At 45.5% G+C, this 144,179-nt stretch overlaps 3 protein-coding genes across 3 annotated transcripts in view; 2 read left to right on the forward strand and 1 right to left on the reverse strand.

Annotated features, from left to right (window-relative positions):
- Positions 1 to 9,906, reverse strand: part of LOC119187890 (scoloptoxin SSD976) — an 83,119-nt gene extending 73,213 nt beyond the window's left edge. The window contains exons 1-3 of the mRNA XM_075878519.1: positions 9,812 to 9,906; positions 7,813 to 8,088; positions 6,157 to 6,292 (exon numbers count right to left, since the gene is read on the reverse strand). Coding sequence (XP_075734634.1) covers positions 6,157 to 6,292; positions 7,813 to 8,088 — 412 coding nt within the window. The 5' untranslated portion in view covers positions 9,812 to 9,906. The remainder of the gene's footprint in view (positions 1 to 6,156; positions 6,293 to 7,812; positions 8,089 to 9,811) is intronic.
- A 13,628-nt stretch (positions 9,907 to 23,534) lies between these two features.
- On the forward strand, positions 23,535 to 58,776 carry LOC119187891 (uncharacterized). The gene is made up of 5 exons (XM_037435998.2): positions 23,535 to 23,763; positions 39,392 to 39,453; positions 47,723 to 47,800; positions 57,368 to 57,400; positions 58,640 to 58,776. The coding sequence occupies exons 1-5, from the start codon at positions 23,661 to 23,663 to the stop codon at positions 58,727 to 58,729; spliced, it is 366 nt and encodes a 121-aa protein (XP_037291895.1). The 5' UTR covers positions 23,535 to 23,660; the 3' UTR covers positions 58,730 to 58,776.
- An 18,909-nt stretch (positions 58,777 to 77,685) lies between these two features.
- Positions 77,686 to 105,140, forward strand: LOC119187892 (uncharacterized). The gene is made up of 5 exons (XM_037435999.2): positions 77,686 to 77,897; positions 82,933 to 82,994; positions 99,141 to 99,218; positions 100,884 to 100,916; positions 104,946 to 105,140. The coding sequence occupies exons 1-5, from the start codon at positions 77,810 to 77,812 to the stop codon at positions 105,078 to 105,080; spliced, it is 396 nt and encodes a 131-aa protein (XP_037291896.2). The 5' UTR covers positions 77,686 to 77,809; the 3' UTR covers positions 105,081 to 105,140.
- The last annotated feature ends 39,039 nt before the right edge of the window (positions 105,141 to 144,179 follow it).

Here is a 144,179-nt window from a genome sequence, read left to right on the forward strand (position 1 = left end):
TTAACGACTGCTTGGATAAAGAAGTGAACCTCTATCCAGAATTGCTGCAAGTCCTTTTTCGCTTTCGGTGGTACCCTGTCGCCATCAATTCCGACATCGAAAAGGCATTCTTACAAATTGAGATACAGGAGACTGACCGAGATGCATTCCGGTTTTTCTGGTTTGACTCTATTTCCGTAAGCCAACACCGTAAGCTCGTCGAATGGCGCATGACACGGGTACCGTTTGGATCAACGTCAAACCATTTCTTGCTCATGGCAAATATTCACTACCACTCAGATAACGCATGTGAAGACAAAAAGCTCACTTCTACATTAAAGAAGACATTTTATGTCGACGATTTATTGGTGGGTGTGGACACATTCCATGAAGGTCGACGCATTTATCAATTATGAAAGATTCTGGCATGAAGCTCAGAAAGTCGATGACCATTCACCATCAGCTGCAGAACAATTTTGACAACCAGGAGGAGCAAGTATAAGGAGCAACCGGAGAAGCAGCTGCGGTCTTGGGAATGCAATGGGATATAAAAAATGAATACTTCACATTTTCTTCCAAGTCTGTGGCCCAGTATTTAGTGGCTGGCCAGTTCGACATAAAATGTACCCTACTGAAGGTTGCTTCTCGAATTTTTAACTCGCTTGGCATTTTATTGCCATTCATCATCACTGTGAAGCTTTTGTTTTAACGCCTTTTGGTTTTAGGCCATTCCTGGGATTAAGAATTGCCCGCGGAGATCAAGACGCAGTGGGCAGCCTGGTGGCACGTAGTAATACAGCTCGGCCACATAACGATTCCGCGTTGCGTAAGAGACGGACTCCATGGAGCACTTGAAGAGGCTGAACTGCATATATTCGTCAACGCCAGCCTGAAGGCTTACGGAGCATGTGCCTATTTGCGAGCATTTGATGAAGGTGGGAACTCAGCTACCTCTCTGATAGTAGCGTAGTCAAGAGTGGCACCTATTAAGACACGAACGCTTCCATAGCTCGAGCTTATGTCCACGGTAGTGGGAGCCAGATTGCTAAAGTACATTTGCTCCTCATGGGATTTAAAACATTTTCATTGCATCATGTGGACTGACTCCATGATCACACTAAGCTGGATCTGCGGAAACTATAGCAAGTGGAGTTCATTTGTAAAGCACAGAGTGACTGAAATAATGCAAGTTACTGAAACAGCGTTATGGCGCTACTGCCCGGGCGAAGACAACCCAGCGGATGTACTGACTAGAGGCATACCGATAAGGGCTCTACGTGCATGTCGCTAATGGTGGTATGGACCTGAATGGTTGTCCCATGCAGCTAAAATCAAGGTGGTCTTCAGAACCTAACCAGTATAAACTGATAAACGAAGAGGCAGAGATTGAGACGCAACATGTATTTCCTCAAGAGTCATCCAGGAACTTACATCCGCTCATGAATATAAGGAAGCATAGTGACCTGCAGAAGCTCCTGCGCGCCACCGCCTGGGTCTTTCGCTTTGTGGATCGATGCCGTGGGCTTCAAACTTCACTCAGCGAAGCAATTTTGGCACGGGAGCTAAGCAAGTCTGAAATGTTTTGGGTCCGATATGTTCAGCTGGAAGTATTCGCGAAGGACGTCGAACAACTGCAGCTTGGACACACTCTCCCCAAACAGTCTATGCTGATCGATATTCACCCTTTCTTGGACCAATATAGACAGCTTCGGCTTGGCGGACGCCTCGAGAGAATGGACGCCACATATGACAAAAAACATCCGGTCATACTGCCACAGAGACATTCTTTCACGTCTCTGGTAGTGATTGAGGCTCACTGCAGAGCTTTGCATGGTGGTGTGGCAAGCACTATGATGCAAATACGACAGCGGTATTGGATCATCCACGCTCGACAAGAAGTCAAGCGAATCATCAACAAATGCTTTCTCTGCCGAAGATACAATGTGAAACCTGGGAACGTGCAATATGCGCCGATGCCTGGAGACCGTCTTCTATCGTCCCGGCCATTTGATGTAGTAGGATGGGACTTTGTAGGTCCACTATATATAAAGCAACATGGGCTACATGTGACACATCAAAAGCTTATATCCTGCGGTTCACCTGTGCGACGACTAGAGCAGTACATCTTGAACTGACGAGTGCGATCCGACCAGTGCCTTCTTGCTAGCGTTCCGGAGGTTTTTGCTCGCAGAGGAGTACCCGCAACAATGTACTCGGCTAACGCTCCCGCCTTCAAGAGAGCGTCACGGGACCTCAGGAACATCTGGAGTGTAATGAAGAGCTCTCCATTCGCATCTTTTCTGCTGACCTACCACATAGAGTGGACGTTTATCGTGCCAGGTGCACCTTGGTAGGGCGGTTGGTGGGAGAGGCTTGTCCGGACTGTCAAGTCATCGTTGCGCAAGGTGATGGGAAAGAGCAAGCTCAGCAGCGAACAAGCTCAGACGATGCTACTAGAGGTAAAAGCGGTTCTTAGTTCAAGACCGCTGACCTACACGTATTCGGACGCCAAAGAGCCCTCTCTGATATTTCCAGTGCATTTTCTTGAAAGACGTTTATTGTTAGCGCCTCCGGATCAGAGCAACAATGACTATGATGTCATCAGTGCTCAAGCTAATTGAAGAGACATCAGCAAGAAGCTGAGATACCGACAGAAGATGATGGATCTTATGTGGATGCGATGGAAAACAGAGTATTTATTAGAACTACGGGCACTTCACCTATACCCAGCTCATCCCAGCAGCTGCCTCCGAGTAAATGGCATGGTGATAATCGAAGAGCCTGGTATTTCCAGAGGAGTTTGGCCCCTTCGGTGAATCGCAGACGTTTACCCTGGACAAGATGGTATAATACAAGCTTGTCGAGTGAAAGCTCATGACGGGAAGTTTTTCATAAAACTAGTACAGAAATCGTACAGGCTGGAATTGAGCAATGCTACTGGGGGGCGGGAGTATGTTGGAAATGAAAAGAAATAAACTTGTGCAGGCTAGTACTGCAAGAGAAGAAGAGGAAGTTAGAAACAAGAAACAGCGTTCAGTCTGCTTTCTTCGCCAATCGGTAGTTTTCTTTTACAGGGGTGATGTGAGGGTGATGAGCGATGACAAGAGGAGGGATGACAGCGAAGAATGGCATATCATTGTGTAGTAAATTTTATGCGCCGCATACAGTGTGTATATGCCGAGCAGCTCCAAGCATAGCAAAGCCATACATTGTATCGACGGTTTCACTGTTTACTAACAGATGTCCTAGACAGCAACCACTTTTACAGCGAAAGTTGTTATGTGATCACAACACGAGTTAGGCGCGGCGCCGTAGTTGTCTGCCACCACCGGTGTCCGTAACCACTATCGCACTAAATAAGAAAAAAAACTCTAACAAGGAATACATGAGACATGTGGTGAAAAAGCGGGATTCGAGCCCAAGTCCACTGCGTCCCAAGCCCCGCCGCGGTGGTCTAGTGGCTAAGGTACTCGGCTGCTGACCCGCAGGTCACGGGTTCAAATCCCGGCTGCAGCAGCTGCATTTCCGATGGAGGCGGAAATTTTGTAGGCCCATGTGCTCAAATTTCGGTGCACGTTAAATAACCCCAGGTGGTCGACATTTCCGGAGCCCTCCACTACGGCGTCTCTCATAATTATATGGTGGTTTTGGGACGTTAAACCCCACAAATCAATTAATCCACTGCGTCCCAACCCAGAATTCTACCGCTGAGCCACGCCAGTGCTTGGGACTCGTTCGCAAAGTTGCCTTCAGCATGCAGGCTTGATGTCGGGAAAGTAATCACGCTAATATGAGTAATAAAGCGTTTTAGAACAGCAAAGGTACCAGGCGTCGCACAATTAGAAACGCGTTACGAGTGGGTCGTCCAATGAATGCTCCAACACAATAGAAAAGCTTGTTCTTCATCACCTATTAACTGTGGCCATACCGACTTCAGGCTAATTCTTTTCCGTCGTCAGCCACTGAATGCAACACGAAATTCACACAAAATTAGTTGCAAGTGTTTGGCGAATACCACGCTTCTTCAAAAAATAACGAAGCATTGCATAGTGAATGCCAGCCTAGTACACAGAAATCATGATTATTTATGGCGTAGTGGGTACCCAGCAAGTGTGCGTCTATATTTTACCAATAGAGTGTTTAAAGAAGGCTCTGAAAGGCTGGTCTTCCTGCTTTCACTGTCATTGTCCTGCACGTTCCACACAGGCCTGGCGTTTCTTTTTTTTTTTTGTCCACTGACGTAGCCAGCTAGCAGAGACGATGAAGAAAATACTTGGCGAGTACATTACAGATTTTCCACCCTGTTCCCTTTGTTTTCGTCAAATACTTCAAATAAGTATTCTCCTAAAATGCACATAACATTATAACAGCTACTCTTAACGTTAGACGGTGATAAATGAAGCGACCGGTAGCTTTTTGGACAGAGCGCTTGCAGCTATTATCGCATTCGTGAAGCCGGCTGCGGCCTATAGAATACCAAGTGAGTGGGAACAGAGGTAAGCGTGACGACGGGTGTGAAAGTGAAGACGATGGAAACGAGGAGGGGAGAGGCGGAAGGATGGGATAGCCTCGTGTATTATAGTTAAGCAAGTGGGGTGGGAAAGGGAAATGACGGTGAGGGCGACTTTTAAGGATGAAGAAGAGAAAAAGGGTAAACCATAGCATAGCCATGTACAGTTTTATATTGCATGGCGTGCTAAAGACAAGAAAGAGGGAGGAGGAGTGATGTGAGATTGGGAGAAGGAAAGGAAGGAGAGAGGAAAACATAGAAAGACACAAAAAAGGAAGAAAGATGTAGAATTGTATCTGCGTTCGGCAAGTGGTGACGCTTCCTTTCAAGCTCTACTTTTTACTCAGATTTCACAAGCGTGCAACTCCCTTTATTGTTTTTTTCGCGACACGATTACCTCACATTGAGAGCCGGTCTAAGCTCTCTCTATATTTAAATTTTTCCTCGAAGCCACGGAATTCTCACAGTGTCTTGTCGCTCACTCCTGTCCTGCATCATTTTCCTCAGCCCGGGTAATACAATCATCCCAGAAGGCGCACAGTCAGCCCCTTTGTTGTGATTTATTTTAATGTATGGCAGCCATGGAAGCCATGGAGATGTTGAAGTACTTGATTAGTCTCGGTCAGTGCTGGGCAGAGATACTCAGAAAATTATTCCGGAATACAGATATAAAAATACATGTATGTGCTACAAGACTCGGATACTGATACTAAGACGCAATTGTCTTATTGATACTGATACTGAGACCAAATACATCGGAGCAACTTTTGTGACAAGTCGAAAAATGTATTCCAGCGTACAGTTATACTAACACGGGTACAATGAAACGCATCAATCTTGACTTCGGCGATGCTGATGTTCCGAAAAGGCATTTATTAAATGCAGCATAATATAGTGTATAATGCTTGAGTGCATAGAAGCTTGCTAATCAAGCATATCGCTCCACTGCCAACCAACACCACTGTATTAAAAAAAGTACGTGTACATTTATTTTACGCAACTTCAGTTACTAAAGACGGTCATTGCGTTAATTGCGCTTAAGCAATAATAGCTTCTTAAACAGGTGGTCTTCTAAAAAGCGTCCGTTCACCCTCAACAGAAGACATGCCAACAAAAAAGGACTCTCTAAAGCTGCAGATGACCACAAATTCGTGCTATAGCGAATAAATACCACCTCAATGTCCGGAAAGTCTTGTAGCATGGCGATATCCCTTTCCGTGTTCCTTTCTTGCCCTTCCCATATCACCTACCAGTGGCGCACCTTTGCTTAGCTTAGAGCAAAAAAAAATGTTCTCCTTTACGCGTTGGAAACAAATTGACTCATTAGCGACAAACACGTGAGGAGATATTTGTGTACTCTATCGAGATACAATCCGCACATCGTAAAATTATTTCACTAAAGGGATGCAAATGAACCTTGCCAATTTACCTCGATGTAGAAATAGAACTACTCAATTGCACCTATAAGATGTTGTCGCGATGCTCTAGTATCGTGATATTGCCTAGCCCAGGTCGAACTTCTAAGTGCTTGCTTTTTTCTCCACACTCTAAAATTTCCATTTATTCTGTATCAAAACTTGGAAATAGTTGCTCGCGGACTAGCACATCCAGAACTTTGCGCAGAGTAAAGTGAACTCGTGTTCAAAGCAAGAGTGGCGAAAACTTACTTGTGAACCTGGCATCCGCTTTATCATGCACCATGTCGCCACACTGATCGGCCAAAGCCTGCGCCACTTCGGCCAATTCGTCGTCCCACTCCTGCAGGCAACGTATCAACGACACCGCACGAAGCACTCTGCAACTCTATCAGCAGAGAAAGAAAAAACACTTCCAAATACTTGAAAATGAACTAGAGTTTCAAGCATGAGGCTGTTTATTGATATAAGAATGGCGTTTAAAATTGTGTGAGAGTAAAGTCGTGTATTGTAGAAACTAACCACATCCTTTCCTGGTTAACTTTCCACTGTCTTTCGTGTTCCTGCCTTCCTGAGCGCAAAATGTGAAAAGTCACTAAAGAAGCACTTACTACCATGTTGACGGGAAGCTTACGGTGGCGCTGCGCCTTGTTGCCTGCAATAAACGGCCTACCAGCTATGAGTAACAATTGAACAATTATACGTATAAAAAATCACAGTACATCCACGAAGTGGATGACGACAACTGGGTGAAGCTCTGGGGGATCATTAACCACCACAGATTCTTTCTTTCTTTAATAAATAAGTGCACTCCATCACCATGAAAGCGGGGGAGCGAACGCGTTTTATAGCTCTTGGGGCGCCGCAGCGAAAGAAACAGCGTGCCACGAGCGCACCCACGATCATCGTTCTCTTCTATATCCTTGATCGGCGCGCTCGCGGCCTGCCCTCCCAGCGCCAGTGCGTGCAAATCAGGACAATGGACATCGGAGTCACAGGGCTGGACCTTAAGGCGCTGTGCCCTAGCAACGCTTTCCAAAATACAGTTGTTGTTTTTTTACTTTTCAGTGTTAGTATTGATTCCTGAAGGCGCATCACACTCTACAAATCCCTAATGGCGATATGACGATGACCCCAAAGCTGGCAAGTGAAGGCGCGGCCTCTCCCAAGTGCCGATGATATATCGGTTCGCCATGTTGCTTGGACAATGGCATCCACACGACAGACATGTTTGTGTACAGTCGCAGATTTCGCGCCGATTATGTTGATGAACATCAGACCCATCCCCGTGTTTTAAAACCAGAGAGTGAAAATTTAGCGCAAAGAAATTTGAGTGCTCTATCACCATGTCGGTACTCCTACTTTCTTAACCTACACACGAAATAAACCTGAGAAAGCCTATAAAAACGCAAAATACAAATGATGGCGTCGATGTGGTATTCCTGCGCAAAAGTTACGCCTGATGCAAGGATTACGATTAGCATTAGGATGTTGTAAATAGCCGGCGGATCCACCTGATGCAATAAATATGCTCGTGACTACAGTTTAGGCAGCTATAATACTGCCAAGCTTCTCTAATATAAGCCTTTGTTTATTCCACTCAATTAAAAGAAAAAACTCATTGTGGCGTTGCACAATGTACTGACAAATTTTCCAGCCTTGTTTTTCAGCAGCATATGGCACGCTATTTATTTATTCATTACTTATTTATTTGTTTTATATTACCTAGTGGATGTCTGCGAGGCTGTATATCAAGTCTCCGCGTGTTATATTTTGCGCCCGAGCTTCGATTTCGCCTGCAGCAGCCAATTAGGCCACTTCTGTTCTCGTTTCTATAGCTTCGCAATACCCAAGGCACCAGTTTCTTTTCTCACCGACAGCCTTAATTTATGTGCACAATTGGCTCACCAGTTCGTACATGTTCGCGGCTTGCTTGAAGCCCCTGAGCCGGCCCATGGCTACTTGGCTGCGTAGTTTGTTGTGGCGCCGCAGGAAGTCATTCTTGTCGTGGTACGACAGGCCCCGTATGAGTATGGTGCAGTTGCGATTGCGTGGCTGGCAAGTAGTGTGAATGACACCGTTGCGGGTGTACCAGTAGGCGGGCCTGCATGGCCTCACCACGACGGCAGTGGAGCCACTGGCTAGAATGGCCGCTGTCACCCAGTAGCAGAGTACCAGCCACATCTGAGCAAAAAAGAAGCGCAGGCATTCCCTAAAAATTCTTCATCTGCAAGATTCTTTCTAATCGTCATGTTATCCTGACGACGGTCATAAAAGCGAAGGCGGCCGGTGATTAACAAAACCGCGCTGAAAAAGAGCTGAGTGAATCCGCCGTATAAGTATGCTGTTATCTGTAAATAAACGCAGCAAGGTTGGACTGATACTTTTGACCAGTCAGTTTATTGCTGCGCAGAATTTACTGTTACCTTGTACTTCTTGAAATTGACACTACAGCATGACATTGTCAGTAAGTAGGTAATTTCATTATTACCTTTTTTCTGCTATATTTATAAAGTGCATCATTTAAGTAGAACTATAGCAGCAAAAGTTCTTTTTATTAAAAATGTTTGCACAAAAAAACGCTAACTCATGCTAGTGACATGGTGCGCATTGTGCACACAATGCACACTACGCCCTGCGTGAAACTGTCCTCGCTTTGGCATGATGAAAAGTCACGCAAGTCTGACTTTATTTAGTCATTTCGGCGCGAAAAATAACAACTTTCTGCGCGAGACAGATCAGTTTAGTGCCAACGATAATGTTAGGCATGAGTACCTGTGGAAATGGCGCGAATTAGAAGGCTTCAGTGCGCTCATGCTCTCATGATACACGAACAATACGTCGTTTAATGTCGCCGATCCTTAGTGGGTACACAGTGAAATTTCAACAGCTGTCCGGTAAATACAATGGCAACAAATACTGAAGTATCGTATATTCTGCGCTTCATGGGGATCCGCTGCTCTACACACCCATGTATTCATCTTTCAGGGTAACTATGTTGACTTTACAAATGGTATGAATATGTAATAGAACATAAACACTTACAAATGACTCAGAATCTACCCAGTACCATTAAAAATTCGAAGTTATAATCAAACACTTCAGTAGCCTTATAAGTAGAAAGTATTTCTCATTTTTTCTGTCTTGTTTTGTTTTTGCTGAGCAACGCCTCATTTTACTCCATCGCCAATAAAAAATTTGAATGCAAAATGTTTAGCACTGACTGGAGCTTCGTGATTTCTTCTTAACCATAAACCTGGTCATCTTGTAAGCGTGCCCAGATGTACGTAACAAAGAATACAAAGCGTTGTTGTCTTTACTCACCCCGATGAACTTCGTCACTCTAGAAGACGGACGAAGATAATTTGAAAAGTAAACTAGAACTGAACTACATACACCATAAACTATATCATCTGCAAGTTATTAAAACTGATTTTCATGTCAGAGAGTGTGAGATGCATCCACGCGTATTCTGACTGGCTACAGAAGTAACTGTCGTCGAAAAGCTAGTTCGAAAAGCCACCAACGTGACACCATAGACGCATGACGATATACGAATGGCTTGCGTTTACGCTGAAACTTGAACAGCAGACAAAACAACGCGTTACCAGTACAATAGTGCACATATGAAATTTTCGTACGGTGTTTTGACTGCGAAAGCCAAAACACCCACTATACTTCTACACATTGAGTAAGGTGCTTCCGGTGAGAGTATACTGCTGGCACTGACGCACCATTTCCCGCAAGCACGACAACGAAGTTCTGGTGCTGTTTATAATGTTCAAAAAAAGATGGCGTCAAATTCAAGTAGCGAATAAAAAAGATCAAAAACATGATCAGGCGCACTGTTATTGCAATAGAAGGCTCTCTTCATTGTCCTTCCAACAGTAACCGAACGCGCACTCACCGCGAAGTTTCCGTCACAGTGTCTACACTGGCGTCGCAGACACTGCAGCCAAAGTGGTTCGTTGCTGTCGACAGAGTGCACAGCTGCCTGCCTCTGGTCTGCCCCCTTTGAGGCTGCGGTGGCACGCGGCCGCACCTATTCACGAAGGGGGCAGCTGCGTCACGCCGGCCCAGCAGCGTGCACGTCGTGGCAGGGCTGCGCGCAAAAAAAAACAAGTAATTGAAAAAAAGAAGAAACGGGGCACATTTATGAATGAAGCTCCACCACCCAAAACGTCACATGCAGGAAGCGTGGGAGCTTTTCCCATGCACTGCGGTCTTACACGGCGCGGAAACAGTAGGCAGTGAGGGGACCAACAGGCTTGAACAAGTGTCACGTTCGCGACTGGCTTCAACTGACGGCATCTGGAGAACTTGCTGCGACTTGCAAAAGAAACGGTTCTAAACCTTTGCTTCCACATCTAGGTGAAAGCCCACGCCATTCTACTCGAATACGATCAAAGGGGAAAAGCAAATGCACGCGCACTAAGCACGATTTCCAGCTGCCGCTTATTTTGTGGCTCTAGTCTGTAGCTGGCAATGCATAGGCTTCTACTTGCTTAGCGTTTCCGCGTCATAGCTGAGCCCATTATCGACATTTATTAAAGATGCAAGAATGTTGCGAATCTCGTTTGCCTCGTAATTGTCGATGGCGGTGCAAAAGACCCGAAAAGTCTGACTCACTTTGTCGCGAACCATGCACATCTCGGCATCTGTTAAGCTATTATCCCGGGTATCTTACAGAGAGCACGATGTAGGTATTGCTAGCTTACTCCAAAGCGCATGCCCTTTATAAATACGTGTGCAAGAAGCAGCATCATGAGAACGGAGAGGACACGCGAAGGCAGATGGATTATAAATAATTACGCAACGCTCTCATGTTGCAGATAGCTTATATGAGTTATTGATCAGCTACCTGCACAGAAGGTTAGAGTACTCCATTAGGTAAATGAAAATTCCGCTGACACAGCCACGATTAGGTTAGGCTGACACTCCGCTCGTTACATTATCTATACACATCAATAAATACTCAAAAATTTACGCACGAAAACAGGCACCACCCTCCAGTATGTGGTAGCGAACGCTCTTGCATCCAGAGGGCTGTGGGCTTGACTCCCACTGAATATCTGCTTTCTTTTCATTGCAAACAAACATTAGGACACATACTACGATTTGCTCCTAAATGAGCTCAGCGACCGCAAAACTTGTCAGTCATTTTCAAGCGCAACTGTTGGACACCCGCTCCTGGGTTGAGAGGCGGCGCCATGGCCACAGCCGTCACCATTGGTGGCCAACTGATAGACACAATAAATAAAATCAGAAAAAAGCTGGACCAAATGCGATTCAACCCGGTTCCTCTCCGTAGCAGTCGAGTATTCTGCCACAAAACAAAGTTACTGCTTGAAACCCATTCGCAGAAAGATCCTATAAATGGCGTCATGTCGGGTAATAAATCTCGTTAATCTATGTAATATAAGTGGACAAAAAAGTAAATGACAACCAGTCATCACACCACGCTAACTTCGCACCCAACGTGTGGCTTAATCTTTCCCACTCAGTGCAAAATGGTTGGTCAAATTCTTTATCATCATGCAGCATCAACAAAGTGTACATAATACCTTTCAGATCTGTACCTCGCTTATCCACCCAAACACAAATAATGGCGCGGTGAGAGCTATCCGATTTCACAAAAATTATAATTTATGAGAGAATCAATTGATATCTTAATAAATCCAGAACTTCTTACACAGTTGGCTTTACCCCAACACAAAACAGCACTCAAAATTAGCGTTAAGCAGTATCATAATCATCACTCATTTTCTGACCCGACAATTTGCAGTACACTCTGTAATACCTATATTGTGGCAAAGAGAAAAAAGCGGAGATGGAATCCCAGTGTGACACCGATTATGCAGTTCTAATTAATGGGAGCTGACACGCCGACTTTGTCATACTTGGAAGTACAGTGGCTGTGGCTCAAGTTTTCTCTTTCTTCCATCTTCAAAGACTAGCTTGACATCGTACATTCGTAGCAGCACCACTGATCGATGCTCCGTTTCAACGGTAGTACTGACAGCACCATTTCTCGAGTTATCACTCATCAAAATGGGATTGTTTTGGCGATATTTGACGAAAAGTTGCGATGAGTTCAGCAAACAGTCAGCTCTTGGTGCCTATAGTATATTATTGTGGAGTTCCTTGGCATCAGGCTTCTTCAGATCTGCTTCGTGAAACAGTCGGGAAATATCCCCTTCAAAGACTCGGTGACACACTCATCAGATATCTGTACACACGACTTTGCAAGTTTCTGTGCACAATCTATATCATCCGATGTACAGCGCATCCAGGACGGGACCGAGTATAAGACACATAACACACGCTCTTCTGCTCTGCCCCGTCCTAGAAGCACAGTGCATCAGATGCTATGGATAACCAACAAGCCCGCCATTTCATTTTTATTGTGCACAATCGTCATGATCATTACTTATGGGAGTAATTTAAACAGCACTAGGCACGCAACGGTGAGAGAAAGACAGACATAGCGCTCTCACTGTTCATTCCCATTGTAATGGTATTTATCTAGTAGCCCAGTTAGGAACACTCCTGTATTTGATTACTTGCGAAGGAGCCTAGAAGTTGATAATGAGAAAACAAAAGTGACAGTTTCGCCAAAATGGCGAAGCAATGAATGCGATAGCAACAGATTCGAATGTAACACTGAGAATGGCAAGCAGATCAAAACGTGCAGCGCGCTGCTCACGCAAAAATGACGCCCTAAAGCAATACACACAGGATGAAAACCAACTAACAACGTTTACAGCTCGAAACCTAACGCACTTCTTAAAGGGCCACTCACCAGGCTCCCAAAATACGAAAACGAGCGCGATATTTTCTCCTGATATTTCTCGTCCTTCTTAGCGTATAACTGGGATGTAGACAGTACTTCTCGTGACGTCTACAGCGTACATTCTCTCGATCCGTTGATATACGCGAAATATCACATGTCATTTATCTCTTGCACTGCTTTGCTATGCAGCCACCCATTCGTTCTTCTTGTTTCGCATGAAAATTGTGCACAATCAACTGATCAAACTTCATTTTGGGGGGTTTACAACTGCACAAGCGGCGATAACAGCGTGCAGTCAAGAAGCGTGAAATCCGGATAGACGACAGGAAGACGTGGTGCGTATCTACAGGAGCCAGTTAGCACAGTACCCTACGGCTTAGTGGGCAGTTCAGTGCTTTTGATAAAATCTAGAACAGCTTTCGTATTAGTTTTTAACACTTTGAGGTCATACGTTGCTGGCAAAATGAAACTTTCACTAAGTGGTGTTCTTCTGATGCCTTCCAACGTTGAAGTATCATCCATTGCGTCACGTATTATGGGCCGTCAAAAATATATGGAATAAAGCTTTGCGCTATTAGCAGCGTTCACAGTTCAGGCAGTCCGCACGGCCTATTAGGATTGCGTAGTGATGTATGAAGGCAACGCCCAGGTGAATCTAGTGCACCACACTAGCATGCCTTCCACTGATTTTAGCCGGAAGGCGACAAGTTATATCGGGGTCTGTTTTTCACACACGCTTGTTTCGATTATCTGGTTGGAACCAATACTTGGCCGCGCATTCGTGTGCAAACACGATACTTGGGCGTCCATGGGGGTGTTGTATACTGCCTCTTTTGCTTCACTATCGGCTAGCTCCTTGCCAACTAAGCCATAGTGTCCCATTGGAATGTAATCAAGTAACCACTTCTGAGTGTTAGGTAGAAATCTGGGATGATTCCCAAAGATAATGAATATTATTGACCTCTTTCAGAGCGATAAGTTATGGCATGAAGCGTTGATTTTGCATCTAACAGTATCGTTCGTTTACTTGGCTTTCCTGAAATTATTTTGCTTGCTGTACAGCAACAAGTTCCGCCACTGTCGAGGATGACTTGTGATTTAATTTGTACTTCCGGGTACTACCGAGATGAAGGATCGTGAAGGCTGCAGCTGAGGCCGACGAGGTTACTGATTCACTGGTGTAGATGTGCACAGAGTCAGTGTAGTGGTCAGCCAAATGTGCCAAAGTGAGCTGCTTGAGTACAACATAAGGAACGCGCAACTTATTTCAAAATTCATTGATGTATGGCACATCAGAAGTTCAGTCAATATTGTTACAATGGGGCGTGTTTATTAAAAAACGAATGGCGAAGGGAAGCCACGCCAACACCGACATTGTACCAGGCACTGAGAGGTACTGGGTACGATAACGGTGCCCCCGACTGACGGTGACTCATCGACCGCTAAGGTGAAATACGCGGAGCTTCGCCGAAACCGACCACATGCTGGTCTGCCACCTGCGATGGCGTCTCACGACAACGAGCCGCCTGCTTCCCGCACTCCGTGGCATCCAGCCTCCATCCTTCGCTGGAGAAGCTGGAAAAGATGTCGACCCATGGCTCAGCTCCTACCAACGGGCGAGTCGGTTTAATGGCTGGGATGCCACTAGCCAGCTCAATAATGCGGGACTCTCTCTCAAAGCAACCGCATCTGTATGGTTCGAAAACCATGAAGAGAGCCTGACGACGTGGTGGAAGTTCGCGAAGAAATCAAGTTGTGCTTCGGGGATCCGGCAGCGAAGAAGAAGCGGGCCGAGAAAACTCTTATACAACGAGCGCAAGTCTCAGGGAAACCTGCACGACGTATATCGACGAGGTGCTCAAGCTGTGCAGGGCACTGGATCCCTGGATAACAGAAGAGTACAAGGTTCGTCATCATCTAAAAGGGATCGCGGAGGACGTTTACCAGTTCCTTGTCGCAAAAGAAAGTTTGGAGCGTCTAAGTGACGGTATCAAACATTGCCGTACGTTTTAAGCGCTGAAAGCGCGGCGAATTACATCAAAGTTTGGCCGCCTGCCCAACGTCACTAATGTCGCCAGCGTCGACGTGCAACCAACCCCATCGGATCTCGCGTTCATCATTCGCCAAGTAGTGCGTGAAGAGCTCGACCTACGTGAGGCGGCTTCTCGGCCGGCACCTATTGTCCGAGAATCCTTTCCTTCCTGCGACTTAAGCGCTACGACTATCAAGGCCACCTCCCTTGATGCCTACAACTATACGCCTCGTCCTTGAGGGCCAAGCCAAACTATGCGTCCTTACTACCCATTGTACGGACGCAGGCTACCTACCGTTTATCAGGCATGGAACGACCGGGCCATTAATCCTTCTGCTGACATCAGCGCACCTCGCGAACGTCCCATATGGTTTCACTGTGGCATCCGTGGTCATGTCGCCCAATTTTGCCCCGATCGCCGTCGCACAGCAGCACCGTCCTATGGGTGACCACGCACTTTCTACGGGCGCAGCAATCAACACATTGACGAAACACCCTGGTCCTCAGACTCTGACAGGAGGCCATACCACCGGGCGAATCACCACAGCGACTCACCGGCGTCTGTGCGGAGCTTGACGCCACCACTGTCACGCTACCGAAGCTCCCCATCTCTTCGACGACGTCCCACTTCACCGCCACTGGGAGGTGAGGTCGCCAGTCATCTTCAGCTACACGCCACTACGCCTCCACCAGTGACCATGCGTCATAGCAAAATTTGTGTTTCTGCGGACGATGTTACAACGACGGCTTCAGTAGACACGGGAGCAAGTGTCTCCGTTTTCAGCATAGATTTCAAGACTCAATTAGGCCATAAAGTGATGTTCAAGTGGGATAATGCGGGCACATTTCGTGCTGTTAGTGGAGAATTTTTATGACCGCTTGGTGTGTGTACCGCGAACATCTCTTTCTCTAATAACGTCTATCAAGCCGAATTCGCAATGCTCGCTAAATCAACGCTTAATCTTATTCTGGGTCTAAATTTCAACAGTGCTGTGTCAGTTTTGATTGCGGTACCAGCGAGGTTTTTGTCTCTCCTTTCGTTGCCGACCAATCTGCTACTTGTTCGCACAGTCTCGCCATCTGTGAAGATTTCGTCGTACCGCCCCGTTCGTTATCGAGCGTTCAGGTTACTGTTGCTAGTGCCGACAACGATGTATTTAACGTAGTTGTTGAGCCAATGCCACCAATCGTTGCAAAGAATGATGTGCTCATGCCTCGCTGTATTGTCTCAGTGTCATGTGGCACAAGTACACTTTGGGGATCAGATTTGTCTAACCAGTCTGTTGTGCTTCCAAGCGGTACGCGACTTGGCTCGTTTGAAGTGGATAAAAGCCTTAATAATGACGCCTTAAGCAATCACGCCTCGAACGAATCCCGTGCGCATATGACTAGCCCTGGTACCTCCGAAGACTCTTCGCCGTTTTCGAACATGACTAGCAAGGCATACACTACCCTCTGAGAAGCGCCAAGCCCTGGTCAGCATCCTTAGCAGGCATGCTTCATTGTTTGATTTCACCCAGGACGCTAACAAAGTTCGTGTTGCCAATACGTGGGCTCGCCACAGATTGACACGGGGTCTGCGCATCCCATAAGGCAGAAACCATACCGTGTGTCTGCATCGGAGCACAAGGTGATCGCCGAACACGTGGAAGACATATTGGCTAAGGGCGTCATCTAAGACTCTTCTAGCCCCTGGGCTGCACCGGTCGTCCTCGTGAAGAAAAAAGACGGGTCCTGGAGGTTTTGCGTCCACTACCGGCGTCTAAGTTCGGTGACGAAAAAGGATGAGTATCCACTTCCCCGCATAGACGACGTTATCAACTGTCTTCATTCGGCATCTTACTTCTCATCTGTGGACCTCTGATCGGGCTATTGGCAGGTACCTATGCATTCCGCGACAAAAAAAATCGCTTTTGTCACGCCAGATGGCTTGTTTGAATTCAATGTCATGCCATCTGGTGCGTGCAACGCCCCTGAAACATTTGAAAGGTTTATGGACATGGTACAGCGTGGTCTTAAATGATAGATTTGTTTATGTTACCTCGACGACATCATCATTTTTGGACGCACTTTTGCTGATTACAACCATCGATTTCACGTTGTTTTAACATGCCTTCAACAAGCTGCCCTTACTCTGCACTCCAAGAAATGTCACTTTGGTCAGCGAGAAGCACTTGTACTGGTCATCTTGTAGACAAACATGCTGTGCACCCAGACCCTCAGTAGGTTGCTGTAGTTACCTGTTTCAAACAACCGCAATGACAAAGCGAACTAAAAAGTTTTTTGGGTCTCTGTTCATACTTCCGCCGATTAGTGTCCAAGTTTGCTGATACTGCTTCCTTATTGACTTCACTGCTTTGCGAAGATAAAGATTTCATCAGGACAGTGGAGTGTGATGCCTCGTTTTGTGAACTTAAATTTCTTTTCATGTCTGGACCCTTACTGCACCATTTCGACCCGTCTGCCATGACAGAAGTGCACACTGACGCGAGTGGCATTGGTCTCGGCGCCGTGCTCATCCAGCGCTTCGATGACGTCGAGCATGTCACCGCCTACGCCAGTCGTTCGTTGAGCAAGGCTGAGAAGAATTACATGGTTACTAAATAAGCGTTCATTGCTGTGGTTTTTGCTGTGCACAAGTTCTATCCATGTCTCTACGGGCGGCACTTCACGATCATGACTGACCACCATACACCATGTTGGTTGGTTGGTCTCCGTGACCCTTCTGGCGCCTCGCGCAATGGGCGCTACGTTTGAAAGAATTTCATTTACAATATGCTACAGGAGTGGCCACCATCATTCACACGCCGACTGTCTCTCGAGGCTTCCCCAACCAACCACTTTATGTGACGCCGACAATTTTGACGATTATTTAGCTGCCATCAACGATACTAATTTTCATGACATCGCTACCTTTCGGAAAGAACAGCGCAACGACCGCAGCTTGCATGTTCTTTTAGACCAAGCCGTTCAACCGATAGGTAGCCATGGCTTTATTTTACGAGATGGCTTGCTTTACCAAAAAAATTACGTGGCTGATGGTGCCCGCCTTCTTTTAGTGGTCCACAAGAATTTGAGAACGCACGTACTCTATGCTGTGCACGACGATCCATCAGCGGGCACCTGAGGTTCGCCAAAACGAACCACTGCCTGCTGGCTCGATTCTACTGGCCTACCACTCGACGCAATTCAGAAACGTATGTGGCCAGTTGTAATAAATTCCAGGAACCTAAGTGAACAAGTACTACTACACTTGGACTCCTCCACTCCTTGACGCCACCCTCATCTCCTTTCGAAATGGCTGAAGTAGATATTTTTGGTCCATTTCCGCGCTCACTGAACAACAACCATTGGAATATAGTCTTCGTCGACCACATGACACGTTATGTGGAAAAAAGCAAAGCGCTACCAACAGTCAGGGCCATCGATATATTTAGGTTCCTTCTCTCTTCTGTGATACTGCGCCATGGACCGCCTTGGAGTATTCTCAGTGATCGTGGTCGACGTTTTGTAGCCGAGGTTGTAGAACAACTCTTGCGTCTCTGTGCTTGCCAGTTTCGCCACTCGACCCCATATCACCCGAAGACAAATGGTCTCGTGAGCGCACCACCAGAACGTTTAGCAACATGCTTCCTTGTACGTTGACTCCAGGCACAAGAACTGAGATTACATCTTGCCATTTATCCCCCTACGCCTATAACGCGGCAAAGCATGAAACCTCTGGCTACAGTTCATTTTATATTTTATATGTCAGACCACCCCGCCACTTTCTTGACACCATTTTGCCTTTTCTTGCGCATGAGAACTCTTTTATTGCCAAGACTCTCAGCCGTGCGGCGGAAGCACGTCGCCTTGCTCAGCTCCGTACGTTGGCATCCCAAGACCGCCCCAAGTTCACCTATGATTCACGGCACAAGAACTTGTCGTACGAAAAAGGAGAAAACGTATGACTATGGACACCCTTTCGCAAGCGTGGCCGGTACCATAAGTTCCTGGCTCATTAAACCAGTCTTTTTGTCATCGTCGATAGCCTGAGTGTTGTGACATATTAAATCGCTCGTCTCGTACCTCGCGGCTGCCATTCTAGGCAGACGCAGCTTGTTGACGTCGCCTGCCTAAAGCGCTTTCATCCTCGTGAATGATGCTCCCTCAGGGGGCATCCTCTGGGAAAGGGAGAGTGTTGCGCTGAAGCAGCAACGCGTGAAGGAAGAAAGAGGAGAAAGAAGTGGTATATTTGGAAACAGCTCGGTGTCAGCGCGGCTACCCTTCACCATTCGTTCTTCAATAAACACGCCCCATCGTAACAATATTCATGGATGAACTCCGGAGATTACGACAGATGCAAATTCTGAAGGGATCATGTGTATATTCGTATCAAGGATTCGTGAATAGCTACAGCCTGGTCAGTCTCTTCGTAGCGAAGACAACGGGCGCTGCGCATGTCGTGTCAGCAGTAGAAGGTGCACCCGAAGATGCTCACAGGACTTGCAAACGTTTGTATGGTAGGTGTGGTACTCTACTACAGTGCCAGAGTTGACGTGCACAGTGGAAGGCCTAGATATGTTCTCAGTGCTCGTGCCTGAAGGCTCTCAAAAGTACAAAGGCATGTTGCACGCATGCTCTGAAGTGCAGATGAGCTGTACCGTATATAGCCCGCAAACAGTGCTTCGTACGACTCCAGAAGATTTTAGGGGCGAAGCTCCTTATGGCGTGGCTTGGGCGTCCCTCGTATGTAACCACCAGTGGCACATACCCGAAATAGGTATAACACTTGACCTCCAAGGTGGTGCCCGTGAGAGATTTCTTCTGTGCGTTGTTTAACAATAAAAAATAGTGCTCAATGTACATGCCAATGGCTGCTAATGGGGAATGAGAGACATGAGCATTCGGCTTTTAGTCAACGCGCACGCTGCGATCCCCATTAGCAGCCATTGGCATGTACATTGAGCACTATCGGACAAGAAAGGGATGCTACATTATACTCGCTGGGTGTAACCTCCTTAGCTTTAGAAAGGTTTAGCGAGCGTTGAGCCGCAGTGCCATGAATACAATGAACTTGTGTATACCATGAATGACTCAAGGTGGTTAAAAATGAGAAGTAGATACGAAGCGCAAGCCGTAAGAAAGTAAAAGCCGAATTCTCCTGTCTCTCATTTCTCATTAGCAGCCATTGGCATGTAAATTGAGCCCTATCTGACAGGGAAAGGTTGCTACGTTATACTCGCTGGGCGTAACCTCCTTGGTTTTCGAAAGGTTTAGCGAGCGTTTGGTCACAGTGCCATGAATAGAGTGAACTAGAATATACCATGAACTCGAGGTGGTTAAAGGTGGGAAGTGGAAGCGCAGGCCGTAAGAAAGTGTGCGTGTGCCACCTCTCGTTTAGTCCTTGGAATGTCCGCTGGATGGCGGTGCTTCTATATGGGGAATATATGATGAAAAGATGCGAGATGGTGGGACTTGGAGTGTTGAATAGATGAACGAACGGACACACAAACAGATGCATGGATGGACGCATGAACAGACGCAGGGGCGGATGCATGAAAGAACGCATTACTGCTACTCAGCCTACGCTAGAATTATTCTCTGAACTCGTGGAGAGAGCTGTGTGACACAGACACATGTCACTCTGGTTATTGTTATTGTGATATGGATGTAGTATGCTTGTTTTAATCTCTTGCTGTGTGTAAATTTAGAGTGTGTCTTTTCGTTTATACGTGTATATGTCTATTTATTACAGAGCGCATAATATGCTCTCCGCATTACTTCTGTACATTCATGTATAAATCAACTCCCACCCCTGTAATAATCCCTTTGAGGGATTGGCAGTATTTTGAAATAAAATAAAATAAAAAATAAACGCAAGGACGGGCGCACAAACAGACGCATGGACGGTCACACAGACGGACGCATGGACGGACGAATGCTTCGCCCCACTCTCCATCATTCACTCCGTGGATATGCTGCCATTTTTTTTCTCTGAAAGGCTCCATCTCAGTCCTGCTATAACACGAAGAGCATATACAAAGCTAACTAGTTTGTTTCGTACCGCAGTGACATGCTTTGACCAGAACAGGTTGCGGTCAATGACGACCCCTAAATATCGGTAGTGCATGACGACAGGAATCACTGCACCATCAGAGAAGAATGGGTACCTCGCCATTGGTTTTTTCGTACATGCCAATGCGGCACAATTTCCTATCGATAAGTTGAAGACCCTGACGACGCAAGTACTAAGATTTTACTGATGCGCCTTTTTGTAGTCTTGCTCGTAGTTGTGGTCTCGTTTCCCTAGGAGTAACCTTCAATGTCGTCAATGACATCCCCATGTCTGCTATCCGAAAATGATCTATAGCCATATATGAAGGGCTAGCATTCCTTTTATCATTGAAAAAGTCTCCTTGGCTGCGGTGATTTCAGTCATGGTGGTTTTGGGACGTTAAACCCCACAAATTAATCAATCAGCGGTGATTTCAGTGGCGTTATCTCAAGGCTAGGACTTTGCAGGTGGTGGATAGGAGCACCAATGTGATGTTGTGGCTTCGGACTGGGGTACTGGCCCACGTAACAGTATAGAGCATTAGACTATTATTTGCTCTATCTAGTGTCGCGACAAGAAAAATCAAGAGGCAGATTCATGATACAGCAGACACGAGTTTTATATGCAGCCCGACGGAAGTTACATACCTTTTACACTAAGAAACTGGAGTCTATTCGCAATAAAATGGCTTTACACTATAGTGGAGCAAGAACATGAAAAATATACCGAAGAGCCCGCACATTGCATTGTCCAATTGACGCTTTATTTAAAATGCAAGACTTGTAACCGTTGAAATCTGTTCCGTTTTTCGTAGGCTTGTTGATCATGGAATGACTTTGTTAATAAATAACACGGCTAATCTTGTTAACAGATGATTGATTTCAGTGAAATTCACTAATCGTTGTAGTGAAAAAGCATTCCTAGATATCAGCAGCTGCCTCGGCAAACTATTCACATTGAAAGACAAACGCATAGTATATTTATCAATAAAATTGTCTAGGTGGCATGTTCAAATGACATGAAAACGGCCTTAGCCTAACATTTTCTCAGCTAATACGATTGCCCCCACCAACGAGGGATAGGAAACATATGCCAGTTTTCTAATTTGGCAAAAAGGCAGTCCTACTGCTGAAAGTTACAAGGGAATACACGGAATAATTGTTGCTGTTATGGCCTTGCCCTTTTGCACTCTGCAGATTTGTTATCAGCGTTCTCACTGTTCCCACCTCTCCCAATTACGGAGTGATTCATTGCGACTACCCCACCTGGAGTATATGCAAAGTAGCTAGCAACAACACTCCCTATATTTATTTTACAGCGCTACTCTGACAAGATCGAAGGCAGCACGAGACATGTGCAAGAAACCCATCCTTGCACCAAACTCAGTCGATCCGCAACACACTCGAAAGAGCCTGGGATTGAATGCTTAACGGCGCGGACGTGGTAGAGTATTCGTAATATATTTATCAATATTTGGACTGCTTTTCCTACCTTTCATGTCAGTCTTTGATTTGCATTATTTTGTAAGCTTGTCTTCCCTTTGTTTGTTCACGCGCCCCAGAATCGGGACTTCGGACACCATTCATTGATTTATTTATTGATTAATTTATTGACTTATTGATTCATTGATTGATTGATTGATCACGCAGGCCCTCTAGGCAATCGAGTGATAACGTTATGTAGAGAACTGCGCCTTAGGGCACCGCGTATAAGACCATAAACCTTCTTTCTACCAGGGACCCGCCCCGGTGGTCAAGTGGCTAAGGCACTCGGTTGCTGACCCGCAGGCCGTGGTATCAAATCACGGCTGCGGCGGCCACATTTTCGATGGAGGCGAAAATGGTTTAGGCCCGTGTGCTTTGATTTGTGTGCACGTTAAAGAACCCCAGAACTACAAAAACTGCGCGAAAAAGAGACAAGAAACAGAGAAGGCACACACACACAACTGCATGCAGACTATAGCAACTCGGAGTTTATTGAAGGAAACACAAATCAGTAGCAAAAAAGGGGCATAAAAGATTAGAGGTTGGCAGTTAGATAATTTTCGTCTAGTTGATGAAATGTGGCCGAACGCCTCGCGACACACATGTCGCCATACTTGTGGATATCAAAAGCCTCAGCGACTTCTCTCGCTGTTCCTTCTCTGTGCCGAGAGAACGCTTTTGTTTCGCGAAGTAATGGGTAACACTTGCAATCTCTGCAATGTTGGCACAGATTTGACGAACTGTGGGCCTTCAGCGATGCCCTGTAATCCATAAGTAAGTTATTCGAACACCTCCCGTTTTACTCATTACGGCACATACCACAAGACAAGGGGATGAGATAAACCGCACCCTTTCCACATGCGACTAACGTTTCTAGTGAATAACCTATCACTTCACTTTTTTTGTTTGCCTGCAATTTTTCTATCCACCGCTGCTCAGACTCGGCCCAACCTATTTCACGGCGAAATAACCACGTCAACACTAAATCTGTTTCCCACCTTCTACCTCAGAGGGTCAAAATTTCCGAGGCCCTTCACTGCGGCGTCTATCCTAACCATATGGTAGCTTTGGGACGTTAAACCACCCTCCCCCGAATATTATTAACTACGAATTAGCCTACGGCACACTCCATTTGCCTGCAGACGTAGGCTGCTCAAAGTAGCAGTTCTAGGTGCACGCACACGCAGGTGTTGCTGCAGCCACTGTAGGTGTCAGCGTGAACAAATTTCGCGAGCAGCTGCAGCTATTCATTTATTGTCTATTGTTACAACATGTCACATACACGAAAGCGCGCTGGACACTGGAACGGCAAGTATCTGTAGGAAGCAAGACCAGGAGTCAAGGGGGCCATCGTTATTCACAACGTACTCGGGTCACCAGCGGAGAAGAGCTCCATTACCGCTGTTCAAAATGAAAGCTGCAGCAATATGCTTTGTGGTACTATTCCTCGTTTTTGCGAGTGCGCAGTATCCTCCAAAACCTCGCCCATATAATCCAAGACAGTCGCTCTGCGGTAAGCGAGCATAAATTAAATTTCTGTATATTTAATTGGTGCTGGACTAGGAGTGATTAGCGCATCGGGTTTTTTTTCTTTGTTGTCATTTTACGTGTAATGAACGAGTTGTAGTAACAGCCAGGAGTGTTTCAGCCCTGAAATCTATGTACTAGAATTCAGGCTGAAACATCATTATACTATTAAAGTCAAACCACAGAATATGTGGCGAAAGTGTTTTATCAAGATTAGCAGTTGGTCACGGTGTGCTAAATATTGTAGCATCAGTCGACAAGTACGTACCACCGTAGGCATCATATTATGGATGAGCATGTTGGTTTAGAGACGTTGGCTTACCAAATACTTTTTCGCATTTATTGCACTTGCGTCTTCATTGAGAAATGTGGTGTAGTCTTGGACGCTTATGTCTACATCGTATACTTATCATCATCATCATCATCAGCCTGACTACGTCCACTGCAGGACAAAGGCCTCTCCCATGTTCCGCCAGTTAACCCTGTCCTGTGCTTGCTGCTGCCACTTCATGCCCGCAAACTTCTTAATCTCATCTGCCCACCTAACCTTCTGTCTCCCCCTAACCCGCTTTCCTTCTCTGGGAATCCAGTTAGTTACCCTTAATGATCAGCGGTTATCCTGTCTCCGCGCTACATGCCCGGCCCATGTCCATTTCCTCTTCTTTATTTCAACTATGATATCCTTAACCCCTGTTTGTTCCCTAATCCACTCCGTTCTTTTCTTGTCTCTTAAGGTTACACCTACCATTTTTCTTTCCATTGCTCGCTGCGTCGTCCTCAATTTAAGCTGAACCCTCTTTGTGAGTCTCCAGGTTTCTGCTCCATAGCTAAGTACCGGCACGATACAGTTGTTATATACTTTTCTCTTAAGGGATAATGGCAATCTACCTGTCATAATTTGAGAGTGCTTTCCGAATGTGCTCCACCCCATTCTTATTCTTCTAGTTACTTCAATCGCGTGGTTAGGCTCTGAAGTTATTACCTGCCCTAAGTAGACATGGTCTTTTACAACTTCAAGTGCACTATTACCTATCTCGAAGCGCTGCTCCTTTCCGAGGTTGTTGTACATTACTTTCGTTTTCTGCAGATTAATTTTAAGACCCACCTTTCTGCTCTCCTTGTCTAACTCCGTAATCATGAGTTGCAATTCGTCCCCTGAGTTACTCAGCAATTCAATGTCATCGGCGAAGCGCAGGTTACTAAGGTATTCTCCATTAACTCTTATCCCTAACTGTTCCCATTCTAGGCTTCTGAAAACCTCCGGTAAGCACGCGGTAAATAGCATTGGGAAGATTGTGTCCCCCTGCCTTACACCCTTCTTGATTGGTATTCTGTTGCTTATTTTATGAAGCACTATGTAAGCAGTTGATCCCCTGTAGATTTCTTCCAGAATGCTTATATATACTTCATCTACGCCCTGATTCCGCAGTGTCTGCATGACGGCTGATATTTCTACTGAATCAAACGCCTTCTCGTAATCTATGAAGGCTATGTATAGTGGTTGGTTATACTCTGAGCATTTCTCTATTACCTGATTCATAGTATGAATGTGGTCAATTGTTGAGTAGCCTGTTCGAACTCCTGCTTGTTCCTTTGGTTGATTGAATTCTAATGTTTTCTTTACTATGTTAGCAATTACCTTTGTAAATAGCTTGTACACTACAGAGAGCAAGCTGATCGGCCTGTAATTCTTCAAGTCCTTGTCATCTACTTTCTTATGTATTAAAATGATGTTAGCGTTCTTCCAAGACTCTGGTACTCTTCCCGTCAGGAGACACCTCGTAAACAGGGTGGCTAGTTTTTCTAACACAATCTGTCCTCCATCTTTCAGCAGATCTGATGTTACCTGACCCTCACCAGCAGCTTTGCCTCTTTGCATGCTCTCCAAAGCTTTCTGACTTCTTCTATCATTACTGGTGGGGTGTCATCTGGGTTACTGCTAGTTCTTATAGTATTAAGGTCGTGGTTGTTTCGGCTACTGTACAGATCTCTGTAAAACTCCTCCGCTATTTTAACTATCCTATCCATATTGGTAGTTATTTTGCCTTCTTTTTCCCTTAGTGCATACATCCGACTTTTGCCTATCCCAAGTTTCTTCTTCACTGCTTTGAAGCTTCCTCCGTTTTTCAGAGCGTGTTCAATTCTCTCCATGTTATACCTTCTTACATCGCATACCTTACGTCTATTAATCAACTTCGAAAGCTCTGCCAGTTCTATTTTGTCTGTTGTACTTGACACTTTCATGATTTGACGCTTCTTAATTAGGTTCTTTGTTTCCTGGGAAAGCTTGCCAGTGTCCTGTCTAACTACCCTGCCTCCAACTTCCACTACACACTCCGTAATGATACTCGTCAGATTATCATTCATTGTATCTACGCTAAGGTTGGTTTCCTCACTAAGAGCCGAGTACCTGTTCTGCAGCGACAATCTGAATTCCTGTACTTTCCCTCTCAGTGCTAGCTCATTGATTGGCTCCTTGCGTAACATTTTCTGCCGTTCCTTCCTCAAGTCTAGGCGAATTCGAGACCGTACCATTCTATGGTCACTGCATCGTATCTTGCCAATCACTTGCACATCCTGCACGATTCCTGGGTGTGCAGTCATTATAAAGTCTATTTTGTTCTTATTTTCGCCATTGGGGCTCCTCCATGTCCACTTGCGGTCTTCTCGTTTTCGGTAGAAGGTATTCAAAATTCGCAAATTATTGCGTTCTGCGAATTCTACTAGTAGCTCTCCTCTGGCGTTTCTAGTGCCGATGCCATGATCTCCTACTGCCTGGTCTCCAGCCTGCTTCTTCCCTACATTTGCATTAAAATCGCCCATCACTATAGTATACTGTGTTTTTACCTTACTCATTGCCGATTCCACGTCTTCATAGAAGCTTTCAACTGAAGCGTCATCATGGCTGGATGTAGGCGCGTAAGCCTGTACTACCTTCATCTTGTATCTTTTGTTCAGTTTAATTACAATACCTACCACCCTTTCATTAATGCTATATTATTCCTCTATGTTGCCAGCTATGTTTCTGTGAATTAGGAACCCCACTCCCAGTTGTCTTCTGCCTGCCAAGCCCCGATAGCAAAGGACGTGCCCATTCTGCAGCACCGTATAGGCCTCATCTGTCCTCCTAACCTCACTGAGCCCTATTATATCCCATTTAACACCCTCTAGCTCCTCGAATAGTACAGCTAGACTTCCCTCACTAGATAAGGTTCTAGCGTTAAACGTTGCTAAGTTCAGGTTCCGATGGCGGCCTGTAGTCCAGAGATTCTTAGCACCCTCCTCCGCGTTGCAGATCTGACCGCCGCCGTAGTCAGTTGCTTCGCAGCTGCTGGGGACTAAGGGCCGTGAGTTATTTGACGTATGCATGTGGGAGGTAGTGGCCAGGTACTGCACCAGGGTGGCCAATCCTTCTCTGGTGAGGGAGTGCGTTCCCGGCGGTGGTTACCGGTGTGGCCGCACCCCAGGCTTCACGATCTCGTGTGGCTCGGGCGCCACACGTTTATTAGCAGTTCTTGTTATATTCTTTCTAACTCTGTATCTTCCTGTTACCTTAAGCTATCAAAATTATTCTTACACGGAAAAAAAATCCGGACTGTTGTGTTCTAAAAGAAGATATTAGCTATTTTTCGGTGGCGTTTGTAGCTCCTTTTGAAAATTTGTTTTAATGAAATGATCTTTTTGCTGGTTACCACCTTAATTTTTGGGCCTAGAGTGTACGAAATCGGGTCTCGTGGTAGCCTATGGGGTGCGGTTTATTATTATATTAAGCGGACTAAATTTAAATGCGTTTGCGAGGTGATATTACCAATTTAATCTTTTTAGTGATTACTCTTAATTTTGATTGCAAAATAACTCTGGAACTATTATACCTAGCCTGATCAAACTTCAGCAGCGTCAGGTCTACCCTAAGGACTTTCAACTTTATAAGTAAGAAGTTTCCCAGTAGAATATTAACGAAGCTACAAGCGATCGTAAAAAACACGTGGTCCGACTGTTGTTGTTTTCACAGATTCACACTGTTTTCCGCTCCTAAAATTTAAAATTTAATTTTTTTTTTCGTTTGTAATAGCAGTATTTGTAGCGGTTGAACTCCTTGTATCTTCACGAACGAATAGGCACCACTCTGACCCTCCTAAAACCAAAATTGCTAAAGTTATAGGTAGATATTTGCAGAGCTCACTTACCCGTGCTGCTGACGCGGCCGCTCCAGCTCCCGCAGTTTGAATAATCTGTGCTTATTGGCTAAAAGGTGGAGGAGCAGTTCCGGTGAGCTTAATTCGCTGTGGAAGCTGTTTCGCCAAACCCAGCTCAAGCAGTGACAGCAGTCCGGCAACACTGAGTGTGTCTTCTGAATAAGTCTCTTTTGACGCTTTCAGTTGAATTGGGCGCTCGCGGTTTTTGTACGGCTATCTCCGGATTTTAACGACTCATGAATACCACCATACCACCATACTTATGAATACCACCAATGCGCAGCGGTTTTTATCAAAACCTTGGCGGATCACCACTGTGTCTTGCATGCGGTATGTAAGTCAGCAAAGTGCACTTAATCCCCACGTTCTAATAAAGCACCCTATGGTATGCACCGAGTATGCGTCATGGATCACACCAAAAGTTGCTAGATACATATTGAGGGTGACAGCAACATAATGCTCAATATGATCAATATACATAATGCTCAATATACATAATGATGAATGATGATGACAGCAACATTGCAGTGGAGCAATAAATCGTGCAACCACGCTTTCTCTCAACATTACAGTGCATGTAAATATTTAAACGTTCTTTTCTCTCAATCAATAAATAAATTGTCAACTATGCATCAGTCCCTCCTATGCATACATCAAGGACTCACCCAAACCTAATAAAATACTACCAATAGGTTTGGGCAGCTTCGATTGTGAATGTCGTCCGGACAGAGTGTTTCTCTGTTAATCTCTTGTAGGGCACCGTATCAGTGTGCAGTAGCGTGTCAGGTGCTCCTGACAGCTGAATATTTGAAGTTTTCATTAGCAATCAATATTGTTCGATCGTTATTGTTGGCCATATGTATAACGCATGATGCAATACGAATATGAACAGTAGAATCTATAAAGCACGTAGGTTCGCTTATTTGAGAATCATTGTCACTTCTGGCGTATTCCTTCCTATCAGCATAGCCATGGCGTTAACCCACAGAGCTCGAGCAGGACAGTGATATCCTGGTCGGTGCGACCGTATTTTTTAAAGGGGGGGGGGTGAAAGAGCAGCACAAATTTTTTTTCACCATGACGAGGGCTGGAGTAAAAGATCCTAGGTGGTCAAAATTAATCTGGGATCCCCATATTCCACCCCGCTACATTTTTGGGGATACTGGTAGCTGTTCATTTATATAAACTCCTACGCTACAGCTTGGCGTTGTGTTTTTGGACCCAGAAATTTTTAAACCTCCCTACCTTGCTTATTCTATTTCTCTCCTTCTCCCTCTTGCGCTGTGTAATATGGTGAGGTGGCTTTCTGTGCAATCCGAGTAATAAAGTACGTGAAGCGCATTCGTTACTCACGACGACAGAGCGAGGGCATGACGACAGCATCATAACGACATCAGTAAGAGCAAGACTATGAGCCCGTGTCTCAGTAGCCTACACGCAGCGGACGCTTTGCACAACTTTGACTTTCATAGTTCGTGAGAGTCATGTAATTTCATCCCCAACCTACTTCGTCTTTGTTGATGCTACTTTACAAAACCTTTAGGTAACTTCACATTTCATGCGTTGTTCAATTATGTTCTACGAAAAACCGTTTCGTGGTGTAGAAAATAAAAATTGTCTCCTGCGTGAATTTCGGGTTCGCTACTTTTTTCTGACTCAAGAAAAAGCGAGGATGTACAGAAGGGTAATTCAATTTACCGTGTAAATCACTAGCATCCAACAATGTGTTCATTTTAAGCCACACCACTCACAACTTCAAATGATACGCGTACTTTGCAATGTAATTGTATCCGAAGAAAGAAATTATAGGCATTTCAAAAAACAAGTATAAACCCCACGACACATACACCCACACACACACCCAGGCATCGAACACGCACAGCGCTTCTAAGTGTGTGTGTGTGTGTGTGTGTGTGTGTGTGTGTGTGTGTGTGTGTGTGTGTGTGTGTGTGTGTGTGTGTGTGTGTGTGTGTGTGTGTGTGTGTGTGTGTGTGTGTGTGTGTGTGTGTGTGTGTGTGTGTGTGTGTCATGCGTTCGCGCTCAAATTACCTTTCTGAAATGTTCTACCACATAGCCCAACAACAAGTTCTTTTACAAATGATAAGCAATTTTCATCCTGTAGCAGTCCAATATGGTAGGCATTCACCATAAACAATGATAATGCAGCTCTCTCGTTTACAATAAATAAATGGGCTACTGACGCAAGCTTCACTAAATGCGTGTCTGTGTTTCTTGCTTACGTAATGTGTTTATGTGTTTCTTGCTTAAGTATATATATATATATATATATATATATATATATATATACATATATATACATATATATATATATATGTGTGTGTGTGTGTGTGTGCAAAGAAGTGTATATTTAACGATCATTTATTCGTGTTTTGACACAATAATATTACAATCTAACAGACAATTATGCTAAGTATTGTATAGAAGAAGTTATTAGACCAATTGTTATGTAAATGTGAAGAAAGAAAAGTTGGTGAAAAAATAACTAACCATGAACAGGAACCAAACCTGTGACCTTCGAATAACGCGCTCAATGCTCCACCCTTGAGCTACTATGGCGGCTATCCCCCCAGCCACTTTATTGGGTTTATGTGTGAATTTAAACGTGAGAGTGTCAGCCAGCGCCACCTGTAGCCATGGAGGCGAGTGTGGCACACCCTTTATGAGCCTGTTTGGCGTCACGTAGCACGTGAGCTTATTACGAGCTGGCAGCTGACCAATAGTCCTTCGTATACAACCTAACGGCACCAAGTCTGCCAGTACGAGACCCTTGTTAATGAATTAGGCAAAGAATTGTATACTTAGGGTTCAATTATTCGTGTTTTGACACAATAATAATGAGGTATAACAGACAATATTGCCAAGGCATCTATAGGGTAAGTTATTAGACCAATTGTAATGTAAATGTGAAGAAAGAAAAGTGGGTGAAAGCATAACTTGCTGTGAGCAGGAACCGAACCTGCGAACTTCTAATAACGCGTTCGATGCTCTACCACTGAGCTACCACGGCGGCTATCCCCCCAGCCACTTTATTGGGTTGACATGTGAATTTAAACGTGAGAGCGTCAGCCAACACCACCTGTAGCCATGAAGGCGAGTATGGCACACCCTTTATGAGCCTGTTTGGCGTCACGTAGCACGTGAGCTTATTACGACCTGGCAGCAGACCAAAAGTCCCTCGCATACAACTTAACAGCACCAAGTCCGCCAGTACGAGACCCTCGTTAATGAATTAGGCAAAAAAGTGTATACTTAAGGGTCCGTTTATTTGTATACTGACACAATAATAATGAGATCTAAGAGACAATAATAAAAATTCCTTGCCATGAGCAGGAGCCGAGACTGAGACCTTCGAAAGTATATATATATATATATATATATATATATATATATATATATATATATATATATATATATATATATATATATATATATATATATTATGACGACTCGGTTGTAGCGAGGTTTATTGGCCGTGAACTCGGGAACGAACAGCCGCAACGGACCCGACCAAGAAGCGCTCGTGCCAAGCAGATGATGATTGTCAGCCAGAACATATGATGATGATTGACTGCTGTTCAGATGAGGATGAAGCGCATAATAGATGCCTACACTGATTCCCCCCCCCCCCCTCCGTGGAAGCGGCCAGCCTGGCCGCTGCGGGCGGGTGGTCAAGGTGACGAGGAACGTCGTGTGAAAAGCTTCATGCGGGAAACGTGTACAATTTCGGTGCTGCGGTAACGACGGTCAGTTGGCACGACAAGAGGCGTCACACGATAGTTGACAGGTGAAGTCTGCTCTAAAACAACATATGGGCCGATGAATCGAGGCTGGAACTTGTCGCAGAGACCAGGTGTGCGAATTGGTGTCAATAGCAGCACCTCGTCACCCGGTCGGAATGATACCACACGATGAGAGGTGTCGTAGACGGCCTTCCTTGCTTGTTGCGTAGCTTCCGTGTTCATACGAGCGCGCTGGCGGCACTGGGCAAGGCGAGAAATATATTCTTCGCAAGAAGATGGTGATGTAGGGTCATTGCTGGTGAAGAAGGAAACATCGATAAAGAAAGTAGGTGAACGTCCGTAAACGAGATAAAACGGTGAGTAGCCTGTTGTGCGCTGAACAGCGGTGTTGTAGGCGAAAGTGAGGAACGGTAGAAGTTTATCCCAGTTTCTGTGATCCGGTTGAATGTATACGGCTATCATGTCGGCAAGGGTTCGATGAAATCTCTCGGTCAGACCATTTGTTTGAGGATGGTAGCTAGACGCCATCTTGTGTGTGGTACCAGAAACGCGAAGAACTTCACCTAAAAGCTGTGATAAGAACACCTTTCCACGGTCACTCAGAAGTACACGAGGTGCACCATGACGTAGTATTATGGCCTGAAGGATGAAGTCAGCAACTTCCGATGCTGAACCAGTAGCTACTGAAGTTGTCTCGGCGTAGCGTGTCATATGGTCTACGGCGGTGACTATCCATCTATTTCCAGCACCAGTAACAGGAAGGGGACCATAAAGATCGACACCGACGACCTCGAAAGGTGTTGTAGGGCACGTCATTGGCTGTAACTGACCAGCTGGGGGAGATGTCGGAAGTTTGCGAAGTTGGCATGGAGAGCAGGAACCCACGTACTTTGCTACGCTGGTAGAAATCCCAGGCCAATAAAAGCGGCTTCGAATGCGGTCGTAGGTTTTGTGAAAGCCTAGGTGGCCAGCAGTCAAATCGTCATGAAAGGCGTTAAGTACATGATGTTGAAGAGCGTGTGGCAGAACAGGTACCCAGCGTGTGCCGTCAGGATGATATATGTGACGATACAGCACACCGTCCTGAAACTTGAAGTGCTCGAGTTGTCGACGAAGGCGTGCATTGGGTGGACGCGTAGCTCCTGAAAGGTGGTCTATAATGCGCCGACAATATGGGTCAGCCTGCTGGTGAGAACTGAAGGGTTGTTCATCGTCGATTGGCGGTTGGTACAGCGAGGCGAGCAAGGCAACAGAAGTGGGAGTCACGTCCGCACTGGTGTCGTTGGAGGTGGCAGCTGGAGTGTCGAACGACGCTGTAGGTAGTGGGCAACGAGAAAGAGCGTCGGCGTCTTGATGTTTTTTGCCCGATTTATAGATAATCTCAAACTGATACTCTTGTAGGCGTAAAATCCAACGACCCAAGCGTCCGGACAAGCTCTTCATTGTAGAAAGCCAGCATAAGGCGTGGTGGTCCGTTACGATGGTGAATTGACGGCCGTACAGATAAGGACGGAACTTTTGTATGGACCAAACCACAGCGAGGCACTCCTGCTCAGTGATGGTATAGTTTTTTTCGGTAGAAGTTAGCACTCGGCTAGCATATGCGATGACCCTTTCCCGTCCAGAGTTATCGCGTTGGAGGAGAACAGCACCTATACCGCAGCCGCTGGCGTCGGTATGCAGGAGTGTTGGGGCGGTGTCATCAAAATGGCAGAGTACAGGTTCTGACGTCAAAGCTTTCTTCAATAGGTGAAACGCCGACTGACATTCCTCGGACCACACAAAGGGTGCATTAGATGCAAGTAGTTTGTGAAGTGGCGCAGCTATTGAAGCGAAATTTTGTATGAAGCGACGAAAATATGATGCGAGGCCAAGAAAACTTCGCAAATCCTTAAGTCTTGTGGGGCATGGAAATCGAAGGACGGCAGCGATCTTTTCGGGGTCAGGGCGAATACCGTCCTTGCTGACGACATGACCGAGAACCTTGATGGATTTGGTGGCGAAACGGCACTTCTTAGTGTTGAGCTGCAGACCCGCACCGGCGAGGCATGTTAGGACGTCATCCAAGCGGCTCAGGTGCTGAGAAAACGTTGATGAAAAGATGATAATGTCATCAAGGTAGCAGAGACACGTCTTCCATTTCAGACCACGCAGGACGGTGTCGATCATGCGTTCAAACGTCGCGGGCGCATTGCAGAGCCCGAAAGGCATCACGTTAAATTCGTATAGGCCAGCGGGGGTTGCAAATGCCGTTTTTTCTTTGTCGTCATCGTGCATGGGAATTTGCCAATATCCCGAACGCAAATCAAGGCTTGAAAAGTATTCGGCGCCTTGCAGTGAATCAAGGGCGTCGTCGATGCGTGGCATGGGGTATACGTCCTTGCGTGTGATGTTGTTAAGTGCCCGGTAATCAACGCAAAAGCGCACGGAGCCATCTTTTTTCCGTACCAAAACAACAGGGGATGACCAAGGGCTAGTTGATGGACGAATTATTTCTCGTTGGAGCATGTCAGCGACGTTTTCCTCGATGATTTTTCGCTCAGCGAGAGACACGCGGTACGGGCGGCGATGTACAATAGATGTTCCCTCTGTCTGAATGCGATGCGCTGCAGTGGTAGTTCGGCCCAACGTTGAAGAGCAGGTGTCGAAAGAATCGGCGTGTTTCGTTAATAACGCAAGCAACTGCTGCGCCTGCATAGCTGTTAAGTCATCACTGATAAGAGCTGTGAAGGGAGAGGATGAGGCAGGCTTACTCATAGAACGGTCGTTGGTAGAGGCAGGGTGAAGTGGCGTGACGCTGACAGGCTCAGCATCCACAACACAGGCTACTGCAGTGCCCTCTGGCAGGAGAACTTTCTCTGGCGTTTCATTCGTAGCAATGACGAGCGCGGAGCCATGGTGAAAGCGTACGACACCTGATGCAAGGGCTATGCCTTTTGCGACGCAAGTCGACGAAGGGGACCCCAAGACGTCACCGTGGTCGATGTCCTTAGAGATCAGGGTCACAATTCGTTCTTGGTGTGGCGGTAGTTCGAGATCTTCGCGAGCGAACAGGCGTAGAGGCTTGTAGACGCCTTCGTCGACCATGGAGTCCGTATTAGTTAGGTGCAGAATCCGTTCACCACAACAAATGGCGGCTGAAGAAGAAGATAGGAAGTCCCACCCTAGAATTAGCTGGTGAGAGCACCGGGTAAGCACAGTGAACTCGATGTAATGCAAAATGTCATCAATAAACACACGAGCAGTACAAAGAGCAAAAGGGCGGATAGCGTTCCCCTGGGCTTCGACTAGATTGGGTCCATTATAAGGTGTCATTACTTTCTTCAGGCGTTTGCACAAATCATACCTAATCACAGAAACTGTAGCACCGGTGTCCACCAAAGCGTCCACGAGAACTCCTTCCACCGTAACAGAAACCATGTTGAACGGGCGTGCTGGAGGAATATGAGTCCTACTGTCACATACAGTTTCTCCTCCGAAAACTGCATCATTTAGTTTTCCGACCGGTTATCAGTAGTAAACGAGGCTGGTCGAAGAGGAGAGGAGGAGCGACGGAAGGGCGAAGGTGATCGGCGTCGGCTTGAACGGTAAGTGTTCCGCGTCTCAGTCGACGCGGGCGGAGATGGAGACCGCTGCTGTCCAGATGAATAACGCCGAGCGTAAGAATCCCCTCTGGAAAAGTCCCGTTCGCGCATGTCGTACCCGCGACGCTCGTCCTGCTGGCGCTTGCGGCAGAAGCGCGATATATGGCCACGATATCCACAGTAAAAGCATGTTGGGCGAGACGGGCGCCAAGGCGGGTAGTAGAGGTCGTTCGGCATACCGGGAGATAGCGCACTCAAGTGGACTGACGGAGGGTCGGGTGGGATTGGCCGGAAGTGGACCGGTGGTGCAGCAGCAACCGGCGTGAATGATGGCAGCGGTGAAGTAAAGTTTACGTTGCGAGGAGGCGCGGCCGCAACTTGCGCGTACGTTGGAGGGCTAGACGGAGGTGGCTGGACGTAGGCTGGACCGGTGAATGATGTTAGTTCCTCCCTTACGATGTCACGGAGGGCCATGCTTGAAGGCTGTGTGACAGATGGAGAAGGTTGTGAGATGCCTATTGACTGAAGTTCTTCTCGTATGATCTCCCGTATCATGTCACGCAGGTCCCGGTCTGCGGTACGGTGTTCACTATTGCCCGACTGAAGGCGAACAGAATCAAGTTCGTCGAGACGCTGACACGTAGAGACGACGTCCGTGACAGTAGAAGGATTCTGGGCAACAAGGGCATTGTAGGCAATGCTTCCGATGCCCTTCAGGATGTGGCGCAGTTTGTCCGACTCGGACATCGAAGAATTGACGCGCCGGCAAAGCGCAAGGACATCCTCGATATAAGATGTGTATGACTCGCCGGGATGTTGTTGACGAGTATCTAGGGCCCTCCTCGCTAGAGCGGATCGAACGGCTGGCGTGCCGAATACTTGGCGAAGCTGCTGCTTGAAGGCAGGCCAGTCGGTGAGGTCGATCTCATGGTTCAAGAACCATGTCTTGGCAACGCCCGTGAGATAAAGCGATACTCGGCGGAGCTTGTTAGAGTCCTCCCAGTGATTAGTTGCGCTTACCCGCTCGTAGTTATCGAGCCAGTCCTCCACATCTTCGCCGCGGAGACCAGCGAAGATCGGAGGGTCACGCTGGTGGTTTACGATGTAAAGAGGAGGGGCTTGCGGCGCAGTGACGGCTTGCGGCGCAGAGACGGGAGCCGAAAGGGCATCCACCCACTCACTCTGAGACATGTTGGCGGACTGAGGGTCCAAGCGGCGGCCTGAACGGAGCTCCAGCGAGTAGGCGTTGTAAGTAGAGGTACTGGGAACGTCAATCCACCTCCACCACGTATGACGACTCGGTTGTAGCGAGGTTTATTGGCCGTGAACTCGGGAACGAACAGCCGCAACGGACCCGACCAAGAAGCGCTCGTGCCAAGCAGATGATGATTGTCAGCCAGAACATATGATGATGATTGACTGCTGTTCAGATGAAGATGAAGCGCATAATAGATGCCTACAATATATATATATATATATATATATATATATATATATATATATATATATATATATATATATATATATATATATATATATATATTTGTTTGTTTATTTATTTAATTGTTTGTTTGTTTTATAAACCGTCAATTGCTGAGTGACCATGTCATGACTTATTAAACTAGTCGGGCATGCCACTTCTGACCGGCAAGAACAGTGTTCATGATTCCTTGGAATATAGCTGGTGCAGAACACAGGCCGAAGGGTAGCAACTTGAATTCATACAGACCATCTGGTGTAACAAAAGCGTTCTTTTTTTCACAGCCTCTTTCATCAACCTCAATCGGCCAGTTTCCGATTTTCAAATCTATAGATAAAAAATAGCGTGCCCGCTGTAGTCTGTCCAGTGAATAATCGATGCCTGGCAGAGAACACACGTCTTTTTTAGTCTTTTTTTAGGCGGAGATTGTTGCACATGGCGCGCTGGCACGACAAGTTGTGTCACGATGTTTTCAGAGCTCGTCATAGCTCACAGTTGGATCACTTCCGCTACCGTTTACGGGCTTTTGGCGGCAAGCATCTGAAATGCGTCGTCAGTTACACCTTTCAAGGTGTGTTTGATCTTCTCGGCTTCTGTCATGGCCGTGTTGACACGCCGGCAAAAGTGGACCACATCTTCAATATAACTGGTGTAATTTTCACCATTCTGTTTAGCCCTAGTTTGCAAGCGCTGTTCGGCCCGTAGTTTGCGAAGTGCTGGACGGCCAAACAAGTCCGCTAACGCCGTTCGGAAGGCCGACCATGTGGGAAGGTCTCTCTGGTGATTACCGTACCACGGACGGGCGACGTCGGTCAAATAAATTTGGACGACGGTAAGCTTGTGCGCATCGTCCCACTTGTTGTTCTTGCTCACCCGGTCGTATTTGTCGAACCAGTCTTCCATATCCTTGTCATCGGTTACACTGAAGGCAGGCGGATCACGTTGCAGAAAGGAGCCGAGACAGACAGGAGCTGCAGCAGTTGGAGCTGAGGCAGCCGCCTGCTGATCATCGTTCATGGACATCGTAGCAACTGGAGGCAACGTACGGTTTCGAAATTTCAGGATTATGCGTTACCCCGCACCTCCACCAAATAAATGAGGCGTTTTAGAGCGGCACTCTTATATAACAGGACAGCAGTCACGACAAATCAAGTGATAATGGCGGAACCAGCCTGTGTACCAAGCCAACCAAACATCATCTTCTTCACTACACATTATATATATATATATATATATATATATATATATATATATATATATATATATATATATAGTGTGGGCATGTGTGTGCGTGCTCGCTCTGTCTCAGACTGCCCGTTCACTGCTGAGCCCTTGGGCTGAATAAACGCTGGCTGTCTCATGCCAGTCGTTATACATGGTGGAGGTCGATTTTCGCTCCTAGGTCCTCTCCCACCTCGCTCGATTCCCTGGAGCTTCGTTCAGGCCGCCGTTTGTACCCACTGTCCAGCAGCATGTCGCACAAAGAGCCTGTCATCGCTGTTGCCATCTTCCCTCCCGCCGTCTTCAGCCGCGACTCCTTTTTACGCACACAGCCACTAGCGTGATCCCTCTCTCTTCGCCGGTCTTCGCAGGGAAGACGTGGAGGACTGGCTTGATGAATACAGCCGCGTAAGTGTTGCTAATCACTGGGACGATAGCACCAAGCTCCGTTACGTCTCTTTCTAGTTGACCGGTGCGGCAAAGACATGGTACTTTAACCTCATCATCGACATACCCGACTGGGCGACCTTCGAGCAGCAGCTCCGTCACTTTTTCGGCACACCGGCCATTCAGTCCACAGTCGCGAAGAGAACCCTCGACACTCGCCAACAACTTTCCGGTAAGTCGTACACGTCGTACATCGAGGACGTTCTTGCGCTCTGCCGGCGTGCCAATTCATCTATACCGGAGTCAGATAAAGTACGCCACACTTTGAAGGGTATAGGCCCTGTTGCTTTCCATGGCCTAGTGTCTCAGAACCCTGCTTCCATCGCTGACGTCGTCGCGACATGTCAGCGCCTCGATAAACTGGACTTGGTTCATCTACAACCAGACATTGGCGAACCTTATTCCACGACTAACAGACCTCTTCGTGACATCATAGGAGACATCATACGTAAAGAGTCACCGACTCTGGGTTTCTCACCTCCTTCACTATGTTCTCCAAAGTCTACTGGAGTTGCGTTACGCGACATCATTGGCCGAAACTGATATATATATATATATATATATATATATATATATATATATATATATATATATATATATATATATATATATATCGAGAGTGAGCAAGAAATGACAATAAACAGGCACAAAAACACTGAGCAGATCAAACATCACTATGTATTGTATAGCATACCAAAGGATAGGAAAGAGAAAATGGTGAGCGGGAAAAAGCTTAGCCAACCCAATGACAGCTACATGCCCACCAGCTGTTGTGCGACACAGCCTTGCGTGACTTCGTGCATGCTGCGCTGATTTTTTTCTATGTGGTATCTGTTGAGAGCATTAACGGGGGCCATACGTCCAAAATAGAACTGCAATTTTGGTCAAGCGAGTTTCAACATCCAATTTTCTTGTTATTTTACAGTCTGGCCAGTGGAGTACCGTGTCTGGACACTCAACTGCATGTACGGCCGCGTTGAACGTCAAGTACGTAAATTTTGCATAATTTTAATTAAAGCAGTGGTATGTGGCCACAAGGCTAGACCGACCTCCGTTTTTAAATTGCTAACACAGCATTTTTAGCACAAATATCTCACTAGGTGGCCATTATTTTTTTCAGAATAGTTTTAGTTTCGTTAACACATAATTATTACCAGGCAATAGACAGTTTCCAAACTAGCTCATTGTGCCAACTGTTTATATTGAAAACCGCATGCCTCAAATTATGAGGACGGGACTAACAAAAAAACACGGGGTACCATTAACCTTTAAAGAACGCCTGACAGTGAAAGTTTTTTTTGTTATTCTTTATACTAACTTATAGCTTTGCGACTCGTAAGGCTAAAATTCAATCTTAAATGTTTTAACGCATCATATAATTAATGCTAGGGTCGTTAATCCGGAATGATTTTGCATCAGTTATAGGCAGCTGCCTAAATACCATAAGAAACTAGCACCCCACAGTGAGGCAGCTCCTGAGATTACGTGTGATCAAGCTTCGGTGACGCTGAACGCACCGTCTTCAAATAGGGAGATCCACGGGCAGTGAAGAATGAAACGATATGGGTGTTTTGAGCGTGTGACCCTCAGAAAAAAAGTAAAAAATTTCTGGCGTAAGCAGCCAGCACCGCCTGGAGAGCAGCTCGATAACAGAGCAAGAGGGGAGACGAACAATGGTTCTTTCCGGGTACCAGTTGGGATATTGCGCGCCCCGCAAATGTTCTTTGACGCCGAGCCTACTTGTATCACGAGGGAGACCCTGTCTACGTCAAAACACAGAATATGTCCACTGCACCCAAAGACTCGGATGGGCTCTCACCCTTACTTCTAAAGAAAGGTTATATGTACTTATAGGCAATGCTCGTCACTAATAATTGGTGAGAAGTTCACCGCATGCAAGACTCTAAAATTACACAAGCATCTCGAGTTTCCACATTTGGTGTCAGTGGTCCTTCAAGACTTCAATGCGATAGCCACATCCTGTCCCTAGTGGGCACTTCAACCATTTCGTGCATACTATTTATTGTATGCATATTTATCTGCAAGCTTATATTGTAGATTACTAATGTAATTGATAAAATTGAAAGTGGCTTGTATGAGCGAAGCTCTCGCATATGGATTCATTCTGTGTAATGAGTAGCATGCTTTATACCCCGATCATTTATGCGCGTGAAATATTTTTCCAACTTTCTTTGCAGCCACTACGGGGTTTGAAGAGAATACGCACGCACAGTAAAATGTGTGCCTTTTGTAATAGGTGGCCGGCTATACATCATGGAGTCGTCATTATAACATTTTCTGACGCCCATGGCAATGTACGCTTGTACCACGCAATATTACTGCAATTGTACATGTCGTGTGAAGCCTGTATACAGGTGTGAAAAGAGACCGAAAGGCTTAACCGAAGTCACAACTGAAAAGAACCGAGAGCGATGAACATGATGCACGTGTGCTTACATCGACATGGTGGGAGAATGCGGCCAACTTGCTAGAGAGCAGTTCTTTTGACCTGAGGAACCAAAATGTACCAATTGAAATAGTGCTATCATACCAGCCGGGACGAGCGAATGTTCTGGACCAGGCCTAGCAGTGCTGTTTCAGTGGTGAACGAGCGTGCAGCCAAGGCGAGCAACTTACCCCGTTCCAGTGGCAGAGATCAGACCGCGGTGCCACGTCCTATAGAGAGTGGGGCACCATGAGAGGCTCAAAGCATGGTCTTGTTGCTACGTCGCGCACATCGTGGGCCACGTGTTCTGAGACGAACAGTTTATCGTCTGCTCGTGCGCCGTCAGGCAACTTCATCGTACACGTTCGTGCGACTTGGTCGTCCGCGTCATGCTTGTGTTGTCGACAGCTCCATGGTAAACCATGAGTAACGTTTGATAATCTTAGACTTCAGGACACACCGCTTCTCTCACGTATGCATGTTTAGAACCTAAAGGATATTGTATTGTTTGTTCCTCAAAATGCAATTAATTATTGTTTGCCAAGTTGATACAGCTTTTTTTCTTGTCTTCTCTTGATTGTCTGCTTCTTGGGGCCAACGAAGCCTTACCAATTGGTAAGCTTGCCAGGATTGTAGTGGTTCGCGGACCCTCAGACGCGAACCACCAATACTAAAAGCAAGAAATACTTATCGACTTAACATATAACGATTGCATGCACTCTGATTGGCCAAATAATTCTAATATATATTAAATCCTGTATCTACACGAGAATATCGGCGCGTCCCAAAGTCTATTTTTGTCGAACGTCCCTCACAGTGTACCAAGGAAATCTTGACGGCGCAAGCATGAAGGGGTAAGAGTGCGACAAGTCTTACAAGCACGTACGATGAAGTTGTGAGATGGCACACGAGCGCCCGAATAATTGCTCGTCCCGGAACACAATGGCCCACACTGGGCATGACATAGCACCGAGGCCACGCCTTCAGCCAATTGTAGAGATGGACCTGCTCGGGCGTCGCACCCCGGCCACGTTCTCTGCCAGTCGAACGGGGTAAGCTACTCGCCCTGGCTGCACACTCGTTCACCACAGGGCCAGCACTACTAGGCTTGGTCCGGAACATTGGCTCGTCCTCGGGACTCGCCAAGCTTCTTCCTGCTGGTCTGGTAGCACCAACTTGGTCCCTTTTGGTCCCTCAGGTGTAACGAACTCTTTTCAGGCAAGCTGGCTGCGGTCGCCCACCACGTCGATGTTCTGAAGCTCGCGAGCTCACGCTCATCCCGGTCTGCGCGCACCTTCGTCGTCTTCGGTTCTTTTCACCTTCGGTGTCGGTTCAGCTTTTCAGTCTCTTCGACAACAGGACACGTGTGTTTGTACAGCATGAAGGTTACCTTTACTCCACTTGGAAGCAGGCAAATTATTTTCTCAATATTTCCAAGCAGACATGTTGCTACGGTAAAATACCTACTTCCCACGCTTCTCACTAGGACCCGATCCTCCCTCATACTTGGAAATTTTTATTCTTTACTTTATTTGTATATGTCTCAATTTTTCCGTCATGAACAAGATGGTGATAGTACGACCACAACCAACGCCACCCACACCGACGCCGATGCCGGAATTTCGGCGAGCGAGCTTTTTAGCGCTATCACGGCAATGTATACATTTTGCTGGCGGTTTTAATATCACGTATAGGGGGATGGGGATTTGCATCAGATTATGCTTATTAATGCCAATGGAAGGAGGAATGCAAATACAATGCCGCGCCCGGATTAAGGCAAACGCCACTGACGTTTAAGGTGGTTGAAAATAAACAGGTTCCCTACATTGCAGCGTCGCTCACAAAATATAACACCGAGACGCCATTTGAAGGTCGGATACTTGCAAAAAATACGGCCGTACAATTTCACAGGAAAAGAGTTTTGAAACCCAGCATATTTCTTACGTTGCGTAAATAAGCAGGATCCTTTACTTGCAGCCGCATCTCATGCTGCCTTTGATGAGGTTCATATAATATTTAGATCAGATGAAGTACATTGCGTTGATGTACCAAACTTCCGCAAGAAAATTGCGAGGCTGCTTGCAGGTTTTGAACAGTTTATGAAAAAATGGAAAAAAGAAACAAGCACACACCAGCAAAAGAGGAAGAATGAACTGACAAAAGTTTCTCGTGAAAAAAAATTGATGGCTCTTCTCCAGAAGAGCCGAAATAGCTGTCACCTTAATACGATGCCGAGTCCGCCACTAAACGTTTACCTATACACAGCTCTGGCCTCATGCAGCCACCTTTATGCCTCCATTGCAATCACAGTGAGTCCCTCGTTGATTTCTTTCTAACACGCAGATTATGAACTAATCAGAAGAAAACTTTGAATATACTGCTTTGAAGGATGAGACTAAATTGAACTCTTCCGGTGGTTGTTTCCTTTGGGACTACCATGCTGGGTTTTCGCAACAGGAGCGTTTGCGAGGTCATATTTGATTTTCTACGTGAGAAAAGACTAATTGAGTGCCAATTTTATCAAAATCAAGCATTTTTTGAAAAACATTAGCGATCTATTTTTTATTTATTGAAGCGAGTTGAACTCTAAGATTACTAAATTCAAACATATTCATTAGAAATAGTCGCCCTTTTTATTTTGTTCTTTTATTCTTGTGAATTATTATAACAAGTGATTTGAAAACTATATAGTGCTTAACATTTGGACATCGCGAACAAACTCTTTCATATAGCAAGGGACCACTCCTGAAACAGCAATCCCCCACGTTGGGTTGCATTCGGATAAAAGTTGGTAATAAATGAAGCAAAGCGTTTCTGCATAAACTGAGTCTAAAGGCCAACACAGGTTCACCCGTCGGGGAGTCCAATGTGCAGCCTGGGCGATGCGAGGTGGCGAGCGAAAACACAAAGAAGAAGGCTGGTCCTTAGGAGGCTACCGATGACTTGCGGAGGCTTACCAAGGAACCTACAGCCTTGCAGGAGAGAAACGTTGGCGTTAGGGGATGTCAGCGGCCACGTTTATCCCCAAGCTACAAATTGTGGACCACGCCCCTGAACATTGACTGTCGGGTCCGGTCACCCGACTTCGTCAAACGCTCAACACCACCTGCTCACTTTTTTTAATTTCCTTCAAACCCTCCTAAGCTCGCCAACAGGTTCATAACCATAAGTGTTTTTCGGGGGAGGGGGGTTAAGACCAACCTGACTCGAGAGAGTGTAAGAGAGCGTAGGTACACTGCTTCACCGCGTCTTTTTTCGGATTTCGTTATCTCTCCTTTTTACGCCACACTCCCCCGTGCGCACGCGCCTCACTCTCGACCGGTCGCTGGCTGGGTGCCTCTCAAGAACACCCGGAAATATGCGCTCGAGACACCGCCGTGAAACGCCAACACTGCGCCGAGAACACTGGCGCCACACTCTTCCGTCCACTCGCTCCTCCCTTTCGACAGTTCGCTGGCTGGGCGCCTCTCAAGGCGATGGCAGAAATCGGCGAAGGCGAATGTTTGACAGCAACGGTACGCTCTCTCAGCGCGAGAAATGCATTCGCATTGCCTCGGGACTCCCTTCGTGGAGGTGGGGGTAATTTTATTGTAAATTATGCTGCACGTTGGCAACACTATTTTGCACGTGTTATTTTTCAAGGAGACTGTCTCGCAACTATGGCTGATATTACAGTTGCATTGTGACTTTTAATATCAATGAAGTACGTCAATCGCAAAGGCTTTATAATGCATTCTGCGAAGACAAGCTGATGATTGCTGCGAAATGGTCACTAGATTTCCATCTAAAGTTCACCTGGGACCAGACTTTACCTACTCCCACAAAAATAGCTTGTTCGTTGCGTATAATCACTAGAAAACCTACATGCGCGCAAAAACGCGTAATGTTCTTTTTTATGAATTTCCTCATAAGCTTCCTGAAACGACAGCATTACGCAAGGTGCCTTACGTTGTTTGCAAGCGTGCGGCATTAATTTCTCTTAACGTCATAGGATTTATAACTGTTCAGAATATTTCACCACGCAGCATTAATATGCCATGTAGACACTTTCCTAACTAGTATAATGCATTCAAGCTGCAGCACTTACACCAGCGCGAACAGGAGCAGCCTTGTGCAACATAAACTCTCGAGTGATCGGTTCACTAGTGATGAAGGAATGAACTTCGGTCTTGTTCGGAGCTTAGCGCACCATAATCAATTTCTCAGAACATGTGAACCTACAAGAACCGCCAGCGCATGCAACACAATTTTACTTACGCTGTGATGTGCACCATCCATGCCTGGCGGAGTGGAACGACTGCGCCGTCGATGAGACTATTGAGCCCCGCTGTGGTGGTCTTGTGGCTAAGGTACTCGGCTGCTGACCCGCAGGGCACGGGTTCGAATCCCGGCTGCGGCGGCTGCATATCCGATGGAGGCGGAAATGTTGTAGGCCCGTGTGCTCAGATTTGGGTGCACGTTAAAGAACCCCAGGTGGTCTAAATTTCCGGAGTCCTCCACTACGGCGTCTCTCATAATCATATGGTGGTTTTGGGACGTTAAACCCCACATATCAATCAATGCACGTCCAAGGAGTCACACTGTAATATTCCTGAACGTGGCCCCTCAGATCTCGGAATTGTGTCTGGCTTTTACCATTAAAAGGAACCTCTGTCTAATGATAATTAGGGTAGTGTTCAACTCTGATGAGATGTGTTCTGGCGGGTACAATTATGACCACCCCAGCAGCATTAATCCCATCGCCGAGCCAGCTGAAAACGTTCGCGGCCAAGATTCCTGCCCAAAATCTCAGAGTTACAAAGCCTTCACAAACACTGCGACACATTTTTCCACATGGAGGCAATATTCACTGTAAAAGCGTACAGGAATTATATTGGAATAGCAGCACCGCTTACTTTGTAAACTGTGTCAGAAGAAGTGACGAAAAAAGACGGGTAAGTGGCAGGGGTGGTGCGTAAAACATTTCGGGTGGGGGGAGAAGGCTGCACGCCTACAACCCTCCCTTCTGGCTACGCCACTGCACGTGACGGTCATATATTCTTGTATGTCTTCGTCGTCTTCTTGTATCGCACATCACACACACACACACACACACACCAGTGATTTCAGGGCAACACGCGCCCATCAAACGTCCTATTTAAATCAAAGTAAAAGGGTCAGATGCTTTCATGAGGTAACTCCTGAATAATTCATACCAAATGTGTTGCAATAAAGAAAGTTCAATATTACACTAACAAAATACGAAGCGAAAATGTATAATGAAGACTTTTTCATTTTTTCTTAACAGCCAAAAGCAGACACGTTTCAAAAATAGAAGAGCGAAGTATACATATACCCATTGCTTTACATCAAAAAGCAACATCACGATTGTGTGAACTGCACCTATTTACAACATCTAAAGCGGTCTTATTTATATAAATTTAGAGATCACTAAAACCAGTTACAATGTTTGTGAGACATTTGAGAAACAAAATCACAGGCGCACATATTTACAGGTACTTTAAGTCCTGTAAAGGCGCCAATATTGTTCACTTAAAATATATTTACCCACTCACGGTATCTTTCGTTATTGCTGATGAAAGAGCATTAACTTATAAGCTTCCATTTTTTTCTTTTTCTGAACGAACACTAATTTATAACTTAATTAAAAACTCAACGTCTTACAGACTTACGATTTTTTTTCTTTTTAAATGCAAAAAACTTCATCAAAATGTTTCTCCGATTCCGTTTGTTGAGATAGGAGCCCCAAGGTAAATTCCTTTCGATGTCATTTACCACACCACTTTGATTTTTACGACTTACATCTGTCGTTGTGAACAATGGGCATAACGCCATATTTCAAAGCATGGGCATTCTGAAGTTCATTTTCCTCGGGCGTACAAGTACGTCCATTCGTCCATGAAACAATGGCTCATGGTTCAGAAAAATACATGGTGCAGCATGAAAGTATATGTCACAATCTCGCATTATAACAAAAAAAAGCAGTACCCTACATTTGCCGCATCTAGGTATCATGCACTATGCAGTCGCCAGAGTTACAAAGTAAGCGACAAAATTCTCAAACAAGTATTTATACTGTACAGGTTGTTCAGTAAATGGCGACTTACGCCGGGTATTATTAAACAATGCTAACTAACATGGACATGTGTTGCCTAGTGTAGCATTTTCTTGGTAAAATAATGGCGTTACAAATAATGCTGATGCAATATCTGACATTTGCCTAGCAAAATATTTTTGCTGCAATTTCATATTCTTGTTCTTTCTGCTACTGCTGCTACTATGGATCACACTCCAGTCGAGTGAATCATTCGATTCATCATTTGCAAATGCTGATTATGACCGTCTCTATACTTTTTGACGGTGCATTATTACGCATCTTGTAGTTGCTGATTGAAGGTCCACACATGCGTTTTTCTTATCGCGCATCATTCCCAATGACAGCAATACAGGCACAGCGTTGACCGAGTTAACTACGGAGGACTGACGCAACGATAAACGCAACAAATGCTTACTAAGTGTAAAATGGCATGGATTTTTAGCCTATGTACAATAGCGTCTTTACAAATGGTGTATTTTTGAGTACTCATAAGTTCTTTACCGAACTTATTAATATTGAAACTTCAACTGTGCTTGCCATGGGACTCCACAGAAGATGCAGGCGGGGTGAACGTAGTTTTTAGTGCTCGTTCATCCTGTCATCCTTCTTGGAGCCCCATGCCAAGCACAGTTTCAGTTTGAATATGATGTACCAACTAGAGCCCCACAACGCGCGCTATTTTAATTAAATATTCTTTGTCTCTCATTCTCTAGGTGCAGCACCTAATGCACCATATCCTCAAAAAAAGAGGCTGGCGAGTAGAAGATTTTGCTCGGGCGTTGTGCAGTCCGGTAAGTACACCAATTTGAAACGGCGCGACATAGCACAGTTCGGCCACACACATTGTTTATACGCAAACTGAGATCATAAAATTGGCGTCTATTCGTAGAAATACTTTGACCTTCTAGAGAAAAAGTGACGAACTGTTATGGCGACGTGTGATCACCTCAGGTATGTTTAGTGCATAGGACAATTTTTCTCTCTAGAGCAGCAGTAAACACTTCTTTTAATACTTTTTATTCCCAGTATATCATTATCACTTTTTTGTCAGATCTAATTTTTTCCCACTATCTGCTCTGCTTTCACAAAGCACCCTGAACGTACTTCAGGCGCAATTTACGCGCATAACTTGCATTAAAACCACTGGTCAAATCAACTTGGCGTTTTCCCTTACGTACCGAGCAAGGAGCACAAACCATGGTTTGTGCTCCTTGGTTTGTTAGAGTTTGTTTTTCCCGTCATCTTCGTTTCCTTACGTGGTTTGTTCTCTTATTTGAATCAACTGCAGTTGATTGGAACAACTTCATTAGTGTCCTGCGAGACGTGGATGGTCGATAATATTGAAAAAATGAAGTTTACCTACTGGGGCTTACACCAGATATAGGTTTCTGTTTGTAGTTTGTGGAGGGGTTTTCATAAAAAGAATCTGTTATGCTTTCGTTCATTTTTCAACTTTTCATTCGTGGAGAGAGCTTTTTAAAGATAGAGTAGCTGCAGGTCGCAGTAATGTGGATATAGGTTATATTGCGATAGCAATTTCATGGACACTCTCGGCTGGATTTTGCCGCCAGCATCAGCGTCACCATCACTCATCGTACGTGCCTATATATATGAAATGCAAGAAAAATAAAAAACCCAGAAAAATTCTACGGCACGCGGAATCGAACTTGGGTCCTCTCAATTGTGAGTGGGAGGCGATAACAACTGAGCCACCGATGAGCATGTGCTTGGACGTTCAAACGGCAAGCTATTTATATCTACCACTTAACGCTGCGGATGGGCATAGTGGGGAAGGGGAAATTATCTTGTTTTCACCATTACCAGAAAGATGGAGTAATGAGCGCCCGTCGCCACTTTGTGCGGTGGTGCGCGCTCTAATCTCCCATGCGTACATTGCCCCGCTTAGAGGAGGGGAGCAACGCTACCTCACGTGCCCTTATTTCGCGGTGGGCACGAGGGGAGTATCGTACGTCTTGGCTGGCCTCTGGCTTTACTTGGAACGATTCTGTTGCAGTTACCAGGAGCACAAAGGTCACTGCAATTAGTGCAGTCTCCGTTTGCGGAAACTGCGCGCTTTTCAGACGCAGCGAAGTAACAACTGAGACGGTTATTCGCGTGCATATGTACGTGCGAGTACGTTTCGTGTGTCATTTGTGCGCGAGAAACGCGGGGAACATTTCGTTCTGTTTTCATTCTGCACGTGACCTTCCAATTTGTTGCTATTGCGTTCATTGCGTCGCCTTTGCGGCAAAGCTGTGAGTCTTTACAGCAAGAAAATGACGAAAAACCTAACAGGATGCATGGCGCTTGTCCCACAATGCTACCAACAATAGCAAAAGAAAAATAAGAAAGCAATACTTAAAACTGCAAGCTTATATGTAAATTACGCCGTTAGATTTTTTATGCTGGTTTCCTCATACCTGTAAAAATAAGTTAAACAATCTACTGGGTTCTGCAAATGTAACGCGTACTAAAAGTACACTTACAAATAAACCTTGAGGGTTTTATACACAGCAAAAATCATTCGAAGTAGATTATAAGTGACATAGATGCGAGGTGCTACAAAAATTTAGCAGTAGAAGGAGGACGACAATTAGATAGTATTTATAGAAATGTTGAATTTTATGACGTAAAAATGCAAACCACACTACACCATGCACTCTGGCGTGACCTGGCTTCTTTGGTAGCCTGGCCTGGCATGTTTGGGTGTTACACCACGGGGCAACAAAAAAGTTAAAGCAGAAGTGAAAAAATTCGGCAGATCCCACACGTTGTGAGCATTGGCTTCATGTGAAGCAAGTGTTTATGCTGCGTTTTTGTTTAGGGGAGGGGGGTCTTTGAGGCAAGCATATAATCAGGTGAATCGGTGTTGCATGTAGTTGTGTGCACCCATGCCCTTAGCAGGAAGACCCATTACGCTGACATCTACTGGGGACTATAACAGTGCGTAACCGATGGTCTGGCATGACAGCAACATTCACGTTCGAGGACAGACTTTTGTATTATCGAAACGAAGTGCGCTTTACGTGTCACGATGTGAATATCACACGTAACATTGGTTAGCGTACTCCCCACAGTGAAACAACATTTGAAAATACAGCTTGTAGTGAATCATAAATATACAAATATATAATGTTTATTAGATTGCCGTAAATGTAGAGACCACATCGGAAGCACAATTAACGTTAACCTGAAAAGACATCTGGTTCGTAGGTTTACTTATGCAATGTGTAGTGCTTTCTTGAAAAATAAGATAGCACAGCAGCAACAATTGACGTTTCGCCAAGCTTACCTCTGCATAGTGTCTCTCTCCGAAACAGTTTAAATGTCTGGTGTAGCTCTGCAGTAAAATGTTTTATTGCCACACAGAACGTTTGGGTGAGACTCTTGCTGAGATAATAATCTTTTTTATATAATTGCGTTCGTGGGGCTCTCCCCTGCCGAAGACCATTTTCCTTCACACTCTCACGTTTCAGTTACTAATGTCTGTCATCGGCACTCGGGAACGGATAGAAACTGTCAATCACTTGTGGTGCACAACAACTTACCGTGGCCCGTGATATATGGACGGACGGATGGACGGACGGACGGATGGATCGATAGATGGACGGACGGATGGACGGACGGACGGATGGATCGATGGATGGATGGATGGATGGATGGATGGATGGATGGATGGATGGATGCATGGATGTATGGATGCATGCATGCATGCATAAATGGATGGACAGATAAAAAAATGCTTCGCATATAAAAAACGGAACATAAAACTAAAGCCAAACCATTGCTAACAGCTGCATTCATATTAGGGTAACTTACCACAAGGAAAATTACTCCAGGCAGAATTTAATTAAACGTACACGTACTCAAAGAAAATGCTACCACAAGTGGTTTTGGTCATGCCGACCCGCCATTGCGCACTAAGTTAGCACAGCCAAAATGCCATACCAAGAGACCTGACAGTCATCAAGGTGGACGATTGGGCGAGTTGGTGATTCATGATCAACGTATGTAACTGCGCGGTAGTAAACACGGACGACAAGAAGATACAAGGACAAGCGCAGACTATCAACTGAAGGTTTATTTTTCACAAACCACATATATATGACTGAAACAGAAACAGAAAACACGAAAATCTACAAAAACTGATGACTTAGCACTTAACAATCGACAAAACGTGAACGTTTGACAAAAGCAGATTCAAGGGCCATGTGCGCCACTTGCCAGATACCGTAGCTCTTTATCTAAAAGAGCTAACGACGGTTTGCTGACGCAGTGTTCTGGTTCCCGTGCCATTTTTTCCGCTTCGACGATCATACGGGTATGATCGTCTTTGTGCCTGAACATTACGACCGTGCTTTCGAACTGCGCAAGGCAGCCACACCTACTGATGTGCTGAGCTAAAAAACCCTCATTGCCAGTGCGCACATTGCGTGCGTGCTCGCGCAGGCGCTCATTTAGGCATCTCCCAGTCTGCCCGATGTAACACGCACCACAAGATAGCGGAATTCTATAAACTACATTCATGTCACATCTGACAAACTGGGTTTTATGCCTGACAGTGCAAGCTTGTTTGGGCCTATTGTTTACACATGTCATTTTGGCTAGCTGAGAGAGCTTGTAAGGTGCCGAAAAAACGACCTTTACGCCCATGCGCTGACCGAGCTTTTTTATCTTGTGAGATAGCTGGTGCTTGTAAGGGATTACCGCGACTTTGTCACGTTTGCTTTTGTCTCTGTCATTAGTGCTCTCTCTGCTTCTGGGCTTTTTCTTCTTTTTTATTGTTTCTGCCACAGAAATGAGAAGCGAATCCGGGTAGCCAGCTTCTTTCAGACGCTCAACTTGATTTTGGAAGCTTGTTTCCATCATATGGAAACATGATCTGTCCAGGGCATTAGTGAAGCAGGTGTTCACTATGCCTCTCTTAACCAATTTGCTATGCGCTGATTTGAAAGGCAAAAGCGGTTTCATAGCGCGAGGCTCATACATCCAGCATGCGTGATTCACGCTGAACAAAAGTCTCATGTCTAGGAAGCGAATCGAGTTGTTCACTGGGAGTTCATGGGTCAGTACGAGTGGACTCAAGCAGTCACTAAAAACTTCAATTACATCAGATGCCAACCCCATTACTCTAGCAGATTCACACTTAAAAACCACCAGGTAGTCGTCGACGAACCTGAAAATTCTCACAACTTCCTGGCAACTCAGCCGCTCTTTCAAGTTCCTGTCGAACTTCGCAAGCAACAAATCACTCAGAATCGGTGCAATCGAAGAACCTATTGAAACGCCATTATTTTGATAAACATCACCGTTCCATTCTACAAAGGTAGAGGTCAGATAGGTAGCTAGCAGGTCAAGAAAACTGCTAACACTGACACCAGCTGCATTCTGGAACGTTACGTGGCCCATTAGATCAACACATTCTTCTATGCATGAATACAAAGCGTCACGAGGGAGAGAATAATATAAATCTTTGATATCTATGGAAAAAGCACTCAAAGTGTAGTTAGAATACTCTTTGAAGAATTCAGTGACCTCCCTTGAATTCCTGACTAGAAAGGGATCATTAATCTCTAAAAGTTTCAACTTTTTCTGCAAAAACATCCCTAAGGTGTTTTGCCAAGAACCCTTCTCTGTAACAATGACACGAAAAGGCACGTCGGCTTTGTGTGTCTTTGCCGAAAAAAACATCTCTAGGGCCAACTTCTCACTTTTTTCTATCTTTTTTGCTATTTCAGACAGGTTAAGCTGCGTGCACAGTTTTTTCGCCTTAGATTTGACTTTAACCAGGTCAATACCACTGCACTTTTGGAAGACGGATGTGACCGCACTTACAGCTTTCTTCAGGTACAAGTCTTTGTTGAGGACCGCGAAGCCTCCCTCCTTGTCCGAAGGCACCACGCACAGTTCGTTGTCTCGTAGATGTGAAATTGTCCTGCTTAAAGGAAGACTACTTGCGTACGGCTTAACTTGCTGCAGCACATCAACTCCTTCAGACACGCACCTGTTACAGTCTTCTTGTGGAGCAAGGCTTGAAACACGTCTCACTATGGCCAGAAGATCCGGTGCGGTGTACTTCTTGTCTACGGCATACTTGGGGCCTAAGCTCAACGTCCGCCGCACGAAGTCTGGAAGAACTACGTCACCACACGTGTGCACAACACCTTTGAAGCGCTGCTTCGCCGCGATTCCAGAGCGTAGCCTCCTGAGTTCACCTGCCCACAGTGTGTCTGTGGTATGCTCGATGCATGCTGTGAACTCTTTCATTCTTCGTCTTTTGATACTGGGACTGACCTCCTGTTGAAGCTGAAGTTGCAGGGCTTCTCTATACAGGCGGGCCTGTCTATTCCACTCTGATCTGAGAATCTTACAAATCCGGAGACCATGGCTGCTGGAGGGGTTGACGCCACCGAATAATCCTTTCACGTCTGAAGGCAGCTGCTTCTGTCGAATGTGGAACGCGAAAGCACGGGCACGGCAGGTAGCCAGTGCGACGAGGGTGATGAGTATAGACGGAAGAAGGGTTAGGGACGAAACACTGCCCGAAGAACTAGAAATGTAACTAATCAAGGTGGACGATTGGGCGAGTTGGTGATTCATGATCAACGTATGTAACTGCGCGGTAGTAAACACGGACGACAAGAAGATACAAGGACAAGCGCAGACTATCAACTGAAGGTTTATTTTTCACAAACCACATATATATGACTGAAACAGAAACAGAAAACACGAAAATCTACAAAAACTGATGACTTAGCACTTAACAATCGACAAAACGTGAACGTTTGACAAAAGCAGATTCAAGGGCCATGTGCGCCACTTGCCAGATACCGTAGCTCTTTATCTAAAAGAGCTAACGACGGTTTGCTGACGCAGTGTTCTGGTTCCCGTGCCATTTTTTCCGCTTCGACGATCATACGGGTATGATCGTCTTTGTGCCTGAACATTACGACCGTGCTTTCGAACTGCGCAAGGCAGCCACACCTACTGATGTGCTGAGCTAAAAAACCCTCATTGCCAGTGCGCACATTGCGTGCGTGCTCGCGCAGGCGCTCATTTATTCGTGTTTTCGTGTTTTCTGTTTCTGTTTCAGTCATATATATGTGGTTTGTGAAAAATAAACCTTCAGTTGATAGTCTGCGCTTGTCCTTGTATCTTCTTGTCGTCCGTGTTTACTACCGCGCAGTTACATACGTTGATCATGAATCACCAACTCGCCCAATCGTCCACCTTGATTAGTTACATTTCTAGTTCTTCGGGCAGTGTTTCGTCCCTAACCCTTCTTCCGTCTATACTCATCACCCTCGTCGCACTGGCTACCTGCCGTGCCCGTGCTTTCGCGTTCCACATTCGACAGAAGCAGCTGCCTTCAGACGTGAAAGGATTATTCGGTGGCGTCAACCCCTCCAGCAGCCATGGTCTCCGGATTTGTAAGATTCTCAGATCAGAGTGGAATAGACAGGCCCGCCTGTATAGAGAAGCCCTGCAACTTCAGCTTCAACAGGAGGTCAGTCCCAGTATCAAAAGACGAAGAATGAAAGAGTTCACAGCATGCATCGAGCATACCACAGACACACTGTGGGCAGGTGAACTCAGGAGGCTACGCTCTGGAATCGCGGCGAAGCAGCGCTTCAAAGGTGTTGTGCACACGTGTGGTGACGTAGTTCTTCCAGACTTCGTGCGGCGGACGTTGAGCTTAGGCCCCAAGTATGCCGTAGACAAGAAGTACACCGCACCGGATCTTCTGGCCATAGTGAGACGTGTTTCAAGCCTTGCTCCACAAGAAGACTGTAACAGGTGCGTGTCTGAAGGAGTTGATGTGCTGCAGCAAGTTAAGCCGTACGCAAGTAGTCTTCCTTTAAGCAGGACAATTTCACATCTACGAGACAACGAACTGTGCGTGGTGCCTTCGGACAAGGAGGGAGGCTTCGCGGTCCTCAACAAAGACTTGTACCTGAAGAAAGCTGTAAGTGCGGTCACATCCGTCTTCCAAAAGTGCAGTGGTATTGACCTGGTTAAAGTCAAATCTAAGGCGAAAAAACTGTGCACGCAGCTTAACCTGTCTGAAATAGCAAAAAAGATAGAAAAAAGTGAGAAGTTGGCCCTAGAGATGTTTTTTCGGCAAAGACACACAAAGCCGACGTGCCTTTTCGTGTCATTGTTACAGAGAAGGGTTCTTGGCAAAACACCTTAGGGATGTTTTTGCAGAAAAAGTTGAAACTTTTAGAGATTAATGATCCCTTTCTAGTCAGGAATTCAAGGGAGGTCACTGAATTCTTCAAAGAGTATTCTAACTACACTTTGAGTGCTTTTTCCATAGATATCAAAGATTTATATTATTCTCTCCCTCGTGACGCTTTGTATTCATGCATAGAAGAATGTGTTGATCTAATGGGCCACGTAACGTTCCAGAATGCAGCTGGTGTCAGTGTTAGCAGTTTTCTTGACCTGCTAGCTACCTATCTGACCTCTACCTTTGTAGAATGGAACGGTGATGTTTATCAAAATAATGGCGTTTCAATAGGTTCTTCGATTGCACCGATTCTGAGTGATTTGTTGCTTGCGAAGTTCGACAGGAACTTGAAAGAGCGGCTGAGTTGCCAGGAAGTTGTGAGAATTTTCAGGTTCGTCGACGACTACCTGGTGGTTTTTAAGTGTGAATCTGCTAGAGTAATGGGGTTGGCATCTGATGTAATTGAAGTTTTTAGTGACTGCTTGAGTCCACTCGTACTGACCCATGAACTCCCAGTGAACAACTCGATTCGCTTCCTAGACATGAGACTTTTGTTCAGCGTGAATCACGCATGCTGGATGTATGAGCCTCGCGCTATGAAACCGCTTTTGCCTTTCAAATCGGCGCATAGCAAATTGGTTAAGAGAGGCATAGTGAACACCTGCTTCACTAATGCCCTGGACAGATCATGTTTCCATATGATGGAAACAAGCTTCCAAAATCAAGTTGAGCGTCTGAAAGAAGCTGGCTACCCGGATTCGCTTCTCATTTCTGTGGCAGAAACAATAAAAAAGAAGAAAAAGCCCAGAAGCAGAGAGAGCACTAATGACAGAGACAAAAGCAAACGTGACAAAGTCGCGGTAATCCCTTACAAGCACCAGCTATCTCACAAGATAAAAAAGCTCGGTCAGCGCATGGGCGTAAAGGTCGTTTTTTCGGCACCTTACAAGCTCTCTCAGCTAGCCAAAATGACATGTGTAAACAATAGGCCCAAACAAGCTTGCACTGTCAGGCATAAAACCCAGTTTGTCAGATGTGACATGAATGTAGTTTATAGAATTCCGCTATCTTGTGGTGCGTGTTACATCGGGCAGACTGGGAGATGCCTAAATGAGCGCCTGCGCGAGCACGCACGCAATGTGCGCACTGGCAATGAGGGTTTTTTAGCTCAGCACATCAGTAGGTGTGGCTGCCTTGCGCAGTTCGAAAGCACGGTCGTAATGTTCAGGCACAAAGACGATCATACCCGTATGATCGTCGAAGCGGAAAAAATGGCACGGGAACCAGAACACTGCGTCAGCAAACCGTCGTTAGCTCTTTTAGATAAAGAGCTACGGTATCTGGCAAGTGGCGCACATGGCCCTTGAATCTGCTTTTGTCAAACGTTCACGTTTTGTCGATTGTTAAGTGCTAAGTCATCAGTTTTTGTAGATTTTCGTGTTTTCTGTTTCTGTTTCAGTCATATATATGTGGTTTGTGAAAAATAAACCTTCAGTTGATAGTCTGCGCTTGTCCTTGTATCTTCTTGTCGTCCGTGTTTACTACCGCGCAGTTACATACGCTGACAGTCATGTTTTTTTTCTAGTTGAATCAAATTGTTAGTAACGTCAATGTATACCTCATGGGGCCAAAATTAATCCTTGATTCACGGTGTGCCTCAAATTCATAGTGGTTGTTTTGGCTTGTGACAACTTCGTTCATTCGTGGGCGGGTGTTTTGGAGAATGGCCAACTTTCCTTCTCTTTTTTTTCATTCTATTTACTCAGCTTCAGCAGTGTCCATCCTGGAACACTTTAAATGGTCACAGCGAAGTGCTGTTTAAAAGAACATGTGCAGCTGGTTCTTTCTATAAACTGCACACGATTGTTGCAAATGAAAACAGCCCTAATCGTTGGTTTAAGTCCTATATAAACTGTTTTTGCGCTTAAATTGCAATGAAAACGTGGCGTATAACCCCACAAATTTTACTCTTTCCAACGTAGTCATTGTAGTTTTCTTTTAAATGTGACTTTTCAAAGACTAAAGCATGGCTTGTACGAAAAAACAATAATTTATGGTAACGTTTGTTAAGAAATCAACGTATCCAATTTGTCGCCTTTATCATAACACTCGTCTTCTTTTCTAGTACGAGGTGATCAAGCTGAGGTCGCACTTCCAGGTGAGTAAATACGCGTTGATAAACGGCAGCATGATCAATGTGGCATACATACAATAATTACTTATACAAAATAAACACATAGTACGTGATAGACGTATGCTATTGAAGTGAACGCAAGGCGGGAAGAGCTTCGTTCATCGGAGCTGATCAGAATGTGGATGTCGATTCTATAGTTAAACCATAGTTTTTATCGTCAGAATGCAAGCGCCACGTGAATAGTTGTGTATGCACGTTAGAAAACGTACGCGAGAATCGTTTATTACACTTTAATATGTCAAAACTCCTGCATAAGCAGCCGGCACGTTTCACTCAGATTCACTCAGACCACAGAGATCAATCGGACTCACTAACACTCACTCAGATTTCACTCAGATCAACTTTCACTGAAACATTTTGCAGGCATCACCGTGCTTTTAATGTTATTGATTTCATAGAGCAGAAGCTCATAAAAATAACTAAAAAGGAGTTACGCCGTGCCTCAAGGTCATGGTACTTGATCGTCTTCGCCGGACTAAGTAGCAGGATGTGATTCGGTGAATTCTCCCCAATATAACGTACTTGCGGAACTCGGAAAATTGCTAGTGGTTGCTATAGTGCGAATCATCATTTTCGTTAAGTTGTCAATGAACCGGGACTAATAAAAAGTGCCTAAATTACACCGCGCTGTGATGTATGGTAGGGACACTAAGAAGCTGCGTGCTATGTTGATCCGTTTAACTCAACACTCTCATAAAAAAAAATCTACGTCTGTCGCAACTCCGTGTGTCCCTTTCGTGACCTACCCTTCATGCATTTCCTGTTTTCAATTATTCACCGCCGCTCCAGCTCCCTCAGGAACACTACGTCACACCGTGAGCACGTTGCTTGTGACCTGACGTACAGCACCGAAAGCATAGAGTTAAAGAAGGTGTACGCTCAAAGCGCAACGATTGTTCTTTGACGACAAAATCAGTTGAACAAACTTTATTGTGTACGTTTTTCTTCGCTGTATATTATTCTTTGTCTTGAGTTTAGTTACTTCTTTTTAGCATGTTTTTTTTTCTAACGTTGCTTTTTTTGCATGCGTGTTTTTTTAGGCACACATGAATGAAAATAATTTCTTTCCTGAGCGATATGTGACACGCTCTCAAAAAGCAAATAAAATGCTCAAGAAATTATGCCACAGACGAGGTTACTAAACGACGTATATCACACTGCACGCTATTCTACAGTCAGATCTGCTTTTTTGTGTTTTTCCAGCAAAAGTCACATCGAAAGCTCCTGGGAGAAGCTACTGTGGAAGCAGACAAGTGCCTCCGTTACCTTCTCAAGAATATAAAAAATGCTTGAGCGGTACAACAGAAGCAAGCTATTAAACATAACGTTTGAAAACTTGAGTATGTTTGTGCAAAAGTTTTAACGACTTCAGGAAATGTCACACGCAAAGGGAATGAAGGAAGAAAATTTGTAAGGTCTTTTTTTCTTGTTGAACATTACCTTAAGAAAAACAAAACCGTCAGATAAGGAAGCTAAGTAAGGTTTAAATTTGACACATTATTAATGAGATCTAAGAGGCAATAATAACAAGGAATGTATAGGGGAAGTTATTAGATCCAATGTAATGTAAATATGAAGAAAGAAAAGTGGGTGAAAAAATAACTTGCCGTGAGCAGAAATGGAACCTACGACCTTCGAATAACACGTTAGGAGAGCATTGTTCGGCGAGCATCGCGTTCGGAGATATATATATATATATACATATATATATATATATATATATATATATATATATATATATATATATATATATATATATATATATATATATGGGAAAGAACTGTATACTTAAGGGCTCGTTCTTCCGTGTTTTAACACAATATTAAAGAGATCTAACAGACAGTAATGCCAAGGAATGTACAGGGGAAGTTATTATTAGAACCAATGGAATGTAATTAAGAAGAAAGAAAAGTGAATGAAAAAATAACCAGCCGTGAGCAGGAATCGAACCTACGACCTTCGAGCATATATATATATATATATATATATATATATATATATATATATATATATATATATATATATATATATAAATATGAAAGTAGATAACAGTTGTTATGTGAAAGCGCATCTACTTTCATATTTATAACCTTGCGGCAACCGAAGTTATTCTTCTGTAGATATATATATATATATATATATATATATATATATATATATATATATATATATATATATATATGCGTGTGTGTGTGTGAAGTGGGGGAATAGACCACTTTTACACTGTGGTATTCAGCGTCTCTCTTAGCCATGAAAGCGAGTACCATGCTAAGTAACATTCGCAGTTTTTAGATGCACAGAAATATTCTGTAATTGGACGAGGTGACGACCGTCGCTGTAGCTCAGTTGTTAAGAGTATTGGGTACATTATCAGAAGGTCGCAAATTCGTACCCTGCCAGTGGCAATTGTTTTTTGTCTACTTTACTTCCTTCACATCTCTATTACAATGATGACGATTCGTCTAAAAGAGTACGATGAACGTTCCTTGAATTTTACTTGTCTTTATTTTCTGCTGGTTTTCGTAAAAATACACCAAGGCGAGTGAGTTTAGAACAAACGTCACCAGTCACCTAGACTTGGGGTCAAATACAATAAAAAACAGCGTACATGATACGGAGATACCATTTACACAATGGATAATTATCGCCTATTGCAGCTCTATATACAGAGAAACAGATGATATATATAAAAACCACCTGTATTTTCCCAAGGGAGAAACTCGTGTGAATGCGTTGCTTCTCTCATAAACATATGGCCGTTTTGGGATATTAAACCCCACATATAAATCAATCAAGTAAATGCGTCGCAGAGGGGTGAGGTTGGTTGGGACATTGTGCGACTAAGAAATGCTCCTAATTTGAAGTATCTTGAAGGCTGCGAGAGCTACGAGTGGTCTACATAGATGTTGGCTCGTGAAAATATGCTTTCTGAGCCACTACCGCAATATTTACTCGACATAAGTATCCCCGTTTATATTGCTACGTAGGTGACATATCAGCGGTCAGGAGACGACAACGAGAAAGTGGTCTGTCGGTTGTGCGTGCTGTCCTCCATCTTAGTCAATGCTATACGCATCAGTGTGAATATAGATTCTGAATAGACACGCCTCGTGTCATTTTTACGTAACATCTTTGTGGTGGAGGTTCGGGGTGTGAGAAAATGATCACGTCGTCCAGGTAACACAAACATGTCGACCATTTAAATCCTTGTAGGAGCGTGTCCATCATTCTCTCGAAGGTCGCTGGAGCATTGTGAAGACCGAAGGGCATGACCTTGAATTGGTAAAGACCGTCAGGGGTTACGAAGGCGGTCTTTTTTCGGTCCATGTCATCTACAGCAATTCGCCAGTAGCCAGATCGGAGGTCGAGAGATGAAAAGAAGGTGGCGCCATGGAGGCAATCGAGGGCATCGTCAATGCGTGGTAGAGGGTAGACGTCTTCTTTTGGTAATTTTGTTCAGGTGGCGATAAACAACGCAGAAACGCCATGAGCCGTCTTTCTTCTTTACTAACATCACAGGAGATTCCCAAGGGCTCGATGATGGTTCGATCACGTTTTTGGTAAGCATTTTGGCCACTTCATTTTGAATCACTTCTCACTCGGACGCTGACACGCGGTACGGCCGACGGTAATTGGCGCAGAGTCACCAGTGTTGATTCGGTGAGTGACAATTTTAGCCTGGCCCAAGAGACGGTCGTCGGTGTCAAAAATGTCACTGTATGAGGTCAAAACCTGGCAGAGAGCGTCGGCCTGGTGAGGCGAAAGCTCCGATCCAATCATGTTTTAAAAAATAGCATCGTCTGAGCTGGCTGACCATGAGACTGTGCTTCGATTAGGAGCAGATACAGCGATAACACTGACATTGTCCTCTGTTATGGCAGTTAGCTGGGCTAGAGACATCTGGCAGGGCAACACTTGAGGGGTGAAACCAAAGTTAAGGAGCAGAAGGAAAACACAGTTATCCGCTATGGTCGCGATGGTATGGGGCAGAGTAACACTGCGCGTCAGCCGAACGTCAGTAATCGACGTAAAGATATAATCACCATCAGGAATGGGAGGGGCCGATGACAAAGACACTACGTGACGGCACGAGGTGGCAGATGAACGAAAGTGGTTGGACTCAAGCGGCTGGTGGGCTTTGCAGAGTACTCGGAAAAAATAGGAAGATCAAGGCTGAGGGTACCTGACGAACAGTCAATTAAGACCGAGTGTGTCGAAAGGAAATCAAGGCCAAGTATGAGGTCATGAGGGCAACATGCTAGCACGGCAAAAAGGACCATGGCATGACGACCGGCAATGCTGACACGAGCAGTGCACATTCCGATTACTGGTACAGTACCGCCATCGGCAACACGTATTGCCTGCGTCGTGGACAGTGTCATAATCTTTTGCAAGCGGCGGCGTAGAGAAGCGCTTATAATAGGCCGGTGCGCACCTGTGTCAATGACGGCGGTCACAGGAGCATGGTAGACTTGTACTTCAAGCAGGCTGCAGTGCGTGGGAAGCCTCAGTAAAGGATTCTGTCATTGGTATTGCAACTTCACCTCTATAAGCTGCAATATCTAGTTTTCCTGCCGCGATCGTCCAGAGAAGCTCTGCGAGGAAAAGCGCTGAGGTGGCGGAGAACGAGATTGGCGACGTAGCGGCGACGGGGAGCGGGAGCGGCGGCAACCGGACGAAGGGGCGGGTGTCAGTGTAGTGGCGACCGGGCAAAGGGGCGTCAGTGGGAGGCTCGTAAGATGATGACAAATTGAAATTGAAGGGTGTGGCGGCTGAAAGTCGAGCGATCGTCGGGTGTATGTCCGCAGAAGTAGAGAAGGTCTGACGTGGTTGGTTTGACCAACGGCAGCAGCAATAGTGAGAAACGTGCCCAGGCTGGTGGCAGGAAAAACAAATAGGCCGGTCATCGGGTGTTCGCCATTCTGAAGGGTTACGGAAGGGCATTGTTGGAGGTAAACGGCGAGTGTGTCCTAAGGAATAAGACGGGACTTCAGGGCGAGTCAAGGGACATGCTGATGGAAGGCCGAGGTTCGCAAACTCTTGCCTCACCACAGCTTGTATTACCGCCTCTGACGACTGTTGTTGGTGAGAGGTGAGCGTTGCGAAAACGGGTGGCTGAAGAGGAGCCGGACAGGAGGCTTCGATTTCCCGACGAACAATGCGCGTGACGTTGTCATACGTGGGGCACTGGCGGGCGGCTTCATACGATACGTTGTGGCCGTGTTGGGCGGCCGGGTGAATCGCTGAGTAATACGGCGGCTCTTGGCTTCTTCGAACCGCCGGCACTCTTTAATGATGGCGTCGACCATGGCAACGTTGTTGTACACTAGAAGATTAAAGGTGCCGTCTGCTATGCTTTTCAGCTCATGGACCACTTTCTCAGACTCACTCATGTGCTCGTCAATCTGGCGGCATAGGGCGATGACGTCGTGAATGTACGCGACGTACGACTCCATTGACGTATGTGCACGAGCCGCCAGTTGATTGCGCACTGCGATCTGCCACCCAACGGTGTCGCCAAAAAGGCCGCGGATCCTCTCTTTAAAGAAGCCTCAGCGGGTAATATCCGCTTCGTGCGTCTCGAACCACACCCACGGTGGACCATCGAGGTAAAAAAGCACATTGGCAAGCATAAGAGTCGGGTCCCACCTATAGCTTGTGCTGACCCATTGGTACCGTTTGACCAATTTGTCGACGTCAACGCCATCTTGACAGGAAAATACACCGAGATCACGAGCAGGAGGTAGAACTACGCATGTAGAAGTCACGGAAAGGGGAGGTGGTGAAGACGATGGTTGTTCAACCTGTGACATGGTTGGACCTATGATAATGCGGCCGTTGCGGAGCTTCGTGATGAAGGCAGGGAAGTACCCAGCACCTCCGCCACAACGCAAGGTACTAACCACTATACGATAATCTGACGAAGACCGACGTTGCACTTGAAGGAATTGAGCTGCATGCCGGCCCGTCGAATAATGGATAGAGTGGTCGAAAGGCGTTCAAGGTGGGTTGCGAAGGTAGGTTGTGAAACAGAAATTTTCACTAAAATGCCATTTTAAAGCAAATGTCTGCCAAGATTGATTAACTCTGCGCGATATTACCAACCACCTTCCGTTTGTTTTTGTTTTTCAGCTCATTCGCGATAGGTATTAGAAAAAGGCGTCCCCTTAAAGCAGCCTCCACTGTTCGCCCTAAACACGATTACAGGACACGTGGCTGCTAGTTATATGCATTTTCAGTTGAAAAAAAACGTTTCCCTTAGCTTCCTATGCTAGGAAAGTTTTCTAATGAACATTGGCTCAGCAGCTTGACTCTATTCTCTTGTTTCCTGCTACTGGTTTGAAATTGGTATATCCTTCATTAAAGAAAATATTCGGGGACATATCTTTGGCTTCCAGCAAGATCAGCCGAGACAAGCTTCAGCTTTTCATAATTCAAACATGAATATCACCTTTCGAACACTGTCCAAAAATAAAAATGTATGTAAGCGTAATCAGCACGTCGTCCGGGGGGGGGGGCGTCAGAATAATACTGATTGCCGTTCAACCTCCCACTTTCAGCTCGGTTGAAAAAGTGTATTATGTGGGCTACCAGGTAGATAGAAATCCGAGCGCAAAGTGAAGACAGGGATCTTCTTTTAGAGCGAAAGCTTTACTGGCAAGTTTTTCTGTGTATCTTCACGTGGCCTCTTAGCGGAGGACCGATTCCGCGCAACGAGCCACGCGAAACTTAGTTATGCTGTAGTATTTGTGCAAGAGTTTTCAGTGAACGCACTTGTCGCTTTGTTCATTGCTGTGTTTTGGTTTCGTTTCGAATGAAATAATGAACGGTTGTGAACTTCATGAGTCGATTTGAAATAGGGAACCTGAAAGGGTAATGTAGTGAAGTGCAACTGCTGAACATTTGCCGATATTTTTTGTGACAAACCACCTCTAATCTGCACGAAGCCAAACGAAGCCGTAAGAACAAAGATTAGACAAATCTGTGTACTACCCATCACTCCCATGCTAGCTGAAGTGTCATGCGTTGCAGCTCCCATAGACACTAGCGCCAGAGTTCCCTTTAGCGTGTTTATAGCAATCTCCATGGGTGTAGCGCCCAGGCAGTTCTCGCGTCGTGTGCTCTTGCATAGACGGCTACAGTGTGTTTTTCTCGTCCTCTCTAACTTTCTTGCCTTCTACTTACCCCAGGGCAGGGCAGCCTACCGGGCCCAATCCTGGTTAACATCTCTGTCTTTCTTTTATCATTTTCTCTCACTGCGGCAACATCTACTGCAACTGACGGAACCATGGCAGGGAGTGCATGCAGTACAAATCGCTCGACAATAGCCATATCGCTTGACTAGCCAACTGTGCTTCAGCTACAAACGTAAAGAAGCATAACTAAGTAAACAAGCTTTCTGCTGCCTGACCAGCTTAGCCGACCTCTCCCACAGTCGTTTTAGATGCTAAGCGTCTTAAGGTAGAGCTAAATCTGGTGTGCGGCATGACCAACCTTACAGCGCATGCACGCGCCCCTCCCCCTCTCTAGCCTCGCAACGCCGACGCAAGCCGTGTCTAAGCTGGCTTCTCCCTTTCTCTCGTCTAGGCATCCCTCCTAGCGGTGTTTACAACCCCATTGCGCATGCGCGTCCCTCCCCCTCTCTTTCCTCTCCTAGGCACTCCGCTCTCTCACCTCGCAACGCCGACGCAGGCAGGGCTGACGCAGACATTTTTTTTCGTGGGTGCTGCCATGTTGTTAGCGGGTGGCCCTTTTGTGGTCTGACAACCAATCTGGCATGCGGGAAGCTCGCTGTTCGCATAGAAGGTAAAGGTGCGGCTGTGGTTTTATCATCCTCTTTGGTCTTTACGCGGTGAATTTAGACTGAAGTGGTGCAGGTTCTTTAGAAAATGAGTCTATGAGACGTTCTGACAAGGTTCAAGTCGTTGAGGGTAATGGTTTTATTATACAGCGCCGCGAACGGGTACGCCTTTGTTGATGCAGTATATTCACAGCACAATATGAGCAATATTTTCCTGTCTTTCTTTTCCAGAATGAGCAACAACACTTCGAGAGCACAGTGAATATCTTAAACTTGAGCTGTAACGAGATTTTTCACTCCACGCCATGGCATCGGCTACCGCTCTTCCATGAAGCGGTGCATTGGAGTGTAGAGGTTTATTGTAAAAGAATAGAAAGTTGGGCGAGTTGGGCAGCGCTGTGTGTGGTTCTCTTCTTTGTCTCCGTCTTTTTGTGTGCCGCTTTTCTTTTACTAGGAGTGTAGAGGTTCGTCTTTATTTCGTGGCACTGACGGTTTTTGTTAACTGCGCACTAACCATTGTCTAAATTTTTTCTCAAATCTGAACAAGTAACCATATCTTACTCACTCGATTGTTTTTACATGTGTGCACATGAATACAGCCCTTACATCAAACAACGCTGACGTGCCTGCGCGTCCACTTTTTATCTTCTTTTTTTAATCGCGATATTTGAGTGACTTTCAGTGCCGCGGTACTTTCACCCGCGAGGGAGAAAAATGTTACGTGGGGCTCTTTATCGGAAAAATAGTGTTATCGCTGGAATAGGTGTAGGCTGCGTGCCTTTCGTTTATAGCCGAGGTTGAGCACCGGCGTCGAAGTCGTTGCGGTTGGTTTGCCTGAGAAAATATGCTCTGAACATACCCTAGTACGTGCGGAAGGTACAAAGTTTTTCCTGTTGAAGTTTGCAAGCCATAGAAGTCGCTGCTCTTCGTCAATAGGAAAACGATACAACTTGAAGGGTCCACAGCCACAAAAACTTCGCGTCTGTGGTGATGCACTAGGCATATTTCTTCCGACAGCAGTTTCCTCTTTCTGTAGTTGTTACTGCACCGAAGAACAGCGCAGTGGTTCCCTGATGACCAATTCTTGGTCGTCATAGCAACAAAAAATAATAAAGTGCACAGGTTGGCTTACTACGCGGCAAATCGCTCGATAACGCCACACTTACAAGCATCAACACCCACTCCAAGCCGTCGCCCGCATGGCAGAGAGGACAAATGCGTTGGTTGCTAGACCGGACCTCCTCGCCCGATGCAATAGTCGGGGACAACTTTCTGTGGCAATGAAGGGAAAGCTACGTGGGCGAAGCTACCGCTCCTGTACTCCTCCACAAAGTAGTGCGGTTCGGCTCGAGTAAATGAATGATGGCAGTGTTCCAAGTACTACCTCTGGACACAATTTCATACAAGCTCTTCCAGCGAGTCGTCGGAATAGCTAGAGGTTGACGCGCGCTCACCTAAAGAGAAAGACCGCAATTTGACTGTGAGGTGCACGTAAAACGTACGATGTTTTCAGACACACAAAACGTTAGATCATTGTTCAGAAGCCAACAACAATAATAATAGCTTCGGGGGTGCGTGTAGCGTCTCTTTGTAAACAGCACCCAGTAGAAAATTATGTTGTTCTTTTTATCACTTTTTTATGCGGAAAACATGGACGCATTTGTGCCACTATATTCTACAGTGGTGGCACATGCCCACTTTGGCTCTGTTGCCTTCCCTTGATTGCTGCAGAAAGTTGTCCCCTAGTATAGCGAGTATCTTGATTGAAAAATCTGTCTGCTTGCACTGCACAACCATTCACTGGCCCTCAGTGGAGCGTAATGCTGGTGTATTGTCGACCTACTCATCATCATCATTATCGTCATCAGTCTGACTACGTCCACTGCAGGACAAAGGCCTCTCCCTTGTTCCGCCAGTTAACCCGGTCCTCTGCTTGCTGCTGCCAATTTATACTCGCAAACTTCTTAATCTCATCTGCCCTGAACTTGACACCGGTTAACGCTAGAACCTTATCTAGTGACGGAAGTCTAGCTTTACTATTCGAGAAGCTAGAGGGTGTTAAATGGGATATATTAGGGCTCAGTGAGGTTAAGAGGACAGATGAGGCCTATACGGTGCTACAGAATGAGTACGTCCTTTGCTATCAGGGCTTAGCCGACAGAAGTAAACTGGGGGTGGGGTTCCTAATTCACAGAAACAGCTGGCAACATAGAGTAATACTATAGCATTAATAAAAGGGTTGTAGGTATCGTAATTAAACTGAGTAAAAGATACAAGATGAAGGTGGTACAGGCTTACGCGCCTACATGCAGCCATGATGACGCTTCAGTTGAAGCTTTTAGGAAGACGTGGAATCGGCAATGAGTAAGGTAAAAACACAGTATACTATAGTGATGGGCGACTTTAATGCAAAGGTAGGGAAGAAGCAGGCTGGAGACCAGGCAGTGGGAGATTATAGCATCGGTACTAGAAACGCCAGAGGAGAGCTACTAGTAGAATTCACAGAACGCATTAATTTAGGGATTTTGAATACCTTCTACTGAAAACGAGAGAACCGCAAGTAGACATGGAGAAGCCCTAATGGCAAAAATAAGAACTAAATAGACTTTAATGCAAAGGTAGGGAAGAAGCAGACTGGAGACCAGGCAGTGGGAGACTATAGCATCGGTACTAGAAACGCCAGAGGAGAGCAACTAGTAGAATTCACAGAACGCATTATTTAGGAATTTTGAATACCTTCTACCGAAAACGAGAAAACCGCAAGTGGACATGGAGAAGCCCTAATGGCAAAAATAAGAACTAAATAGACTTTATAATGAGTGTACACCCAGGAATCGTGCAGGATATGGAAGTGGTTGGTAAGGTACGATGCAGTGACCATAGAATGGTACGGTCTCAAATTCGCCTAGACTTGAAGAAGGAACGACGCAACCTGATACGCAAGAAGTCAATCAATGAGCAAGCACTGAGAGGGAAAGTACAGGAATTCAGACTGTCGCTTCAGAACAGGTACTCGGCTCTTAGTGAGGAAACCAACCTTAGCGTAGATACAATGAACGATAATCTGACGAGTATCATTACGAAGTGTGCCGTGGTAGTTGGAGGCAGGGTAGTTAGACAGGACACTGGCAAGCTTTCCCAGAAAACGAAGAATCTAATTAAGAAGCGTCAAATCATGAAAGTCTTAAGTACAACAGACAAAATAGAACTCGCAGAGCATTCGAAGTTGATTAATAGGCGTAAGGTATCCGATGTAAGGAGGTATAACAAGGAGTGAATTGAACACGCTCTGAAAAACGGGGGAAGCGTCAAAGCAGTGAAGAGCAAACTTAAGATATGCAAAAATCGGATGTATGCGCTAAGGGACAAAGAAGACAAAATAACTACCAATATGGATAGGATAGTTAAAATAGCGGAGGAGTTTTACAGAGATCTGTGCAGTACCCGGGACAACCACGACCTTTAGGAAATAGCAGTAACCCAGATGACATCCCACCAGCAATGATAGAACAAGTCAGAAAAGCTTTGGAGAGCATGCAAAGAGGCAAAGCTGCTGGTGAGGATCAGGTACCATCAGATCTGCTGAAAGATGGAGGACAGATTGTGTTAGAAAAACTAGCCACCCTGTTCACGAGGTGTCTCCTGACGGGAAGAGTACCAGAGTCTTGGAAGAATGCTGACATCATCTTAATACATAAGAAAGGAGATGACAAGGACTTGAAGAAATGCAGGCAGATCAGCTTGCTCTCTGTAGTATACAAGCTATTTACAAAGGTACTTGCTAACAGAGTAAAGAAAACATTTGAATTCAATCAACCAAAATACCAAGCAGGATTTCGAACAGGCTACTCAACAATCGACCACATTCATACAATCTATCAGGTAATAGAGAAATGCTCAGAATATAACCAACCACTACACATAGCCTTGATAGATTACGAGAAGGCGTTTATTCAGTAGAAATATCAGCCGTCATGGAGACACTGTGGAATCAGGGCGTAGATGAAGTATATATAAACATTCTGGAAGAAATCTACAGGGGATCAACTGCTACCATAGTGCCTCATAAAGAAAGCAACAGAACACCAATCAAAAAGGGTGTAAGGCAGGGGGACACAATCTCCCCAATGCTATTTACCGCGTGCTTACAGAAGGTTTTCAGAAGCTTAGATTGGGAACAGTTAGGAAAGAGTTATTGGAGAGTAACTTAGTAACCTGCGCTTCGCCGATGACATTGCATTGCTGAGTAACTCAGGGGACGAATTGCAACTCATGATTACGGAGTTAGACAAGGAGAGCAGAAAAGTGGGTCTTCAAATTAATCTGCAGAAAACGAAAGTAATGTACAACAGCCTCGGAAAAGAGCAGTGCTTCGAGATAGGTCATAGTGCACTTCAAGTTGTAAAAGACTATGCCTACTTAGGGCAGGTAATAACCGCAGAGCCGAACCACAAGATTGAAGTAACTAGAAAAATAAGAATTGGGTGGAGCACATTCGGCAAGCACTCTTCAATTATTACAAGTAGATTGCCACTATCCCTCAAGAGGAAGGTATATAACAGCTGTATCTTGCAGGTACTTAGCTACGGAGCAGAAACCTGGATACTTACAAGGAGGGTTCCGCTTAAATTGAGGACGACGCAGCGAGCAATGGAAACAAAAAAGTTAGGTGTAAACTTAAGAGACAAGAAGAGAGCAGAGTGGATTAGGGGACAAAGGAGGTCAAGAATATTATAGTTGAAATAAAGACGAGGAAATGGACATGGGCTGGGCATGTAGCGCGTAGACAGGATAACCGCTGGTCATTAAGGGTAACTAACTGGATTCCTAGAGAAGGGAAGTGGGTTAGGGGGAGACAGAAGGTTAGGTGGGCAGATGAGATTAAGAAGTTTGCGACCTACTCATGATGATGATCAATATGATGATGATGCTAGTGGATTGGTGACATTTTTAGTTTTGCAACACTGAAGGTTTAAGAAAAAACATCTTCTGTCAGTGATCAGCACATGTAGCGTCGACACTCCCTCGGAATTCAGAGCTGCATTTCTCTTCAAAATTTTGTTAATAAAACAAGATTGCATGATATTTGGGGTTTAACGTCCCAAAACTACCATATGATTATGAGAGACGCCGTAGTGAAGGGCTCCGGAAATTTCGACCACCTAGGGTTGTTTAACGTGCACTGAAATCTGAGCACATTGGCCTACAACATTTCCGCCTCCATCGCAAATACAGCCGCCGCAGCCGGGATTCAGTCCCGCAACCTGCGCGTCAGCAGTCGAGTACCTTAGCCACTAGACCACCGCGGCGGGGCAATCAAACAAGAAAAATGACCCCTCGCTTCTTACATCTCCACCCTTTCTAGTTTTCTCTTTGTACTGATGTGAAACGTATTGCACAATATTAGGTTTATCAAATTTTCACAATTCATGTGTTGAATCAAATAAAAAGTTGTTGAGTTTATTTTTAAGACATTTCCAACATTCGTAGACCTGTATCGACTTCCTAATAGTTCATCAGTATACGTCCCTTGTATGGCCTAAACCTGGCCTTCCATCAAGCGGAGAAACTCCGAAATATCAAATCCCTGGAGCGTATATCGCATTGCGAATCTTTTCAGGCGGGCGCTTGAATGCGCACCCTCTGTTATAACTACGAGCAATAGATCTGCAACCGTGTTATGTGAAGATGCTACGCCACTTCCATTCACTTAAAGGCGTTCGTCCTGCCCGGCGTCTGATTCCGACATTAATGATTAGGTATTACTCTTTGCCTACCTTAAAGTGCGAAAACAATTCTACAAAGTAACGACAATGGGAGCATACGAAAACGGCCATTATGTAACAACACATATCTTTACGGTAAAAGCTATATACGGCTACGAGAAACGAAAAACTGTCCGGCAGCCGTGTGACGACTCTATTGGATGTACTATCGACTTCGCAGTTCTCTGCGTCATACCTATGCACGCCATTAGCTGCGTTGTCAGTGATGTCGTCCATCCCGTCGCAGGACGGGGCGCCGAGCACGCGCGCATCAGTTTCTACTGAACCCTTCCTTATGGGTGAGCCATGGACCCCTCTAGAAGAGCGCCGACAGTGGAAACGTGAGATCTCGCAGTTGTCGGGCCAATGGAGCAGTCCGGGCACGAAAACAGGCACGGGAGGACGAGTGCCGACAAGAACTGCGTACTTATCATCTGACAGCTTTCTTCAAGCCACGCTAAACCGTGAACGGGAATACAGCGCCGATGGCGGGCGGATCCTGGAAACCACGCCGCCGAGTTAACTCTCAATGTCAAACACTTGCAACAATGACGCGCCGACCAAGCGCCAGTGCGGGCATGGAAGCGTCAACGCGAGCGCGGTCGCCAGGGCGAACGCCCACTTGCGACGGGAGTTTCTCCAGTGGCACTTTGGCTTTGGCAGCGACGTCTGCGACCACCTGTGGTTCGAGAACAATCACTGTGATTAAGCATTACGAAACGCATCTAAGCCCTCATTACACTCTCCCACGACCGTGATCATGCGAGGCACAATGATCGGTATGTGGAATAAACACTGTGGTAAATCAAAGCCTGATGTGTCGCCTGCAGTGGCTTCGTTTAATAAACACGAATGTCCTTTTTTTTGTGCATTACTCTGTACCCCAAAAGTGCTCATGTCTGGGCTTGGCAAACTGGATGATCACCCCCTTCACAGCAGAGAGATTCCTGGTAACTTAATGTGGGCCTGGTTTTCAACACATTGCTGTAATATTGAATGACGTGCATCACGTTCATATGTGCAAGTTCATCCCTGCGTTTCCTTTTTCAACACTTGATACCCTTACACTGGCATCATGCCCCACCGAAAGCTGTGCTGCTCGCCGCGTTCATGGGGAAATCAATCTTATTACCGCAAAATGCAGAAAGATAAAGGAATTGTCCGGTAGCATTTCATACATTATGAACTGTCGGGTGTTTCATGTATGCGTTTGTACACTTCAAAGCCCCGCGGTGATACTCCAAGCTCATTCAAGCCTTATACAGCTTTATCCAGCTTTTATTTTATGTGTACAAATCTACAGAAAAATACATCACGATTAGCAGCGGCCGTTGCAGCATGACGTCATCTAAAATCGTGCATGGGCCTCTTGGAGCTGTCCGCTCTGTACATTATAATAAAAAAACAGGGTTTTTACGTCCCAAAACAACCATATTATTATGAGAGACGCCATAATGAAGGGCTTCGAAACTTTCGACCATCTGGTGTTCTTAAACGTGTACTGACATCACACAGTACACGGGCTTCTGCCATTTCGCCTCCATCGAAATGTGACCACCGCAGCCGGAATCGAACTCGTGACCTTTGGGTGAGCAGCCGAACACCGTAGTTACTGTAATAGTATGGAAAGTTGGGCGAGTTGGTTTGATGACATTCTCGGAAAGATTTTCGCGCACCCACAGTGGACGGGAATGCTATACTCACTGTTCCCCCGACACGGACAGCAGTGTAGATTGTCGCGCAGTTTGATCAGTGCCTTTTATTGCTCACACGTATTTTTTGTTAATTAGATAACTGCTAATAATAACTCTCTCCGCGCAACAACTGTGACATTTACAAATTGTTTCGGAGGCGCTCATCGCATTTGCAGTTCGACGCTTTTCGCTCCCAGTTTTAATGTTCTTTACGCTTGAAAGATAAGAGCACGAAACCGGCAGCATATTCCCACAGCAAGCTGCCCGTGAAAGACAGCTGAAATGAGAATTCTGTGTTTTGGGACATTCTAGTGTAGTTGCGCTGAGCGAATTGCCCGAATAATTAGCGAAAACAAAAAAGGGGCAGAGCAAGTGGTCGTCTTGTCCTGTGTGGTATATTCGTTATTCATTGATGTATTTTACTATGTGCAATTACCTGTAAACGACGTGTCAGCTAGCCCAAGCTTAAGCTTTCCTGAACGTCATTTCATGACAATCAACAGTACACTGTTAAGACAACGCCAAAACAGATATTGCTGGATGCCCTATAGGACGCTAACCCAGCGCTTGTCTTTCAACTGTGAAAACATGCCCGAGCTGCAGAGCTTACAGAGTGCAAGCTAACTGATGGCGGCACGCATCACGTTTACGTTGTTTTGCGATATCTTTCAGATAGTTTCACATTTATTTCTTACGTGACCCGAGCTCGTTTACACCTTTCAATTAGTGCACTGCGAGACATAAAACAAACCTGAGTGCAAGCCTACGGTTTAAACATGTCTATACATCAACGTCAACGAACGAGGCTGCTTTAGGGGCATCAAAGAAGACTGAGTTAAATATGAATTTTAGACTAATTACGTGTTTGCCTTCTCCCTGCAAGCTGGCGTAGAGTAAAACATCTAACACGTTTTTTTTATTTTTAAAACATCCACACAATTCCCTAAGCTATCAATATACATATGGGCTTGTTTTGGGAAAAAAAATATTTCTTATAAGCAGGCAAGCCATTAGGCAAAACTAGAATTTTGTGGCTCATGGGTCATACCTTCCGCTACGGAGGGGATGGTCGTAACGCCACCTGTCATTTTTTTACCTTTCCTACGTCACACTGCAACCAGTCGACACTTACCCTGGCTAACTTCTCTGCCTTCACCTCAATTTTCCCCCTAATGTTTTAGTATTAATCAACACACTTTAGTTTTGTCAACAAAGCACGCGCTGGTGTCAGTAGGAATATATTTGGCGCACTTTCATAGCTGTGTTGTAGCTACAATTAACTGCCATGATTGCATCTTATTTCTTGTCTGGAACGCTTGACAACTTGATGAAACACTTAATTTTTTTTTGTTTTCCGTGAATGTTTCATTTCGCTTTTTTTTTCTTCGCTTACCAGTCTGTATAAAATGTAGTGCTCAATGATACGTTTGCTTATCAACAGTTATTCAACTTGTGTGTGTGTGTGTGTGTGTGTGTGTGTGTGTGTGTGTGTGTGTGTGTGTGTGTGTGTGTGTGTGTGTGTGTGTGTGTGTGTGTGTGTGTGTGTGTGTGTGTGTGTGTGTGTGTGTGTGTGTGTGTGTGTGTGTGTGTGTGTGTGTGTGTGTGTGTGTGTGTGTGTGTGTGTGTGTGTGTGTGTGTGTGTGTGTGTTCGCCCGAGCCGTAGAGTGGTTATGATGCTCTGCTGCTGACCAGAAGGTCACTGGTCCGATCACAGCTACGGTGGCCGAATTTCGGTGTAGACGAAGGGCTAGAGGCCCATGCGCATTGAGAAGTCTGTACACGTTAAAAACGCAAATGAATGAAATTTTCATATTCTTTTATTTGATCACTCAGTATGTGCCACTGTGTACGTGCTACGAGGTACGTGTCTGTTAATAGCTGATTTTCCTGCGTTGTCATGCATGCTGCTGTGATACGTGGCATAGAAATCGTAAATAGAAGCCATAGTTGCTATTTCTTTCTACTTTCGTACACACTAGACATATCGAGTAAATTGAGGGCTATTTCATTATATTAACCTACTGGTGGTTCAGAACACAGCTGCACTCACGCAGAGATCTCCATTGGTTCCTCCTGCAGGTACTTTCGGGATCCATCAGTTTTTGGTTCGTCGATGAACATAGACGACAATTTCCACAAAGTTCGTCACTCCGGCAACTTGTCTAGTGCGTGCTGTGATTCACTTTTTTGCGCGAAAAGATCATCAGCAGATCACGTTCAATTTTTGATATATATTTCAGCGTTCATTGTCATTTGTCTCTTTCACGGAGTTGTAGAAATGAGAAAAAGAAATGTTAGCCAATGACGGGACGACTTCCAGAAATGGTCGGTCAAATGTACAAAACAAAAAGTGTAGTCATATACCATATTAACGTAGAGCACACATTCTAAACAAAATAAATATTGCATGCAACGACACCTTTATTTTTAATCAAAACGGGAAAACTCTCACGCAATCACCGAAGAAGAGTCACGGGCGAAAGCCGTCTTCTTTTACTTGGCAGTCGATGTGTCAGAAAGCTTCCTCCACGTAATGCGATTTTTCACTGCCTCCGAAGTCTGAGAGGCACCTCCACTTGTTTTGCATTGCGTTCGTGATCGGCACGTCTTTGACCAAGGTACGACGTTAGCGTGTGACGCCATCATGTGATGTCAGACAATCGGTATCTGTGGTGTTCTGATGGCGTCATCACTTGATGATGATATTTTGCGTCACTCGACCCCGACGCCACGGACACCGGACGCCGATGGTCAATTTGTGCATTTGATGAGGCATCTAAGGCATTCGCCTTGAAAAAAATTGGCCCCGTATCTGTATTTTAATCTGCAAATGTCGTCAAAAGACGATAGTCTTGCGTCTGAAAAGATTGAACAAAACGTTCATTTATTGTACTGCGCAAGAAAATAGGTGAATGGTATTCTGGAGGCGCTGCGTTAGACTGCCTCGAGCGTGCAGCGGAGGCGAACGAGTGCACGAAGTCACGTCACACGTGAGACATGCGCGCTATCTGGCAGTTATCTTGGAAAACAAAACGCGTGGCTCTGAGACAGGCATGCGCGGGCGTGCGCACCCGTCTCAGATGTAATAAGGTGTAGAACGCAAGGCGACGGGTAGGTGCCACCACCGCGTCGTCTTGGCAAAGCGTTGTAAACGCTTCCTTTTTCGTGCAAGCGTTACATGATCAGCGCCACGTGATAAGTACTATGGTCCTTAGAATAACTTATGTATGCCTTTTGTAGTAAAAGACGCACATACAGAATATATACGTGTTGTTACTGTGCCTCAGATAGGCGCGATAATCGCTTTTTAATTGACAATAGCACAAGTATGAACGCTGAACTTGAGCAAGATTGGTGGGCGCTGCGGATGAGGTAGGCCGTTAGGAATATCCGCTGTCACCGTTTAAAAGTGCCCAGTACCGTTAAGGGTGGACAAACATACAAGTGGACAAACAGACAACAATTTTTCCGTTGAAGGTCCCCGAGAACGACTATCGTCCTCAATAATATCAATACCTTCGTTGTAAAGTGGTTCATATGCCATGTAACGAATATCAAAGCTACTAATTTAAAAGCTACTGCTTCGTATGTCAAGAAAAGGTCGCAGAAGTTAACGCAATATGAAAGAAAACTAAGGAAGGTTTCCGCAAAAACAGAAGATTTTAATAACAAAAATTTTTTTGGTCCTTCACAACTGAATGACCCTTATCTCATAAATACCCATCGTATACACAGATATACCTTGCTACGCTGTGCAGACAACCGTAATAACAATTATCGTTTTGAAAGGCATCAAGCATTCTATTCAACCTCGTGAGATCGCTGCAACGTCTTAGAGTGTGCATCGGCACGAACTGCTACTATTACTTTGGCGTAGCATGTGTGAACAACAATTCATAAGTGTAAAGATTTTATGCATTTCATTTTAGTATCATTGGGGCACATAAAACTAAACATTACATGAGCTTACTTGTCACTTGTATAGAAAGAAAATAAAAGCATTTCAGGCATGTATGTTTATTGCACAGCATTTCATTAGCTGAACTTCACTTTACATAGGTTCTAACATATGAATTTAACCTGTCTTTTTTTAACGTTAAAATGAAGTCTCCAACGTGGAACTGCTCACAAAAAACGCCTATTATCCATAATTCAGCTTGCGACATCTACATGTTCATACGGCCTTGATGACGAGGCAGTGTATCAGAAGTTGCTCGTCTGTCCAAAGCCTATTACACACTCACACATTACTATACCCACATTACTCGAACAGGAGCAGAGTTTACTAGGTGAAGCGTGAACCTTTTCACTTGCGAAAACGTTAGACCCGCTCACCAGCAAAGGTCGCTCATATAGCAAGAGAAGTCCTACAATTATTCTGGTATTTGGGATTAGTGTTCAATGATGAGCAAGATAAGTTAGGAAGATATTTTTATAGACTAAAATCCTCTTGCTTTCTTATAATTATTTTTGTGGTAGTAATAACAAAGTGAAATGACTTTGCCAGAGCCAGAAATTGCCGACGAGAACTCCCTGCACTTAATTCTATTTCGATGAAAAAAAGTACTTCTTCAACACAAAAAAGAACCAAGTAGGAGCCTGGCGCCAACGTTCCAGCTGCTAAAAACAAGTGTTCTTATCGAAGCGATGGCTCTAGCATGAACCCCCCCCCCCCTTGTTCAAGCCCTGCTGATTATTGCATGTTACGACTGCCTGCTGAGCATCTGCTTTGTTCGAAGAACAACGGCTTCTATTCTTTCTTTCCGCATAAAAACAGCACATGCTTGCTTTGACAGTTCTCTGTACAGGACATCGCTTGCTTGCTAAAAAATGTCTATATATAAATTTTTATCATTTTTAAGCACACCGTTGTGCTGGCATTCCATTGAATAAGAATTAATGCGACGCATTGCTAAAATCACGAAAGCTCCATCCGATATTTCACTCAATAATTCTCCAAAAGATGTATGACAAGAAGGGTGTACAATACAAATAGTGGAGCGTGACAGCTGTTTCAAATGCGGTAGAAGGGAAACGAAACACGCTCGGTGTCCTCCAAGGGTGTCTCACATCGTGTAACTAAGGCCCGCACAGAATAACAGCAGCAGTGACCATGAAAGTGACGGTGCTAGGCTTGTGCTCGGTGTTGAGCGCAATATGCGCTGTACGTGCCCAGTCGTTGCAGAATCCTTTATTTTGTCGTAAGTGTTTCTGTTACGCACCTACTCAGAGTAATATCTTCCAGCAAGACTCCTGTCTCCCATACTCACCCTAAAGAAGTTTATTTTGCACATGTGTTTGCACAATCAGTGCAAAGTCAGATGTAATGTGATAGCTATAACTGAGAGATACTGGATCAAGAAAATGATTCCCAGTCACTCAAGTATCGTTATCGCATTACTTTATATATTCTGTCAGAGAATTCACAGTTGCCAAACAAGGGTTTCCTACCGTCCTTCGAGTTCGATAATAATAATTATTGCCTTTTAATGTCCCAAAACAACCACATGTTTATTAAAGATGCCGTAGTACAGGGCTATAGAAATTTCTGCCACGTGGGTTTTTTTAACGTGCCCTTAAATCTAAGCAAAAGCCTCAAGAATTTTAGCCTCCATAAAAATGTGGCCGCTGTGGCCTGGGATTGATCCCGGGACCTTCGGGCCAGTAGTCGATCCTTCATCTTCAACACTAAAATAATACTGACACGTTACTCGCGATTTTTAAGTCAATATACTCTGTCATGAATCATCCTATCGTGCCACAGCTTCCTACTTGCACTTTTCTTCTTAAAAAATCTTAAACGTTGTTCAGATTTTCTTTTAGAGGTTTACTAAGCTGACAACCGGCTGTAATATGGCTCAGAAAACCAACAAGGTTTCCCAGTTTATGTTAGGACTGGGATGACGTGAAACTTTGTTATGGCTTTAGCTGTCCCAAATTCTACCGTCAACAATTAGGCGTTCATTGTATCGTAACAGTACCTCCCAGTTCCAAAGATTTTTTTACTTAAACTAAACGTTCACGGAAAGAAAAAATTGGTGAAGTGAGTGGGGGGGGGGGGGGGGCTGCAGGATGATATATGTTTCAACGGCAACGCGGAGTTAAAAAAAGCATGAACAAACGAACGTGTCCGTCATATTTGTACTCATACAGCGCAATGTTTGCAGAGCAGTAAGGCTCACAGAAGGGCAGTCGCGACGTCTTTCGGGTGCCGAAAGCGGCAATAGAATATTTCGCTATTCAACAACTGACGAGCAACACGTCAACAAGCACTCGTGTGCGCAAAGAATCTTCATATAGTGACGGTCGTAAAGAGTGGCATAAACTCGGCAGGTGACGATAAATCACTCCACACACACATATTGTTCTACTGGCTGGACTCATATGTTTGGTCCATTTTTCGCTTCAAGAAAGAAATAGTGGGAGAGGAAACGTGGCACACAATGTAGCCTTGTTCGCCAAATAAATAATCTCTTTAATTTACAGCCCGTAAGCTAAACACGTGCTTGAGTACGTTGCTATCTAGCGAGTACACTTTCAGCAAGCACCCCGCTACCACTACTTTCCTTGACATAGGTTAGGACAGAAACTTACCCTTATAATGTAAACTCGTTACCGTATACTAAAGCGGAAATACACAGAAACTCGTAGAGATCTGGGAGCTTGTAACTATGAAACAAAGGTAGTACTATTGAGGCATCACTGAATAGTAATATATCCGAGCTATAGCTGTAGCACAGAGCATTCAATTTTACACAAGAGAGAGAGAGAGAAAAAGATAGAAAAGGCAGGGGGGCTAACCAAGCTTGGCTCGGTTGGCTACCCTACATTTAGGGTGGGGAATAATAGAAAGCAAAGAGATAGAAAAGAAGTAAGAAAGAGATGGATGAATATTCAGCTCGCGACTACACAGCATGGTCTCGCGCTGTTCTTTCACAAGCGCTCGTGAAGTGCAATGGTTCTCAAAAAGTACAAAAGGGCTTTCGTGGCTTTGCGCGTATGCGATACCGGCAGCCAAGGTCCTAGGATCTTATTTTCTGTAAGCAAGGATGAATCCAGCTGACAGAGCTTGGCTTCCATGATATGTCGTTCAGACTGGTATGCTGGGCAGTGGCATAGATTGTGCTCAAGCGTCTTCTGGCAGGCGCAGATGTGGCATGCTGAACTGCTCGACACCCCAAGGAGACAAGAATGCGCATTCGTAAATGCCACGCCCACCCTCATCCAACACAGGAAAGTTTCAGCACGTTGTGGGAGCCCGGATGGCATACTAAGTTGCAAGTTTGGGTCGATCTAATACAGGCGCGCGCTGGAGCAACCCGGCGTAGTCTATTGTAGGAGAGTTATATATACGGCGAGCAAGTGATTGTAGTCACCTTGCAGCGTCCGTACTCAAGAGTGGTATGGGTGTACGCAGGTCTCGGTCATGAGCCGATCTGGCAGCTTCATCCGCGCGGTCATTGCGGGAAATTCTGCAATGACTCGGCAACCATTTAAATACAATATCGTGAGCTTCCTCCAGCGCTTCGTGGTAGTCGTGCCTTGTCTGATATATTGATTGCTCGTAAAGCCCATGTTGCATACCAAACCGTACTGCCTGTAAGACTGACCTTGAGTCGCAAAAGATGGCCCAATGATTAAGTTGCTGCCGAAGAATGTACAAAAAACTGCAACAAGTAGTGCATGTCTGTAAACATTGTCAACTATTGGCGGCACACTTTCAAAAGTGTGTTTAAAAACTGTTAAAAAATGCTTGATGTCCTCCAACCTGGTGACATTATACAATTGTATACGTACTGTGAGCGCACAGAGAAACAAGGAAAGGCTCTCATTCTGATATTTTTTATGGCGCATACAACCACTTGTAGGCTACTCTGCAAAAGAAAGGAGCATTTTAAAGCAAAAGAAACAAATATAAATTGAGCTATTAAAGGTGATATATTTATAAGTGGAACAACAGCGAAAAAAATCCAATTCCGCCATCATTCTGTGCTTAATGCAGCGCTAATGTGGTCCTTGAGTACTTGAGTAGGTCTTAGTGTAGCTCTATATCTTGCGCTTAATGTAGTTCCCCTACCGTGAAACGTGAGGAGCATGTAATCATTACACTTCTCTAGAGGCAAAACTCCTCGGAGGGCCCATGCATAAAAAGAAACTATAACCACACGGATACCACAATGATGGAACGATACTCAGCTTTCGGGTGGTCTCACTTACACTCGCCAGCGCATGCAACAATCATCCCTGGCATTTTTATCTGTTTCGTGGCTTTCTGTCATATCGTAGTTGGGGGCTGCCACACGAAGTCGAGTTGCTGGCTCACAGCAATAAACAAATACGGACGCGAGCGCAGAGCGCGCGCGAGCGAACCGGCGTATTCATCCGCATGGCCACGCCCTCGCCCTCAAGTATTGATCCGGTACGAGAATGTTGGAACTACCTAATAAAAACAAAACCGTCAAATGCTCCTTTTCGTATACAGTAAGTTGCATTATTGGCATTGCATCTTTCGTAAAAGTATTTGATGTAAACATCACACGATATCTGTCCGTTCATGATACATGAACACGCTTGTTTATGGTTTACACTGCTAGAATTTGAATGTTTTTCATATATTTAGCACTTTTCTAAACTATTGTATTGGCAACAATGAAAATGTTTCAAGATGTCAGCGCTTAGGCAGTTGTAGCTTTTCCGGCGCAGCTTTTCCTCTGAGGTTTGTTATATTGACTACATGCTGAAAAAACACAATCACAAGAAAGGACACTCACTACGTTGTCTTTACTTGTATGTTTCATTGTATGGTTTTATCATGGACATCTCTCGTAAAAGGGTTTTATGTGGATTGGCAAATCCTCTCTACCCTACCTTTACAACTGTCAGCAAAGATGGAAAAAAGGCAGAGACAGCGAATCAACTTTTCTTGCCGCCACTATTGACAGACAGACCACAGAGTCCCTCCGCCTGCAAGATGCGCGATATTGAGCATCTACCAGGACAGCTGCATCGACCAGCTTAACTGTGGAGACCTGATATCACTGGTCTATATGCTGTGCAAAACTGTCTCCCATAGCTCCCGGTCTTTAGTTTTCTGACTTTCGAAAGAAGCTGCCTTCAAGAATGGCCTTAAATATGCGACGGATCCGCCCTAACCTCACATTGTCTTCTGTAATCGTCGTATGGCCCTGTGTGCTGACACCACGGTCAGACACATGGAAGGCGAAAAGCCCTTAATGCAGCAACTCCTGGGAGATTTCGGCTTACCACACAAGTCGATGGTTTCATAAGCTCTTCGTTTTATCATTACTTTATCCCTCTTCCACCGCACCCGCATGTTTTTTTTTGTTTGTTTTTTTGCAAAACCGAAAAGGAGTATTTAAAATGAAAGTTGTGTTGTTTGACGTCGTGAATTCCGCGTGGCTGCTCTATTAGAACATGTGTTATTAGGAAACGACTATCACGCACCTCCCAAAGCATCCTGCACTCTGTACTCCGTGAAATCCTGAAAATTGAGTTCTATCTCCGCAAACATAACAGTGGTGCTCCTCCCCACTGTTCTTCTCTGCAACAAAGCAGTGCCAGCTATAGTACGATCAAGTTTATTCTTGATCTGGGCATAGACACATATGCAGTACTTATTGAAAAATAAATGTTCCTTATTCTCATATACAATGTAGTTGTTGAGGTTTATTGACCTAAAACAACGATGCAAATATAGGGAACGTCGTAGTAGAGGGCTTCGGAAAGTTCAACTACCTGGGGTTTGGTTACGCGAACCTCAATCTTAGTACACGGGCTTCAAAGAATTTTCGCTGCCATTGAAAATGCGGTCGCCACACCCGGGACTCAATCCTGCGGCCAGGGGGTCAGCAGCCGAGCATCGTAATATTGAGACCACTGTGGCGGTTAGATGAATTGTCTTTGACCCATTATAATTTCTGGATCTCGTATAAAAATTCCCAAGAAGGTCAAGTTTCACTTTATTATTAGGGACACAGAGGCACATCGTTACGGCAATATTAATTAGAGCGTGGTAGTCAGAGAAACCGGCGAGAATAATTGTGGGGGGCATTTGAAGGATTTTCTTTGAGTGCCTATTTTATGATAACCTTTACTTTTCGCTCAGAAAGTGACACATATTTCTTATTTTTATGTTACTGCCCACTATAGACTGGTGTGTTTCTGGAAATATATTTGTGCACGTGAACAGTTGTGGCTTTTTCACGTTTCTTTTAGCTTTAAGATTGAGACTTAAGGCGGAAGTACTCCAGTGCACGGTGAGGAACCTGGAAGAAAGAGTAAGTACGGCATTCTCTACGTTGTTCACAAAGCACCCACACTACCAAGACGGAGACACGCGCGGGACAATTAGTCCGTGGTTCCAGGTCCATGTCTTAGAACGTTATCCACACGACAGGCCAGAATAATAATTAGAAAGGCTGACCAACTGTTTTGTATTTTGTACTTTCATATAGCACCAAATGAATTTCTAAGCGCGTGAGGAGCATACGCGCAATGGCAGTCTCATTAGCAATCACGTTACTGCGGTGACGCTTCTTCCTCTGAATTACTAAAGGGGCTATTGATTTTAATATTATTTAAAACATACTTCAAACCCACACTCTGTCTTTGCAGGAAGCACACCCATTTTGTATACAAAACATGAAGTCCAGTACCACAATATTATTACAGTTAGTTCTAGGTCACACTTACGCAAAACCTAAAACATAATGCAGAAAGTGTTATAATATGTGTTTGGCAACATGATACCGATATATAAGTACGGTTAAAATATATACACATTTTTAAACAGAAGATATAGTATCGATAATGAGCTGATTTAAGAAGGTTCATTTCTATAGTTAAACTTAGACACACTCCTAAGGTGAGAAAGAATGTTTGTAAGTATCTCTCCAAACAAAAAGAGGGGTATACGCGTGTGTGTGACCATAAGTTGTAAGCTTCGTGGGCAGGGAACATACATAGAACGTTGGTATTGAATGATTCATGAATAATTATTGAGTTTAAAAAGCTGAGGCGAAGCATCGGCCAACGTATTTTCATGAGCGGAATGTCGTTTTCTATCATGAGCTGTGTGGGGGAATCGCCGCGCTAAAGCAGAGTAAATAAAGCAAGCAGCTTTTCTCCGGATTATCTTCATTATTTTCTTGCAGTGTTTAGTGTATGGGTCCCATTTAATACAAGCATATTTTATACCACATAACTAAGTAATTTTAAGCTAGCAGGTGATATTCAAAGTTTGTATTTTACGTAGCAAAGTTTACGAAATGTGGAGGAACAAGCATCGCTAATCTGTGTGTTTCAAAATAAACTGTTAGTAAATGTTATTCCTGGATATGTGTAATTCTAAACTTCTCTTCGGGGTGAAGCGCCCAATTTGGATGTATATGTTAATCGCTTTTTCTTGCATGTTTTGCGAGGACTGACTGTTACGACCTTTTTTAGGTTCATGTTTTATCTGTCGCATCACGAATGTATGTTCTGCAAACTTACTTAGAGTACTCTCTGCTCAAGTACTGTAGAGGTTTCTCTGACTAAACCACAATCGTTCGCAAACAAACTCATCTGTGTAGCTAGTGTAAGAAGGCAGACAATGCCATTTATAAAAAGCAAACACAACAATGCCTTCAGGGCACTTCCCTGGAGTACGTCGGATGTTACTGGAAAGCAGCTGATGTTCTTGCCTTCAATAGAGACATGCTGCAGAGAATCCGAAAGATAAACCGCTATTCGAGAAACTATAACGTTCAGAATATTTTATCTTGTGAGTTTCTGAATAAGTTCATAATAAACAACTCTGTCAACTTTTTTACTGAAATATAAAAAGAGCATCCACTTGACCGTTACTATGTAATATTTTCGCAAACGTATGAATTCCACTCAAAAGTAGTGTCGACGTGCATTATTTTTTTCTGATTCCATGCTGCTAATTTGTTTCTATTCAATTTTTTCCCAAAATATTTGAGATAATGTTGGCGGTAATCTTTTCAATTAGCTTGCAGGAAGAGGAAGTTAGTGAGATCAGTCGATAATTTTCTAGTGATAAACCATTGCCCTTTTTTTAAAGATTGGCACCACTCGAGTCATCGTCCAATCACTGGGCATATTAGTCAATAACAAAGAAGCTTTGAATAGTATAAATAGAAATATACCAATCTACTTTCCGAATATTGCTTCAGAAAGTCATTTGGGATATCATCTGGGCCACACTATATCGTTATTTCTAGGTTCAAAAGCATTGACACGAAATCGTTGTATGAAATCAAGACCACTTCGTGCGCCTCAAACACAGTCGAATGAAAAAAAGTTACGTACATGTCACTGTGAAAAAAAAACTGTGGAAATGGTAGTTGAAATGTTGAATGCTTTCATTCGCGTTTTTTCAGCACTTCAGTCCACCATCATTGCACTGACAGGTCTCTTATTTTAGCTTACGAACCATCAAAATTTTTTCCGGCACGGTTTTCAAGAAGCCAGGTTCTACCGTGAAAGTAGTAGTCTAATCGACTGCGGACAGCAAATGACAATTTGCTTTTTATTTCACTGATAACTTGCGGCGGGGTGGGCTTCTTTTTGCTCATTTTCAGTAGTCGTTTCAGTAGCAGTATACTCCACGTCATGCACGGCGTTTGTTTGCTGTCTTCTCTGTTGTTGTTGTTGTTGTTGTTGTTGTCGTCGTCGTCGTTGTCGTCGTCGTCGTCGTTGTTGTTGTTGTTGTTGTTGTTGTTGTTGTTGTTGTTGTTGTTGTTGTTGTTGTTGTTGTTGTTGTTGTTGTTGTTGTTGTTGTTGTTGTTGTTGTTGTTGTTGTTGTTGTTGTTGTTGTTGTGCTATAAGCAAAAATGTATTTACACAGTGACGACACGTTTTATGGACCATTACGTGAGTACGTCATCCTCAATAACAGTGATATCAGCAAGACACGTTTCCATGATGTGCTTGCACTATCAGCTCAGGTATACTTTTTAAAGTTGATGATGATTTGTGGGGTTTAACATCCCAAAACCACCATATGAATTTGAGAGATGCCGTAGTGGAGAGCTCTGGAAATTTTGACCACCTATGGTTCTTTAACGTGCACCCAAATATGAGCACACGGGCCTACAACATTTCCGCCTCCATCGGAAATGCAGCCGCCGCAGCCGGGATTCGATCCCGCGACGTGCGGGTCAGCAGCCGAGTACCTTAGCCACTAGACCACCACGGCGGGGCATACATTTTAAAGTACGGGTCTGAATATCGGCAAGGCAAGAGTCACAATCTGAAAACCACCGTATGGGTTCGGTGAGAAAGCACATCCTGCGTAAGCTATACGCAGTCATGAAAAGCTCGACCAGATCTTGCAAGTGATCGCGACGAGGAGTTCTTGCAAGCGGAGGCGATGCTGCCATTTTTTCCAGCGCCCTCTTTTCATACAGAGGTTCCTCTCTTCGGCGCTGCTGGCCCATGTTGTTTGACATCGAACAGCAGAAAGCATACTGTTGCTCAATAGCTGACATAAATAAAGAGCGGTGTTTGGATTAGATGCGTTTCTTGCCAGGGGGTACCGTTTGGTACAAAGAGAGTCTTTCATAATCTTTCGAACATTCGTCAGCTTGAACGGCCCAAGGAAGGAACCATCACGCGGTCATGAAAACGCGGTTACGGGATTCAATATTTTTGAACTGAAGATTTACCTGGAACGTGCGATTCACGATACCGACATTAAACGTGTTTTCCAGGAGATCACTTTCAGTCCGCCAACACGAAACCTTGCAATGAAGCCCCCGCAGATAGTGTCCCGCTTTCCCATTGTATTTTGCATCGTCCGTGGAACGCATTATTACGCCTGAGTACCGTTTACATTAAGCGAATCTGGGCGGGCATGGGCGCGTGGCCACGCTAAACGTGCGCACTCTCGGACCTGAGGAGGGCGCTGCGAGCGAGCAACCGATTAGGACCTGCAGCGTTTCGGCTCCATCTTTTTTCGATCGGAACCCCTGACCACCTCTTCGGACCCTCAAGAAAACCTCTCCACCGTCACCGGAATGTGATCCGGTTCATCTGGACACCCCATTTCGGCAAGTGGACCCACCTCACTACTTTCACGGGCGACTTACATCTGGACGCCGGAGGCGGCCCCGCTCGGCCTACTGGCTATGGCGCCCCCCGGCAAAATGGGCGATCGGTCCCACACCACGACCGTCACCGTGGCGGACACCTACACCGGATACGACCCCCACAGCATGATGTGGACTACCATCTCTACCTCGGACAGCAGGCCGGAGCTGCCCCAAACATTTAAGAGCACCGCGCTTGCTGCCGCGGTGGCAAGACGCGAGCGAGCGAGCGACGCGGCAGTGGCGGCGTCCGCCATCGCGGCCTCCCCGACCACGGCTGTCGACGAGGCAGCCCGCTCCTCCTCCACACTTCCGCCGCCTGCGCCGCGCTCCGCGGGCCCGCAACAGGGGAGGAGGCGGCCCTCGTGGCAGCCTCGGCCTCTGCCGAAGCCGAAGGAAACTGATTTTGTTGTTGTTCTGAAAGCACGGACGCAACTATCCCTCACCGCCGTTTTCCCCGAGAACGGAGTCGGCAGCGCGCTCATCGCCCACCTCGGAGCGAACGCGAACCGGCTGGTCACAGTCGTGATGGTGCAGGACCAAAACCTCATCCTGGCCTACACCCCACATCCGCTTATTGCGGACAAACTAATTGGTGAACTGACAGTTCCTTCATCCGTTGGACCGGTGCCCCTGTTCGGGTATCTCCGCGCGGACACCCAGGACTCCTGCTACGGAGTGGTGACAGTGCGCAGCTCTGACTCTGAAGCCGAACTTCGCCAACGCTTCTACTGGCCGGAAGGCGAAATACTGCACATCCGGCGTTTGGGCACCTCCAACAAGGTGCGGCTCACTTTTGCAGGAAAGGTGAAGCCCAGGTACGTCACCTATGACGCCCTGCTGATCCCGGTGCAGCCATACAAAAAAACTGTACCAGCCTGCAACCAGTGCGGCTCAGTTGGGCATAGTCCCGACGCTTGCCCTGGCCCTAAACCGGACCTCTGTGGTACCTGTGGCAACACAGCGCCACTCATAGATGGTGCTCGCGCACCTCACGAATGCACGCCGAAGTGTGCTCTATGCGCCGGACCCCATGTCACCGGGGACCGGTGCTGTAAGGAACGTTACAGGGCACCACCACCAAAACCATCCACTCTTCTACCGAAGAACCAAACCGGCTCCAAGAAACGCAAACGCCGGCGAACGCGGAAGCCAAGCAGGCCGACCACCGGGACTTCACCGCAGGGGGCCCAGCCTCCTGCCACCAAACCTTCTCCTCCATCCCCGCATCCTGGCGCGGGGGCTCCCGGGCCCTCCAAGCGAGGCCCCACCCCGGCCGGACCTCCCGCCGCGAGGTCCACCTCGAGCCAGGGCCCACCTGCCTCCCCTACACTGCACCCGCCGTCACCCGGAATCCAGCCTGCTGCCCAAGCGGATGCCACATGGGCCGCTCGCGTCCGACAAGGACCCGAGGTGAGCGACTCGGGCGGGGCAGCCTCCCCATCCGGAACCCCCTCGAACCCAACCAAACCTCAAACCTCTTTCGCCCCCACACGGGAACAACTCAAAATTAAACAGCTCCGGGCCCAAGTGGCCTCGTTGACCCGTGCAATGGAGGCACTCGCAAACCCCCCCCCTCCATCTAACTCGACACCTTCCGGGCAGGCGCCGGAAGCGATGGATAGTGCCCCCTCGGAACAAAGGGACACCACGGCACTCCTCGCTCCGATTAAGGCGCGTCTAAATAGCCTGGAGGGCCAGGTGGCCTCCATAGTAACCACTATCGAGGATCGCTTGGCTGCCGCCCTCCAAACCGTATTCGCCAGAATCCCGGGCATGATAGTGGCCCAGCTGCCCCAACTCGCTTCCAGCACCCGTCGTCCCACCCCAAAACTTAAGCGGGTTAATAAACCTCAGACGCCCCGGCTACTTCCCCAAACGGCTGAGGCTGACAGGCAGCCTACCATATTGACTGCAACATCAGCAGCAAGCCCCGGACCGAGCGGTGGAGTACCTCTGGATCTCTCTGCTCTCCTGGAGGCTACCCAAAATTCTAATACCCATGATGGCGGGCAATGCCTCTAGATCGCGCCGCGCCCGCGTTAATTCGGACCCTTTCACAATCCTCCAATGGAACGGCCGGGGATTTCGGGCTCGCACTAAGCGGGCTGCTCTCCGGCTCCACTTAGAAACATATCCCCAATTACCCGCGGTAGTGGCCCTACAGGAACCGGGCGAACACGCCGCCCTTACAAACTATACTGTGTATCAAAGGGACGCGCAAACGGCACTTTGCGTGCATCGAAATTACACCGCCAGTTTGGTGGATCTCGAATGCAACCCGGCTTACTCGTATGCTATGGTGACTCTCCTCCCTCTTAGGAAGCAGGACCCATCCATACACATTCTTAACATCTACAGTTCGCCCAAACTGCCCAACATAACATACGCCGACATCTTTAGCAAAGCTCACACGGTGGCAGGCAAAGAACCACTAGTCATAGTAGGCGATTTCAATGCCCCCAGCCCTCACTGGGGTTATCGTCGGGAGGAACGACGTGGTCGGAAATTGGCGGAACTCATTTCCACCATGGGCCTAACGATCCTGACGGACCCCACACACCCAACCCGAATTGGAAACTCTGTTACCCGAGACACATGTCCCGATCTCACACTCACCAAAAACATCAAACACGCAGATTGGCTCAATACCGAGGAAACCCTCGGAAGTGACCACTGCATTGTCATTACCACAATCCGGACACACCCCCTTACTCGTCCCCACCACCAAGCGAAACTTCCGGACTGGACCAAATTTCGCTTGGTATACTCCAATCCGACCCCCATAGCTCACCAAGGATACTACACTTGGTCCCAACATCTCGTAAAATCACTCCACAAAATCGAGCAGACGGTTCAACTTTCAGAGGCCACGCCGGCGGTGGACAACCACCTCCTGCATCTCTGGGAGGCTCGGCACAGCCTAGTGCGCCGATGGCGCCGACAGAAACACAACCGACAGCTCAAAATCCGCATAGCGGCTCTCACCCTAGAGGCCGACGAGTACGCGGCCCAGCTCGCCGACTCAAACTGGGTAGAGCGCTGCAACACTGCCGCCACACAGATGTCAAGCCGCAACACCTGGCGTCTCTTTAGGGCTCTCATCGACCCTAGCCAAACACGCACAGAAACACAGAAACACCTTCAGCGCGCGCTTCACGCCTATGCGGGTGACGCGGAAAAATTGGCACAGGCTCTCAGAGACAAATATCTCTGTAGCCAACAGGACCCCATCGGACCGGCGTATTCATATGCAGGCACGGAAAACGCCGAGTTGGATCGTTGCTTTCAGCTCCACCATCTGAAGGCGGCCCTGTCCAAAATGAAACGAGGCACAGCGCCAGGTCGGGATCGAGTGACGGTTCGGCTCCTAGCCAACCTCCCTGACTCGGCGTACATTCACCTCCTCGACTACTTCAATCAGATCTGGGAGGGGCGCGAACCCCTACCGCTCGATTGGAAAACGGCCTTAGTAACTTTCATCCCTAAATCAGGCAAATCTGTAAACATCGACAATCTCAGACCAATTTCCCTAACCTCATGCGTAGGGAAACTTATGGAAGCCATGGTCCGGGACAGGCTCTCTGAATACTTAGAGGCCCGACACACATTTGCAGACACTATGTACGGCTTCCGCCCACATCGCTCTGCCCAGGACATCCTCCTGCAACTCCATCGTGACGTTGTCGAACCGGTCGAACATCCCAGTGACGACAAGGTAGTCCTCGCCTTAGATCTCAAGGGAGCTTTCGATAACGTTACCCATGACATCATCTTTACCAACCTATCACAAACAAACTGTGGGCATAATGCTTTTAGGTACGTCCGCCAATTCCTCATAGAACGGCAGACATACCTGCGTATTCAAGACAAGGAGCATGGACCGTACCCCCTCGGTACGCGCGGAACACCACAGGGAGCAGTCCTCTCCCCTCTTCTGTTCAATCTTGCCATGGCTCATCTTCCCTCATTGCTAAACGATGTCCCAGGCGTGCAGCACGCTCTGTACGCCGACGACATCACGCTATGGGCAACTCAGGGTTCCCTTGGTAGCATCGAGACATGCCTGCAACATGCCGCGTCGATAGTTGACAGCTACGCCCGCGGCTGTGGTCTCGAATGCTCACCCACCAAATCGGAATACGTGCATCTTCGCCCCAAACCAAACGACACGACACAAATTGAACTCACCTTGTGTAACAGGGCCATTCCGGAACGCGACGAAATCAGAGTCCTGGGACTCTTCATACACAAACACCGCAAAATTGACACCACTCTGCGCAAACTACGCACTGTGGGGGATCAGGTGGGCCGCATGATCCGCCGGGTTTCGAACAAGTGAGGAGGTCTCAAGAGCCGTGCTGCTCTGCGCCTCGCCAACGCTTTCGTGACCAGCCGGATCCTTTATTCGACACCTTACCTGCGTCTGCGTAAATGCGACGAGAATACACTAGACTGTATACTCCGCAAAATTTACAAACGTGCCCTAGACCTCCCCATCTCAACGTCGAACCAACGTCTCGCAGACCTGGGCATGACAAACACGTACGGGGAACTTAAAGAGGCTCATCTCAATAACCAGTACCTGCGCCTTAGTAGGTCTCAGGGTGGGAACAACCTCCTACACCGCCTCCACATTTCCAACACCCACAAGGTGGAAGAGCGTACCGCGATCCCCGAGGATTGGCGTGGTGCACTGATCATTCCGCCTCTGCCCCAAAACATGACAAATGGGACTCACGATGGGCGGCGTACAGCGCGGGCTACAGCCCTACAGCAACGGTATGGCTCACGCCCGGGAGTCTTCTACACGGATGCATCCGGCCCCCACCACGGCGGGTGGTACACGGCCGCTGTGGTTCACCAAAACGTACCTATTTAAGGGCTCACCTTTCGAGCACCGGACATCACACACGCGGAGGAGGTCGCCATAGCCCTCGCCGCAGCGGACCCCGCATCTCGGATAATTATAACCGATTCGCGGAGGGCGTGCCAAAATCTCACACGTGGTTTCATCAATGATCGCGCCGCCGAAATCCTTAAGTGATGCTATTATCTAGATCGCCCAAATCCACGCACCGTCATCTGGACTCCTGCTCATACGGGGCTAGCTGGAAACGAGGCTGCAGATGCCTCGGCCCGTGCGCTTAATTACCGGGACCCGCCTCGCCCTCCATCGCCTGATGTTCCAGAACCCAATCCGGCTACCTCTTTCAGAGAAATCACCGCTATGTACAAATCGAACAGGCTCCGCTTCCCACCCCCAGCATCGGGCCTGCCCAAGAAGGACGAGCGCTGGCTCCTCCGTCTCTATACCAATACAGTATTGTGCCCGGCGATACTCAAACATTTCAATCCGGCATTCTCTGGGGAATGCCCGCACTGTGACCATTCGTTCGCGAATACTTTCCATATGGTGTGGGCATGCTCCTCAAATCCGGCGGTCCCGCCACTTCCTTCCCCTTCCCTCCCTACCCGAGAGAGCTGGGAGGCTGCCCTGCTCGGTTGCTCGACCCTAGAGGACCAGCGTGCCCTAGTGGCCCGAGCGCGTGCTGCAGCAGAAGCCACAGGGGTCCCGGACTAGGGACTCCTCCTAGATTTTGTAAGGGGCCGGCCCTTAAAGCCGTCCCCAACTCTCTTCTGTCAACTGAGTAAATAAAGTTTACTACCTACCTCTCGGACCTAGGGAACACAAGCTGAGACGCCAGCCTCACACAGACAAAATTATTTTCTTTCTTTTTCATTTCTCTAGTGCATGCGCGCCATCTGAGGGTGAGAAAAGTTTTTTTTTTCGAACACCATGAGTCACACAAGTCTGTGGCTACATGCTTCGCTTAACAAAGAGCTGAAACTACAAGCTAAAAGTTGTCAAAATAGCTGTGCCGCTTAAATTTACCACCGAATTTGTAGTTTAATAGAACAAAACTGATGATATCAGTAGAGTATTTATTATACAATATTAAATATTATAACTACAATAATGAAAACATAAAACGCACAATATTAACCATCTTGGTGGTTGTTCAAGCCACAGGTAAGCTGCAAATAAATGAAATCACATGAATTCAATGCCTATGCACGCATTTTCTACATTGAATGGACTTCTTGCCTAAGTGATTTCGGGTGAACAACTCCAAAATAACACTAAACTTTGAATTTGTGTTTCCTTGAAACCACAGACCGACATTTACGCAGAGTTGTGATAATACCAGTCTAGCTTGAAGTAGTGAAATCTAGTTCAAGATGAACAGTCCAGCTTTGTTTCACTGCAGGTATCCCTTGACATGTTCACACTAGAACAAACTTTATGTGCTTCAGCATTAGAAAATTTGTGCACAGCGTAAGCATAGAAGGCGGGCAGCATGAGCAGTGTGCTAGCCTCAAATCCCGGCTGCGGCGGCTGCATTTCCGATAGAGGCGGAAATGTTGTAGGCCCGTGTGCTCAGATTTCGGTGCACGTTAAAGAACCCCAGGTGGTCAAAACTTCCGGAGTCCTCCACTACGGCGTCTCTCATAATCATATGGTGGTTTTGGGACGTTAAACCCCACAAATCAATCAATTAGTGTGCTAGCCACGCCTTTTCCTACATGCGCGAAAATCCTTCACGTCTTTTTTTTACAGTTGCGTCACACGCTGCGTGCCCATATGCAAAGCAGCCCGTTGGCGCGGGTAGGACATGCACGCACATTGGCCACCACGGGAAACAATGGCTAATGATTAGACTTACTTGTTAACCTATTTGCAAGTGATTGGAAAAATGGTTACTAATTGTGCCCAAATAGATGTGCAATGCAGCCAGGAAGTAGCCATGGTGCTAACCTAAAATTTTAAATCCATACAATGCCGTAAAGTAGCCACGAACAGCTACCCTGACTAGTAGGGCTTAAGTACAATTAAAGAGGCAGTGAAACTCGCGTTTTTTTTGTTTTTTTTTTGCGAGACGTTGCTGGCAGCCGGCTGGTTAAAATAAGACACATCGCGTGTGCCAGCGCGGTACAGATAATTATGATCTCTCTACTACCAACCAGTCTCAGTTTCGTTTTAGGTGAGCTCCGAGAACGACCACTTAGTGTGTGCGACATGGTCAACAATTGTACCACGTGGGCACACAGCACTTTGACGCACTTCCGCGGTGTCTGCATTGTTCCCTCGCGTTATTTCACCTGCAGCACGTGCTGCCCGACGACGTCGCCGTCATTGTCATGACGACTTTCCTGAAATTGCAGACGTGGACACCCCAGCAGCTGCCGAACTGCAGTCTGCTGGCGCCAGTGAGACAAAAATAATGGCCCCGTATCTGCATGTTCGACTGCGAATATCGTCGAAAGGCGATAGCCTTGGTTCTGGAGAGAGTAAACAATACGTTTATTTCATGTTATGCGCAAGAAAATAGGTGAATGGTGTTCTTGAGGCGCTTCGTTAGACTGCCTCGAGCGTGCAGCGGAGGCGAACGAGCGTATCAAGTCACGTCACACGTGAGACATGAGCGCTATCTGCTAGTTGTCTTGGAAAACGAAACGCGCGGTATTCGCACCCGTTTCGTAGGCGATAAGGTGTAGAACGCAAGGCGACGGGTAGGTGCTACCACCGTGTCGTCTTAGCAAGCGGTGGAAACACTTGCCTTTTCGTGCAAGCATTGCATGGTCAGCACAGCGTGATAAATGCTACGGTACTTCGAATTACTTATGCATGCCTTTTCTAGTAAAAGACACACATATAGAATATTGACGTGTTGTTGTGGTGCCTCATATATGCGCAATAATTGCTTTTAAAGACGAGTCTTGTTGGGGACCTTCCTCGCCGAAATTTTGGTCTGTCTCTCTGTCTGTCTATTTGTCTGTTTGTCCGTGGTAACGATACCCCTAAAGGCACAAAAAGGTACCTCTAACGGGCAACCCCATCTGCAGCACCCACCAATATTGCTGTAGTTTCATCGTATATACTTGTGCAATTGTCAATTAAAAAGCAATTATTGCGCATAACTGAGGCACAATAACAACACGTCGATGTTATATATGTGTGCCTTTATACTAGAGAAGGCTTACACAAGTAATTCAAGGACCGTAGCGTTTATCCCGCTGCGCTGACAGTTAAACGCGATGTTCAAAAAGGCAAGTGTTTCCAAAGCTTTGCCAAAACGGCACGATGGTGGCACCTGCCGGCCGCTTTGAGTTCTACTCCTTATCGCTTCCGAGACAGGCGCACATCTTTCTTCGCGGGCACTCACGCCTTCCTTTGTTTTCGAAGATAACTGCCAGATAGCGCTTGTGTGTAACGTGTCTCGATGCACTCATTCGTCTTCGCTGCATGGATCAAGACTCTCTAACGCAGCGCTCCCAGAATACAATTAACCAACTTTTCTCGCGCAGAACATCAAATAAACGTTTTGTTCACTCTCTCCACACGCAACACTATCGTCTTTCAACGACTTTTGCAGTGAAACATGCAGATACCGGTTAATTGTTTTTAATTGAGAATCGCACAAGTATGAACGCTGAATTTTAAGCAATATTGGTGGGCGCTCCGGATGTGGTCGGCCGTTTGGGGTATTGTCTGGTGCCGTTTTGGGTACCGTTAAGGGCGGACAGACAAATGTGCAAATGTAAACACAGACAGACAGACAGACAGACAGACAGACAGACAGACAGACAGACAGACAGACAGACAGACAGACAGACAGACAGACAGACAGACAGACAGACAGACAGACAATGTTTGCGTTGAAGGTCCCCAAGAAAGACCATCGTCTTTAGAACAATTTGACAATCTCTCACTAAAAGTGCATTCACACGTGACAAAACCACAGAGGCGTTGCATGCACACAGCCGGAGCGCGGCTCACGGAATTCGCGTGCATACTCTCGAATTTCACGCTTAAAGAACGCTTATCCTGCTAGCGCACTAGGTACCAGAGAGAATTTTAAGATGGAATGCTGTTCGAAACGACTTCGCGCGCGACCCATTTAGATTCGTGACACAAGCGGAGGAGGCTGGACGGCGCGAAAGTGGGGAGTTTTCATAAGGTTTGCGTCATGTGATGCGTCGTCCACTGCGAAAATTCCTTCTCTATCCACTTGTGCGAATCCAGTTTGCAAAGAACGATGTGGTGATGCGAGGCAGCGCTAGTGTTCACTCGTGTTTTCACTTATATCCATTTGTATGCTAACGTGTATGCTTAATTTGTGTGTGGAGTTCAGTATACGTACCACTTAGGTTACCACCACCCCCTCTCCCATTTGTGTGTGTTATGGTGCATATGCCGCAAAGTGAACACCCAGCGCTGCTAGGAGAGTGCAATGGATGCAGATTTGGGGGGCTCACTTTTCGTTCTTCCTATTTATAAATCAGGCGAGAGTGTAAGTGGAGAAACTTCTAAACAAGGTGGCGGAAGCTGGCGCCCATTACAAAGAGTAATTCAGCACTGCTATCTATCACCATTACTTCCATTTTGTTCACACAATGTACTGGTAAAATTATACTAAACAAGCACTTCTTACAAAAAGTAATGGTTAAACAACAGAAGTGCCAGTGACGCAAGCAATCACCAATAGCTTTAATTATTATGTCCGAGGGAACTTTTGGTAAAAAAACGGAGATTTGATAGTCTGTGGGAGATATTTTGTATTCATCGCTTGGCAGCCCTGCTCACGTCTTCGTCCAATTAAAGCACACTGCATTTGTCTTCACATAAGTTTTCTTCCAAGCAATATTCGCTGTTGATATTTGGTAGATACCATACGCATGTGTACGAGAATCAATCCAGCAAGCCATCTAAGCCATGAAATTATGTGTCAGTACCACTCTCATCAGAAGTAATTCAGCAACCCATTGAAAAACATTTCATTACATTACAAAACAGAATAAAATATTACTCGTGCATTCGAGTCTGTTTCACGCAAAAAAAGAACCTCTAGACATTACCCTAGAGAAGGATGCTATTTTTGTTTTAACCAAGCTACATCAAAGATGCTAAGGCGTACTATCCTGGAGTGTTGAAGATTGGGCGAGTTGGTTCATCGTACTTGAACTGGTGGCCTTCCTTAATCAGAGTAACCGCCTATGAATGTGTGATATGTGACGGTGTGATGTTGTGTGTTATCTTGTCGTTGCGTTAGGGTGGTTTTGTATGCTTGCGCCGGTCTACTTATTTGATGCAATTTGACAATAAAGCTCAGTTGGAAGTTAGCGCTCTGTCCTCTTGTGTCGGTCTGCTCGGCCGTTTCTTCTTCCCCGTAATGCGCTATACCAGTTCAAGTACTATCCTGGACACTGTCACTTTCGCCATCTTGTTAAATCTTGCAATGGCGGCAACTTAAGCCTGTCCATCAGCGTTGAACGGTGAAGGAAATCGACATGGAAGAAACTGACAATGTCCAGAATATGAGCACGACGGCGTCGGATTACGGGCCCTGCGGGCATGGTGAGTTCTTTACAAAGCTGTTCTCAGAAGCGGGCGCTTTAAATGGCACTAAAGTTATGCTGACTACTAAAACGGGACCATAAGTCTAAAGCCTGTAATACCTTATGCCCTCGCCCATTCATCCGACCATGTCCAGATGTACCTGCCCCCGTCATGATACGGACACACAATTGTATTGCTGATTTCATTTCGTAAGCTTGAAAGCTCTGTAAATTTCATTCAATATTCTGACATTGCTGCTCAACCAAACATAGCATTATGAACAGTAACCACGAACCTTTGAATATTATTGAGTGTAGCGCTCATATACACCGACAAACAGTACTTACGGCTTCAGCGGAAACGAGCTCACGCGACTGTCTTTCACAAGAAAAGTGTCTAGGTGCCCTGGCAAGCGATTTCACGACAAGTGGTTGGAAGAAGGGCCCCAAGAATCTGAATTCCCCAATATCAAACCTTATACCGAATGCTATACATGCACAAAAAATAGCCAGGGCCTACTTAGTCGAATGATCAGAGCCTTTAGCCAAACACATTTTGCAATTTACAAAGTGACCTTAAACTTTCCTTCCAACTCCCCGCCGCGGTGGTCTATAGCGGCTGAAGTACTAGGCTGCTGACCCACAGGTCACGGGATCGAATTCCGGCTGCAGCGGCTGCGTTTTCTATGAAGGCAACAATAGTGTAGGCCCATGGGCTTCGTTTTTGGTGCAAGTCAAAGAATCCCAGGCGGTCAAAATTCCCGGAGCTTCCACTACGACGTCTCTCATAATTATATGGTAGTTTCAGGACGTTAAACCCGACATATTATTATTAACGTTCTTTCAAACTGCACATTTCTCTTGCAATGAACGGTTTGCTACGGGGCTTCTAGAATTTGACTCTAACAATCCGCATTTGAAAAAAAAATGAATGCTTGCCTTTCGCGCCTCTTTAGAGGCCCACTCACGATAAAGCACTCAGGCATAACACACCAACAGCCGCCAAAACACCAACCAACGTGCAAAATGTTCCATCTTCAGCTGGGTTAATGAAATGAAATTATTTCCAACTTTAATATCTGGCACTTTACGTCATTGAACGATGATATGATTATGAGAGACGTCGTAGTCGAGGGCTCCGGAAGTTTTGACCATCTGGTGTTTTAACCTGCAGCGACATCATACGGTAAGGCTTCTACGATTTCGCCGCCATCTAAATGAGACTACCGCAGCTGGAATTGAAGCCGCGAACTTTAGGTGAGCAGCTGAGCACCGTAGCCACTGTTCCACCGAGACGAATGGAAATATTTCCCGTTTTAAAGACTTACAATTGGATAATTTCGTTAGAAGTGGATGAATAAGCAGCTGGAACAAGCTTGAATTCAGTCATATATAAGTTATATATTCATTGAATTCAAGCTCAATTATAGTGCAATATAAACAAAATTTCAAACTTCCGAGCATAAAATGTTCAACAATACAGCTGGATATGAAAATCCACATCATTTCGTAAGTCTACAGCTGCGGAGAGGCACGCATTGCATATCAAAAGGGGGGCTTCGCCAAACCATAATATCATAAAATATTGCGTGGCGTGTGCACCTTCTATTTTTTTCTACAGTAGCCACTCTAGGAGAGTTGAAAGCAGTAAATATTAGCCACATAAATGTTTTTTTTCTCGCATCGTGGTTTTGTGCCCGCAGGGAAAAACAGTGTGGCAAGAAAGTCGTCGAAAAAATACAAGAGAGCCCTATTAGGCCATCACTTGCCACTTCAATTGAAGGCACAAAAGGCACCATTTTTGTGACTGGCCACATTCGCTCGCCTGCTCATTCACATATAGAACCTATAAGCAAGAATAAAAAAAAACATTGTCCTGGTTTTCTCAATCATGAAATTTGATTTGTACGCATGTCAACGTTGCAGGACCAAAACCGAATAATCAGAGTTATGACATACAATGGCTTGGATTACAACCAACTGGCATGGTGGATTTGCACGCCGGTAAGAACGGATCCACGAACGTTATTAATCTATCACGGCACCAGTAGAAAGAGCTACAGTACTCACGGATTGAAACGCAAAAATTAGCGCCAAGTAATGCACCTACTTTATTTTCTGCGTCAACTGTTCGCGTCATATCGACGTAATTTTTCTATAACAATACACTTGCACCTATAGCGGCCAGACTTGTAGCAACGGGAAGCGGTTATCATAAGCGGCGGCTCACAAGGTGACCCTAATCATTCACTTGGCACTCGCAAATCGGCGTTTATGTGCACTGCTGTAAATCTCAAGTTAGTTTTGTGCTTCGTGCACTTCCTTGATACGATGCCACGTAATAAGGAGCACTTGGCTAGGATGTGCTTCACCAGGAGCGACAACGACTTTAGCTGAGAACGATTATCTAGCATAGGAACTTAACCAGCTTTCATCACTTCCGACAGTTAACTGATACCAAAAATTGCACCGAGACGCTTTTCTAAGTAGGCTCATCCAATGGCTACTTTAAGGAATTTTATTGCCTCGCGAATGGGCTGCATTAAAAATTTTTGGAATTCGTCAAGTACGATTGGAGTGAAAGTGATATATTTAAATACTTTTTCTCTCCTTTTGTACCAGCGAACGCGCTGAAAGCTACGGGGAAGGGGGTTGATAAGATGTCTAGAAAGTGCAACCATACGTCAGCGCGCGTTATGACCTTGTGGTAATCAACCAGTTCTCCCCTGGTCTACTCGAAACCCTGACTACGCGAGGAAAAGCAAGGTGAGGACAGCGAAGAAAAAAAGTAAACTTCAGTCGAGAGTTGCGATTCAAACCATCCCACTGCCTTTTTTTCATCGCACGTCCACGCGTCCCAAAAACCTTTAGCATTTCATGCCCCCTCCCCCCTCTCCCACGGAACGCGCGGCTCATTTTCAGTGTGATCATGAGCGAGCTAGTGAGCACGTCACACCATCCTACGGCGGCCGCAAGAACCATACAGCTCACAATGCTCCAATCAGCCAAAGGACGTGTACTTTGTGTTTAAGGCATCATTTGTGAAGCAAAGGGGCAACTATTTCTAACTGGCCTCGAAAAGTAGTTGGAACATTTAAGAGCGAGCTGCACCGTATCGTTTTACTCACATGCGCTCAGAAGCCTTGACTGCCAATCGGCAGGATTTTCCGACTGCTAAAGAAGTGCTGCGCGGCCACAGCAAAATTATCCTCCAATATAGGGCGTTTTCAATCCAGCTTCTCACGTGCGCCATATCAATTACTGTTTAGTTCTGTTTTTTAGCGTGTTTTGTTAATATGCTTATAACTGGAAGGATTCAACCGGATATGCTTCTCAGAAAAACAATGTTGCTTGGCGTTCATGTCACTAATAAAAACGTAGCGTAAAGGGTACTGTAAAGAAAACATTGTTCAACAGTAGTGAGCTAGACATAAACAACTAACAAGTTCTGGCGACAAAGCTTCTCCACCAGTTTGATGACATTTTATGCTGCCTAAATAAGGACAAATAATTCTACATGCGCATGCATGACTTTGTGCTGCATTTATTTACACCATCACGATACTTCAATGTCTTCTCCTTCGGTCTATGGTTGTACTCTCACTTAGAAAATACATTTGTGTTTTACCTGAATTTCTAACATTTCTTCTGTTTTCTTTGTTTTTCTAGCAAGCAGAATTTGCATTACGAAAAGTATTTACGGTAAGTAAAAGCAAATGCATGGTACAAGTGTATTAACAACAATGAAACTTGCTACTGTTTAATTATATATATAAAAGACACAATTTCTTTTTTTAATATGGATACATCGGTGATATACGGCTTGGTGCAGTACACAGAGTCACCCCAACTTAAACGTAAAATAACAAATCTACAGTACATTTTTTCTTGCACATTTGCTCACCAGTCAAGACTAATTTCAATGAAAACGACTCGTTCCTAATTAACTGGGGATGTCGCAACAACGACTTGCGCTGACTCTCAAAATATTTACGGGTTATGAAGTGCTGCAGGCTGCTTTCCTCATTAGAGAAAAGCAGCCTGCAGCACTTCATAACCTGAAGAAAGTAATCAATAGAGCGATGTACGGCTCTATCGATTACTTCCTTCAGTACACACAAACTGGCAAAATAACAAAAAAATGCAATCTCAATAAAAACAGCACTAGGAAAACCTTTTCTGTGAGCTCGATCTGAGACTTTCAGATAAGCAAAGATGCTACGCCCCTTAAGCCCTATTCATTGAAGTTTTGACAGTGGTTATATCAACACATGCGCAATAAATATGCCCTGTTGTACAGTATCAACGCGAAAATAATAACACGTGAAAGATAGCCGGAGCTGCGACATTCCGAGACGCTGCACTTTGATGTTCTCGAGTGCCGCTCACGCTATTGCCAAGCCCATAACATTTTCTCCAATCAGGGGTGGCCGGAGGGCCAAAACCCACATCTCAAAGGAACAAGAGCCACACTTGTTCCTTGCTTATCGGCACGTGTGGCTGTACAAACATCTTCTTTTAGAACGCAAATGTTTCATGCCAGGGTCCACCACGGCCTCGCTAACATATTTACGTCATGGATATGACGTTGTAAAATGTACACTAACAGACCAAGGGAAAAGTCACAGCTTTGCCGCAAAGGAAAGAAATGAACGCGATAGCAACAAATTGGAAGGTCCCACGCAGAATGGCAAGCAGATTGAAACGTGCCTCGCGTTTATCACGCACAAACGTACTCACAGGTACAGATCAATGCGAATAAGAGTCTCAATTGTTACTTAGCTGTGTCTGAAAAGCATGCCCTTTTAGCAAACGAAGGCTGTGCAATGATTGCAGTGACCTTCATGCACCCCGTAACTACAACAGAATCAGTCCAGTGCAAGACGTATCATCCTCCCCTTTAGGATATAAGGCCTTGCCAGAGATCGTCCATTTCCCTTCTCCCCGCGGGCGAAAGTACGCGTCAGAGATTAGAGTAGCAGCGCGCTCATAGCGCCATCTTGCTGATAATGCTGAAAACACGATAGTTCCCCCCACCCCGAGATGCCTGCCAACAGCGGTAAGTCGTAGACATAAATGGCTTGCCGTTTAAACGTACAGGGGTGTACCTATCGGTAGCTTAGTGGTTAACGCCTCGCAATCACGACGTGGAGGACCCACGTTCCATCAGCGTGCCGAAGTTTTCTTTTTAAGCATTTTTTTCTTGAGTTTTCATATATATGGATACGTACACATATACGGTGCATGACATCGACGCCGAGGCCGGCGGCGAAATTCAGCTGAGAGTGTCCATTTATTTTCTATCGCAATAAAAGCAAGACGAAAACTTTCTGTAACAGGGTGTCGAAACATAACCTTTCGCTCCTCGGCGAGGGGTGCTAACCACTAGGCCACTAAGCGTACGTTGTTGATTTGTTTAACGGCACGTCATTTATATACACCATGCACTGTTGGCGGTCCTCAGAGCTTAACAACTTGAGTGCGTTTTCATCATCTGTAGCGAGATAGCGCAAAGGGCACGTGTTGGGCGCCAATGTTCGAAAGGTCGTCGCCTCGTACCACCTTGCGCGTTGTGATAGATGTTCTCTTGCGTGATCGTTCGCTCACTTATGAGTGCGCTTATCTTGGTATTCGGGGACTTTCAACATATTGTGCTTGCACGGCAAGTTTGCTTTGACGTTACAGTGGTTGAAGAGAACCTGAAGGTCACGTCGCGCGCGGCCACGTTTATGAAAGGAGCGCGCTGCTCACGCACGAAGAAGGTATAATTGTGCCAGCTGTGCGATCTCCTCCTGGGTATACTTGTGCGGTCGTTTCGTGCCTCCTTCTTTCTATTTGAGCAGCGTCCTCTCAGTGTAGAGCTGTGACAGTTTGTTCGCGCTCGTCCTGTGTATGCTCATTTCGTGCGTGCCTTCTGCTTGAGGTGCGCGCTGCACATTTCAAGCTGCTTGCCGTTCTTCGTGTGACATTGCTGTTTATTGCTGTAGCATCCCTTCCTTCGTGGCGAAAAAATGCAAAAAAATGCTCAACTACCTCTGTGAAGACACGTTTCACTTTTGTGTGATTCCTGAACCGATTCTTAAAAAGAGGTACAAGCCACGTATTTTTCTATTTTCTCTGAAGTCTTGCAAAAACATATTTCTATCGCAGTTGTCCTAAAAAAGATGCTTGTTGAAGTGCTTTTCATCGGTCATTCCTTCATTTAAAAAATAAGGAATGTGTTTGGCACTTTTGACATCGGCGGGTTCGGGAAAAATGCAGCACCACGTATCACAATCTTGGCGCTCCGGCAACCGGTCACTTGTGCTATTCTTTTTCTGTTGATGCTGCACCTCTTACTCAAACATGAAGCCATTATTTTCTATTTGAACAAACTGAAGGCTCATTAAGCCCTTGCAGGAGTGGTTACAGAAAAAAATTAACATTTCAAAGAAAAAATGATTTATGAACAGAAATGAATGACTCGCACCTCAGCAACAAATTATTTTACAGTAGTGCAATTCATAACACTATCCGGCAACATGTTCCACTGACCAATTGCCGAGGGATGACTGAATATTTGTCCGTGTTAATGTGACTTGAAGTTGTCTGATTCTGTTAATCCGGTTAGCTCTTGATGAGTGCTGAAAAGGCTGACGTAAAAACGTGACTTCGGAATTTCGAAATGATCGTGGGACTAAAGATGAATGACGTTAAGTTTGTAAACTATTCTTCATTGTGAAAGTTGTTCGAGGCTTGCTTTCGCTCAGACACGCTGCATTGTCTAGAATACTCAAAGTATATGCATGTGGCGGCTAGTTTTTGCATGCGTTTAATTTTATTAGTTAAGCTTTTTCGGTAAGGGCTCCAGATTAAATCAGCCTAATGAGAGTCCAACAAGTGTTTTGTAGGCATTTATTTTCACACGTCCTGGAGTGTTGTGTAGCTTTCTTCGTAAGAACAATAGTCTGCGTTCGGTGGTTTGACAGATGGCGGTTATGTCAAGTTCCCGATTGAAATTATACGAGAGAATAACGCCCAAGTATTTTAACTGATGGCATTTTTCGAGTGTGGTGTTACCAAGGGTATAGCTAAAATTTATTAGATTTTTCTTGCTGGTGAATGTAATAAAGATGGTTTTTGACGCGTTACGTCTCATGCCCTATGTATTGCACCAGAAACAGATAGAGTGCAATGATGTATTCAGTTGTACTTGATCCCTTGGATGACGGGCTATTGTGTGCACTACACAGTTGTGTGCAAAAAACCACATTTAGACCATTCCATGAATACTGGATTGAATATCATAATATACATAAGAAATAGAATAAGAGCAAAACCAGACCCCTGCGGGACCCCTGAGTAGGCCCGAAAATGCTGGAAAGCTTGTTTTGCTATGGACCGATTTCGGGCTCGTTTTTTAGGATACTGGAGGTCCAAGTAAATGTTTTACCGTCTATATAGCAAATGCTAATATGTTTGTAAGTAGATCTTATAGCAAAACAACGCCGAATGCTTTAGAAAAACCTTTAAAAATTGCATCAATTTGATTTCCACCATCAATTGCATTAGCAAGTTATTCTGTTAATTCAGCGAGTTGTGTTACCGCTGAAAAGCCTAATCTAAATCTACGTTGTCGACTGTAAAGTGGTCAGTTGTTTTCTAAGTGAAGTATTATTATAACTTCAAAAATTCTATGTTCCAATAAATTTCTCTGTATGTTGCTCTAAAATACTTCTATACTATTTCCAGAGAGGACAGTTACAAAGAATGACTAATGCTGGCATTAGGTGCATACTTTATTTGTACCGAGACTTTTATAGGACGACCGACGATGTGGAACCAGCATTCACAAGCACACCAACACCCGCACCATCGTACGAGTGATGCACTAGCCACAAATCTGCAATCCTGAACTGTTCTTCAATAAAGCAACTGAAATAATAACAGCATACAGATAATTTCTTCTTCACGAACGAGTCACCATCTTTCTGGTTTTTTTTTTCTAGCTTCTTTACCAAATCCGAAATTTTAGTACGACAGCGCGCCAGCAAACCTTGAGTAATATAAAGATACAGCTAGAGGCCACCAAAGAAATAGCTGACTGTCGCAAAGGGTGTTACTTCATCTTTCAGAAATTCGTCTGTTATGCTGCAAAAGAAAAATAGCGCAGCATGAATAAGCCTGTTGAAAATTGTGTAGAAGACGAGGAGCGGCGATAATATCATTAAGATCAGGTCAACGTGTTCGAATAAAGAACCATTTGCAGTTTCCTTCATGAAACAAAACGAATGCGACTATGAACTCCTACTTGTGTAAGTATAATATAGATGCAATGAGCTAATTCAAAGCAGAATTTTTTATGTAGCTCTCAGTGCAACCTCTGTTCAAGATAAAAGCTATACTGGCTGATCTGAATGGTTAAAAATTTTAAAAAATTATTGCGCTCTTTCGCTTTTTCAATACGTTCTTTATTTCATTTTGTTATCAATATTCAATAATTGAATTGTCTAAATACTCATGTAATCAATTCATGGCCAAGCCCCGCCGCGGCGGTCTAGTGGCTGAGGTACTCAGCTGCTGACCCGCAGGTCGTGGGATCAAATCCTAGCTTCGGCGGCTGCATTTTTGATGGATGCGGAAATGCTGTAAGCCAGTGTGCTCAGATTTAGGTGCAGGTTAAAGAACCCCAGCTGGTCAATATTTTCGAAGCCCTCCGATGCGTCGTCTCTCAAAATAATATAGTGCTTTCGGGACGGTAAACCACACATATCAATCCACACACCTTGGCCATTCCCGGTGAGTGGGTATAAACAATTGTAGAGACATAATCAACATCTCACGCTCTTCTTCAAATCACCTTTTAAATTTTCAACTACGCATTCCTGACCAATCCCACCGAGTGGGTATTTTCGATACGTTTGAAGGAAAAACAAACCGGCATACATCGCCATCAACAAAAAAAGACAGTGGGTGGCAACGTCACAGGGACGGCGGCTCGTCTTTTTTTTTAATTCTATTGTCGTGAAAACCGGGAAAAGGGCCTTCAAAGGTACCTTAAAAGGCCTTCAGAATGTCGACTGCGTTCATAGACTTCTATCCGCAACGGCAGCTGCGTTTTTCATTATTAAACTCCTGAACCAGTGAGGCTGCTTTTCAATACGCCCACAAAACCACTCGCAATGTTTGGCGATAATTATACCGGCTAAAGTGAACAAGAAATGCTTATTCACAAATATTTCTTCGCGACTAAGCCGTAAAACCTTTCTTCAGTGCGTCATAACTCATAAGAAATGCCCTTGTCTGTTTATCTCGCCCCCGCATGTGCGCCGGAATCGATAAGACAAGCGCCATAAGTTTTGGTGGCCCAAACGAGATGACAAGAGTAGAGCCACTGTATATGCTATCGTATAGAAACTCTAAACAGAGGTGGACAAACAGAAATCTCGTGTAGCATATACACTACCTTTGAACAGGAATGCACAAAAAGCATCTGTTGTCACAAACGTGCAAACCTCCCCTCTTCCCTGATAAAAAACGCAAACTCAGGCCTCTGCGATTGCCTACCGGCGGGCGATTTCCGAGGCCAAGGACCACCAGTGTCGGTTTCGACAATCGCCACTGGAGGGTCTGTTCGGACTCGGCTAGAAAAAGCCGATTACTGCAAATTTCTTTAGAGTTCAGTGACGATTTCCTGGTCACTAGCGTGGATGATTGAATCTGATATTGTGTATATAGTCGCATTGAGAAAAATTGCTTCGCCATGTGCCAAAGAGTCACAAGCCACCGCATGTAGCGAAAAGCTTTAAACCACTATACGATTGCTAAGGTCCTGCACATTTTACAAATGTTACTCGTTAAATGAGCATATTGAATATATTTCCTTTTTCGGTTGAAAGTTTTATGTGAAACATAAATTTAATATAGAAAAAATTCAGATTCTGAGTTCCTGTAACAAATACACACCGATTAACGTTAACGATTGTGTAGTAATGGCAGAGGTAACGTCCGTTACTTTTTTTGGTAAAGGTAACGCGTTACCTTTTTTGTAGGTAACGTAGAACGGTAACACCTTCCTTTTTTGTTGGAGTAACAGGGAACGTATTCATTTACTCTTTTTTTGGTAACGGATACCACATTGGGCGGAACCGATGGAAGTTAATGCAGTGCGTCAAAGTTTTAGAGGCAAAGACCACGCGTCCAGGGACGAGAAAGATTGCTCAGCAAAGAAAAAAAAAGTCTGCCATGGTTGCTCGTCCAGTGTATGCATTCAATCCGGCGTACGGTTAGAGAGCCGACCAGGCGAAGGCGTCCAAGGCTTCACGCCAACACAGCAGAGACATGTGCATCTAAACAGTCGGGAGGTGCCGGGAAGAATGATTTTTTATTCACAACGAACACGTGCCTCTTAGCTCGCGCTACACACGCCGAAGCGACACTCCCGGCGTTTCATTTGGACAAAACACTCTTCCCTACTCAATAGAAAAAAAGGTTGTTGAACTAAGTAGAGCTTTTCTTGGTGTCTTTAGGCTGAAATCTCTCGGGAGTCCTTGGGGTATGGTTCATTCTCCGTAAGCATGATGCTGTACATAGGTCGACCATTAACCGAGGTACACGCTGTCACTTTTTTTGTTCGTGGGAAAAGAACATCTTTGTCCTCGTCGACTACGCCATGGATTCGTACAATGCGTTCGTTGCAAAACACCCCTCGTGAAGGGCCCTCATCAAAGCCCCTACCTGAAATTACATTGTTTCATTTCGAAGAACGCTTCGTGTCCGAGGGTTTGTGGATAGTTTTGTCCTCACAAGCTTCTGTACTTTGCGGTTGAAGGCTTTGCGGAGCAGCCGCACCAGTCCACCGTTTTCACAAGTGGCCAACGTGGGCGAACCGCACGTGGTCTTTGATTTTGACAAAATAAGTAGCTGGAATGACCACTTGCACAAAATTTCCTTTCTGCCAAGATTCTACTTCACCTCTCACCGTCTTTAAACACACTGTCACCGACAAAAAAGTACTCCGCTGCCCTCTGGTTGCGTCGCCCAGCCTCTCTTCTATGGCGCTGCAGCATGTTCTGCGAAACTTGGCTTCAGTGAAGAAAACTTTACACGGGGCGAAAGCTTCAACAAGAGTTCAGCTAACGTCTTTGCCGTAACTGAATTTGGTACGCTTCGGTATGACAGTAAGAATAGACAAAGATGCTCTTGTATGATACTCTTTAACCCTGCAGCATCGTCAGATAATACTTAATAGCCATCTTGGTTGTTCAGGCAGCTTTTTTGCAGCTACATTGGATGCGGCGTGGTATGGAGGCGTCCTTATACGCATCATTCCGCGTTGTTCAAGAAACTCATGAAACACATCTGACGTAAACTGCGGACCATAATCCAGCACGAATTCTTGCAATACGTTGCAAATAGATTTTATAAACACTGCATGGTTTTTCAATACTTGTCCCAGGTAGGCAGAACAACTTAGTCAACTTTGAATAAGCATTGACCAGCACCAGCAGATTAAAGTCGCTCCTTTTGGCTTAGTCGGCAAGGACGTGTTTCCCAACACTTGTAGGATAGGGTCAGCGTTGAAATTAACCGGCAGTTTTGGCTGGGAGCACACTTTCAGAAATGTGACAGTTTCATTGTGTATCTTCTATGTCCTTGTTCAGGGAAGGCCACCAAACGTAGGATCGACGATCTTCATCCGTGATATTTGTCCGGATGAAATTCTTCGATCCACTCTCCGTTTTGTCCTTACTGCACAACGATTGTCCATCGTGTGGTGGGAGCAAAAACATCAAGTTGCAAGCTCTTCGGCCAAATGAGTTGGTTATCACAAGTAAGGCAGTCCTGTCCTATCGACAGTTTATATCTGCACCTCCTAATGCTTGCATTTCCCTAGGCTACCTGGCTGACCATCCTGTGAGCGCATATTTGGCAACCGCACTTGTTTGCAAAAGAAACCAGGGTCCACCTCGGTTACTTTAGCAACCTATGTCATATTCAGTCGTGTGGCATCGAAAACGACGAAGCATTCAGGTAGTCGTCATGCGTTTCCACCAATAGCGGCAATCTTCATAAGGCAGCTGCTTCAATGTTATTTCCGCTTCTATACAGGGTATCCCACGTAACTTTAGCCAGAGTTTTAAAAAATGCCAAAACACGTAATTACGACGCAACCAAATGCATGTTGCTCATCATTGCCTGTAGTTAGTCGGACTATTTTTTGTGTTCTCAAATATTGTTTGATTAAGTCTGTTTAATTGACTAACATTTCAAGTAACGAAGATGGATAAAAAATTTCAACGAGAAAGTTGCAGATTGCTTTGCACAACCTTCAAATAGATAGATTTGAACTTTATATCTGTTGAGTATTAGTGTTTTTCTGGTAATTATAAATGCCGGCGTTATACAAAAATACACGTGAAAAACCCGCTCACGCATCAGTGCGCACGATGATTCTAGTGCTCCCTAAATTTCCGCGTACGAACGACAGGCTTCCCACGCACCGGTTCATGATAACAGTAAGCACTCACAGCGGTTATCATTTTTGTAGCCGACAACAAAACGTGTTCATCGTAAAGCCACCACCATCTTTGCGGCCCTGCCGAGACAGCACAATGGGGCAAATGCTATGGTCGTTCGTACGCTGAACTTTAGGGAGTGCCAGAATCATTGCGCGCACTTGCGCACCGGCGGGTTTCTCACGTGGTATTTTTTGTATTTGTGGGCAATTGTAATCAGCATAAAAACACTCATACCTAACAGATATAAAGTCCACAACTGTCTAAGGGGACGTTTTGTTAACCAATCTGCAACTTTCTCATTGAAATTATTTATCTATCTTCGTGTCTTGAAAAGATAGTTATTTAAACATATCTAATAAAATATATAAAGAACACAAAAAATATTTTGACTATCTCCAGGCAACGGTGAGCATTATTCATTTAGCCGAGTTTTAATTACGCGTTCCGGCATATTTTTAAACTCTCGCTAAAGTTGCGTGGGACACTCTGTATGTTTGAAATTGTATTGGTATGCAGAGAGCATTTTTTGGCCACCATTGAGTTTTTGCTGCTGCAAGCGGTGGTACTGATTTATTTTGTCCGAGCAGCGCTACAAAAGGCTGGTGATCCATGTAAAGGTTGAAGCGCCAACCATTCAAGCAGCGATGACAACGACCTTAGCCAAAATGATGGCGAGAACTCCATTTCCCTCCTGTGCATAACGGCGTCCACTCTTTCTCAATGTCCGGGAAGCGAACGCTACTGGTCTCTCGCTTCCATCGGGTATTTCGTGAAACATCACTGCTCCGAGACCGTAGGCTGAAGAGCTGTCAGCTGAGCCCCAATGGCTCCCTGACGTCGTAAAATGTGGGGACTTAACTCTCGCAGATCAGTCTTACTGACTTCAAACGCCTGCTTTGATTCTTTTGTCTAGCACCACTTCTGTTTCTTCTTCAAGAGCTCTTATAGAGGCGCCGCCACCATGACTAAGACCGCCAATATCTTTGCGTAGAAATTAGAAAGTCCCAAATGTGTCCTAAATTTTTTTAGGAATATATGCTCTAAAGTCATGAATTGCCTTGATCGTAGCCGATGTCGGGTAGATTCCGTCTGGGGGGAACTTGTGTCCCAAGACAAAGACCGATTGGTGAAAAAAATGCACTTTGGGTCTTTGAGGGTGAGGTTGAAGCAGGAACGAAAACTCCCTATTCCCACGTATTCGCTCGCGGTAGCGGCAGCGCTGCTTTTACCACTGTCGGTTGCCGGGTGCCCTACTAGAAATCATGCCGAACAGAAATCGTTTTCGTGACGCCAATGCTGACGTCTCGAAATAGAGATAAAGAACGAAAAATTGAGAGAAAGAGGGTTGCTGGAGAAGCCCTCCTTTCCCACTTCGCATGCAAGCGGAATGCCCTCGTGCCTTCTTTTAAGCACTGCGTCGTGTTGCTTGGTGGCAGACAAAAATTTGGGCATTCTTCCTTTCTTCAAGGATCGCTACCACCACCAGGTCCGCTGGCCGCTAGGGCGATGCGGTCATTCACAAAACTTTGTTGATCTTTCTTTCATTTTCTTCATGTTCACCGAAGAAAGTTAAGCTCACTGATTTCTCACTAAAACGAGACTCGATCGGCACAAATAAAATGAACTTTTTATTGCACGTTTTCTATAAAAAGCACACATACACGTAGTGTGAAAGTGTCAATCTATAAAGGCAACTTTAACATACCACGGACATGAACCAACGTTGAACCCAGAGTATCTAAACCAGCGCAAACATAACAATCACTAGTAGGACACGTCCAATTTGACTCGATCACGTTTGTTATGACGGCACGAATAGTTTTTTTACAGAACTTGAGAACCAAACGAGACGATTTCAGGGGCACGGAGAGGCTTGAATCAAGTTTTTCGAGAAACAACATCACTGGAAACAGTGTTTCCATAAGTTGACTTCTCTTCGTCAGGACAACAGCTTTGCCTTGAATAATAAACGTTCACTTGTCAAAGTATTGGCTCCATCGGCATTCTCTGTAATAATTTTGAGCAACATTTTTCCATCACGTGTACTTGAGTGACACCATTAAAAGTAATATTCACGAATTTTCAAACCGCACCTACAAGAAATTAATGAGCAGGAAGCACCCTACAATTACTATACATTCGAAATACGCGCCGAAAGTAAAAGAAATTAAATTTATGTAGGCGAGCCAGCTCAAATTTAAGCCTTTCAACAAACGCATTTTTCCGACAGGAGCATGGCTGCCATCTTCACCAATTAGTCAAGTGACATTGCACTTCTGTCATTTCATTCAGGGTTCGATATATATGTGCGGTTTAACGCCCCAAAACCACCAGAAGATTAAGAGAGATGCCGTAGTGAACGGCTTCGGGAATTTCGACCACCTGAGATTCTTTAACGTGCACACAACTCTGAGCACACAGGCGTATAGCATTTTCACCTCCACTGAAAATGCAGCCACCACAGCAGGGATTCGATCCCACGACCTGTGAGTCAGCAGCCGAGTACCTTAGCCACTAGACCACCGCATCGGGGTCCAGTCAGGCTTGCAGAGAACTGGGTTTCCTCATATGTACTCGTGCAAATCAACACCTGCTTGAATACTGGGTCTGAATTCTTGTGCTCACTCGTTGTCTTTAGGAATAGCTGAAAAACCTTCGCGGAAATAGAAATCTCCGGGTTCGCACACCGCAGAGCCGTGGAAAACATGTTTTGCCGGATTACGCCATCTTCGACGAATGCGTGGTTGACTTGTTCGGCGTAGCTCACTGCGGCTTCAGTTCTATGCTCGCCACAACTTGCTGTCTTTATCTTTATCGTATTTGACCCCGTAAGCAAGCGAGATAACTGAGCGTGGTCCAACTTCTAACATCTCTAAGCGAGGGGCAAGAAGGAGTGGAGGCAAGCGGTATGAACGCAAGTCAATCACTTTACGCGCTTCGCCTAATTTAAATATAACAAAATAATGAATAAGAAAACACATATAAACTAAAAAGAAATGTTTGACAGGTGCATATTTTTTTTGGTTTGTAACAAAGTGTGAAAGCCTATAAATACAAACATTCAGATCAACCTCACTCCATTCAACCGGATCTTATGGGGAATTTCACTCGTTATGGGCAATACCACTCGAGCCAGAGCACGTTTTCTTGCTGCGCAGCCGAGAATCTGCACTCGGCTAGTATATTCGGAGCAACCCAATCTGCGACGTAGCGTTCTGCGTGCTCCGTCTTGCAGAGACTGATTTCGCCGGAACTCTAAGAATGCTTTGTCGTTATTTCAGGTACCGTGGGGCAGCTCAATGGCAGCTAGGTTGCCTTCAGCCTTTTGTTTTTCCTGAGGTGGTGTTTAGTCACCATGTGCACTTGTTTACATTCCAAAAATGACATTGTTTGACTGCTGGACGTGCTGCTGGTGGTTCGCTTTTCGCTTCGGGCGACAGCACTAGTTCTCCTAAGTAGCAGCAGCGAGGACGGCGAGCCGTACATGCTATACAAAATGATGAATAAGGAAGTTTTTCCTGGCCCGCCGGGTGCACGGCCGAAGATAATTGGCTACATCGAGGAAGTTTCCTGTACCGGTATAGTGACGTATCCGTGAACCAACGTTTATGCGTGAACAACTTCCGGAGCGAGCCCACGCGGGAAAATCACGTGTTCCACTCGCAGATCTGGCTTGGCGCATTCCATAGAGTTTCTCAAAATTAACTAGAGGGCACTCTGGCGCTGCGATCGTTCAGCGACCATGGGAACTATGGGTAGTACACACATTTGCCTAGCCTTCGTACTTGCGGGCAGCGAATCGTACTTGCAGCTTCGTTTATTGCTGTGTTTCGGTTTTGTTTTGAAAAAAAGATTGAACCCTCTTGAACTTCGTGAGCTAATTTGGAAAGTAAGTCTAAAAAAATAAAATGGTGATGCACAACCGCTGAACATTTGCTAATACTTGTTTCATAAGAAAACAGCTCCAAGCCACACGAACACACACGGAGCCAAAAGCAGGCCAGAAGTACTAATATTAGACAAATGTGTGTACTATTCATCATTCCCATGCTCGCTGAAGCGCCGTGCGCTGCAGTTCCCATAGACACTAGCATCAGAGTTCGCTCTAGTAAGTATTGTGGGAAACTCTATGGCGCATTCCTAATTCTCACTGCAGGAATTGAGCGGCGCATCTTCCACTGGAATTCGCTTTAGAATGCCCGCTACCGCTACGAGCATACATGTTCCTTAAAACCGAAAGTAGTGACGAGTTTCCAGGGCATGCCTGAAGCCACTCAGGTGCTCTAAAAGCTTGGTCACTATGACGCATCGATCATCTATGCCGCTTCTAGTGTGTAACAAGCTGTATATGGTGAGACAGAGCTCTAAACGAAGCGCTCGTGTTTGAGAGAAAAGAACTACGACGACTTAACCGTCATCGGGACAAGCTGTTTAGGCATGAAGAAGAGCAATGTAATTACAAAGGATGATGGAACACGTGCGTTGCGGGCGTTGCTTTGCAGTTCCACGATAAAAATTGAGATGATAACCACTTTTAGGTTACACATACGAGTAAATGACCCTTCTTGTTTATGAAACAAATTATTTTATGCACCCATTGTCAGCTGCACGCTTTCAGATCAGTCTGTTGTCGAGGGATGCTCCGCATAATGAGCTTGCTGGCGCACTGTTGCGGTACAAATGGGTTATAGTATATATTGGGTGTTTTAAGAAATGAGCCTGCAGATACTCAAGATCAAGAGGGATGCCACATTTGCTTGCCTCTTTCATATATGTGCTTATGTGTGTATCGGCACGATTACCAGTGAATGTATATAAGGAAGTTGAAGTAAATAAAGAGAAAGCTAGAAAAGGGATTGATTGGTATGTGGGGTTTAACGTCCCAAAATCACCGTGTGATTATGAGAGACGCCGTAGTGGAGGGCTCCGGAAATTCCGATCACCTGGTGTTTTTTAACGTGCCCCCAAATCTGAGCACATGGGCCTACAACACTCCGCCTTCATCGGAAATGCAGCCGCCGCAGCCACGATTCGATCCCGCGACCTGCGGGTCAGCAGCCGAGTACCTTAGCCACTAGACCACCGCGGTGGGGCAGTTAGAAAAGAGAGGTAATTAGGTAAACTGGGAGCCGTCAGTAATTTTTTTCGAGTTATCGAATTCCAACCAATTTACAGGCTGAACCAAAACCAAGGCACCGATGTCACGTGCAGCCGACAAACTCCAGGAGACCTACCCCAAATTAACCGTTTATAAGAACGATTGCAGTGGCGTTAGCTCTGCATAATATTTATTAACTTCCGTCGACGACGTGTGTTGTCATGGCAAGCGCAGGCTTCAGAGCCTAGAAACGAGGTAGCTCGATGTTCGATACAACGCCACACACTTATTTTGGCAGCTTCGTCTATCGGCGTTTTGGTTTCGGTTTCGTCGGCAAGATAGAACGGATTTCAAAGGTGTCACATCTTGTTTTAGACGCAATTGTTTATTTTAGTGACTACAATCTATTGAAGCTACGTCAAGGAGGTGAAAACTTACAGGTTTTTGCAGATGCGCTTGGAAAGCAGGAAAAACAGAAGGTGCACTGCTAGGCCGCAGTCTGGTTGTCTGGCCTGTTCTGTCGAAGCAGCATTCTTCGAAGTGAATAGAACAAAGGTGGTCACCGTACATAGCCCTCCAACTATTTCTGCTAACAACACGTTCCCAGGCAGAACGCAGTGCACTGTCTTTCGGAAACCTGTAACACGGATAATCACGGGCACGGTATATAATTATTCTCTACATTTGCGAATTCCTAGATAAACCTGCACCAAATTCGATATTCACTCACCAAAAAAATATGCATGCGCGCCATCGTCTTGCCTTGTAAGACAACACCAAAAAACTTGGAATTCAACGGGCATTCAGACGTCCTACTCGTTACATTGATGCGTGCAGCCATAGAGAGCAAGTGCTTCGTCTGTAAACTTGAAACTCATGGGCGAAGTCGTGTCAGCGAGCATTTAAAGCTTCAAATTGCCTTCCATACAGCTATATGCATGTATTACACGCATTCGCACCTTTCATATTGTTTCTAATTTAACAGCATACGCGAAAAAACAGGCTATCGCCAGCGAACGAAGCGACAATGCTTACACGGGAAAAGTGATCCCAGGCTTCTTTGTGATGCGATTTGTGCAGCCATAAGTGAGGCACGAAGTAACCATGGCCTTGTAAAGTTTTTAAATGCTTTACAAAAGCATGTCACAGTCTCCAAAGGCCACTGTGAGGGTGAAGCTACGAAGTGCACTTTGTCATCTGATTTCGAGTCTTTCCTTTTCCAATACGGCGGCGACAGGCGTCACTTATCGGGGCTCACCTCCACTCCAGAAGACATAGTATAGAACCTCCTTGGTCTCCTCCCACCACGTGTCACACCACCACGTGCCCCGATTTCCCATGTCGTCTTCCTTCATGGCCTCACTGGCGCGCAGTTCAAACGCGTTTCTCGCGCTTCACTCTTCGCTTGGTCCTTCAGACAAGGCCACTTATTATACATGCCCTTTCTTCGGGAAAAAGTTTTTTTTTCCTAAAACAAAACTTCGCAAGTATGTTTTAGCCACGTCGACCACTTGTCCGCGCAGGAACACTGTACTGCCATTGTCCACAAGAAATGTTCGAATACACACAATAGAAAAAAATGAAACACATCCATGCAAGCTTATGTTACAACCTACTTATGGCATCGAGTCCTACATTCTCTGAGCCTCTAATACGTTTAATGACAAAAGCATACTCCTGTATAGCCAAACTCCACTTTAGCACTCTGCTGTTCAGGTGTTTGCCTTAGCTAGATATTGCAACTGGTTATGATCCGCTTGTACGAAAAACTGCGTTCCGCACAAGGTGTGATATTTTTCTATTGCCCAGACTAGTGCTAGACATTCTCGTTCTATGGTGGAGTAATCGCGTTCTCGGGGCAGGAGCTGTCGGCTGGCGTATAACACTGGATATAGTACGCCATCAAGGTCTTGCTTGAGAACTGCCCCGATACAAGTGTCAGACGCATCCGAACGCAGTACAAAGATGCCTTTCGGAAAAGGAGCTAGTACTATTGATCCCGATGCAATTGCTTGCTTCAGTGTCTTCTCTTTGCGAGGTCCACAAAATTTTGTTCTTCTCTCTCTTTTTTTTGTCAACTCTGTTAAAGGCTGGGCCTTCTCTGCATATCTGGGTATTCAATCGCGGAAGTATCCAGCTAATTCTAGGAAGGACCACAACTTCTTCTTTGTCTCAGGTCGGGTTGCGTTCACTATCTTCGCCATTGTACTTTCCGCTGGCGGATAGTTCCGCCTCTTAATTGATGACCCAAGAATACGATGGATTCCACGTCAATTTCACATTTTAGAGGCTTTATGATGAGTGCGGCTTCGTGAACTCGTTGCAAAAAGTGCCGCGAACTGTCGACGTGCTCCTCCCAGGTCTCTGTAGCAACAAGAACGTCGTCGATGTAGTGGACTATGTTCGAAATGGCCTGAAGAAGGGTTCTCATTAAGCTTGTGAAGACGGCGCACGCTGTCTTTATGCCAAAATGCATGCATATGAATTGATAATGTCCAGATTATGTCTAGAAGGTGGTTATCGGTCTAGAAGCTTAACGAAGTGGGACTTGCCAATATCCTTTGGTCAGATCAAGCTCCTAAATGTATTTCTTGGTGCCGACCTCTGTGAACATGTCCATTCGTGGTATAGGTTCGGCATCAGATATTAAGATCTCATTTACACGCCGACAATAAGCGTTGTCTGGCTTTTTGACAAGAATTAGTGGTGAATTGTAGAATGAATTGGAGCGCTCGATGACGCCAAGCTTCATCATTTCTTGCACTTTCTTCTCGACTACTTCGTTTATTGTTATCGGCAGCGGGTACTGTGGCGTGTTAATAGGTTCAAAAGTTGTTAACTGAAGGCGGCACTCCAAAAGGTTCGCCTTTCCGGGGATGTCGCAAAATACATCATCAAAATCAGCTAAGATCTTGCGGGGTTGAATACGTTTCTCTTCCGCCAATCCCACTCTATGGGCATTGCCTCTACGCCAACACTTCGGGAGACCTGGCAAGTTGGTATGAGCTTGACTGCTTCCTCTTCTTCCATGACCACGAAAGATGCGGTCTGAGAGGTTGTTCGCGGCTGCTGGTTTTTATAGTGCTTCAACATATTTATGTGCAACAGTTTGTTGTCATGTCCCAGATCCAATAAAGAGTCATGGTTACTTTTTTTTCTAACGACTCTAAACGGGCTTTCCACTGCTATAATAACTTGTCTTCTGGGGCAGCAAGTAAGATCAGAGCAAGATCTCCAATTTTGAGCTCATGGTTCTTGCTCCCCCGATCGTAGTACCTCTTTTGAGTTCTCTTTGCTTGTGACAAGTTCTCATTGGCTACTTGAAGCGTCTTCTCAAGACGGTCTCGAAGATCCAAGACGTAGCCATATGTTGTTTTCATTTCGTCGCTGATGTGTTCTCATGTCCACATCTCCTTCATTTATGCTGAGAGGGCCTCGAACGTATCTTCCATAAATACGTTTGAAGGGCGAGAATGTCAGGCTGGTTTGAGGTACCTCTCTGTACGCAAACAGAAGTGGTATTAGCATCCGGTCCGATGATTTTGGATTCTCTTGGCATAGTTTACGCAACATCTGTTTCGGCGTGCCATTGAATTTTTCCACCATCCCGTTGCACATGGGGTGGTAGGGTGTCGAATTCATACGCATGATGGACAGCAAGTCGTTGACTTCTCTATCAACTCGGACGTGAAGCAGAATGCCCGATCGCATATAATCTCACGGTGAAATCCAGTGCGCGAGAATATTTCTAACAGGCCCTCTGTCATAGTCGCCGAATCAATAGCAGGCCGAGCCACTGCGTACGGGTAGCAGGTGGCGAAGTCAACCATCGTCAGTATATATCAGTTATCTCTGCTAGAGATTGGTTTCAAGGGACCGATAGTGTCTACTGCTACTCGCTGAAATGGAGTATCAGTTAGTGGCATTTGGCCCAGTGGTGTCTTGCCTACTTTACTTTTTGGATACGTTCTTTTGCACATATCCTGTATTCGAGGCATATATAATGATCCCAACACACGATCAGTCGTTCGTTTGATGCCTTGATGTCCTGACAGACTTTCGTGAGCCATCTCAAGCACTCGGCTACGCAGTTTTCTGGGAACGACCAGCGGCTTCACAGTTTTGCAAGAGCATAATCGGTTATGGCAATAGAGTGTCCCCTTTTCTGCGGTAAACGAATAGCATGTTGATCCCCTTCCAAACTAACTTTGTCCGACGATGTCTCTGCAGGTATCCAAGATTTAACCTTCTGCTTGTGCAGCTTTCAGCTCCTCTCTCGTCATTTTTTAAGTGTCGACCTTGAGTATTGCTGAGTTTGGCTGGGAGCTTGCATTCTTTATGCCACTCAGGAAGGGCTTCAGATGTGGGCAGTTCTTGTACTTCACACAGGTCGTGCTGTCCGACTCCAACTTCGCTGCCGCTAGTTTCTCTTCTCATGTTGAATCTTGGTCATGAGCCTGACGTGATCCGGGCACATTCCCACGATGATATTGTACAATGGGGACTTCATGCATTTTCTTTATTCTTTATTCTTTATTCAAAGGTTACCCCGCATTTCCCGAAGGCGTTACAGCAGGGGGGTTACAGAAACGACATAAACAATTCTTCATTCTTACAGCACGCTTGCATGGCAGACAATTAATTCCACTCTTTAACAGTTCTAACAAAAAAATGAATTCGCGGACAGGGGGTTACAGAAACGACATAAACAATTCTTGGTTCTTACAGCACACTTGCATGGCAGACGATCCATTCCACTCTTTAACAGTTCTAACAAAAAATGAATTCGCGAAAAGGTTCGTCCGGGTGCGTGATTCTCTTATTTTAAAAACAAGGTCAGTTCTAGATGAACTGTAATGAGGTTCCTTAAAGTATTTTTCTTTATTAATTCCTGTTTTATCATTATATATCTGAAAAAATAACTTCAGTCGCAGCTTTTGCCGACGCGAGGAAAGCAGTTCCCACCCAAGCTCATTTTTCACCTGAGTGCAGCTCTCCCCTCTCTTGTACCATCCCAAGACGAACCTGGCCGCCCGGTTTTGAAATTTTTCAATTTTATCAATCAATGTGGCTTGCGAAGGATCCCATACGGCACAAGCGTATTCTAGTATAGGTCGTGTGCATGTTAAATAGGCTGTCTTTTTTAAGTTCAGTTCCGAAGTTTTTAAATTACGTTGGATAAAGTTTAGCGCCTTTCCAGCTTTACAAACCACATCATCTACGTGCGCATTCCACGAGCAGTCGGATGACAAGACTACCCCTAGGTATTTATAACTATCTGCTCTTTTTAGACGTTCATTGTTTAAAGTATACTCTGTTTCCTTGGTTTCCGCTTCTTTGTAAAAGAGACATGGACACACTTTTTTTTATTTAGGTTCATTTTCCACGTAGAGCACCAATCTCGAACACGTCCCAAATTAGTTTGCAGTTGGGTAAGGTCTCTGTCATTCTTTACTTGTCTATACACAACACAATCGTGTGCAAACCATCTAATATGTGATGAAATACCTGCTGAAATATCATTTATGTAAACTAAAAATAAAAGTGGCCCTAAAACGGAACCCTGTGGAACTCCCGATGTCACATCAACATAATCAGAGCTTGTGCCGTTTAAGATGACGCATTGCCGGCGCTGGCACAAATAATGTTCAATCCAATTTAGGACAGCAGAATCTATATTTATTATTTTAAGTTCGTTGCAAAGGAGTGAATGTGTTACCGTGTCGAATGCCTTGCGGAAATCTAAGAAGATGCAGTCAGCTTACCCCCCTGAATCAATGGTGGATACCAGATCATGATGAAATTCAACTAGTTGTGTGGTGCACGACAACCCCTTTCAGAACCCATGTTGAACATCAGTTAATATATTGTTTTCAGTGAGTTGTTTCATTATTCCAGAGTAGAGGAATGTGTTCCATTACCTTGCACACTATTGATGTTAAAAGGATTGGTCTGTAATTCCCAGCATCTTTTTTTTTATCCTCCCTTGAGGATTGGAACAACATGGGCAGTTTTCCAATCAACTGGTAGGAGGCCTGATTTCAAAGATTGTTTATAAATTATGTGCAAGTAAAGAGAGATTGGTTCGGCGCACCGTCTCAGAATACGCGGAGATATCGCAACTTGGCCAGTTGGTTTCGTTTCGTCTGTTTGCTTTAATAGCTTTTCAATGCCACTTACGCTGTACTCAATTGGGTTCACTGGAGGTGTGCTACTGGCGTCGACCGAATAGGCTAAGTCCTGTGTTGGCAAAAAGATGGATTTAAAATAGTTGTTCAAACAATTCGCCTTCTTTTCATCATCTGTGATGGTTTTGTTATTATAAACAATTTCATTTATACCGACACTCTCAGAACCACAACTCTTTATATATTGCCAGAAATGCTTAGGATCTGCTTTCAGCATGTCGTTCAATTTTTAAAATAGACACCTCTGGCATTTTTTTTTTACTTTTTTGCATTCTTGCGTAATCTGAAATAACTTTTGATAGTGGCTAGTTCGTTTAGTTCGTTTGAATTTAGCGAATAACCGCTTTCTCTTATTGATTAGCCGCAACAGACAAGACGTCATCCACGGCTTTCTTCGTTTTTTTCATTTTGGAGGAATCCGCGCTTGGCACATGTGCCTCAACGAGTTCAAGTAGCTTATTTTTGAACAGACGCCATAATTCATGCACATCCTTATCATCCGCCAGGCATTCAAAGACTGGTAGATAACTATAAAGTTTTTCATTTATGCTAGAATAATCGCCTCGGTCAAAGAAGAATACTCTTCTATTCCCGCTGTGCTTCACGCGATGAATTTTCGTTTTTATAGACACGACTACAGCGTGGTGGTCACTTAACCCGGAATAACAGTTGTTGAGTTTACAAGGTTTGGCGAGTTGCAAAACAATAAGTCTAAGATACTATTTTCACGGGTTGGCTAGGTTACATATTGTAACAGACCGTGGGTATCAATAATGTTCTTCATGTTCCTGTTAACCTGACTACATTTTTTGGAATACACAAGTATTATCACTCCAGTGAAAGTCTGGAAAATTAAAGTCGCCACCTACCAACATAACCTGACCTGAAACCTCAGACATAACTTCACCAAAAGCATGTTGTGGCGCCACGTCAGAGTTCGGTGGCCAATACACCACCCCCGCAGTAAGTTAAAAACAATGACATAAATGCACTTTACACCACACAGCTTCCAACGCATCATGGCTGAAAGCAAGAGCAGATGAGTGTAAATCAGATCGGACAACCAAAAAAAAAAACGCCGCCACCACGACTCAGCCTATCTTTTCGATAGACAATAAAGTTCTCTGGAAAAACTTCACTGTCGCTGATGGAAGGATTGAGCCAAGATTCTGTGCCGAATACTATATCCGCCTTTACAGACACTATTAAGGCCGCAAGTTCATCCGCTTTGTTACTCACGCTACGGCAATTCACAACTAGAGCAACCAGGTCGACATGAGGGGTTACCTTAATTTGGGCACTACGTCAAGGTTTCGTAACAGGAACAACTTCTTCCTTTTCTTTGTCCAAGCTATAAACCCTGCCGTTTATAATAAGCTTATCATGACTTCACTTCACTTTGTTATTTATATCTTCCTTTTTAGCTTTCGCATATTCCCACAGGCGCTTGCGCATTCCACGTGTCTCATAGCGAATAATCTTGAGCAACGCTGAAATTGGTCCCTTTAAATCTCTTGGCGTTTAGTAGAACGTCTTGTTTTTTTTTTTTCGTTGTAACAGGAGAAATTTACATTAATTGGTCGCTTAGCCTTTCCAGTGAAACGTCCAGTCCGGTGCGCTCTTTGAACCGACTTCAACTGTATTCCCAAGTTATCTTCACAAATCCTCTAGATTAATTTTTCTGACTAGTCCGAATTTTCAAACTGGTCAGTGTCGTCCACCCCCTAGAATATTAATTTTGTCTCCGGCTTCTGTCCTCTATTTCGACCGACTTCCCCTGTAACCCATTAACTTGTTTCAGAAGCCCCTTGATTATATATGCCTGTCCCGGTACCAATTCACTGACATCCTTTAGATGTTCCTGCGTGATAGCCAGGTTTTTACTTATTCCTGTTATCATGGTTCCGTTATTTGCGAATCCAGTTTTGATTGCATCTAACTTAATCATTATCGCCACCTGACCATTTTGCAGACTTCTCAGGCAATATATTTGAGTAGCATCATCATGTCTTGACAAGTTTACCTGGACAATAGCATCTAGACCGGGGTTTAGTTCCACGTCTCCAGCAAGGAACAACAGCAAGATCAAATACAGCACACTATTAGAAAAAAGGGGAAAGCGCCTTTTGGACACCCTCGCCCGGACATGCTTATCATTCACGGGAGCAGCAAACGCCATCGTGGGAGGAGCCGGCAATACAATAATGTTTGTTCGACTGTGGTGCATTTTATGGTGCATACGCCTGAATTTCCACCATTGCCTCTGGAACCATGATTTTGCTTCTGTTCGCCAATAACAACGTAGCCGTCGTTACCGTAAGCGCTTCGTCTGGCACAAGAGCATGACGCACAACCATCGTCTAACTTCCCGTATCTCGCAATACTGATACCATCTTTCCAAATATGGTGTCTTGCAACAGTAGCTTTAGCCGCTTGATCATCTTTGGTCTCATATTCACTGCGCTAGCCATACAATCTTCGTTCTGGTTGATTGATTGATATGTGGGGTTTAACGTCCCAAAACCACCATATGATTATGAGAGACGCCGTAGTGGAGGGCTCCGGAAATTTCGACCACCTGGGGTTCTTTAACGTGCACCCAAATCTGAGCACACGGGCCTACAACATTTCCGCCTCCATCGGAAATGCAGCCGCCGCAGCCGGGATTTGAACCCGCGACCTGTGGATCAGCAGCCGAGTACCTTAGCCACTAGACCACCGCGGCGGGGCTTCGTTCTGGTCGCCATCTACCTCGTCAACTTCCTTACAGTTCTAGTTCAGCGACCATATACATGACGTTTTCTGTGTGGTGTCGGTTTTCTTGGTGCACGCTTGACTGTCGTGCCCGTGTTTGTGACAAAACTCACAGAATGGTTGCCTTCTCCGAGATCGGCATTCTGTAGCTATGTGGCCGCACTTGTCACACACAAAACATCGAGTTGGAACCTTTGATGTTTTGTTTGCGCCTTTTCCTGTCGAGGTATTCTCTGCTTTTTCCCGGAAAACCAGCAAGTTTGTCTGTCGCGGAGCTTCCAGAAAGTTGTCGGCGGGCTTCGGCCATCTCTTCCAGCTTGTGGCAGTTTTTCTGTTGCAGAAATATTGCCACTTTTTCATGACAACTGTTCATAAACTGTTCCGCTACTACGAGGTTCCGAACGACTGAGTACTCTTTTTCCGTCTTCGACATCTCGACCCATCTGTCAAAGAAACTTGTTAGCCTCGCGGCGTACAGCACGCCCATTTCACCATCTTGTGGTTTGCTGTGCCGGAATTTTTCCCGGTAGCCCTCCGCGGCGAACCAAAATCTTTGCAAGAGCACCAGCTTGTTTTTGTCGTAATCAGTGCCTCTTCTGGAGGCACACGACCGAAGACCTTGAGCGCTTCTCCACCCAAACACAAACGTAGGGCCGTGGCCCACTTGTTTTTTGGCCAATCTTGACCAGTAGCAACATTCTCAAATGTTTTCAGGTACGCGTCTAAGTCATCCCGGATCTCGTTGAACCCTGGCATAAAATTGTGAGGATTGACGCTAGACGAGGCTCGAACTTGTTGGCCATCGTCAGCCACCGCCGACTCTCTAACGCCTTAAGCCTGAGCAAGTTGCACACGCAGTTGTAAAGTGTTCTGAGCTTCGACTTCAAGTTTCCGCTCGAGCTCCATCTGTTCAATCTTCTCTTTGATTGCTTCGCGTTATGCTGTTCTACCTTCTCGAGCTCGAGCCTCCTGTTCTTCTACACAAACCTTTAGCTCAGCTCCTTCTAGCCATACGCAATGCCAATTTCACTAGACCCGAACTCATCTTTGACCGGTCTTCTATACTCTTAGGGAACTGCAATAACTCATGCGACTAATAATGCAATAAACGGCTTACTCCTGTCGTCTTGGACGTCAATGTAACGAGCTGTATATGGCGAGACAGAGCTCTAAACGAAACGCTCGTGTTTTTCGAAAAAGAACCAAAATGACTTAACTGTCAAAGGGACAATAACGAGGCCGTTTATGCATGAAAAAAACTAATGTGTTTACAAAGAATGATAGAACTCTAAGGCTGGTTAGAAAAAAGAACATGATCTATGATTGATCAAGAAGTGTCAAAAACCAAACGAAGCGAAGAGTAAGTTTACCGGGGGCGCCGCGGAGGTCGAGTCCCGAAAAAGAGCTCACGGCTCAATGACGCTGAGTGAGGGCACACGATGCTTGCGTAACGCGATCGTTCAGCTGCCAGCCGTGGTCAGCAACGCAGCTCACCGCCGGTGTCGTTGGCCTTGAATGCGCATGGCTCCTACCACGCTGCTCACAAAGGCTGGCTGATGCTTGCTGTGGTAGACGCGTGGCTCGCCTGTCGGGAACGTCCTGGCGATGTAACAACCACGCCAGGCCCGAGGTGGTCAGAAGGCTGGTTTGGTTCCTAGTGCGTAGACGACTGGTTTGGCCCCAGGTGGAAGCCTGCTGCTACCTCGAGTTCGGAACCCCACAGGGCTCTGCTTCAGTGCCCTGGTTCTTCGATTGCGAGCGTTTGCTTTGCTTTGCTTCCCTAGATACATCGCACGTACCCACTTTGGGGGATTGGCCAAGAATGCAACATAGACCCTGTTAAATGTTATTTTAGGTAAGCCATGAAATTTAAAACCAAAAATAAAGAAATGAAATGGCAATAATACGTGAAATATTCTATTTACCTACAAGTAATATGTTTTTGAGCCTGTATTCCAGATTGCCGCAATAACCTGACAGGAATATAATTGAAAAATTAAGTTTTAACCTATATAAATGACGAAGAATTTGAAATGCCAGACTAAAATGGTACTCGCTGAGTAGTTTTAATGAAATGAAAACGCGCTGAAGTTACAAAGCTCTGAGGACTGCTAACCGGTATATTGTGTGTATAAATGGGATGCCGTTAGCCGATTGGACTACGCACGCCCTGTGGCCCACTTCTTAGCGTCACCTCGGCGAGTTGGGATGTTGCTGGTTCAAGGCCCTGTCACAGATATGGCCCTCCTCGTTTTTTTTCTTTGAATTCTCTTACGTTGATTGATTGATTGATTGATTGATTGATTGATTGATTGATTGATTGATTGATTGATTGATTGATTGATATGTGGCGTTTACGTCCCGATGCCACCATATAATTATGACAGGCGCCGTACTGGTGCACTACGGAAATTTCGACCACCTGGTGTTCTTTAACGTGCACCCAAATCTGACCACACGGGCCTACACTATTTGCGCCTCTATTGGAAATGCAGCCGCCACAGCCGGAATTCGATCCCGCGAACTGCGGCTCAGTAGCCGAGTACCTTAGCCACTAGACCACTACGGCGGGGTGATATATACGTTCGAATACTTCATCGATTTCATTGAAGTGTACCAGCAGTTAAAAAGCTGAAAGTGTACCTCAATGTTGTGGCTGCTCAAACGTACGAGGAACTTCAGAAATTTTTGGTTCCCGACACACCCACCAACAGAACTTTCGACCAAGTGCGGCAAAAGTTGTGAAAAGACTACTTCAGTCCGTAATACTGTCATAGCCACTGCAAGTTGAACAAGCGACTTCCGGAATAAAGTGAAAACATCAAAACTTTCTTGACAGGGCTCTAGCATTTCGCTAGGAACTGCGAGTTTTGGGGTTTTCCTAATGATGCTTTGAGAGAATCACCTGTTAGCCGCGCAACGCGACCCGAAGACGCAAAGGATTCTTCTTCCAACAGAACGCTCAACATGAAGGCGCATGCAAAATCGCACTCGAAAAGAATTGACTGAACGCAAAACAAAGAAACTTGGCGTAGAAGAGGCGAGTCAATGTTGGTGCTAACGCGGTATACAAGAAACACCATTACCTCTAACGCGTTACGTTTTTCAGTAACTTAGTAACATACTCGTTATAAGTTTATAACTGTGACGGGTAGCATACTTACATTACAATTTTTCGGTAACGTGCAGTGTCACGTTACTCGTTACTTTTGCATCGTGTTGGTGCCATTTTTCCAGAGCTCCCCTCGATGAATTATTTTGTCGCAGCATCGGAAAGCTGTCCGCCTGCAGGATTGACAAATGAAGCAAGTGTAGAAAGGCGCAATCACTTTATTTTAAAAAAGGAGGGTAGAAATTTTCTAAACGCCCCAACTCTATGTAGGAAGTTTTGGGCCGTCCCCCCCCCCTTACAAAGTTTGAAAAAAGCTGTAGAATCCACCATGACAAACTTTAGGAACATTATTTTCATGGAATTGGATTGTAGCAGATGGATTGCTCGCCCCTGCGCCTTTCCGTGCCCAAAATACAGGCTGACCGGAGGGAAAGCGCCTGCATTGATTTCCTTCATAGTGTTACGGAAAAGAAGAGACGCCGTATCAACGAGGCTGTGGATTAAATATATTTCAAACCAGCAGCAGCAGCAGCGTGACCTGTTTACCAGGCACTGAGCGGAGACTACTCTTCTTCTTCTTCGTCAGGCACACACGTACATTGTTTACAAAATGTCATCACGCATGTAGAAAAATCCATGGTGGCAGAAGCGCCGTCTCGGTGCATCTAGATGTCAGCGTCAGCGGGAGCGTGGTAAGCCTTCAAGCGTGCCACATGTACGTTATCGGTGGTCTGTGGGAAAGTTGAAAGTGATGAGGCAGAAGGAGCGATTCTGTATGTCACAGCAGTAACCTCACGAAGGACTTGATATGGACCTGTGTAGCGGGAAAGAAGTTCTTCCGACAAGCCGACTTGATGGGTCGGCGACCACAGCAGCACTAATGAACCGGGTAAGAAGTGCACGTTGTGGTGCCGTTGATCATGCAAACGCCACTGGTTCTTTTGAGAGGCCAGAAAGCGAGTGCGGGTGATTTTGCGTGCGTGGGCAGCCTGAGTGACAGCGTCAAGGGCATATTCGCTGGTCGGTGTCGCGATAGACCGAATGACTGTATCTATTGGTAATGTAGGTTCTCGGCCAAACAACAGAAAAAATGGGGAGTAAGCGGCAGTGTCATCGCGAGAAGAATTATATGCAAATGTCCCGTATGGCAAAGCAAGCTCCCAGTCAGAGTGGTTGGAAGAAACATAATTCGCAAGCATGTCTGTAAGTGTTCGATTCACATGCTCCATGAGTCCATTTGTCTTCGGGTATACGACGTAGTGAGCTTGTGCCTCGTTTCACATGACTGAAGGATATCGGTTATGACCTTCGATAGAAAGGTGCGGACATGGTCTGCAAGCAGCTGGCGTGAAGCTCCATGTTGCAAGATCACGTCCTTGAGGAGGAAGTCGTCGAAATCTGTGGCGCCGCTTGTTGGAAGTGCTCGTGTGATGGTGTAGCTCCTGGTAAATTCTGTGGCCACAGCTATCCACCTTGCCCAGAAGAATATAAAGGAAAAGGGCCCAGGAGGTCTAAGCCAACGCAGAAGAAAGGCTCTGACGAAATGTCAAGAGGTAGAAGGTGCCCGGCGGGAAGCGTCGATGGTGTTTTGCGGCGCTGACATTTATCACAAGCCGCAACGTATCTTCTGACTTTCGGCCACCTGGGTTTCTTTAACGTGCATCCAAATCTCAGCACACGGGCCTACAGCATTTTCACCTGCATCGAAAATGCAGCCGCTGCTACCAGCATTCAATCCCGCGACCTGCGGGTCAGCAGCCGAGTACCTTAGCCACTACACCACCACAGTAGGAGAATTCTCTTACGTTATATCTTAAAACCTCATATCCGTGACGGAAATACGTCAGCGGAGCCATGGTGGACGCCCGAAAAAAACACATTCCTGTTAATAGAGCCGGTGGACCAGGAATTCCAAATCGTAGTCGCTGGTACTCAACAATCCAAGATGTATGATCACAGTCAGTAGTGGTTTTGCATGCTCAATAGGCAGCAATTTTTGGTAAGCGGAGCAGAGGCCTAACACAAAGAACACCTTGCCACCTGGAAGCACGCTGGTACAAATCTTCCGCAAAAGGAAATGAGTATAAATCTGTTCTCGGCACTTCATTTATGGTTACCTTATAGTCTCCGCACAGCCTTATCCCACCTCCCTGCTTAAGAACGACCAAAATAGGTGCGGCCCGATCACCCTGCATTACTCGCTATATAATTCCGTTTTCTTCCAACTATTACAGTTCGGCGGCGACTTCTTCGTCGAGAGCAAATGCTATTTGTCATCCCTTGCAGCATACTGGTCTACTGTTCTCTTTTACGAAAATTCTTGCGCCAAAGTTTTTTACTACTCTTGGTGCACTACAAAATACATCTGGAAACAACTATCGCAGCAAACTCCCGTTTCTTTCTTCTCCTACCGCGTCCACTGTTTTCTTGTCAACTTGCAATTTTTCTACCCAATCGTGGCCAAGAAGCGTTGGCAGACTTTTCTTCTGGTTCCCGACCATGTAGAGCGGCATCGTTCAGCTGCACCCGTTATATTCTTTCCTTGCATCTGCTTCTCCTTTCAATCTTAGTGGTTCTCCTGTATACGTTCTGAGGGAAGCTGTTGAACGGTTGCATTTGCTCTGCATAGAATTGTCCTTGAAAACGCTTTTGGGGATAAGGGTAACTGCTTAGCCAGTGTCTAGGAGCATTGGCATAGATGTTTCTGCCATCTCTACCAAGAACTCGTAGCCCCATAACCCTGTTGTTGCGCATATTATGACATCGTTATTCTGGGACTCTTCAGACTCTCCGTCTTAATCTCCAATACAGTTTACCAGGCCTTTTATTATTCGCTTAAAACGTTACTTCGAAATACCCGGTACTTGCGCAAGCTCGACATTTCGCATCACGGTACCAACGCCTAGCTGTATCAGAATCTACAATTTGTCGAGCGCCAGGTGTGACGGAGCAGTGGCCCGTACAGTTTCGAGTTCAACGATAAACGTGATTGTGACCGGAGTGCGTGCAAAGCAGACAAGCAACTCGAATATGGATCGACAACGACCGTGAGACGTCTCGGAGTACGTCAGGGACGAGAAAGTGGGTCTTCAATCCGAGCGCACATCCTCCAACAGTAACACGTTCTGTTAGGGCACACTACACGTTCAGAGAAGCCGCAGAGATACCATTGTAGCCAGGCTCATTGAGAGTTGAATTTAACGTCAGCAGATTACATCTAATTTACCTTAATACTGGATTTCTTTTCTGTTCATGTTTTTAGTTTGAGTGTATGTGTGTTTGGTGTTTTTGCCATTCGTTTGGATAAAGTGAATTTACTGAGCCACTTCCGTCTCCAGTTTCTCTCATTTCCATGTTTTTTGCAAGTGCTCCCGAGATACGGGACAGGTCAACTAGGTTATACGCACCTCACTGCAGTTGCACCAGAAGGAGCACTGATAGAAGAATGGTACACCCTTCCTCATCTGCCCAGATATAAAGTCTAGAGTCATTCCACAGCATTTTTACAAAGTATTTCAAAGTCAGTGGAATTCTCCTAAAAAAATCACGCGAGTAGACTTGTAGTGGGGAGATAAATTTCATGCATCTTATGGCTGACGTACTTGACTGATATATCAATACATTTACGAGGACGCAGCTACCCATCGTTCCCAACGAGATTCTGGGCATGTGCACGACTCCATGAAAAGTACATATTGGAAAGCACATCATTTATATCTGCAGGTTACCTGCAAAAGCTAATGGATGAAGTGTTATAGACTTTGCATGGTTAGCACAACGTGATAAACACCAAGGTCCTTAGACTTACTTATGTATACAATTCCTAGTAAGAGACGCACATACAGAGTATTGACGTGTCGTTGCGGTGCCTCAGATATGCGGAATAATTGCTATTAAATTGACAATCGCACAAGTATGAACGCTGAATCTTGAGCAATATTTGAGGGCACTGCGGATGGGGTCGGCCATTTGAAGTATCATTTGGCTACTTTAGTGCAATTTGTGGTACCGTTAAGGGCGCACAAACAGATGAATGTACAGACAGACAGACATACGGACAGATGGACAGGCAGAGCATATTTTTGCGTCGAAGGTCCCCAGGAAGGTACTTAAAAAGCTCGTATTTTCAAATAGGCCTGTGGTCCTTTCTTAAGGTTCGCGTAGCATATTAAAGATCGTCCAATAACCATCATCCGGTGCCAAGTCTATACATCCCCGACAGGCCCCACGCTGCTACCAACGACACTGACGGAAATGATACTTAGTTCGTTGAAGCCGACCCTGATAGTGACGATTTTGCCACTTTTTTCTCCAATTTTGTATTATTGAAGGCTGCCACCGTCCGTAGAGTGCACCAATATTTGATATGCTCTAATGTCAGTGTTGCTTCGCACCGCGGTTGCTGTATTCTTTATCTCCCGAGTGAATGTGAGGAAGTGTTTGTTCACAAACGACACCAGTTCCATGCCTTTCTCCGGTTGATGTTAAGGTTGGAGGCTTTCGAGTATTTCCCTAGATATTTCGAGATCACGTGCGCCGTGCGTAGAGCCAAGAAGTTTTCTGGTTCGTTCTTCTATACCGTGAAGTGCCCAAAGCATGAGGCCAAGCCATGATTCATCATGAGATCCGTTCCCGGTACTCGTAAAACACAGTCTAGTAAGACGCCAAAAATAGAGTGGAAGGCATTTACTATCCGTCCAAACAAATACCGATGGGCCCTTGGACTCTACAGCGTGTATGCCTAAGCCATGGCTGCGGTTTCGACCACTTCATTATTTCGCAAGTACGCACCCTGCAGACGTCACTTGCACTTAGATAGTCTCCACTGCAATCAAGCCAGGAACATGCGCTTTGATGGTAACGACTCAGGTGTGTGAAGCAAATATTATTATTGTCTCGCCTTTTTCGTCAAAAGTGAAAGAAATGCGAACTTTCTCCGAATCTACCAGTGAGACGGCAATGCTCGGTCGTGGAGAAAAAAAATGCCGTAAAATTTAGAAGCATTTCAGACCCGACTCTTCTTCGACTTCCTGAAGTGGTTCAGGGAAAATCATCGATCATCATCATCAGATTCTTCGAATATTGAAATGCATTGTGCTCATGGCAGTGATAGTAATGGCTAATTAGCGATATCAATATATCCCTGTTAAAACCTGGAACTGTGTGAATTCTTAAAAATGTAGGCTTCCTCTTTCTTTTTTGTTACATCTGTAAATTTCAAATAGCCTCAGAAGGACCCTTTGACGTGTATATATAACTGATGCTTTGTCCTTTCTCGACCTTACACGAGATACCCTATCAACGAGACTGTAGACTAAAAAGCCACTACCGTGTTGTAGACTAAAATATAGTAGATCCTTCAATGTGTAGCACACACCAACCTTGCGGCGTTAACCATATACACGACGCACTCCGACAATTTATGCCGACGTTCGTATACCACGTTTCCATTCTTCCACCCCGTATGAATCTATGTTCGTCGCGTGCACCCAGTTAGAGAAAAAATCGGATAACAGGGTTTATTTTTCGAGGTGCTATTTCGTCTTCGAACTAACTCTACGAGGGATGCAAAAGACAAAAAAGCGAAGTCCAGCACGCTTCTTAACACGCGTGCGGCTGCAGCCTCAAGAATCCGCAGCGTTCTTCAGCTGCATCCATTCGTTTGTATCTTTCTGGTCTGCATTTCTGCATCTGAGGAGCGGAGCTACAAACAGCGGAATGGACGACGAGTTAGCGCGCAAAGCCGACAGCTAGGTAACGCAGCAGGTCGTACCTTCAGCGATGGAAGTGTTGGCTCGTCTTCCAGCGCTGAAGACCCTGCGAGACGTGATGACGCACAGCAACCACCAAGCAACACGTGCCCTGGCCTCGACAAGCCTCGAGCAGTACCCGTTCATTAGGAATTCGATGCGTTCGACGTCAATGCTAATCGGTGAGATTAGGCAGTCTGTCAGCGTAGTGTAGGGCCAAGTGCGGCACCTGGAAGCAAGCAACAAGGTCTTGCGCCGCAAAAACGCGCGACTCTTGCGAAAACTTCCCCGTTCGAACCAGGTGCCGCGTGCCAACCAGATCCTTTCAGGTGTACACCAAACCTGTCACATAAACAACTTCGGAGCCAATTCTAGCCCCGAGTCATTGGCTAGTAATTCTCCTTCGGGCGCTGAATTTGATGGTGGCATTGCGGTCAGCATGCATCAGAAGGTCAAAGACTTCAGCAAGGGTGACGACACTACCTCGGGAGACGAGAGCATGGTTGTGCACTAGGAACCCGAAACCCGGGTGGAAGGGTGGCCTTGAGCACCTTTTCTATAAGAGGCAATGGCCTTTTTTTTTGTTTGCAGCATCCGTTAAATATAGAGATACAAGAAGTCAGCGGCTTTTTTGTGCAGCATCCATGAATATATTCAGAAAACCTTGAGTTTCTGCCTCTCACATTGCTAATCAAACGATGTACACAACCAACAGGACTGTTTGGAGTTAATTTATCGCTGTGGATATGCGTAACACACAAAGAAAGCTGCTTTACTTATTCAGCGAATGCAAATTACTACAAGACATTTTCTCCCGATTTATTTTAAAAATTTGCGGAGAAAAAAGGTCGCCAGGTCTCATTGGAACACATGGCACAATCAGTAAAATCTGGAAGAGAGGCCTTTCCAGAGCCAGTTGTAGACTCTCTTTTGAAAAATACTACAAGTACGCGTGCAGGATACCCACAACGCCATAAACCACTGCAACTTTCATTGAAGTAGGAAAGCACTTACTTTTCTATTATTCGTCATTCTGCGTATGAGCAAGGTATCTGTTAAACACCTACGGATTGTTAACTGCATTTAGTACTGTGGCTGATGACAAGAAAAAGTAAGGCTGAACAATTAGATACGGCTTACCGAGCGGAGTGGTAGTGGCAGCGTATAACTACCGCGCGAAATTGCCTAGTGTACCTTTGGAAGCATTTCAGACCCCACTCTTCACCGACTTCCCGGAGTCGGCAGGAAGAATCATTGATCACCATCATCAGATTCTCCGAACATTGGAATGCAATGTGCTCGTGAAAGTGACAGGAATGGCTAATTAGCAATAACGCCATAACCCTCCTAATATCTGCAACTCTGTGAATTCTTAGAAATGTAGCTTTCTCTTTATTTTTTTACATGTGCAAACTTCAACTCGTCTCGGAAGGACACATTGAACTGTACATATAACCTATGCTTCGTCCTTTCTTGACCGTATACGAAATACTCTATCAGCGAGGGTGAACTTTATATATATTTAAAAGAGTTGCAGTGTTGTAGAGTGGTGTGTAGTAGATCCTTGAACGTGTGGCACACACACACGTTTGGGCGCTAACTATATAGACGAAGCATTCCGATACTCTATGCCGGCGTTCGTATAGCGCGTTTCGATTCTTTCACCTCGTATAAATCTATGTTCATCATAGATTTATAGACAAAAAACTGTGATAACAGACCTTAATTTTTTAGGTGCTATGTCGTCGTCAAACTAATTCGGCGAGGGATGCTAAAGACAAAAAAAAAACGAAGTCCAGCGCGCATCTTACAACGGGGGAACGCTCCGTGTGGCACGCAGAAGAAGGAGATCGTTAAGTCCGGCTCAGGGTTCGCTTAGTCTCGGGGTGTGGCCAAGAATTAAGTAGCTGTTGTTGGTTCATTGATCTATCATCGTTTCTTATACTGCAATAGTTGTTTGATAACAGTTTTTTGTGCAATTCAGACAAGACAAGATGCCCTTTTCTTCGCCAGGGCCAAGGACTTTTCTTTGGTCTGCTTCTACGGATTCGAAGGAGGTGCCAGTGGATCTTTTCTTGCGCAATGGAATATCATCGGTTCCAGTGGCTCTAGTCCCGACCAATGACGACATCATTCGGATAAAAAACCCGAAAATCATTCAGGCGGAATTACGGTCAGTGACGGCCCATTTCAGGTCCATAACGGAGGTCCGCCAGTTCGGCAAAGGAGGCAAACTGTGCTTTTCGCCAGACCAACTCTGTGTTCTAGATCTACTGAAGTGATCCATGTTTGCATCCCAGCCGATGTCAATTGGCGTCGAAATTTTCTCCAGATATTATTGCATTACAAGAAACTTGGCTTTCAATGCATCAGTCTTTTCAATTAAATAGATTCAGATCTTTCCGTCTAGACCATCCATCGAAGGTGGAGGTTTGGCATTTTTTATTAATAATAGATTAAGTCTCAAGGCGAAAATTGCGTATAAGCTCATGTCACCTGACAGTGAAATTCTCGCCTTAGAAATAACCTTACCAGGCTGCATGCCTTTTTTGGTGGTGAATGCATACTTTCCTAAAGGTGTTATAGATACTCGATGTTTAGACGCTGCAGTGATTTCTAGTTATCAAAATAAAATTCTAATCGGCGATTTCAATTCTCGTCATACGTGCTGGGGTTTCCGAACTGATCAATGCGGTAAGAGATTGTGGGAGTGGACAGCGGATAATAACTTGTGTTGCCTGAATTCAAGAACACCCACTTACATTAGTGATAGGTCTCGTTCAGCCTTAGATTTAAGTTTTGTGAGTTCATCACTCACTAGTTTGTCGTGAAGTGCGTGTGATTGTGCAACTAACAGCAATCATTTGCCTATATTATTCGAGATTGCTTGCAAAGTAATAATGTCAGGCTCTAAGACTCGAGTATTTAATAAATACACCAAATTTAAGAAAAATATAGAATCAGCTTTGACAACAAGTTCTGAAACGCAAGAAGTTACAAAAGCATTGAGACCAAGTGCATTGATCTAAAGAACATATAAAAAGGCAGAATTCGTTGTGGTATCCGCCAAGAACACAACCCATAGTCCGTGGTGGAACTCGGACTGTGCCCGGGATTTCCGACGAAGAAAGGCAGCTTGGAAAAAACCTATGTATAACCAGTGCCCCCATAACTGGTCTGATTACAAATATCACGCTGCAAGTTTTAAACGCACAGTCTCTTTAACTAAGGAACAATATGATAGAAAACATTATGATCACCTTTCAAAAGCTTGTAATAAAAAGGCGCTGTTCACTTTCATGAGATCACGTATGATGTCATCTCCAAATAATACAGGGTTTGAGATTATGTCCTCGGAAGAACCAAAGAAATTGTTAGAAATCATGGCTAAAGACCTGGAGTGTAGATATACATCAACTAAGCCTTACGATCTATAAAAACCAGCGTTAACGATTGAAGTTACTGAAGTTACAGAGGAAGAGTTAGCACAAGTGATACAAGGTTAGCCCACATCAGCTCCTGGTTCGCATGGAATCACCGCTGCTATGATAAAAACATTATTCAAATTATCACCATGTGACCTACTAAACACTGTAAATTATTCGCTTAAATATTCCTGGATTCCGTATGACTGAAAATTAGCTAAAATAGTGCCGATACAATTAAGACAACGATTCGGATATGTCATAGATAACATTCGACCCATTTCTCTTACATCTATTATGGTGAAGCTCATTGAAAGAGTGCTCCATAAAAGAATTTTAATATGGATGGAGGAAAATTTGATAGCAAACCCAAATCAAATTGGCTTCAGAACAGATTGTTCAATCTGGTGTGCACACGCAGATTTAGAAAGCCGCATTCAGCTTGCTCGCAAAAGAAAACAACATGCGGCACTAGTGACATTGGATATAGCAAGGCATACGATAGTGTAGAACATTCAGTTTTATTAGACATATTAGAGAGCCGCAATCTCCCGAAATAAATAATGGCGTGGGTGAGGAAATTTTTGAGAGGTAGAGAATTCTATTGTTTTAAGGATGGGTGCGCATCGTCAAAGTGCAAACAAACACGCGGTATCCCCCAAGGCGCTGTATTATCGCCAGTTCTATTTAACAACTTAATGAGCACGATCCCGCATTGCCAGGACGTGATGGTGTTTGTACATGCTGATGATATTGCATTTTTCACGGCACATAGTGACCTATATTCTCTATATCAAAATCTAAAGAGATATGTCAATATGCTGTAGAGATGGCTAGATGCAGTCTGCATGACCATAAATGTAAATAAGAGTGCAGTATTGATATTCCCGTTATCCGATCCCATCTCAATTTCAATACGTTATAAACAAGAGCCCATTACGCAGGTGGAATCTCTTAAATATTTAGGAATAATTTATAACGCCAACCTAAACTGGGCCCCCCACATAGAAAGCATGACATCTATAGCACAACACGCCTTAGGAATTCTTCGTCGACTGAGCAGCCGTCGATATTGTCTACGCAGAAGCACAATGGTGATGATATATAAGATGTATATGCGACCAATGCTAGAGTTTGGGTGCTTATTGTTCTCAGGTGGTCCTGCTTACAAAACAAAGCCTCTGGTTATGCTTGAAAGAGAAGCCTTGAGATTGTGTCTAGGACTTCCTAGGTTTGTAACAAACAACGTTTTATATCAGGAAGCACGATTACCTACATTGCCTTGCCGTTTTCGTATCCTAACGATTACGACGTTTCTGAAATTTTATAGCTATGCGCCAAAACGATCTGAATATGTTTTTATAAATGACGCAGACACCTTTTTTCTTGCCCATTGGCCACGGTTTCGAACACCTCAAATTGCTTTTGTCCAGAAACAACCAGATAGAATAAATGTAAAAATTCGAGATGGGATTGCGGTGCACGTTACAAATCAAAATCGTAAGATAGAATTCGATGAGATTTTTTCTTCTAAGCCCAAATTACAATACAGTAGGTTCCTGAATAGCCGAGTGTAGGATTATCTTGCACACCCAGAAACGAATAATATTATAGCCACAGATGCTTCAGTAATGGATGAAAAGACAGGTGTAGGTATATACTCCCATTCGCTTGACTAGTATTTTTCATTAAGATTACCGGATTTCACCCCAGTTTTTGAAGCTGAACTATTGGCAATAGTTCCAGCGCTGCGAAAGCTACCTTTGAATGCCGATAACGCAATCATAATCACGGATTTCCTGTCAGTATGTACTTTGATTATGGCGTCAACAAAATCGATGGCCTTAAATACGCTTCTTACGCTAGTCCCTCCTCAGCTGCACGTACTGAAATGGAATGGATATCTGGTCATTGCGGCTTAGAAGTAAATGAAATCGCCGATTCTCTAGCACGAGCAGCATTGAAAGGGCTAGTATTATCAGTCCTTCCCGAAGTGGCCACTATAACTGCGACAAGATACACAAAACTTGCGCTTCATGCAGACGCAATAGAAGCAATAATGTTAACACCAGAATTGGCTCACCTAATATTTCCATGGAAAATTCATTGGTGTCCAACAAGACAGTTGGACATCATATAAACCAGATTTTGATGTCGTGTCCCCCCGTTAAATTTCTATTTACATAGGGCTGGTCTGGCTATATCACCGTTATGCAATTTTTGTTCAGAATCGGAAACAATAGAGCGCTATTTTTTTTATTTTATCGCCGATACAAACTGCTCAGGAAAACACTCTTAGTGCTCCCATTCGCTAGCCTGGGGCTGAAATTCACTGTAGAAAATATACATTGTTTCGGTGCTTGCGATCTGGTCTTCAGCCACGAGAACGTTTTCTATGCCGTCTGCAAGTACCTTAATTAAATTAAAAGAATTATTCTTTTAATTGCGTGATTATCATTCCTGAAGAAAATCCAACATACACAAGAGCGTTGTTTAACCATGCTGATTCCTATTCAAGGTAATGAATAATTGTCTTTTCTGAACGAGTGAAAAACAACTATTGCACTCCTTTCGTTCTGCCTTGGGCGTCTTTTCTTTTTTCTTTCTTTTTTCGGGGGGGGGGGGGCGAGGGTTTTGATATCGAAAAAAAAATCTTACGAAATTAAGTCATCGATTCTTGGCCGATCCCCTTGAGTGGGTACGAGCCATGGCTGTGGAATCATCGTCATCATCAACTCTTACAACGCCTGCGGCTGCAGTTTCGAGAGTCGGTAGCATTCTTCAGCTATATCGATCCCTTCGTTTTTATCTGTCTGGTCTGTATTTGTGCCTCTGAGGAGCGGAACAACAAGCAGCAGGATGGACGATGAGTTAGCGCAGAATGCCGACAGCGAGGGAACGCCGCAGGTCGTACCTTCAGCGATGCAAAAGTTGGCTCGTCTTCCAGCGCTGAAAATCCGGTGTGACGCGATGATGCACAACATGCACCAAGAAAGACATGCCTTGGCCTCGACAAGGGTCGAGCAGTACCCGTTCATTATGCATAGGATGCCTTCGACGTCGACGCTGATCGCTGAGATCATGCAGTCTGTCAGCGTAAAGAAGCGCAAAGTGCGGCGCCTGGAAGCAAGAAACAAGGCCTTACGCCGCGAAAACAAGCGACTCTTGCGGAAACTTACCCGTTCGCTCCAGGGGCCACGTGCCATCCATGTCCCTTCAGATCTACTCAAAACCTGCTACCAAAACAACTTGGATGCCGAGTGTAGCCACGGGTCGATGGCTAGTGATTCACCTTCGGGCGCTGAATTCGATGGTGGCGTCGCGGTCAGCATGCATCAGAAGGCCAAAGACTACAACAAAGGTGCCGACACTACCTCGGGAGACGAGAACATGGGCGTGGACTAGGACACCGGAAGCCGGGAGGAAGGGTGGGATTGAGCCCCCTTTTTTTTAGATGCGGAAGCATCTTATACTCGCGCCTTGTAGTGCGCCGTCCGCGCCGTCCGCACCGCTTCTCGAACATTCGACAGCTGACGCGCGCGCATGCGCCGTCGCGCCGTCGCCCACCATCTGTGCCGCGCGCGCTTCTCCTTCGAGAACATTCGACAGCTGACAGCGCATGCGCCGTCGCGCTGTATATATACTCAAGGTCGGCGCTCGCTCGCTCAGTTGCCGCTCGTGGTTGGTTTGTACGGCGCGTCGACGTCTAAGGTCGCGGTGAAATGAATTCCAACGAATCCACAAACACAATGATCGACGTCCCTTCAACCAGCGCCGCCCTCTCGCATACGTGTGTACGTGTTCACTCATTTAACACCCCCTCCTACAACCACGTTAACCAATTTAGCCATCGACCCAAGTAAGTCGCAATTTAACACCCCATTTCACAACCACGTTAACCAATTTAGCCATCGACCCAAGTAAGTCGCACTTTAACACCCCGTTAACCAATTATATGCTCCGCATCCTCCTCAGTGTTCCCCCGAGGGAAGCTGCGGGCAATTTTTTTTCAGAAGAAGCGACCGGTGTTTTTGTGCAGCATCCGTGAAATATAGAAACAACCTGGAACTGCTGACTTTCTCAATGCTACTTAAACCATGTACACAACTAATGGGACAGTTTGCAGTTATTTTATTGCGGTAGATTTGCGTAAAACACAAAGAAAGCTGCTTTACTTATTCAGCGAATCCCAATGACCACAAGACATTTTCTTTCAACTTAATTTAAAAGATTTCAGAGTAAAAAACTCGCCAGGTCTGCTTAGTACACATGGCACAATCAGTGAAATCTGGAAGAGGGGCCTTTCCAGAGCCAGTTGCAGACTCTCTTTGGAAAAATATTACAAGTACGCCTGCAAGACACTAACAACGCCATAAACCGCTGTCTCTCGGTAGAAGGAAAGCACCCCCTGAGCTATTATTCGTCATTCTGCGTATAAGCAAGGTAAAACCGTTAAACACCTACGAAGTGTTAAATGCATTTAGTACTGGGGTGATGACGAAATAAAGTAAGGCTGAACATTAGGGAATGGCTTACCGGCCGGAGTGGTGGCGGCAGCGCATAACTACCGCGCGAAATAGGCTAGTTTAACTCTAGAAGCATTTCAGACCTGACTCTTCGCCGACTTTCTGGAGTGGGCCGGAAAAATCATGGATCATCATCATCGCGTTCTTCGAACATTGAAATGCAATGTGCTCATGAAAAAGATAGGAATGGCTAATTAGCACTAATGTTCTATCCTGCTTATTATCTGGAACCCTGTAAATTCTTAGAAATGTAGGCTTCCTCCTTATTTCTTTTTACATGTGCAAACTTCAAATAGGCTCGGACGGGCACTTTGAAGTGTACATGTACTGATGCTTGTCCTTTCTCGACCATATCCGAAATACTCTATCAACGAGGCTGAACTTTATATATTTTAAAAGAGCCGTTGCAGTGTTGTAGAGTGGTGTGTAGTAGATCCTTGAACGTGTGGCACACACCCACGTTTGGGCGCTAACTATATAGACGAAGCATTCCGATACTCTATGCCGGCGTTTGTATAGCGCGTTTCGATTCTTTCACCTCGTATAAATCTATTGTCACGTGTTCGTGACATGGCCGAAAACAGGAGACTTCGTGTTGGGATTTAACTGTTTATTTAGGCGAACCTGGGCCCGGTAAACGGAAAGTCAATTTACAGCAGCAGTCTTGCACAGATAGCAGTCTCGGACTGATACAAAGAGAAGTTTATTAACTTCAAACTCAAAAAAACTCCTTACATTATTTTATACATACAGTGCTCGTTTAGACACCCCTCTTGTGCACTATGGGGCATACAAACTGATAGCGGCGAACGGAGCGTCGGCCTTCGATCAACAACTGATGAGCAGCGAAGCGCGTCGGCATTTACACTCTTGCCGTCGAATGTCCTAGCGTTTTCGCTGGCGGTGGCGTAGGTTCCAGAATAATCTTCACCGTTTGCAGAGTGGGCGTGATCTTATCGAGATGATCTAATACAGTCCAGAAGCTTCTCGAAAACTGCAGGCGTGGTTTGCGCTGAGAATCGTGTAGTGTTTTGGGACGATAACAAAACTTGGGAAATGGAACGTGGCATTGCCCCCCTCTGAAAAAGGCATCGTCAACGATGCTTTGATTGATATGTGGGGTTTAACGTCCCAAAACCACCATTTGATTATGAGAGACGCCGTATTGGAGGGCTCTGGAAATTTCGACCACCTGGGGTTCTATAACGTGCACCCAAATCTGAGCACACGGGCATACAACATTTCCGCCTCCATCGGAAATGCAGCCGGCACAGCCGGGATTCGAACCCACGACTTCAGGGTCAGCAGCCGAGTACCTTAGCCACTAGACCACCGCGGCAGGGCTGTCCCGATGCTTTAATTAAAGATTAAGGTACAACAATAATGCAAGAAAGTGCAATGAATAAATTACGATACAACAATATTACAAAAAAACACTGTTTCAGATTGTTAACGCGCATGAAACGGCTTGAGGCGCGTGACATGGACGACTTCAGGTCGCGATCGGCGTCGTTGAGAGTTCGTGATGCCGTCGAGGACAACCTCGTAATCAAGTGGGCCGAGACGTCGAACCACCCTGTACGGTCTGAAGTACTGGCGCAGAAGCTTTTCACTTAGTCCACGTCGGCGTATCGGCGTCCACACCCAAACACGTTCACCGGGCTAGTATTCCACGAAGCGTCGTCGAGGATTGTAACGGCGGCTGTCGGTTGTCTCTTGATTCTTGATACAAAGACGCGCAAATTGTCGGGCTTCTTCGGCGCGTTGAAGGTACTCACTCACATCGAGGTTTTCTTCGTCGTTGACGTTGGGTAACATGGCATCGAGCGTCGTTGCCGGACTCCTTCCGTAGACCAATTTGTATGGAGATATCTGCGTCGGCTCCTGCACCGCCGTGTTGTATGCGAAGGTCACGTACGAAGGAATGGCGTACCACGTCTTGTGTTCGACATCGACGTACATTGACAGCATGTCGGCGATCGTCTTGTTAAGCCGCTCGGTGAGGCCGTTGGTCTGTGGGTGGTACGCTGTCGTCCGGTGGTGGTTTGTCTGGCTGTATGCCAAGATCGCTTGAGTTAAGTCGCCAGTAAATGCCGTTCCTCTGTCGGTGATAAGAACCTCCAAGGCGCCGTGACGTAGGACGATATTTTCGACGAAGAACTTAGCTACCTCGGATGCACTGCTTTTTGGCAGGGCTTTTTCTCGGCGTAGCGGGTGAGGTAGTCGGTAGCTACCACGATCCACTTGTTTCCGAAAGCTGACGTCGGGAACGGCCCCAGTAGGTCCATACCAATGTGCTGGAAAGGTCGGCAAGGTGGATCAATTGGCTGCAGAAGTCCCGCTGGCCTTGTCGGCGGTGTCTTGCGTCGCTGACAGTCCCGGCATGTCCTCACATAACGAGTGACGTCGGTGGTAAGACGTGGCCAGTAGTACCTTTCTTGTATCCTCGCGAGCGTGCGAGAAACACCGAGGTGCCCTGCCATCGGATCGTCGTGCAGGGCTTGCAGGAGTTCTGGTCGCAGAGCTGAAGGAACCACAAGGAGGTACTTAGCTCGAAGCGGTGAAAAGTTTTTTTTTGTAGAAGACCGTTTTGTAGAGAGAACGACGCAAGTGCGCGCTTGAATACCTTCGGGACTTCGGCGGTCCTGCCTTCGAGGTATTCTATTAGGGTTTTAAGTTCCGGGTCGGCCCGCTGTCGTTCAGCGAAGTCGTCAGTAGTTATCGTTCCCAAGAAGTAGTCGTCATCCGGGTCGTCGGGTAGTGGTTGGTCGACAGGCGCACGAGAGAGACAGTCGGCGTCGGAGTGTTTTTTGCCGGACTTGTAAATGACAGTAATGTCATATTCTTGAAGTCTCAGGCTCTATCGTGCGAGGCGACCTGAAGGGTCCTTCAAGGGGGCTAGCCAACACAAGGCGTCGTGGTCGCTCACAACTTTGAAGGGCCTGCCGTAGAGGTAGGGGCTAAATTTCGACGTAGCCCAGATGATGGCGAGGCACTTCTTTTCTGTTGTGGAATAATTTGCTTCTGCTTTGGATAGCGATCGGCTGGCGTAACTAATAACCCTTTCAAGTCCGCCAGTCCTCTGCACAAGAACGGCGCCAAGACCTACGCTGCTTGCGTCAGTGTGTATTTCTGTCTCGGCGAATTCGTAGAAATGGGCAAGTAACGGAGGCGTCTGGAGGCGATGTTTAGGCTCCTAGAAAGCGTGTTCTTGTGGCGTTTCCCACTTGAACTCTACGTCGGCCTTGGTAAGGTTAGTGAGAGGATCGGCGATGCGGGCGAAGTTTTTCACGAACCGCCTATAATAGGCACACAGGCCCAGAAATCGGCGCACCGCCTTCTTTTCAGCGGCGGGAAGTCGGTGATGGCGGCTGTTTTCCGTGGATCGGGACGAACCCAAGACTTTCTGATCACGTGCCCAAGAAACAAGAGCTCCTCGTACGCAAATCTGCACTATTCTGGCTTCAGTGTGCGTCCGGGTGTCTTGATGGCTTGAAGTACAGCTTCACGGCGCCGAAGATGCTCGTCGAAACTCAAGGAAAACACGACGACGTCGTCCAAGTACACAAGGCTAGTCTACCACTTCAATCCTAACAGTACTGTATCCATAAC

This window comes from Rhipicephalus microplus, chromosome X, assembly GCF_043290135.1.
Source record: "Rhipicephalus microplus isolate Deutch F79 chromosome X, USDA_Rmic, whole genome shotgun sequence".
NCBI lineage: Eukaryota > Metazoa > Arthropoda > Arachnida > Ixodida > Ixodidae > Rhipicephalus > Rhipicephalus microplus.

What these genes read in the sequence shown, in the direction of transcription:
- LOC119187892 (XM_037435999.2), top strand. Translation starts at nt 77,810, where the DNA reads ATGAAAGTGACGGTGCTAGGCTTGTGCTCGGTGTTGAGCGCAATATGC. An exon ending in CATGGTGGATTTGCACGCCG is followed by an intron (nt 99,219 to 100,883) that starts GTAAGAACGGAT and finishes TTGTTTTTCTAG; the next exon opens with CAAGCAGAATTTGCATTACG. An exon ending in CATTACGAAAAGTATTTACG is followed by an intron (nt 100,917 to 104,945) that starts GTAAGTAAAAGC and finishes TACTATTTCCAG; the next exon opens with AGAGGACAGTTACAAAGAAT.
- LOC119187891 (XM_037435998.2), top strand. Translation starts at nt 23,661, where the DNA reads ATGAAAGCTGCAGCAATATGCTTTGTGGTACTATTCCTCGTTTTTGCG. An exon ending in ACGGCCGCGTTGAACGTCAA is followed by an intron (nt 39,454 to 47,722) that starts GTACGTAAATTT and finishes CTCATTCTCTAG; the next exon opens with GTGCAGCACCTAATGCACCA. An exon ending in AGCTGAGGTCGCACTTCCAG is followed by an intron (nt 57,401 to 58,639) that starts GTGAGTAAATAC and finishes GTGTTTTTCCAG; the next exon opens with CAAAAGTCACATCGAAAGCT.